The 116,444-nt window shown below is 35.9% G+C and overlaps 2 protein-coding genes across 5 annotated transcripts; one reads left to right on the forward strand and one right to left on the reverse strand.

Moving 5' to 3' along the window:
* Positions 1–37,062: 37,062 nt before the first annotated feature.
* LOC129254900 (BAI1-associated protein 3-like) lies at positions 37,063–82,441 on the reverse strand. Of its 3 annotated transcripts, none has more exons than XM_054893439.2 (27): positions 81,674–82,441; positions 72,550–72,633; positions 72,042–72,083; positions 67,640–67,750; positions 66,128–66,187; positions 64,748–64,814; positions 61,110–61,439; positions 60,109–60,307; positions 58,841–58,960; positions 57,674–57,869; positions 56,216–56,311; positions 55,554–55,669; positions 54,673–55,159; positions 52,203–52,327; positions 51,358–51,520; positions 49,965–50,068; positions 49,400–49,612; positions 48,561–48,750; positions 47,766–47,840; positions 47,086–47,193; positions 46,152–46,439; positions 45,279–45,452; positions 44,420–44,672; positions 43,991–44,029; positions 43,279–43,402; positions 41,643–41,856; positions 37,063–40,856 (listed from the first exon to the last, which is right to left on the reverse strand). In XM_054893439.2, the coding sequence occupies exons 1-27, from the start codon at positions 81,704–81,706 to the stop codon at positions 40,716–40,718; spliced, it is 4,152 nt and encodes a 1,383-aa protein (XP_054749414.2). In that variant the 5' UTR covers positions 81,707–82,441; the 3' UTR covers positions 37,063–40,715. The 3 variants fall into 3 exon arrangements, with proteins under 3 accessions (XP_054749414.2, XP_063964532.1, XP_063964529.1); XM_064108462.1 differs by having other exon boundaries at positions 82,048–82,397; XM_064108459.1 differs by lacking the exon at positions 81,674–82,441 and adding an exon at positions 75,776–76,630.
* An 8,873-nt stretch (positions 82,442–91,314) lies between these two features.
* On the forward strand, positions 91,315–114,246 carry LOC129254899 (thioredoxin domain-containing protein 17-like). 2 transcript variants are annotated; one of them, XM_064108481.1, is made up of 4 exons: positions 91,315–91,747; positions 99,202–99,283; positions 100,403–100,484; positions 111,815–114,246. In XM_064108481.1, exons 1-4 carry the CDS (start codon positions 91,693–91,695, stop codon positions 111,881–111,883), a joined length of 288 nt encoding a protein of 95 aa, XP_063964551.1. In that variant the 5' UTR covers positions 91,315–91,692; the 3' UTR covers positions 111,884–114,246. The 2 variants fall into 2 exon arrangements, with proteins under 2 accessions (XP_063964551.1, XP_054749413.2); XM_054893438.2 differs by lacking the exon at positions 91,315–91,747 and adding an exon at positions 95,063–95,430.
* Positions 114,247–116,444: the final 2,198 nt, after the last annotated feature.

A 116,444-nucleotide genomic window follows, 5' to 3' on the forward strand; every position in this document is an offset into this window, starting at 1 on the left:
GAACTGACAAGTTTGCAAGCCTAGTTCAATGATTACATAGTTCAGTCAAATAAAATTCCATTTTCGATATTAACTTAAACTGCTTCAAAATTGCTAAGTGCATAACCAATTCAATTTTATAATATATTTATATCAACTCATAAATGCTGAACCAGTTAACCTGGTTCCACTTGCTACAATACAAATCAATCCCTATACCACTGCAGTCATACATGTATAATTCGCTTCATTCAATTAGACTTTGTGCAATGAATAATGCCAGTAAGCTTGAGACGTTGGCCATTATGTCTTTCAAGCACCCAAATAAAACTGGGAAAATCCAATCAAGGTAAATTTTAAGTTGTATTGGGTGCCTTTAGAAAATTATTGCCTGCTTGATTTTAAAAAATGTGGGCATGCTAATTTGTGTATAAGGAATGTATTAATTTTTCACCTGTAACATAGACTTCTTTTAATTTCTAAATCACCATCATATACATATCTTGACTTTCTTGTGCTAATTGTGCAAATGCTGGGAGTATACATGTAGTCTCTCTGTTATAATGTAAAGCAAATGACTTTATCTTTTTCTGTAATATGTCATAAGAAATGACAATAAAGTATGACATCCCACAGTCTGCTACAATTGACTCAGCATTTCCTATATCAGACTTTCCCTTTTGAAAATGAGTTTCCTGAAAATTTGTTCATGTAAATATTCAAACAACCTTGCAATAATACTGGGTTTCACTGAACAGGTTTTTCAACAGGATTATACTCCCCTACAATTTCCGTTCACACTTGAATAGTAAAAAAATATAATAAGGGAAGAGGACAGATGAGAAGTTCAAAACACAACAATGCATCAATACATATAGGAGCGAAACTGTCAGAATAAATGTCTGCTGGGATAGGAGGGCATGTTCAACTCCCCTCCCCCCAAAAAAAAAAAAAATTATAACAATAATAATAAAATTAATGAAAAGTAAAAAAAAATTATAATAATCAAAACAATACATAATAATGATAATTCAAAGAAATTATAAATGATTAAAACAATTAAAAATATAGAATAATTGATATCTAGAATAATTAAAAAAAATATAAATAAAAAATGAGATAATTTTTAAATGTTTATCTGTAGGATTGACCTTAATGTGAAAATTATCTACTTAGAATTTAATTTGATATAAATGTATAATGTTAGCTAATCTCATTCAAGTATACAATGTATTTAACACCTTTGTATGTACTATGTAGTACATCTGAACATGTATGCTAATCTTATTTTAATTACAAAATGAGATCATGACTAATAGTAATACTATACATTTTGTTGACTAATGCAGGGAGTCATTAGTGATGTGAATAGTGCAAGGTTGTAGATTTAATTACCAAATCAATGATCTGGCTACATGCATAACTGAATATTTTGTGTTTCATCTGAAACAGTAAATAATACATCCTCTTTTGACATTCTGGACAGAACTATCAAATATACTGTGCCCCCTTTTAGACTTATAGAATTTAAATGAAATACTTATCAGGTTTTTTAGAGACTTGATGACTGGGAGGAAACAATTCAAACTGAACTTATATTGCCACAAATCAATCACGAGGGATAGACTGATATGTACTATCGATTATTTGTGAGCAATCATTCAGTACACGACTTTTACAAAATTGATTTACAGTTGATCAAGACCTGCTACACTGTCAATCAAATTTGGGGATAAACTTTTCTTTTAATTTACGTTTAAAGATTAAAAGTCATCCAAACTTTCTGGCAATGAAAATAAACATAGTTCTTAGTATTTTGTTCATTAATTATTCTCTATTTTAAATTTACATGTATTTTCAATATTGTAAGGACTGCCATGCACTGTACATTAAAGATGTGAAAAATAAAAAGGATTAAAATATGATAAGTACTAAGTTTTGAAACAGTTTAAAAAAGGATGATAAAAAAAATTGATAGTAGAGCACTTGTGCCTATAGATGTTTGTAAATGTATGCCATGTATTCACATGAGCAAAAAGGTTTCTACAAGTTCCTTGTCACTTAACATTTTACACCCTTATAGAGTTTGTTTCCCATTAAATGCCACTTCACAAATGAGATTTACTTTGATTTTTTTCTCGAACTTTCAAGAGTAAATCACGTTTGATAGACCATCAGCCATCAGTCCATCCTCATCAGAGTCTTAGATCCCATTTTCACATACATGTACGAGTGAAGGCGGCATGAGGCCGGCCTCACGCGGCCTTGAACATACATGTATGTGTAAACACACAAGTGGACTGACGCTGCCTTGAAACCACCTCGATTTCGGTCCACCTCTGGAGGTGATTTGAGGTTGCCTTTGAGGTGGCGTGAAGGCACCTTCTCGTATGTGTATAAACACAAAGCAGATGCAGATTATAGCAAGCCCTACGAAAAAAGAGACTATTCAGCTTCCATTCCATTCAATCAGCTAATTTTTCTAACCAAATAATGTGGGTATTACATGTACCTATGATAATGAATTTGTGAAAAGGCAAAAATATGAATTCATGAACATGTGGTTTTAAATGTACACTGTAGATTCAGGGTTTTGTAGTTACTCCAAAGTCCAAATCGAAGGTGAGCTCATTTGGAACTTGGATCGCTAATTAGTCTTCTGTATAGTGTTTACCCTATTACACTAAACATACATGTACCTTTGATGGAGTTAATATTGTACAGTTTTTATGCAAGGCAGATAATTAAACACTGCAATGAAAGCCTCAGTTCTAAGCCCTTTCTATTACCTGAACTGTAAAGACTTCAGCATATACTTGGGGGAAAAAACCCAATCAATAACCCCCACCTTTGATTCAAAATCCTTGGTATATGACCTCTTTTAGCGATGACCTTATATGACGGAGCTGATTTACGTAGAAGATACATTGTAGGCAAGCCCTGGCAACCAAGGTTGAAGTGGGATCCATGTGAGGTTTATTAATAGCTCATGAACGTAATTGTGATTTGCATGTTTATCTACTTTTCAAGTGTGTATATCTAATAACCAACCAAAAACACTTGACTTTATACATAACAAATCATTGCCTACAATACACTAAAGCCACTAAAAATGGATAATAAAGCAAATATACTGCATGTCTTGAATTGTTTATGCTATGCTACACCTTAAGAGCTTGGTATATTGGTAAATAATGACCAATTTTTATCTACTGTGATTCCAAGGAATAGTACCTTACATTTCAACTTCAAATGAGAAATATTAAAAATAACTGACCGATTGTACAATATAATTTCAAAAGTAATTGTACGTACATACATACACATGGGTTAAAGCAATAAAGATGTTTGCTCTGGACACAAAATGTGACCAAAGGCCCTTCTTGCTTTGTACCTGAATGCACAAAGTAAAAAAACAAAAACAAATTTCCTGGCTGAGCATGCAGGATGCCTACATGTACAGTATATGAAGTATTTATGCTGTCTGATATGAAATTGGATATTTCAGACATGGATCAGACCAAGATCACTAAGGCGACCAAGGTCCTAACGTATTGCCCATTAAACACCCCCCCCCCCCAAATAAAAAGGCCAAAATAATATTGACTTCTCAAGGAAGCCCAGCCAGAGTGCAATGCCCCTGAGCAAAGAAGCGACCTACATTGTACACTACGCCTAATCGTACATGTAGGCCTACATGTACACGGAAAGGATGGCAGAAATACTGTACATGTACATTCGGTGAGAGGGAAGGATAATGATATCAAAAGAAATTGGAAGAGACTGATTGTAGAAATACATTTACACTGTACATGGAGAAAAGGGAGAAATAAGATGGAATGAATAAAAGTCAGGTGAGGTAAAGAAAATCTGGAGAGCCCTGGGGAGATAGGGTGGTAGGTGAAGACAAGACAGAAGATATATCCAGAATGGAGAGAGGCAGAAAACACATGAACAAGGAAAATGGAAGTAATTTGCAGCAAGCATTTAAAGGTTCAGTAAAGTTCAAATGATTGAATTCTGTGGTCAGCATATGGAAGTAGAAATTTTTAGGCCAGGCATATTTCTTTTGCAGGGACCCTTCAATACATCAGAAAGGGAGCCAGCAGTAACAGTACTACACATGCGTACATGTACAAGATGACAAGAAACATGATCAACTTGGCAAAACTAACCAGGAATAAAATTGCCCACTTTTTTACTTCTCTGGTGCTGCTGACCTGGTGCTTCTAAATATCAAAGCAAAGCTAGTAAAAGTTAGTTTCTGAACAGTTTACAGAAAATGGTATGCATAATACCTTGGTCACATTTGATCTACGGCGGCCGTACGGCGAGTCGAAAACAGCCGTTTTATTAATTTTAATTCAAACCACCTATATGTAGTTGGTACACAAAATGTTAAAACGGCTGTTTTCGACTCGCCGTACGGCCGCCGTAGAACAAATGTGACCAAGGTATAATGCTTGGACAATCTGCTCTCTTGCAAGATTTGATAAATGACAATGACATCACTATTCTATTACACACTACTTTTATCATCACACCTACATGTAAATAGAAGAAGGGAGATGGTGACTGTTGGCCTACTGGAGTACTGGTTATTCACACAGCTGACGACATTGTCCCTGTCTAATTAGGTTTACCAGCAATCTACTCAACACTTGGAATGATCAACAAATGTTGGATCGATTTGGGGTGTGTTCTCACAATGACCTCATTGTGATCCAATTCAGAATGATTCACACAAGTGATAGTATTTTTATTCATTTACAGGCTAAATTGCAGAACAAACAAGATTCCCAATTGAAATTACAATGTACATGTATGCATGCCTTTTTTCTATTGTCTCACTGCATGTATTTGATTGTGATTAATAGTACATGTGCTTTGATTATTTTTTCTATTAATATCAATGAACTGTATTCAGACATTGTTTGATGTCCAATGTTAATTGAAATAGAAAGTTTTGGGGTGGGGATGGAGGGGACAATAAGAAAGAGATGGAGAGAGATAGGTGAGAGATACCAAACAATAGAAGGTCAAGTATCATACTAGACCATGGAGCTATCAAACACAATAGCTCTATGGATAGACCATGGAGCTATAAGCTCAGTGGAAAGACCATAATGTACATCTACATAGGTTTACATCCAATCACGATAAAACTTTTGTGCACATACATGTATGCATATTAACAGAGTGGGGTGGATAAAGTTCTGTACTGGTTAGTTATCAATTATGGGTTTAAATAAGAAAAGGTCTCTAAATATTTAGAGGGAATATGTAAGATATCCTTTTCTGACTTATTTTATTAGTATGTCCTACAATTACTGAAATGAGATAGGCCTACTAGAAGAAAAGACAGATAAGCAGTACTAAGCACCCGAGGAAATAGAAACTAGTCAACACAAAAAATTAAAGAAAATTGCATAAATACAATGGAGCTAAATTCTGAAAGGAAATCAATAAATTTACACATTGGAGGCATGTTTAGCTGCGCAGAGAAGATGCATAAAGAAGATAATTCATCCAAAGGCACAAATATCCAGAGTAAACCTCTCCGTTCAGCCAAGGTAGAAAAGATCAAGACTATGGAAGCACAAATATTAAATCAGGCTCGGCACAAGTTCCGACAGTTTTTTTTAAAATATTCATAGAAGATGACGGAGGTAGCGTGTGCACGCTGGCAGGCTGATAACCTTACCATATGCAACCTATCGGTGACCTCAGCTTGACCAGGTTTCACAGGAATCTAGTCAGAGTGTGATGGTAGGCGGTATGTAGATATCTACAGTACATGTAGGCTAAATGGCTACCTTGCATTGGGATTGCAGTAGAGTATTCATTAAATGTCTGATGAGATTGTGAGAGCTTTAACAAAGCAGTAACAATTTTGAAATTTGTAATTGTAAATAATCATTAAAAATCAAATTCAAAATTATTCGAATTTCGAACTTGTACCATACATATGTTACATATGCCTTTTCTGTTTGAAAATGATATGATATGGTTGCAGGATCACATGAAAATGGAACTGAGTTAATTTGCTACAACCTCATTTTTACCTTTCATAATTTTCATTCCTGTATTCCCCTCCCCCTCTCTCTCTCTCTCTTCTCTATTATTCTCTCTCTCTCTCCTCTCCCATAGACTTGTCAGCAACCTTATCACATCACTCGTTGCTGAGCAACCGCTCATCAGAGTGTGAAAGTACAATTCAGATCTGGGAGAAGGAGAGAGATGTACATACTGCTGTGATTGTCGGAACGTGAAGAGAACAAATTACCCACAGTCCAAGCAAATAGAGGGCAGGCTACAAGGAATAAGTCACATTTTTACAAATGTGAGTAGAGCCACTAAATTGTCATCTAAAAATTTAAGTTATTCCATTATCGACAAGCTCTTTGCATTCTCACCTCACTTGCAGATTGTATCTCCTCTATGGTATATTTTGCTATGACTAAAGAAGACCTAACAATCATTCTAAGATCATGGTGAATGGTTTTAAAAAACAATCATCACAGCTTACTGATTAAACAAAAATGATAAAAAATAGGTGATATATGTATTATAATCTCCTTTTCAAATTATCTGAAAGAAAGCAAAATAATGCATCACGGTTCATCCTTGTATCTCTACGTATTATATAAAGATTTACCCCCCCCCCTTCCCCCATATAATTAGAATAATTTCCCCATATCTTTGAAAAATGTAATTAAACAAAGAAAAACAGAAGAATACAAAACACAATTGGCCTTTACTTATAAATAATAATTGATTGGTGCGAACTAATGTCTATTATCGTGGAACATAAACAATCTTACTGAACAGTGTTTTCTACTGACTTTGTTATGTTTGCCTGCTAATTCAGGTGGAGATTTTCACAACCAAAGAGAAGGATGTAGTTTCATATTCATATCTTGCAATAAGTAATATCCAATTCAAGTGTATGAGAATGCCACTTTTATAAGCAAGTATTGACTCTATTGTATGATTGATTGGATATCTCCAGTAAGCTCCTACTGGTTTCAAGCATCTATTCTTGGTAAATAGACTACAAGGTACATACATGTACATTAATCATTCTAATAGAATAACCTTTTATACAGAAAAAATTGCTTCAATTAATTGAAATGGTTCTACTGATTCAACCATGTAGTATCATATTCATTAAGACTACATGTAAGTAGGAATCAACAAACTTTTATTATATCAATTCCCCTTTCAGTCTGCAATATAAAGTTTGACTGGGGGCAAAAATTGTACAGTATGCTGCTACAACAGTGTATAGACTCTCATTCCATGGGCATGCATGCTGAAAAATTGCCAAGAATAAAAAGGGAATGCTCAAGGTTAAAAATTTATTGATATATTCATTTCTGCATTTAAAATGTTTAAAAATGTACAGCACGAAGATATAGAACATCATCGCAAAATACCCAAATACAAAGTTATTAAACATGTTAATTCCATATTCTGAAAAAATATTCCCAATCAGTAAAACATTCAACTCTAATTATTGTAGGAAAGATTACTATTAAGTATTAATACTACATCAAGCTGCATGAATTGGAAGATAGGCCTACATATTGCAGTAAGCAACAATATGATGACATAAACTGCCAAGTGACAAGTTTTAGCATACAATACTTGGCTAAAGTATCTCTCAGTGATTGAGTGAGTCAATTGGGATAAAGATAGATCCTGAATCATTCTAGATCTCACAAATTAGCTTAAGCAAACACTCATCCGATTCCTACATGCTTTTTTTTATTCATCTTGCGAACCCATCTCCAACCCACATCCTTAGGCAAATACAATGTCTGAGAAAAAATTGTATACAACATGTAAATGTGATAAAAACTTACACAAAACACAAAAGTTACTTAAAAATAACCAAACATGTTTGCCTTTGTCTACCAGGGGCACAAATCGTCGGTGGTCATCCGAACCGTCGTATCAGTCAATTTTGAGATTTTTTTTTGCAGAAAATGAATGCACAAGTCCAAATCTATTCATAACTAAATTTATAGGCAGCAATTCATTTTATTTTTTTAGATATAAGAGGATTTTCACGGCGATGCCATACATTTTTTTGATAAAATGCGCAAATCCCATTGGAAACGTGTACTGTAACAGAGCGATACAACGTTTTGACTGACCGCGATTTGAATGTGCGCGGTCAGCCAAACTGTCGTATCGGCCATCTGCACTGCATTGACTTTGCACGTGAAAAGCGATACGTTTCGAACTGACCACGCGCATTGAAATCGCGGTCAGGGTTGTTGTATTCCCTAGATGGCGTTTTCGTACAGGGGAAATCTAAACCGCTCAAACCGAAATTATAAGCATGTAGCTCTTTTGCGATATTTTCTCTGATCCTTGCTTTTGTGTGAAAATAAGGATACCATTGTCAAGAAATTGTCTTGGTCTTTCCAACCATGTATTTTTCCAACAATGAATATGTTGTAAGGCTGAAAAACTATTTATTATAGTAAACTTTGAAGTCGATTTTCTCTGAAATGGGTTTGCACCGCCGTTCATGTATGTGTGATACGGCAGTTCGGAAGACCGCTGACGAAATGTTTCACTAGGGCATTCAATTCCATGGTGACTGGTGTAGCCTCTACACCTACAATTGTGAAGATCTACATTTTGGGATGGGGGGGGGGGGGGGCTTATCAGCATTTTGGTGAGTTGAAATGTCAATTGATTGGGAGTTAATTCTACAAATGCCCCCATATGCACATGAATTAATACAATTTTGGATGTGCTACTGCCTTACACATTGTAATCTTTACATTATTTCCGTCGGATCACTTTATGTTTGAAAAAGTGGAGATTGAATGATTTTAGCACAAAAAATTCAAACACAAATTATCAAGACTAATCCTAGTATCTGTTACAGATTTGCAGACATGGACACAAACATGTATTGTATGAAGGTACATTAAAATTATAGATTCCTTTTAATATGTTATTAGATCTTCTATCAAACACAAATGAAATAGATACATGGTATGAAACTAAAAGTGGAAGTAATGGGATGATAGAAAGAAAGGAGAAATAGGCTTACAGTATTGGAAAACATGGGGAAATATTTGTATATTCCCTTTTCTATACTTTATAGTTTATACTACCTTCAAAAATAACTAAATGCAGTACAGCAGACAGCAGAGATTACATAATGAAAACAGAAGTTATTGAGGTGTTGTGATGAGGAAGGAAACTGGCAAGGAAGGTTGCTGGCATTGCCATTAGGCTCATTATATACATATTAAAATCATATACTTCTCTACAGACTACAGAGAACTTCTCAAACAAATATGATTGTAGTCCAGGAGCAAAATGATGATTGACCACAACAAGCATTTTATTTCATACCTCACTGGGAGATGAGGACTGGCCCAAACAAAGGGCCATGAGCAGGTCAAACATTAAAGGTAAATGCCAGTTGTGGTAACGATTTCAAAATGAGTTCATACAGAATCCAATGAAATGACCACCAAAGTGTCCGTTTGTATAAATAAAAAGTATGTGCCAAAGGATTCTGGAAGAAATTGTGTAATTGCTGAGAAATTAGCAAATAAGCACGGGATTCAGGTCAAGTGTCGGGCCGACATTCAAAGCAATAATAATACACTGTCCCATGTGCGCTTATCTGTGTTGGTAATCTTCGGTGTGAACATTTTTCAGCATAGATTTCAAGATTTCACAAAGTTCAGTTTATGCAACTGTACCAGATCTAGATCCTCGATGATATAATGACAATTAAGCCTGGTTTTACAGACTTTCTCGTGAAATCAGTGTTTACTGCAACTACAGTACTTTCATTTATCTTTAATAAAACAATAGGTGGTATTTGTAGCTGCATTTATAATGTAGCCTGTGGAGTGTGATCACACTTCAGTAATTCAATGCAGGTAATATCAAACTCACTACCAGTATTAAATTATAGCTGTATAAAATTTACACAATTCTGCAATCTGTACCTCAATGCCAATGAGTGAAATTGTTTTAAATGTTGCACGCAACTGGAAACTGTGTTTTGAAAAGGTCAAGCAGAACAACAGCAAAAAAAGAGTTGGTATTAAATAACTAGTACCCTTTTTACACAGGATTTTCTCAGCCCCGGACTATCGCTAACCCCGTACTATCCTTAACCCCGTACTATTTTTTTTCCTTTTTACACATGCCAAATTGTTATTGCTAACCCCGGATAAGGAATACTTTCTTTTCACACACGAAACTCGCTAACCCCGGACTAGTGGTTTTTGTCGATCATTCGTAGTACAAGTACTTTACTCGTACCTTTTTACACACGCTACAATTTCCTTAACCCCATACTATAGGTGGGGCCAAATTGCCATTTAGCCCCACCTATAGTACGGGGTTAAGCTTAGCCCACTTTCGTTTTACACTAGCGATCTTAACCCCGTACTATCGCTCTTAGCACCGCAATTGCTGGGATAACCCTGCTTTTTTGCAGGGCCAAATAATCCCGTACTAAAGGTGGGGTTAGCCCACTTTGCAAAAATGCTGTGTAAAAAGAAAGTGGGCTAAGCTTAACCCCGTACTATAGGTGGGGCTAAATGGCAATTTAGCCCCACCTATAGTACCCCGTAAGGAAATTTTAGCGTGTGTAAAAAGGGTATAGGAGTCTGGGCCTACATGAATAGTACAAAAAATTATAGATTTGAAAAATGTTCACCAGTAATTTTCTTTACTTATGTATTTCCGAACCTTTGATTTTATTACTTACTTTACAATCACCTTTTACATTAATTAGTTAACTAACATGTAGATTTTATATGAAGCCATTAATGCATGAACATGATTGATTGAATGACGTTCAATTACAATACATCACGTCAGTGGTACAGGCTAAGTATTCCTTTCAATTGCATTTAATGCAAAAAATGAAAAGTCCAAATTTAACCCCAAAAATGTACATGTACATGTATATTTGAAAGTTTTCATACAAATGGAAGGTATTGCTTGCACATACCAAAGAAAGCTTCTTCTTTTTTAAATCCAGATGTAAAAGTGAGGTTATTTCTTCATACCTTGTGTTCTGAATTTGCATACATGTATCCCTGTATGGGCAGTTGTATGATTATAATAAAGCATTACACTTAGACCTATATGCTACAGGAAATCAATGTGCAGCACAAGCAAAATCCATCAAAGAATACAATATTGTCCCTGTATAAGCCTCTAAGTATGCCTGCATTGTTAACATGTAACCACAACCCTGCATTTGAGAGCAAACTTTAGAAACTTATCTTTACTTTGTGAACATTCTGATGTTGGAAACAAACAAAGAATAAAGCCAGTGCAGATCTGGTCCTGGGTGAGGGAGGGAGGGTGGCTGGTAGTGGGGGGGGGGGTACGTGAATCTACATTTAGAGGGGAACAAAAGACAGGTTTATGTGTAGGCCTACTGTATCTATTGATCCAAGGTAAAATGGGACAAACAAAGGGATAAGTCTGTTCTTACTTCTTCTTATCTCAACCAACATGTACATTGGTGGTTAGGAGTTTAAGACAAAGAAGATTCTGATTTTTTTTCTTTACCACTCTCACACCACCCCTCCTCTCTCTTTACTTATGACTTTATGAGTGAGAAAAAAAAAAACTAAAAAGGGGGCTTAACCAGGGCATATTTGCTGTTCAGTAAAACAATGTAGAAAGTTTTGGCTAGTGATTTCAAATGGTAGGTTCTAAGCCTAGAACAAAAATATAAATGAATTCCCTGATATCTCTTTGTACATGCGGGCTTGTGTACTACATATATTTAGGTCTGTATATGAATGACAGCAGTGGAAAAGGCCTATATATTGCTGGACTGGAGGGGAGATGTAGAAGTGACATCACCCACCCTCATAAATAAGTAAGCAAATTCTTTCTAAAAACTGCATCAAAATCAGATGCAAAAATAAGAAAGTTGGATAACACTTTAACTTTTCACTTATTTTCACAAAATTATGCACATCCTGGTCAGTATGGAAATGTGACTGATGACCCCTTTTCATTTGAATTTCAATATGAAATATGAAATATTTCAAATTTATCTTCATTGTCATGTGTCTTATTCCTCCATGAACATGTGGAATTACAAATTTTGTAGATCATTTAAGAGAGTCCTTATTAAATCTGTAAAAATTGAATTATTGTATCATTTAATAAAATACAAAAGAAAAGGCAAGTTATGTAATCAACTCTCTAATTTGCATACATGTATTGTGCATATATGCCATGCTTAATGAAAAGTAAATGAAATTTTAAAATTTTAAAGTTCTTTCTTATTTTACATCCAATTTGATGAAATTTTCAGCATTTTCTTCATCAATTCAAATCAACTTTTTTTTTTGGGGGGGGTCTTGAACTTGATACATTGTATATGGTTTAACATTGAACTCCAGAGGAAAAGGACTATATGTCAAAGAAAATCATGTTTTTTTAAACTCAATTGTGCAGAAAACAAATTATGTAATGTTCACTCAAATTAAGGTTACTGAAAAGTACAAATTTGCTCTGTTACATACATGTACATATGTATCATTGACAAATAAATGGAAATCAAGAATGAGCATGTTGAAAAGAAATATAGATAATTATAAATCATAAATGACAAATTCATTAATGCTGGTCAAATTTACCTAACAAAAGGGTGAGGGTTAGGATAAAAATTAGCTGTTCAATGTAAAGCCTATGTTTTAAAAAATATGATCTTTTACTGTAATTTAATCATTTCTCTTGCTCTCTCTCTCTCTCTCTCTCCACCATACATGATTGACAGATTAATGACATAGTAGTCAATGGAGCATAATTTCTATCCACTTACATGGAAGAATTCTTACAATCCTAATAATCACACTGTTGCTAACTACAGTTCACAAAGTCTTTATTTTCCAATCAAAACAAAAAACATCCTGATTGACAGCAATGCAACATCAGTTGGAATAGGCAACATACACTGATAACAAATGAAAGTATGAAAATCTCAACATTATCAATATTGAAATTATTTGATCATTTTTTCTTCGTCTTCTTTATTTATGAGGACAGGATATGACATATGTGATGTACTGTACAGTCTACTGTATAGTCCAGTCAATATAGGGTTTGACCCACCACTAATTGCAACACAAGATATTCCACTGCAGTGCTTTCAAGGAATGTCCCCTAAACAACATACTAAAAGTCCCAAGAAATCCAAGCAGTGGAAATTTATGAAATTTGCATATTATGCAAATTAGCCATAAAAAGTTAGAAAAATAAGGAAAATAGCCCAAAGATTACAAATTGAGTGTCCAAAACAATTTAATTTGAACGAAAATTCATGATAAATAACTGTATTCAATGTTTTTTGACAAAAAAAGCAAAAAAAAATCTACCTCATTTGCATAATATGCAAATAAGCATCCTTATATGTAAAAATGTCAAAGTATAATGATTTTTCTCTCATTAACTGCTTGAAAATTTCATTAATGTTGAAAGTTACATGCTGCTATCACTAAGGACGTTGAATACATTTGTATTCAGCTTAGTGTCTGTAGTGTAATTTACATATTATGCAAATACAAGTATCTAACATGTTATGAATATTCAAGAAAACACACTGGTGATACATCCCTCAAAAATTGCAAGTAGATTATCTAATGAAATTGGAATATGACAATACTTTACAGGAAGGTTTCCTAAACACCATATTAAAAGTCCTTGAATATACAAGCATATAGGAAAATCACAAAATTTGCATTTTATGCAAATTAGCCACAATAGAATACAAATAAGGAAAATAATCCAAATATTGGAAATCAAGTGCAGAAAACAATACGAATTGAACTGAAGCCCATTATAAGTTTTCCAAATTTATTTATTTTCTAAAAAAAAAAAAAAAATCATAAATAAATCTGCCTCATTTGCATATATATAGCATCTTTGTATGGAAAAAAAATCCAGAAATTTTGATTTTTCTCACAAAAACAGTTATGAAAACATTTCAGTCTAGATCAATATGATGTGATCACTAAGAATGGCAAATACATTAGTAATTAGATCAGAAGTGTAATTTACATATTATGCAAATAAGCATCCGACATGTTATAAATATTCAAGGAACATATACGTAATACTTTCCTCGAAAATTCCATGTAAATTATGTGTATTAACCATGATGACCTTCCCTACACTTCTTGCTTGGTTGATATTGACATTTGTCACGAGCAGTTACCCCACTCATAATTGTACAATGATGAGTCCATTCTACATGGATGCCACTGCTTGAATGCTTCATTATTTCCATCCAAGTCTTGCTCTCTTCTTGACTTTGTAGATACTTTGTGTTTCTTGCAAGTATAGTCCACGCTAGCAAGCTCATGGATTGCCAAGTGATCAGCACAAGATGTCACACCCGTACAAATAAAAGCCCATTAGCTTTGAATATTTATTTTGGTCCTTGCAGCACACCACTTAGCTTATAAACTTGGGGTCCTTGTATTTAAAGCGACTAACAATAAATCTCCACCCTACATATCAGAGCTCTTATCTCAGCATAGACCAACACGCAGTCTCAGATCAGCAGATCAAGCATTGCTGAGGGAATCTCTCAGCCACACAACCTGGGGTGACAGCCGGGGTGACAGAGCCTTCTACATCTCTGGGCCAAAGCTGTGGAATAGCCTTCCCCAATTTATCAGGGGAGCAGAGACCCAATCAACTTTTGAGTCTTACCTGAAGACCTTTCTGTTCCCCACTCCAACATTATCCCAAGAATAACTCAATTGTAGCATTACTAGGACAGTACTTGAACTGAATGATGATCCTAAGCACTGTTTGAAGACCATGAAGACATTGAAATTTGTGAGATATTTCCTATTTTTGAGCAAGCGCCATGAGCGCCCAGCTGAGGCGGATACCGGCGCTTTATAAGAACCCATCATCATCATCATCATCATCATCATCACTTGTCTTGGTGGTGAATATGAGTACTTGCTTGGATCACAAGATCTCTGGGCATGCTTGATAAGAGTAACAATGGGCATTTGCCTATACGAGCGACATGAAAGCCATTCATAAATTCATGATGAAGGCTTAAAGTGCATTATAGGCATCTTTCTCAGATACAGGAATCGTGATTAGACGTTCTTGCTGAATCCAGTTGCTGCTTCATGATGGAGCATCAATTTTCTGTTCTTTCCTCTTTGATAAATCTCCTATGGCAACCATCTCCAAATATTAAAGCTATAGTTTCTAAGTAAGTCGTATGCAAATAATAATATTAATTTCCTGATATTTATGGTAAACAGAAATTCCTCAGTGAGAAAATGAACAAACCAGATGGAGAACTAAGCCAGATTATTGCCTTTCCAACAAGAGGACACAACATAATGGAACACCCTTAACATCACCATCAAATACCATCCAACACTGATTAGACAGTGTGTACCACTTCCAGGATTTATTTGCCACAATGTGTCACTCATGGGTATACTGTGAGGTTATCCAGAGGAATAAACCTTTAAGTAATTATGGTACGACTAAGGATGTTCTTCTAGAGGAATACTGACTTTAATAGTGTCAATGTGTCATGCAGATGTACTTTGGACAATCATACAACTCTCTGTACTGAGATCCGCCAAGTCGAGCATAGGAGACTGAATGCCAATCAAGAGGACTTTAACAAGAACACACCGTTAACCACGTCTTCTTCCGACACAAGTTGCCTCAATGAGACAATGGACATAAGTTGTGTCGGAAGATGTCAAGAGTTTTAGAGAAAGGTTAGGACGGCTTGCACATTTTAGAGCTCCAAAAGCACTAGCGTACCTACGGGGGGGGGCAGGGGGGGCACTCTGCCCCCCCCCCCCCCTGACGAGATTTTGAAGACCTTTTTTTTTTTTTTTTTTTTTTTTTTTTGCTTGTCAAATTTTTTCTGGTACGAAAATCTTTATTTTGTATTGATGACCCCTTTTTTTTTTTTTTTTTTTTTTTTTTTTTTTTTTTGCTTGTCAAATTTTTTCTGGTACGAAAATCTTTATTTTGTATTGATGACCCCTTTTTTTTTTTTTTTTTTTTTTTTTTTTTTTTTTTTTTTTTTTTGCTTGTCAAATTTTTGGGCGGCCAATTTTGCCCCCCCTGTGAAAAATCCTAGGTACGCCACTGTCCAAAAGCATCAGTAAGGTAAAGCTCAGAATTGCTTCAATGCATTAAAGAGGACCATAAGAGGGTTTGTAGACAAGCCTATAATATATAATTTGTTGACCGGATTGACAATGATCCAGGCTGTAACAATTAGCATGTTGGGAGCCCTTAATACCAATAGCTATGACTACATTGGAATAGCATTATTATAGGAAGGCAAAGATTGTTAGTCTTAGTATTCACCACTGATCATGATGATGATGATGCTGATCTACAAGTCCTGGGACCCAGTCCTGACCCAGATATGGCCAGATAACATATTGTTTGGTCAAGCAGGTGTAGACAGACTACTGAAGAAATTGTTAAAGAAAAAAACCTGCATGAAGCTACATGTACTAGGCCAGACGGAATCTCTGCTACACTTCTTAATGAGACTACTCATTAGATCTTACCTGCCATAAGTTTGCTTTTCCTGGCCTCCCTTTATCATGTTTATACGGTGAAATTTCAAGAAAGTCTAAGTCGTTCCCATCCATATAAGAAAGGGTTGTCAACTCTAACAAGCTACACACCAATTCAAATACTGTGCTTTGTTCTTGCCAATCCCATCATCTTGTCCGACTATCAACGCGGCTTTAATAGGAAGCGAAGAACATATTTCCAGTATTTTTCCTTGGATATAAATCGTATTAGGATTTGAATGCTTAGTGATAGCAGCATATTAATTTGAAAAACTGACATGCTTTCACTGCAGTCAATATGATAAAAATCAAAGTTTCTTGACATTTTTCATATAAGGATACTTATTTGCATAATATGCAAATGAGGAAGATTTGCTAGCTTTTTTTAAAAAGACATTGAACTTATTTATTCATCATGAACTTTTGTTCAAAATTACTTGCTGTGGACATTTAATTTGTCATCTTTGGATTAATTTCCTCATTTTCTATTTTCTTAAATGGCTAATTTGCATAATATGCAAATTAATTTTCAGGTATTGGGATGAATTCTCATGCTTAGTGATATAGAAGCATATTAATGTCAACATAAATGAAATGTTTTCAAGCAGTCTATATGAGAAAAATCACAATATCTTGACATTTTTCCATATAAGGATGCTTATTTGCATAATATGCAAATGAGGTAGAAATTTTTGCACTTTTGATTAAAAAACAATGAATTCAGTTATTTATCATGAATTTCCATTCAAATTAAATTGTTTTGGACATTTAATTTGTAATCTTTGGATTATTTCCCTTCTTTTTCTAATTTTTCATGGCTAATTTGCATAATATGCAAATTTCATAAATTTCCTCTGCTTGGATTTCTTGGGACTTTTAGTATGTTGTTTAGGGGACCTTCCTGGAAAGCATTTCAGTGGAATATCTCGTGTTGCAATTAGTGGTGGGTTACCCCGCTATTCTGGCTAGATTGACTGGACTAGTACTGTACATGGCAGTTGTATGATACATTTCAAGAGAGCAAAACCTTATCTTAGATTCTGACATAACATTCATAAAATGATACTTCAACTTTTTCCTTTTCCTATTTTTCCTAATTTTTCCCCCAATGGCATGGAACCTTTTTTTTGGGAGGGGGGAGGGGGAGTGCCCCCAAGACCAATCCAATATCCAATCTTTAGTGAGCTAAATTACGATGAATGATCAGATTTCAAGTCAATTGTGAGGGACATAAAAAAAATAGGGGGAACAGCTGCTAACACTCCCACCACACCAATCTTTTCATAACTTCCCTTACTTTGTCGTTTAAACATGTTTTGTTTAGCACTGTACTACAGGTGCAATGAACAAAGAGATAACAGATACTCCCTAATAATACACAAAGAATGGATTCAAGAGTTTCTCTTCAGTCCCAGAACAAAAGGTTTGAAAACTATGACCTCCCTTCCTCTTTCACTTTTACCCAGATTCCATGCTCTTCTTATAACACGGAAGAGATTGGGATGGTGGAGGGAGAAAGAGACAAAGGGCACACGTTCACTCAGGCATTTAAACCCCACACCACACACACTAGCCATTGGCTCAATTGTGGGTCGAGTAAAGGCCAACGCACGCCGGGTGGACCAGCTGGGAATGCGACAGGTTCAAACTTCAATAGCTAGTCTATATCGCGACGATACAATTTTTATGCATTGACGATTAGTGGACAAGAAACTTAAAATGTTGTTGAAATCTTTAGGGTACAAGTCAATTAATTCATATCAACAATAAAATCATAACCAACAAATGAACGGTAGTCGTTAATTTGAAAAACAAATTATGAAATCAGACAATCAAAGCAATGCATATCGACGATTGCAAATTCCATACAGTCGAGTCAAGCTCGGAGGACGGAGAGTCGCGCTAATGGTGGTGCGATGCTCAAACAAAGGGGTCGACTTACCAGACAACACCAAACGCCCCATAACCGATTGGTCGATCGGGCTCGAATTCTCTTCTAGGCACAGACGAAGCGGCAGGAGAAGGCTGGTAGTAGGACTGAGTTGCACTCAGGATTGCACGGTCGTGGGCGCTGGAGGACCCGTTAGCGAAAGCCATCTGAGAGTGAGAAATCCTTGATCCACAAACAGCCATATCACATCGGGGAGAGACCAGCAGCGAGAAACCCAGGCGGAAGACGCCTTGACCAGCCGAAGCGACGGCAAGCTGGCGAGGGGAGGGAGTCAACGTCGAAAAGCGGACTTTAAATCCGTTATTTCTCAGCAACGACGTATACACATGCCTTAAAATTGCACCAGACCTGATGTAATACAGTGATATTTTAACTCAGTATCAATGTCCACTTCTTGTTAACTGAGGTAGAGGAGATATTTAGGATCCAGCGCGGTGAGAGCGGCTTACACTCCTCGGACTGTTGGAGCACAGCCACCCTACGAAACTGCTGTCACAAAAAAGTAGCAGAACAAAGAGTTCACAAATCTCGCTTCGGTCGAGGTCTCGCAAATCCCGAGATTGTGTGCACGTGTCTTGAAGAAGAATGACTAAAAATAACGTGGCCGTACGTTGGAAGTCGAACGCTGATTCACTAAACAAATTGATTTAAATGACATTGCTTTTGCTTTACATCATCATCATCATCATCATCACTGGCGGATCCAGGGGGGGGGGGGCACAGCCGGCCCGTGCCCCCGTCCCGTTTTAGAGGCACTATTATAATTTGTAATGTAAAAATGCCGTTAAAGTGTGCCCCCAGGCTTTTTTTTTTTGCTTGTCAAATTTTATCGTCGACGAAATATACAGTATATATATATATATAGAGAGAGAGAGGGAGAGAGAGAGAAACAAGGTTGAAACTTTCATGCTTTAATCCAACAAAATGTATTGAAGTCCACAAATTTTCGACGAGTACATACCGTCTTTATCAAGTGAAAAGCATGAAAGTTTGAAGTCCACAAATTTTCGACGAGTACATACCGTCTTTATCAAGTGAAAAGCATTAAAGTTTCAACCTTGTTTCTCTTAATATTACTCCAACACGTGGAATATCTACCGAATATGTATATATATAAATAGTCTGCTTCGGCATCATGATGGAATAAAATAATCACAAATGGTTTAGTAAATGCTTACTGCATGACGAAAACCTTTCATTTGAAAACACTATACCCCAGATTCCCTCAATCAATTCTCTTCTCCAAGTACGACAAACCATAACTGCCCCAAGCAAGCAATTTAAGTATCAAAACACATGTTTCTGGTCCGAAGATAACACAACAGCCCGAGCAAAGCATGCCGTCATTTTAATTCACTTACTTTCCTTATTTCGAGGTCGATTTTCTTCGTTCGAACTTGAAAATGGACTAACATTGGATTTCTGAATACAATATGCATTTGAAAACGTGATTAAATATCGAATACAATAATTTCATTCCGAAGGTCCTACTACAGGCAGAGAAGTCTTACGTAATAGCACAGCTGTTGTTTATCATTTCGTCCTTGGCTCAACGCTCATAATCTGGCCTGTGGAGGTAAAATTGAGACAGCGGGGATTACCTGGCCTAGCGGGATTGATCAGGCGGGTGTTTCATAAAGCTGTTCGTAAATAAAAAGCGACTGGTGATCATGTCTTGCGGTAAATGGTACACACCATTGGCGAAGATCTAGCGCGCGAGAAAGGATCACCAGTCCTTCTTAAAGTCGCTCTTAACTTACGAGCAGCTTTATGAAACGGCCCCCTGGGCTTGGAAATGATTTTGGGATTTACAAACGCAAAATGGGGTATAGAACCGCAGTTTGCAATCTGAACTGCGGTCTTTCTCCAAACGGGGGTTTGACGTAATGGAAATAAAATCGTAGATTCTAAAAGGAGCATAACTCTCACAAATGAAAGGTAAAGTCACACTCTTCGTCAGTGCCCATGATGTGACAAAGAGAGAGAGAGAGAGAGAATTAAAAATCCGTTTCTGAAACAGTCGTGAAAAAACGGCGTCTATTCATGGGCATACGGATTGTGAAACTCACCTTTCAGAGAAAGCAATGCGCTTAAGATGGGGGAAGCCACTGTAAAAGACGCATCTAAAGATTACATACCCACACAACACACATACACACACACACACACACACACACACACACACACACACACACACACACATATATATATATATATATATATGGTCCAATGTAGCTGTGCATCGCTGACCTCATTTCTTCTTGTGTTTCATCCGGTTTTCCTAGTCCTTGTGTTGAGATAATGAAGAATGACGTCATAACTACGAAGATAATGAAAGGATACTTCAACATCCCCACTAACAACTATAGAGGAAGTGATAATATTTCCGGGTTTTGTACAACTTTACTGGATATTAACATGGAATTAAAATCAAACAACAAGAGAATTGGATTGAAAAGGTATTATTCAAAGAGATCTAGCTTTCGTTAGTAAGGGGGGAGTAAAACAAAATGGCACCCATATATTCCCTAATCGGGTGCTAAAAGCTTAATTTGTTGTTTGTTTTTGGGAGGGTAGTGCTTAGTCTAAATAAATTATGAGAGCGTGAGCTCAAATTTCAGACCTGTCATTCATTATGAGCAATTATCGTAATCATAATAAGCATGCATGCAATCTAATTTAACAGTCAATGTAGCGCGAAGCGCCAGCTGAAATAAAAAAAACAACGTGGCGCAAAATGGAATTGTTTATGACTTTTTTTCAATGACCCATGAAGAGGTTACATAATTATGTCACCAATCAAATAATCCGAGGCGCGAAGCACAAGCTTGAAATTTTTGATATTCTGACCTGAAAACTTGACGTTCTAACCAATTTTTGTAACCATGAACTTGATGGGTATCTAACTAAACTGATGAGAGTGCGAAGCGCGAGCTGGTTTTTTTTCTTCAATTTAGACCACAGTAAACTGGAAATTCCAAGCACTTTATGTAAATTAGGCGTATCTAACTAAGCAAGTACTGCGAATGCAAGCTATGGAAATATAAGATATGGCCTTCTGACCTGAAAAGGGGACATTTAAAATAGGCCTACTGTTTGTGGAAATTCATCCCATAAAGAGGATACGCATCTCGCGGTTCAAATAATGCGAGCGCCTAGCGGTAGCTGAAGATTTTTGGTATCCAGCACTCTTTTGTATAATGAACATGACCTATCTTGCCTCAATGATAAAAAACTCGCAAATTGCGAGCAGCCTTTTTGTGCACAATTATGCATATTGACTAGAAAACAAAATATTTTAAGCCCCTTGGTATGCTCTCGAGCAGATCATTATCTCCCTCAAGGTATAGAGCTAGCGCAGGTAAAATTTTTGTTATATCTAATGATTTTTTTCTCTCCAAAAATTGATTCCCTTCCCCCTTTTTTATCGCCCGCCGAATTGAGTAGGGGCCTACAATATATTATTCAAAGTGTGAATAGGCCATACATCGGAGCCGCAGTGAACGAGCTTGAAAGCGGGGGGGGGGGGGGCTGGACATGCGTAAAATCACAGTTTGATGGTAACTTTCAAGTTTTTGTATTATGGCTACGGTTACTGGCAACAGGGAGTGAGGCAGCGGGGAAGGATGGATTGCCCAACTCTGTCTCTGGCTGGGGGATGCTGTATCCTACCCCCCCCCCCCTGGCTTAAAAGTGGAAAAATATATTCTTTATATGGTATAAACTTATATCTATTATTATCAACCTCATTACTACTGCTATTATAAATACATTTATTTTACGACGAACTCAAGTCAGAAAAGTATATTTTCTCACTCGCTCTCAACATATATTTAGTTTTTAATTAATTCGGAAACTATGTGTACATGCACACACTCACATAATTCATGTTTACATGTTCACATACACACACAATTATTACGATTTTATCAGCGACAATAAACCTGCCCCCTTTTTATTGCTCTTATTATACTAGCGTTTCTGTATCCAATTCCAACAGTCAGAGGTAACCATTTTCATGCATTATGCAAGTTACTCCATTTGAACCTTTGAATGTTTTTTTTTCACACACGTGACCGGGAGTATGCCATTGTGACGTAGCGGAAGTTAAGTAGCGTATACTGACACACGTGCGCGTCTTTTTGTCACGTCATAATTGTCTCAATAGGCGCGTATTCAGCACGCGCATTCAATCTGTTTGTTTACATTTAGGGCCAGGGGTCAACGCACTTTTAGAAATCGGCTTTACCGGCTGTGCTAGCTGGCACCACTCAAGATGACGCAGCGCAGGGAAAATGAAGTAAAAATATCAACTACAACATAACATTGAACGAAAGCTCTTGTCTCAATGCTTGTAGCTCAGAATTTTAATAGAGAATTTTTGGAATTGTGGATTTTAAAGCATCGGTTAAGTAGGGAAAGTATAGACAAAAACATGTAAGTAGACTATGTACGTTTCATCATACGGGGAAATGAATTTATAATAGCAAGCACACTATTAGTATTACAACGTGGTTGGTTTGAGACAAAACAGGAGCATATGTCTTGGCTTCAAGGTACCTTAAGACCTATTGAATGCCTTGGCCTTGTGCATAACTTGGCCTTAGCCTTGTGGATTTGAAGCCTTAAAATCCAACGCATTTTTAAGGCATGTATACCCAGTTGATGTGTGTCCGGACATCTTTAACAGCCATTTTGAAATATTAACAAGCGAAGTTTCATCAACTTCTAGTGCAAAATGTTAGGCAGTATATAGAGAACAATATTTTTGCCTATATTAATACCCCGCCCCTCATTTCTTGCTTGAAATAATGCAATTGGTGCATAATCTACAGAGTGTTTTGTCTGCTTCTAACGCTATTTTTTTCCTTGCAAGGAGTAGAGCAACATGGAGGAAACGTCTGATAAAGAGTGTTGGGTGGGGCAAATGATATGCCTGCCCCCCTCCCATTTTAAAGTGAGGGGGTACATATCCAGTCCGGGCCACCGTCCAACACTTGTTGATACCCATGATGGTAACAGAAAAACTAGATCATAGGCGGATCCGGCCCCCCTCCCTATTGGCGGAGCAAAAAAAAAGAAAACGGGGGGAAAGAAAAAAAAAAGGAAAAAGGGAAAAGAGAGGAGAAAAAAGAAGGGGAAACATAAGAGGAGGAAGGCGAGTGAGTAAAATAAGATGAGGGGAAGACTTGGAAAATAATTTTTAAAATCTTTCATGTTTCTTTACAGTACAAAATTTTCGCTCGCATTGCCTTTTAGGTGATTTATATATCTTGCTCAATATGGAGTTTGTAGTCAATATACATTCTTTCCTTTGCCACTTTTCCCCCCTATTATAATTTTGTAAGTTTTTTTTTATCACTGTAATTATTATTTGAACTACTTTCTCTTATTTTTGTTGTCGCTTATTCGCTTTATTTTTATATTAGTGGATTACTTGTTTTAAGCTCGTCTTCCAAAATAATATTCTTAAAGTGAGCGATATATATCTTTTCCAACTCGCCCAAAATATGTATAAACTAAGCAAAGATGATCTCCCAACAATTTTTTCAAATATGTTCTGTAAAAACTCCTCTTTACTCGATTACCCAACGAGACAACGTAATTGTTATCACCTACCCGCAACCCGTACTATATTTGCAAAAAACTCTTTCATCTTTTTTGGACCTGTGTATTGAAATTCCCTGCCCAACGACTTTGAAGAATCTACAAGCCTTAATATTTTTAAACGCAAACTTAAAAAGATGCTAATTTGTCAATACTCCACACCAACAAGTCAAGCTAACACATAACCTAAACTAAAACTATAAAATAACTTAACCAATAAATTTGTCAAACTTTACTTATTCTAAAAAACAACGACACTACTACATGATACAATACATTACGACCTGTGCACCTGCCATGTTCCTCTTTTCATTTTCACTTTTTATTTGCACCTCCCTTATCTCCCTCTTTCTTTCCTTTGCCACTTTTCCCTCCCTATTATAATTTTGTAATTTTATTTATTTATTATTTTTGTTATCACTGTAATTATTATTATTTGAACTACTTTCTCTTATTTTTGTTGTCGCTTATTCGCTTTATTTTTATATTAGTGGATTACTTGTATTAAGCTCGTCTTCTGTGTCCGTCTCGATTGTTGTATATAGTTGTATATATAGTTTGTTTATAATTAGTATTGAAACTAAGTTTAGAGGCTTGCCTTCTATTTCAAGCTTTGCTTTCTTGGCAAGTCCCTCCGTTCATTTCTACATTCTTTTCATAGATAAAATTATTGCGATACACACTGTAGTTTTGTTTAAGTTATATTTAATATTTGTTACGAAATGTAATTGATCTGTCTGTATTATATTGAATATGTATTGTTACTTTGATTATATTTTGAAAAAATTTTGAACGGAAATAATTAAATCTAAATCTAAATCTAAACATATTTTAGCTCGGATATTCGAACTTTCATTACTTTGTTTCATTTACAGATTGATTTTTAAGAGTGCTCTGTAAGAATTTATGTTTTATCTTCTAAATATTAACATTTTCTGCTCGCGCTGCGCGCTCGTAAAATTTGATTTGTCAGGTACCTATTATTTTCCTGTATTCCATAAAGTTTTCAAATATCCCTATTCCGGTCAAATTGTCAAAACGTAATAGCTAGCGCTGCACGCTCGCATTCTGATTGGTGATTTGATATGTATATCTCAATATTAATTTTATAACAAACTACTAAAAATCCCCATTTCATGACAGTTAATCAAAAATTTCGGCTGGCGATTTGCGCTCGCATTGATTGTTGAAAATATATTAACTCATGCATCTTATTTTATAATTACAAAAGTGCTTGAAACGTCTAGTTTTCAGGCCATAATAAATTAACAGATTTCGCGCTCTCATTAGGCTTGTTAAATTAATAAATAAGATATTGATTCAATAAAGAAAATTGCCCCTTTTTTCAGAATGGAATATCGACAAGTTTCATCTCCCGCTTAGGAATACGAATAGGAAGATAGTCATCATTTTCATAATGATGACATAATGTTCTTAGAATGTCCATGTCCTATGACAAAACTCAAATTAATAATAATGAAACATATCAGATCTTTTTTTAACTGTGATTCATATCCACCTCATAATTTTTCCTACAAACATGACAAAGTGCTTGAAATACAGAGCTTAAATTGACCCTTTTCAGATTGGAATATCAAATATTTTAAGCTCGAGCTTTGTGCTCGCTTTATTGATTTTCATACGCAGCTTGTTCTCTATTTCAATCATTATGAGCCTATATATCCAGTTTCAGATCAGAATATCTAAATTTTTCTGCTCACTCTTTGCACTCGCATTATTAATGTAGGAAGATACCAAGTTATACCAATTTTTTTTCATGAGTTACAAAACATGAAGAGAGTGTCCCGTTTTTAGGTTTGAAATCTCACTTTTATCCGCGAGCGCGAATTGTTTGGTTATATACTTAAACCGTTTATGATTACAAAAAGTGCATAGAACGTTAATTTTTTAGGCCGGAACGTCAAAAAAAAATTCAGCTCGCGCTTCGCACTCGCATTATTTAATCATTAAGATATGTATCGTCTTAATGGCTAACTGTAAATCGTCCTTAACAGATCCCTTTTCGACAAGGCCAGAATGCATTATAAAAATTTAGTAATTATCTAGTTACGTTACATACGCATCTTCTTCAGGTTTACAAACGTTGCCCGGAATGTTCAAGTGAATTTTTAGGACAAAATACATGAAATTTCAAAATTGTTTAGCTCGCACTTCGCGCTCACACTATTTTAATAGGGCTTATGAAATTATTACACATTCATGGTTTTATAAGAATAAAGCTAAGAAATTACTGTTAGGACATGGGTGTTTTGCCCCCCCCCCAAAAAAAAAAATAAATAAATAAATAAAAAAAATTTCACGATCACAAAAAAAAGAGAAAAGGAAAGGGAAAAGGGTGAAAGATAATATTATTTTCCAAATATTATGTTAAAATCTATCACGAACTTGGATTTTTGTAATAAAAATGTCAAAATATTTGCTCGCTCGCTTGGCTTGCTCATAACTTCTTATTAATTTTACGCAATACGCCATTTCGAGCCCCCTCAAAATTTTTGGCTCATTACGCCTCTGGGACAACCCTTCAAAGAAACAAACAAAATCAACTTTGAGCGGCCGATCGGGGAAAATATGGGTGAAAAAAATTTCGGGGCCCCCCTATTGGCAGAGGCTGGATCCGCCCCTGAACTAGATGACTTGTATAGTAATAGAAAACGCTACTAGCAAATGGTCATTGCTGGAGTAAAGCCTGGAGGATATATCCCCCTCACACTTTCCGGAGATGGGGGGGGGGTGGCATGTAAAATCACCCAGTGACGGATCCAGGTAGGGGCACATCCGACTCGTGCCTCCCTTTTGAGAGCCATAAAAAATATTTGTTAGTGAAAATGTCCTGTACGTATACCCGAGTGAAGACCCCTTTTTTAGTTGGTCACCATCAATCGGGAGTTAGGACTTTTTATTGAACCCAGGCCTGTGATGCAGCCGAAACAAGTTTGCAATGAAGTCATACGTACACTCATAAAATGTTGGTAAACAAATATTATATATTCTAGGCAATTATTATCCAATTGAGCAAATTTATTATCCATGCAATAATTATTTTTTATTACCCAATTTGGGCAGATTTGTAACAATAGTTGTGTGGTCCGCATACTGCCTAAGGTTTGTTAAAAATTGGGCATTTCTTGCCCAACTATTTTAAGAGTGAAAGAATTTTCAGTAGTTGGAAGACAAAATGTTGTTCAAAAACGTCTTTCAAGGGTTATGGAAATATGGGAGAGAATTAACATGCTGAAAGCCTGCGGTGAGCGAGCGTAGTGATTGCCCGTTTCCTAGTGTTCTATTTTCTTTGTAGTGTGCATCATTTTATGTTCTTTTATGGTGTAGGCCGACACTCTTTGTCTTAGTACTCTTTTCGCCATAAGTGACCGCTCAACTCTATACACAAATTTGAGGACATTAAATTAACCCCCTGAAAATGACTAAATGAGTATATGTTTTACCAAAACCTATTAACATGGAGCTATTTTCCTGCGACCTAGAAGTGAACAAAATCTATTTTTTTTAATGATTTCTTCCATTGGACCCCATCGAATTATTTGTTATATCTCATTCTCATTATGTAGGTCACGTAACGTAGCAACGCCTAAATTGACTTCAAACGATGGCTTTGTCATCATTGACCAACCAAACGAACAAGAAGAAAATCATCATATAAATGAACATACATCGGAACAAGCGAAATCACTCTCGATTTCGACATCCCCGATGAATGACCAACGACCACAGGCCACGGGGGGCCAAAGTCCTACTTCATCATCGTCCCCATCACTCGACGAGTTTTGCCAGTCATTCGAGCAAGCAATGACAATTGCCCAACATGCCGAACGTGCGAAGACCGAGGCTCGAACTGCAATCGACAGAGCCGAAACAGCCCGAAACCTTGCCGAACAGGCATGGGACCAGGCGATGTCCGCAGCCGAAGCCGCGCAGAGTATTGCACGATCTGGACTTGCAGTAGCCAAACTTTCTCTTGATGCCTGCAATCCAAGATCCAAGCCTAACCACCAGACCGCCTCTCTTAAGACTGCATTCGATCTCTTTGCCAGTCAACGAGAACCTGTCATGGATTTTGAAAGATTTCAGGAAGCTCTTAGTTACGATGATGAAGCAGCACTTGACATTGTTGGCGAGTTTGAAGAAGGGGAGAGGGAGTATCCATGTGACATGTACAACTGTACTACTTGTCGCAATCGTCAAAAAGCACAGAGTTGGAGATTCTTCAAGGTTTCTCCTGATTTCTCATCTCCTCCTAAAGACACATCAACAAGTCGATCGCCAGGGCCTTGCCTCAATCACACTCCAAAGGCCAACACTGGAATAGCCGGATCGACAAAGGAGAGAGGCCACACTGGTCGGAAGCTTACTGGGGTCCCGAAGTGTTTCGAGAAATACTCGTCACCCCTTGGTCAATTCTCGGCAATATCCCCCCGAATTCCGAAGACGGTCACCCAGCGTCCGGTCAGTGAGCAAGGGAAAGTTTGTGGCATCAGCCTTCTATCAACCAATCAGATCGGAGAAAAGTTCTTGCAGTCAAACCCTGGACCGATGCCAGCACGCCAGTCAGCATCAGATGAACTTGAGTATCTCACATTCTGGCCTACCAATGATAGTTCCCAGTTGGAAGATCCTTTTTATGTAAGTTTATTGGATTACATTGTTTATTTACTGATTAGTCAAATTCAGTCAGCCAATCAGTCATACATGTATAACCTATTTTCGGATGTATTATCTAACCATTTTATTTATTGCTTTATTGTACTCATAGATCTATCAATTGTTTATTTGTTTGTTCATTTATTTATCAGTTCACCCATTTGTTTATTCGTAAGTTAATTCATGAATGTTATCAACAAGTTGTTTTGACAAATTATATACTCAAGCCTGACAAGAAGCGTACGATGAAACGGTATCGCTCAGATACAATCGCAAACAAACATGTTTCGATTGCATTTACATTCATGACACCAATTGTCATATTCAGAAATAATTCAACAAATTATGGGGGTTTGATATCAGAAACATTGATATCCGTTAAGTGAACATGGCAAATGCTCTTTAAAAATGAAAAGGAAACACATCACCGGAATATTTTACCTTTGGTGTTAATATCACCAGTAAAAGTAGATTTCATACCCAAATAAATTGAATTCAAGATACTTTATAGTCGAAAAAAGTGTTGTAATTAGTTAAATAAGAGGAGCCAGTACAGTACAGTATTATAGAATATATCTTTATATTCCCAAACTTGTTTTGTTTAATTTTACATGGAGATGCTTTATCATTCTGTTTGAATAACACCAAGTTTTTATTCTGATTTTTGTATCATTCAACTGGGAAATAATGATCAATTAATGGTTGCATTTTGGTTTTAAATGGTAGAAATATGGTGTTAATATTTATGTGCGATACGTGTCTATAATACTAGTTAATTTCATGCCCGTCGTTAAATTTCTTATATATCTGCATTATATTTCTCATTTGGTTTCATTCAGTCTGACGAAGGAGCAAGCAGCGATGATAGCTCTCAGTCTGCACCCGTCTTCCTTGGTGTTCGGACCCGTAGAGCCGAGAGCTGTGAAGAAGGTCTACTGAACTCACCCTTGAAACCACGACAGCTCCAGCGGCTAAGTGACATGGAGCCTACAGAGGAAATAGCTAGAGCTAGGTTTCACCAAGTCACTGCCGCTAGAAGGAGCCAGAGTTGCTCTAGTGAACCTGGAGCCGACCAGGCTAAACGACCCTGCTCTCCGCTTGTTCTCCCTGAAGTTGACAGTGGCACCAATGTACAGGTCAGTAACAAAGCCAGTAAAGTCTTCTGCTTTATACTCAGTTTCGTCATCATCGATCACCACCACCACCACTGTCATCATGCACCATCACCCTTACGGCCAATCATTATCACCATCATCACCAACACCAACATGACCATCGTCATCATCACCATCTTCATCATTATCATCATCATCCGGGGACGGATTCAGCTAACAGATGATTTTTTTTTTCAGTGGGGGTAGTCCTAACTGTATCATGTAACAGAAATAAACAATGCGAGAGCGAAGCGCAAGCTGAATTTTTAATATACTTACCTGAAAACTGGACATAAATTATAAGGACCTTTTACCTATGAACAGGATGTGTATGTATGTTTTTTTTTCACTTGAAAACTGCCATTCTATGCACTGTTTATAATCATGAACAGGATAGGTATCTAGCAAAGCGCGAGATGAAAATTGTTGATATACTTGATAACTGGGATCTAAGCATGTGTTTAGTTATAAATTAGGAAGTATGAGAGCGCGAAGCGCGAGCTGAGATTTTTGTCGATCTATACATAAAAACGGGGCATTCTAAGCCTTTTTATTTTGTAATCATTAACAGGATGGGTCATGGGTGTCTTATCAAAACATTGATACTAGCGCGGAGTGTGAGCAGACAAGTTTTGATATGCCGACCAGAAAACCTTGACAGTTTAAGCATGTTTTAAATAAAGAATTAGGCTAAATGTAAAACAAAATGTAGAGAACTTTATCGCAAGCAGAATTGTGCTTATTGACTTGACCAACTGGAAATCTTTAGCCTCATTTTATTTTTTTGAGCAAAATTATTTTCTCACTCATATTGCCAGCGCGAAGCGCGAGGGATATATTTTGTTTTATAATATAAATTTATATAATGGCGTGAAAGTTTGTCTTTGTCCCAATTTTTTTGCTCCCCTATTCCATTCACTTTTCTTCCTCCTCTTCTTTTCTTTTCTCTCCTTTATTTTAATTTTCTTTCTTCTTCTCTTTTTTGTTGTGCTGCCAATAAGGGGGGGGGGGGGGGGTTCGGCACCCATAGATTCGCTTTTGGTTATGATGGTGATGATGTTCGTTAGCCTATTATTCAATTTTATTTATTCCATAAACATTTCTTAATCATTATCGGTTCATCGTCATGATTGAAGATTTCAGTGATAAACATTTGACTTTTCCGTCATCGCTAAAATACGATTGGTTGAAGTTCCCTCCACAAGTTTTTTGTTGTTGTTATTTATCGCTCTAAAATCATTGATGTCAAATAATTCACATAAAATGCGTCAGTATTTCCCCTAGCGTTGAGAGGTTGTACGCACGTACACGAAGGTTTCTCTTTAATGAGCTTCTGGTGACGTCTTCAAAAGCATTCTCTCCGAGATATTTTTAGACTAGAAATGTATTAATACATTAAATCATTGATTCTCGCCGCCTGTTTATAAAAACTTCCCTATAGTATTTTCTGCATTCCCATTATTTGTTGTTACTCTCCATTACCAATCAATCCTATACAGTTTACGTTTTCTTTATTTCAAGTATTTTTGTACGTATACGTATACTTTCCTTCCTCTGTTTGTCCCGCTAAATATTGATTCATTTTTGTAATTTCCGTCATCTTTCCCTATTTCATCATGTTTTACAAGCATTTTATTACTTCCCCTTAACCAAACCATTTCAATTTTTAAACGCATATACCAGTATTGTGGAGATAGAATTGTGGTGAATTGACTAGCAAATTGTAATGGTTTGATAATTAACTGAAAAAAATGCAGGAATCCTTAGATTGTTTTAGTCAATGATAAAAAGCCCAAATAATTTGATTCTTTCACATTTCAGTGAGAGAAATTCAGTTACAATAGTTTTCCGATAATGACATGAAAACTGAGCAAGTTTTCAATAGTTTTGATATAGATTTTTAAATGTGATTTCTATTGGTACACAAACACTTATTGTATTTAACAACATTGGATCTTAGAAAATTAGGAATATCAACGGAGAGAGAAGAGCAATGACCAGACAGAAGTAAACCTGAAATCATTCATTTAATTGGATTTATTTATTCTTGTTTTTTTTAATATGAGAAGATCACTCTTTACTGTGAAAAAGGACTCGACCAATCAGTTGATGAATTACTGTAAAAATTGACATGTAAAAATTAGCCAAATTATTGGTTAGAATCTGCTAATCTAGAATCCATTTTGGTTGATTTTGGCCATTGTTTGTGGTTGGACACCAACTTTTAAGTTTGTTTCAGTACAAAAAAGGGGGGCGTCCATGCACAAGAGAGAAGTCAGAGGATTGCAAATTGTCGAAATGGTACAGTTGAATATAGTTACAAATAAGAGAGAAAGTCTCTAACATAAGTTTTGGAATTTAAATGTGCTTGCACGAGTGGGCGATACTCCAATAATTTCTTGCCACACGGTTGTCTATTTTTAACGTCATGATTATATTTATTTGTTAATCTCGCAGATTCTGCCGAACAACATTCAAGTTTTCACGCCACCCCCGTCTAAATCTACCACGCCCCCTACTAGTCGTCATGGACACATGGCGTCATCCACCAAAGCTTACCTTTCTGACTAACAACACATGGCATGGATAAGGAGAACTCAATATTCTTGGAAAGGGAACCGCCTTTAGTTTAGGGATGTCATACATCGATATTAAAGAATAATACAATTTGATAAATATCATGGAAAAGGTGAAAAAAGAGGGGCAGAAAAATACTTTCTTTTCGAAAAAAAGCCCAATACATTGTAAATATTTGTATATATTAGAAGTCTTATCACTTTTCCAGATACAAATCAGCTTAATTGAAACGTACCTTGTAGAAGCCACTCAAAATATTTTGTTTAATATTGTTAAGATGAAATTAACCTCCAGAAAAGTGTAGATAATAACTAATGACGTATGTCATTGAAGTGAAGATGAAAAACGTTCAAGTGTATGTATAAAGAATTGAAGTTTGCAAGTTTTACTGATTTTTTAAAGAATTATTTTATTGCGTATTTCGTGTTGGCATTGCCTTTGAATTTTTGAGTCGTGCATGTGTAGACGTGATTCTCTCTAAATCTGGCCTCTAAAAATGATGGAAAACTGAAAATCTGAGTATTTTGTCTTTCAATTCTAGAAGTAACCAGATCGAAGAAAAGGATGGGATTTGCTTTCTTAATGTTTTTCATATGATCTTGGAAAATATGCTGTACCCTGTATATCTATGTAGACATGTAAATGTATCGAGACAATAAATCCTCGAGATGCAAAGAAAACTAAATAATCATTTTGAAAGCGATATAGTATGTAACCTTCATGTATTGTAACATTGATCACAAAAGCAATTCTTCAAAACGGTGATAACATGACATATCTCAATCCAGTGAGCAGTATATCATACCGTCTTTGGATATGATTTAAAAACAAACTCATGATAACATTCTTCAATTTACACGCTTTTATCAGGTTCGTTAAAATTTTAGAAAGAAAAGGAGATAAGTACCCTCTCGTCATATGGTCAACATCCTCTTTAACTCTCATGACCAGGTGTCTGACCCGTGATTGCAATGGCATCATTTCAATATCTTCAGTCGCAAGTATAAAAACTTTTTTACTGAAGAAAAAAAGGAAAATGAAGGGAGAAAGAGAAACTGTGAAGGGGAACATAAAATCTAGTAAGGAAATGAGGCAAGAAGGCCGCGCGTAGATAGATAGAAGGGGGAAATGGATAGAGAAGAAGGAGCAGGCAAAAAGGGAGGATGAGAGATGTATATTATGATACTACGTTTTTTATGTATTCATAAAAGTGAATAAAAAATAATTCCTATCAGTAATGAAGAACTATTCCATGGTCTACATTTTTTGGAACAGAAAACGAAAAATTAAATCATTTAATAATCATATTGAACAAAAAGTGGATTTGTAAGATAAATAGCCCACCGCACTTGTTCGGAATCAACAGGAACTAAGCAAAAATCAACTGGAATGTGAAATAAATCGGGAAAATTCAAGGAGAATTTCGAATTCACCCAACTGCATTTCAAGATCGGTAAATTGACCAGGCCTAAGGTCACTCAGCACACACTAGTAACACGAGAGACAAAATGAGCCACAATGGAGTCAGATTGAAAATTAATTCTACATTATTAGATATTCGAGGGGCATTCTAAAAATTCTGTGTGTTTCTGAGTGTATTTAAAATAATAGGACAAATTCTTGAGGTTGTACAGTTTTTGAAACTTTCAAGGTACATTCTTACTGCATTCTTAGTATTATTACACCAATCCAGCAGCATTCAAAAACATATACATGTATATTGAAGGAATTGCGCTGAATAACGAGGGGGAGGGGGACATGACCTGCTGAGGTTCTCATAACAGTCATTCCATTCCGGCCATTTTTCTTGATTATGAAGAAGTATGGGGGCTTTAGCACCCAACTCATTAGGACACACTCTCAATCACTGCCGGGGGGGGGGGGGGGGGGTGAACTTCAAAATGTGGCAACTTTGTAATTTTTTTACAAATATTGATGGGATGTCAGTTCTGCCTGTATACTTTATTTTTAATCCATCCCACTCCATTCAGTAAAATCAAGTAAATTTCAAAAATGAGTATAAAGGTAATAGACATATATAGATAAGAGCAAAGAGGGATACAAGTTAAATAAATATAAGAAAAATAGAAGGAAAATGCCCTCTAGTACTCAGAGGTTTTCTCTATGGCCAAATATATAATGCAAAAGTAGAAGTGCTTAATTTTGTCCAAAGATTGGCATCCATAGGTAAGAGATTACCAGTAAACACAAAGAATTAAAAGATCATATATAATCAATGAAAGATTGTGAGAACATAAAAGAAACACAACAAACTTAAATATGCAATGTTTAAGATGCTTCCTTGCATTTATTGCAATTTTTGAGATATTCACGATTTATAAGAATGGTGCACTTGTCTCAAAAGACACATAATTCAGTAAAAACACTACAAATATATATATATATAAAATATTAATTTTCATAGAGAATCTATACTCTGAGATAATTGCCCAATGTACACAGATCATGAAATACATTTGTGGCTGCCTCTATATAACAACATTACTTCCACTTCTCACTTTTACAAAACAGTTTAAAATACAAGATTTAAAATAATTTATCACACTAATATTGCATAGAAAACAATTCACATGAGGGATATTCCACTTCAAAGTGATTGTCACTATTTTCACGTTATTTTAGAAACAAAACCAATATTGAATCAATGATTTCTCAACTTGCAAGAAGAGTGGCTGTGACGTGTAAATGGTGATAAAGAATGAACAGACAGATTCTGATATAAAGCCACAGTTTAATACATTACTTGTGCAGATGTAGAGTATTTCAATTCATCAAAAGTTAATTTATTTTAATAATAGTACAATTATACCCATGCATTCTTCTTTTCATATACAGTATAGCCAGAATAACGAATAATGATAATCATATCGAAATAGATTGAAAATTGACAAAAGTCAATAATACCAAAAGTATGTTTTCTCTAAAAGTAGAACTGATTAACTTCTATATAAAATATACTGCAACATGGTATCATGCTCACAGGAGCACACAATGAAAGCAAATTTGACACTTTTCTCAAGTCACAGGAGACATCAAACACGGAAATCGGCATCTCTTTCTTTATTCAAAATTAATTTTGTTTTTACTCAATCATGGCATGAGGATGACATCTTGTAGTTTACAGGATAATTGCGAGCATTATCTATGCCTGTAACACCAAGGAGGATTAAAATGAGATGGAGTAACAGCAAACAAAATCCCTTTGAACAAGGTTTAAACCACCAGCAGAATGTCAGGCATGCAGTTTGCTTGACATTCCTTGCAAATGTGTCTACAAAAGATTCCTGCATGACTCCACAGCTATAGGTCATATATAAAGGGAATTATGCTGATGTGATGATAATTGCTTTTTCAATGCAACTTGTCTGGTTATATGTGCAGTACATAATTCAGAGAATGTGAAAAGAAATTCTGCAATATCCTAAAATATTACTTAAATTTACTTGACTGGGCATGTGCGAGCACTCATCTGACATGTACAATAATGAACACTACCACATTTTTAATTCTAATTTGCTGCAAACGATTGGAAAAGTGTCAAAATCTGGTTTCAGTAAAGGTCAAATTCTTACTTTGTTCACTAATTAAAGGTGACTTGATACAATCTGGCCAAATTTCTCAGTGTAATATTGCTTAGGTATTGATGTTTTGTCATATGTTCAAATTCCAGTTTGTTAATTGAAATAGAAGATGGAATATCAATACAAATGAATATTTGCAAATAATCACTCCTCTGATTTCCCCATGAAACTAGTGGCTTTGAACGGCGGACATCAAAAAGGTACTTACTGCCATGTGCTTCTTTAGAAATGAACAGCTGCGTGCATAAATTTGTTGCCAGTTGGTACTCTACTCATAGAAACTTCTTGGTAACATGAAGCTTAGCATTGCACTGAAGAGATGATTTTTAGGATTGATTACAAGTGCAATCAAGCATAGTGTGATATCTGCCCCTGATGTAACTGTTTAAATTAGATTTTGCAGCTTCATATTTAGGAGGGTTAAATAATTGCAAGTGAAACATCAAACTGAATGTTTGAATGAAGTAGTAAATGGCAGAGAAGAGAGGAGAAAGGAACTGAAAGGGGTCACCTGAATCATAGTGAAAAACATCTTCTCGCTTAGTGCTTACTATTCCCGGGGGGGCCACTTACATTGACGAGTGGATACCATGCGCGACCAAAAAAACACTTAAAAAGGATGTCTTTTTCACGATAGGGCACGTTACGTACGTAACGTGATAAGGGTGTCAAAAACACAAAAATATTGAAAAAAGGGTATCTATTTCGCTAGGAAAGCTACGTGTTTAGGGTCGAATTTGCGGGGATGATAACACAAAATTAAAATGTTTCATAAAGGATGTCCTTTTTGCCCCAACACTTCGTGTTTAGAGTCCAATTTTCGCGAGATGTAGAAGATGGGGTCCTACTAAACCAAATTAGGTAAAGCCGACGACCGAAGGACCCGTAACAATAAAACATTCCTGTACTTGTTTAGGGGTTCATTTCAGGGAATATTTGCCAAGAGTATCGTTTTGTTTCCAATACTTGTTAAGGGTAGGGTTTCACACGCCAATACTTGTTAAGGGGTGCATTTTCAGAATATGGAAATTACGTGTTTAGGGTGCTTTTCGAGACCCCATGGTCGCGCTTGGTATCCACTCGTGAATGGAACTGGCCCCCCCGGGTTACTATTTTGACTGACCTTAGATACAAGAAGTAAATGAAATATAAATATAGGTGGTTTCAAACCGCCTCGATCACAAGAATCCCCGTTAAATTACGAGAACTTTTTTAGGCTGAAAAATACCCATTAATTATTCCTGCATTCACACCGCCCTGAAACATACCCTTCGGGATAAGTTCCTGAAGTTACGAGCATGCGCAGTATGGTCTGATAAGCAGCAAGGCGCGAAATTCAAAATCACTAGCCCAGCAGCAACCCATGCACGGCGCCGCACCCAACAACACGCTGGGCTAAAAGTTCCCGTAATTTGCTTTCAGACCGCCAAAATACCCACGACCTTGGAAAAATCCCCGCGAAAGTTCTCGTAATTTCGCCAAGTACCTACTATTTATCGGGTATTTTCTTTCGGGGATATTACGCGTAGTTTGCTTTCACACCGCCAAAATACCTGGTATTTTCTGATCGGGGTAAATTTCCCGATCAGAGAATACCTGGAACTGGCGAACTTCGAGGCGGTCTGAAACCACCTTATGTGCGTAATAATCATAAGAATAATGGTGTAAATTCAGAATATTTTGGGGCATCACACACAGTTGACATGTCACCATTAAGAATTCAAAATGAAAATTGATGTATTAAAGGGTTAAACTAAAAGTTGATTTAAGGTATCACTTAATGCATACCAATGCTATAAAGGAATACTAACAATATAAAAATAGATTTGACTCTTGGAAATAGTAATTGGTTAAAATCACCATGAGTTCATGGCAAGCATAACAATTTCTCACAATCAAACATAAAAAATTATATTGTGTAAGAATTAATAATTACTAACCTAATACCAAACAACTTTATTTTAATATTGATGCTGGCAAGCACTATCAAAATGATTTTCAAATTATTATTGTAACATTCTCATGTTTTAAATTACTACCATTAAATCCTTGTAAAAAATCTTCAATCTGGTACTTGTCTTGAGAAGCTCTGGATCAGCTATTTGTAGTAGTACCACATTCAAATAATCAAAACCCCAGAAATATGCTTTAACTTATTTCCTGTATATGATAATTTGTGTGTAATCTGGTTTGCTTTTACCGGAATCTTAAAAAAGAATGAGAACGCTTAAAGTACTCTATGAATTAAGCAAATTCTTTACTTGTCACTTAATTCAACTAAATAAACTATTTTAGACAAGGATAAGAATATTATCATATGACTGATTGTAGTTAATGAAGAACGGGAGAAAATTACAGTAAACCTTTCAATGATGAGAAAAAACTTATTGTGTGAAATGATGCATAGCGGTAAATAAGAGCAAATTGGAAACATCAAGGTTAAAATAAATGTTATATGTGAAGAAGGTAAACCCTACGGTGAAACACTGATAAAAATCTTATCAATAAATAATAGATTAAATGCATTACAACAAATATTAATAGTACAAATTTTACATTATCAAAGTAAAACGTAACAACCCAGACCTGCTGGTGAGATTGAATATGAAAATATAACTTATAAAAAGTTGCAATGTTTAGTACTGGCACTTCATTCAACAATTATCTTAGGATGACAATAAAAATTCATACACGATGTAATCTGAAAACCAATATCGAATATCCATTTCCAGTTAACTGTAAATCTTATATTTGATAGGAAAGCTACACCATCATTTACATATTGTCTTACAATTGTATCCATCAATGTGGCTCACTTCATTGCTTTACTTAGGGCTAGAGTATTTGCAGTAAACAAACTTTTTACAAATGTGCAGTTCCCATATGTGCTGCTCAAATATTGGTTCAATCATTACTGGCAATACCCTAGAATACCAGTAATTTTTCCTGGAGGCTGGCCTAAATTACAATTATATGGCCTTGGCCTTGTCCAAGGATATCTAGTCCTGGCCCATGGGGGTCTGAAGCGTTTGCCTTGGCCTCGAGCCCTTGATGTTGGCCTTGGGAGAAGTTCCTTGAAAGAAGCTAAGTGAGGCTAGGAAATATATTATGTATCAGAAACAGAAAGTCAACGATAAGTCAAAAGATCTTAATATTTTTTAATGGAAAATCATTTGTAGAATTGTGATCCTTGAGCGGGGTCTTGGCTCTAGTTGGCAGAAAATGGAACAGAATATCGTTGATATCTGGATGCTTCGAGAACATCGTAATTGACAAGAAAAACTTGATAACTTGTAAGATCTAGTAGACCTTCTAGATGACCAGGAAACGGTGCAGATCCTCCATGATACATGGATGCTTCTAGGACACTGTGGTTGCTAAGATCAAACTGATGACCCTACAGGATCTAAAAAACTTTCAGATGAACAGGTAACAGAGCAGATCCTCCATGATACATGGATGCTTCTAGGACACTGTGGTTGCTAAGATCAAACTGATGACCCTACAGGATCTAAAAAACTTTCAGATGAGCAGGTAACAGAGCAGATCCTCCATGAGACATGGATGCTTCTAGGACACTGTGGTTGCTAAGATCAAACTGATGACCCTACAGGATCTAAAAAACTTTCAGATGAGCAGGTAACAGAGCAGATCCTCCATGATACATGGATGCTTCTAGGACACTGTGGTTGCTAAGATCAAACTGATGACCCTACATGATCTAAAAAACTTTCAGATGAGCAGGTAACAGAGCAGATCCTCCATGATACATGGATGCTTCTAGGACACTGTGGTTGCTAAGATCAAACTGATGACCCTACATGATCTAAAAAACTTTCAGATGAGCAGGTAACAGAGCAGATCCTCCATGATACATGGATGCTTCTAGGACACTGTGGTTGCTGGGATCAAACTGATGACCCTACATGATCTAAAAAACTTTCAGATGAGCAGGTAACATAGCAGATCTTCCATGATACATGGATGCTTCTAGGACACTGTGGTTGCTGGGATCAAACTGATGACCCTACAAGATCTAGAAGACTTTCAGATGAGCAGGTAACAGAGCAGATCCTCCATGATACATGGATGCTTCTAGGACACTATGGTTGCTAAGATCAAACTGATGACCCTACAAGATCTAGAAGACTTTCAGATGAGCAGGTGACAGAGTAGATCCTCCATGAGACATGGATGCTTCTAGGACACTGTGGTTGCTAAGATCAAACTGATGACCCTACAGGATCTAGAAGACTTTCAGATGAGCAGGTGACAGAGTAGATCCTCCATGAGACATGGATGCTTCTAGGACACTGGTTGCTGGGATCACACTGATGACCTTTTAGATGAGTAGATAACAGGAGCAGATCCTCCATGATACATGGATGCTTCGAGGACCCTGTGGTTGCTGGGATCAAAGTGATGACCTTACAGGATCTAGAAGTCATAGTTCTTGGAAGAAAGATTACTGACACAGTAGATCCTCATTGATACATGGATGCTTCTAAGACACTGGTTGCTGGGATCACACTCATGACCTTACAGGATCTAGAAGACATCACTCTGGGAAGAAGGCATTGTGACTATGCCTTTTCACAATCTTCTTGTCTGTTCTTTGTCTCTGTTGCTGGATGGCCCAGGTTCGCTTGGTGATGAACTGCTTGGCACTCTTGTCCCACTTACTCCTGCTCCTCAGGATCTGTTACAGAAACACAACAAATGTTCTTTCAATCCTAAAACAATCAGCAAGAGGTTTAGTCCTCAACACTTGAAGAAAAACAAGATTATTTCATTCTTGATTATCAAATAAAAACACAGATTATACACTTAATGACATCAGATCAAGAGAAGTAGGGCAGAAAAAATTATTAACCGATAAAACCCTTTCATAACAAGAACGCTTTATACCTTTCAAACTGGGTGCAACAAAGCTATTTTCCTTTCCTACCACCCATCCTCAAACCAAACAGAGCTCCAACCAAAATCTGGAAAAAGGCATCATGCTCAACTTAAGTGTGACCCAGTTTTTTATAAAGAAAGTCATCATAAAAGTAAGAATGTAATCTAAATTAAAAGCTCATCTCATAAATTAACAATTTAAAAACAGAATGCATATTTCGAAAGGTCAGCAAATATCCCCTGAATAACCTCTCACCTCTACATAACCAGAACCATTGTAGCTTTGTTATATCAAATCCAAAAAGTAACAATTGTTTTCTACAATCTTTTAGATACCCCTCCATCCCTATTAATCACAATTTTACCCACGTACTTTGCCAAGCTTGCAAGCTGAGTAACAGGGTATAACAAGTATGAAACTGGAGAAATATAAACATTTCTGTCAGAACTTTAAATGCATCTATGTAGATTTAATCTTAAAAGCCCCAACAGAGTCACAGGGTTGTAAAAGGTAAAAAAAAGACATCTAAACATGACAGCTGTTGGGCATCCCCTAAGCATAACTGACTTCTAAATGACCTCTCACCTCTACATGACCCCTAAGTCTCCTGGGTCGCTTGAGGGCTAGCATGATAGCTGGGCAGTGGTCCACTGTCTGTTTCTCTGTCACCTGCCTTGCCTGATGAAGTGGAATGAAGGCCTCACCGATGAAGCTATCACAGACCACAGAGTTGTGATCAACGACTGTCACTGATAGAATCACAGTGTCCAACTCAAATGCCTCTTCAGGCAATGCACCACTGTAGATCATAAGGGAGGAAAAGAGAAGTCATTAATCAATTCATAGTTACTCTCTTCAATCTATACAGAGTTATCAACATTAACGAGAGGGAGTGGAGGATTTGCATCAAATGACCCAGTTAATATCTGTGTACAGCTTAGATACATGTTTGAAACGCTTGAAAAAGAAGAACAAGGACAACAGTAAGAGCAAATGCTTTAAATATGTGGACCCGTGAATGGAACTAACGATGGTTCTACACTTCAATTAAATGAATGAATTGAATTCATCTGAAGTGGTTCCTTACACACTAACCATGAAAGAGATAAAATGTATGTGTCTTTCATAGATTAGCCATTCCTAAACCAATTTTTGCTAAAATAATTGTCGCCTGTGTTTGAAATACATGATCAAATGTCAAGTTTGTTGTCGCTGACAAAAATAATTAAACATTTGATTCAATAGGTAAGGGAAAAAGTTTAAGTATTTCTTAAGGTGGATTAGCTAATTGTCATCTTTATTCACCATATAATGTGAAACTTCTATAAAAAGGAAAGAAAAATTGTACACAATTGTCAGATTTACTGCATTTATATATTTGTCTTTTAAGAATGATCAAAACTTACATTTTGAGTACATTTTTATTTTCTCAAGAGGAATCATTTCTATTCAAAGTTCTCAAGTATCTTGGTAAATACAACACAAGGGTCATCATTCAACACATCCCTTTCAATGCACTTTAATCTCATTAATATCTTTCACTCACTACATAAAATTTATCTTGATGATATTACACTTCATTTATTATCTGTATCAAGAGGACGGAAAACACATTGATGATATAATGTTCGATGTAAACGATAGAATGTGAAGGATGCCTGCAAAATTACCGACTTAAAAAATGCAAGCTGACCTATAGGTAATAGAGTAGATCAAGTAAAGGTTTCATGGTCTAGAGGATATGTCTTCTGACAATTATAGATCACACGGTCTGGGGATTGAATCCTGCTGCAGCTCTCATGCCGCTTGGCAATTAAGGCTTGACATACAATTGCCACACTCGACCCAGGTGAAGGAAAAGGATACCCAGCAGAATTTATTGTTTGAAATGCTACAGCACCTATCAGAAGCGCCAGAAGTGTCAATTTTGACAGACTGAGTACTGTCTAAGAACCAATTATTACCAATTATTATTGTTATCAATTTCAAAATTGACTTCAGTCCTTGACAAAAAAGCCCTAATATTTGTGTAATAATAATTTGTGTAATCTCCGAGAATAAAAATGTTTGGTTGTTTAAAAAATTTACAAGGTCATGAGATTTGATGTCGTGTAGTGTGGAGGTATACGTTGAAGTAATGTGTTTCAGCTACAGACGTCAGTCATAAGCAATTAACTTAAAAGGTGAGAGGAAGAGTAGATGATCTTTATGATATACTTACAACTGAAAGACTTGATTGTAAACTGGGTTTAGTTCCTTATATTTGACCATTGTCTTGAATGATAAGACTTTGTTGAAGGTTGTTTCTGGGGCAATCTCCACAATAATCTTGGGGTCACTGAATCCTTTATGTAGAAAGATAATTGTGAAATCAATTCAAATGATTTATTTCCCAATTCAATTCAATTCAATTCAATTTCATTTAATTCAATTCAATTCAAGTTTTTATTTCCAAATTCATCAAAAAGAACAAAATAAGAACAAATTTATATACAGACATTCACTTGAATAATGGCCCCACTCACAATCATTACCATTGTATTCTTCATTATTTGCATCATATGATTTCTTTACTGCTTTAGATTATATTCTTCTCAACACACATCAATGGTTCTAGATTCGCAAATGCACTTTATACTGACAGATAATGCCATCAGTCACTATTTCTTTCAATTACTGTTTGGAATGGGCAATCTCATTGCAATTATTATAAAGTATATTAAGCCAATGTTATTGACACTTTATTCAGACAATCCTATGAAAGATGCATAAAGCAAAATAGAAAATTTGATCTGGGCCTTGTATGACACAGCTTAGTAATGGATTGCACAATAGATGTGTATGCTTGATTGACCATTATACATGCAATAAATGTAAAGAGTATAAAACCAGCCTTATCATCAAGTGGTATAAATTGGGCTGGGGAAGCTTACCATTCCTTTTAACTCCTGGTAGATCCACTGCATTACACACTGAAAAAAAGAGAGAATTAACCTGAATTTACATTGATTTGAAAATTTTTCAAATAGCCACTCCCCTGAAAATTACTGTAAAGGAAACTTCCAACCAAACAAATATGCCACTAATAACAACTAAAAATGTTTTACTCAAGTAACTTCGTGATTGGCAATTTGTAAGCTTTATTTTTCAAGTTCCCCATCACCTCATTTACTTTTACACAGAATTGTTCAATGATTATGGAAACAATGAAAACTTAAAATGCCATAACTTTATATTGGTAATATGACTCTGATGACGTTTTCAGGTTTACTCATTTAATTTCCTTGAAAAAAAAAAAAAAAAAATTTCGACTACCTATGGGTATCTGATAAGCTGTGAAACCTTTCTAAAGAATGACCCACCTTTGACCGATAGTGACCTCATGTCACCTGGTACCTCATGATAGGCCATCTTGATACTGACATGGCCCAGGTAGGCCATGGGCGTGGCCATGTCAAGGGCCAGGTCCCGATAGTACAGGGCCAACAGACTGAATGTAGACCTGGTATTAGGTTCCAGCTTCTCCATGATGGCGTGGTACTCATCAGTCCGGGTCGTGGAACTTGTCAATTCGATGCCTGGCCTCTGAAAGTAGGCCTCCAAGGAGTCCAGACTCTGCAAATAGGAGCACATGGGTTATTCCTGAGAATCTGGAAGATCAACTATCATTCCAAAAGATGATTATTCCTTGGTAAGTAACAGACTTGTAAACATTACCCCCCCCCCCCCCGAAGGAAAAGCAGTAGGGGGAAATCTATATGTAATGTTCTGAGTTAGGATAACATTGAAGTTGTTCTTGGTGTTCTTTATAGGAGCCACAAAGTGACTGTATCAAATAAAAAAGTTGATATTCCTGCATCAGGTAAAGTTCTCGAACCCAATTACAATGTTATCCACAATCTGACCAATTCAATACATCCCTGCAATCCCAGACTCCCCTGTGATAAAAAAGGGTTTGATCCTTGTTGAAGTAAGAAACTTCGGTACTATTCTCCATCTAGTACTCATAGGAAGTATCAAAATGAATGGTTCAAGAGGGTAATAATTGGAGGGGAATTTGTTGTAGAATCTGACCCTGACAAAAACTGAAAGATTGAAATTGAAAGAGTGAAATGCAACACATATAGTTATATGCTGATGGATTAATTACATTGCACATGGACTAAAAGTATGTTTCTTTTGAGTGAAGTGTACTGGCCTCTATATATTCTAAATATTTACCTGTTGGAGCCTCTTGTAGTAGCCTGGTGGTCTACCATCTTGGATCCTGGACCTAATGCTGGTCAGAAGAGCATTCCAGAGCTCCTGGACTAAACGAGGGAAGATCTGTGGAAGGAGCTGCTTGTAAAGAGTACCTAGGTTCTCATCTATGTAGTCTAGAAGCTCCTCCATACACTGTCAAGCAGAGAATAGACAAATGTTACTCAAGCAGTGATATAGACTTACAGTTGGAGTCAAGTTTACATACACCTAGACAATTCTATACAAACTGTTCATTTGCCCCAATCACATAATACACCATATCTTCAAATATCTTTGTCCTATCAGAACAAATTTGGTATCAAACAAAGAACAAATCTTGACCTCTTGCCCAAAAGCAATGAGAAAAAGGGTAATTGTATCGAATAAGATCAACTTTTGAAATGGCCTCACTTTAATGTACAGTAACATATTTTTTAATTAGATTACCACTTGGATAAATTTCAACATGATCTAGAGAAATGATCTTTCACATCATTTGAAAATCCTGACATCACAGTAATATTTAATCATTTATAAAATTAGGTTCTACACTGTAATGACCCTAAAAGGTGTTTGTTCTGGGGTCCATTGAAGAGAGAGTTGCATTTTCTTGAAAATCATACACTAGGCCCAACTGTGTTCTTCTGATTGGTTGATGATCAAGTTAGGCCTATGTTTCATTCCTGGAGGTGTGTTTGATTGCAATTCTTTCTGCAAAGGGCCCCAAGTGTTTCCTAATAAATTGGAATTACAGTTGAGGTATTCACTCAGAAAAATCATTACAGCCATACCAAACCATAAAACAAAAACTGAATTCATTCAAATCATATGAAGTACATTTGAGAAGTGTACCTCTTCGCTGGTCTGACCCTTCTGTGGGTTGACAAACTTGTCAAGATGTTTGTTGACCTCCTGACTAAGACGATAGGCAATCTTCTTTTCAAGGAGACTAGACATGTAATGGATGTCATGACATGCCCTCTGGGTCAAGCGTCTCAGTGTACTGAGGGTCAGTTTACCAGCTTCAGCAGTCTGGTGGTGGGCAGCTAGCTGGTTGCAGTTAGCTTCCCATTCTAGGAGAGTGGGTAGGTTGTCCAGGTAGCCACGGACATGCTCAATGTTGTTGAGTGTGATGCATAACTGGTGATAAAAGCAGGAAGAGAGGGTCAGTGCATGAAGAGAGATCAGAGCACAGAGAGAGGTAGGGAAACAAGGATTCACTGACATTTCTCCTGCAAAAAAAAAAATCATCTGAAAAATCTTCAAATAAAACCAAGGAGAACTCTCTCTTAAAACCAAACTCTTATCTTAATCCTCACACTATTCTGGACCAAACATCACAAAAAACCTTATGTAACCTGAAATCTTGTTTCAGAAGCAAATGGAATGGGGGAGTTTATGTAAAACTGTAAAACTTTGCAAGAACATTAAACAGAAGAAGCCATAAGGTTCAACAAGTACATTTTATTTGAGACTAAGGAACCCTTCAACAACTTTTAAATTCCAAGAAAGAATTATAAGGTGTACAAGATACCTTGACTGACATACATTCAAAGAATGTTGCCAAGAACATTTTTTGTAATGCTAGATTACGATACAAACAAATGTTCTCTGCATCACTTTTGCTCAATGTTCACCCTTTCAATCAACTCAAAAAACATCTCAAGGTGAAGTATTTACACCAGAGTGAATCCTACAATATGACCAATATGAAATAGATGTACACATATAGCTCTGAGACTTATGCAATGTACATGGTGGTCAATGAATCTATCTGCAATATTACCTTATCCTTGATATCAAATTGTCCATCTTTACTTGTCTTATAGAACCCATTGGATTCCAGGATACAGTGGATCTTACATGCATACAGTTTGGCTCCTTCACATATCAGCTGGAGAAAAAGAATGAAAGAGAAAACAATACTATAATATCTTTGGAAAGTTTAAAACAAAGCAAGGAAATAAAAGGGGTCCGTTTCATCAAATGTTTTGTAATTTACAAATTTGCAATAACAGTTCAACGGTATTCAAATTATTCAATTTTATTGGCAGAGAGTAAACTTGTTATATTATGCATTTGTTCTTATAACAAGTCTTTATGAAATGGGATCCTGATCTCACATGCAGTTTAGCAATTTCACAAGTCAGCTAAGCATTAGAAAATGTCTCTTTTCTGAACAGATTATGCAAATGACTCCTTGAGCATGTAGTCTTGAAATCCCTTGAATTCTCTTCTCTTTCAACTCTTCTATAATTCCAGGCCCCCTAATTTCTTCCACACATTTATATATCAACACTGGTTTCCTTCCCTTCCTTCTGCCCTTTAGATTTATCCTTCTACCAAAGTATGGTGTCATTCCTCACAATGCGGCAACGATACTGCATAAGAAATATTTTTAAAGCGATCTTGGTTAGAATGTATGAGTTTAATATGCATCAAAGAATAACCCCAAGTCAGTCTTACATCAGTTAGCTTTGTAATGGCCATACAACGGCTGTTTGGACATTCGTATCCTATGCTCTGCCATTCTTGTGTAACCTAAAACGAAAGTGAATAATGTACATTTTCATTGATTTACTAATACAATCAATAAGGAATAGCATATTTCTAATATTCATGTTAGTCTCAAAATCTCAAAAGGCTTCTTCATATCTTGGGTTTAAATTTCAAAGGTGTAAACTTTGATGATAGGAATGGCTTCTTTTGTTTTTCAAAACAAAAGTATAAAACTGCATCAAATTATTATGGACATTTATAAGAGAAACACATTCATAAAGAGTAAATTATTTGTCTCTAAATAATGACTACTTCATACTATATAATGGGTTCACTCAATCATGATTTGATTGCATTCTTTTGTATTCATTAGCACTGGCACATCACACATTCTTGACACTATGTCTTCTCCTTTACTTTCAACCAGTGCATGGGCTTTTTACATACAAACTGTTCTTTTTTAAGATCTAGGTATATACTGCAATTTTTATTTATAACAATACAAATCTTTAAAAAAAAACATGTTTATTACCCAAGAGCTAAGAAAACATTAATGCTTGGAAGTGAGCAACCAGAGGACATTATGCTTTATTCCCTCACTGAAGTACTTGGTAATAATAATGAATAATGCCTTATCAAATGGAACTAATGGAAAGGTCACAATATTACAAAATTATGTCACTACCTAAAAGCCTTTTGTAGAAATATGAATCCACACTAAGTAACACATTTAGAATCCAAATAAAAAATATGGTAACTCACCTTCGCAAAGCAAGCCTGGACATCAACGGCCGAGTTGGAATACTTGACGACTTCATGGACCAACTTGACATCCTTGTCAAGTTCTAAAGCCTTGTGGACACGACTGAAGGTCTCATGTTGAAAGGTAACCAACCAGTAGGTGAGAGGCACCTGGAACCAGATGCTATATTGTTCTAACTGCAGTCTCTCACTGTTACGACAATCGGAAATGATATATGATTTATTTTATTTGCCTTTACAGCACTTTCTTTATCAGAAATCATTAAATTTTTGGTACATATGGCATGATACATTTTTAAACTTGTAATGTGAAACAAATTCATTAAACAAAAGAATTGCAAATCAAACAGATATGAAGGTGTTCAGTAAAATGTAATGGTAATCTTATTTATCATGAAAAATATATAAAAATAAGGAATACAGGAATGCTCCACGCAATATTATAGGCAACTGAAATTATTGAAAATAAATTACGCAAATTTTAATGGTCAAGAGAAAATTTGTAATAGGAGACTAGAGTCTACACTTTGTGAATGATAACAAATTTTCTGAATCAAGAATTCAGGTCTCAACTTCAGACTTCAGTCATGGATATTTACTAATTGACCATTATGGTCAAAATATGTCACATGCAACAAGCAAAAGGAAACTTTCATAATAACAGAAGGCAAATAGGATGGAAGATTCAGAAAGAAGTTGATTTATTCATTCTCATGCATGCTGCAGTCCCAAAGAATTGAGGACCAAGGATCTACATAATTGTTATTTTTTCCTATCTGTATAATACCATCCTCTTTCCCTGCCATCACCCTGATATATCAACATTATTTCAAACTCACTTTCCAGTGACATTCTTCTTGAGGATAGAAACCAGATTCTTGACTGCCATATAGAGCGCTAGACCAGCCTTGCTAGCTTCAGCAATGTTCTGAGGGAACCGTCGGTAGCGGGCATGGTACTGGTTCAGACGTATGAGGATAATATCCTGAAGATATTTGGATACCTGCCGATCAATCTCTATGGTGACTGTCGAAAAGAAATCTACATGGAATCTGAAAAAAAAAATTATTATTACAATGAAAACAAGCAAATTACAATTTATGTTCACGTTTTTCAAAAGAAATGTTGTACTATATATATATTTGAATATCTTTACAAACCAATAGCACTGTCACAATTCTTGTAAGTACTGAATACATCATTATTTTTGCATGCAGATATTTTTCGGCACGTCTCAACCTATTCTTCATTTTCATGCTCTTAGTAATATTTCTTGTGAAATTGTAAATAAAGAGATATTTTAGCATTGTTTGAGTCATGAAATATTAACACTTCCACAATAATTTCAGCTATCCTGTAACATTAGATACGAAATCACTTAAGAAGAATGTTGTAAGAATTTACCTGGAAAAGAAGTTTTTATAATCCTTCTGGTTCTTACAGTAGATGGTGAATCGAGACAGGAGTTCAGCATATCTTGCTAAGAGATCAACAAGCTCCCCAGGTTTCTAAGGAAAACATTCAACAAAATATTACATGAGAATGGAGATTCAATAAAATTTGTTCAAAGAATTCATCTTTAACCCTATCTAGGCCGGGGTATTTTGGGAGTTCATATGGCAGGGGGGGGCCTCCCAGGCCCCCCCTTGAGATCTCAGCCGTCGACCGCGCGATCGCGCCGAAAATTGGCACGCGGGTTGCCTGGGACATAATCTACAAAATTGTATAGTAATTTATTTCATGCGAATCGCTATTAAGTGATTATGCTAATTTATGCGTAAATAGTATGCGAAATCATACTTTTTCCTCTAACTCCCTAAATAAAGCTCCAAATGTTCTAATATTTGGTGTAGAAACTCTTTGTGGTGTTCTTAGCAAGTGTACATGAAAAAAATTGCGATATCAAATCATTTTCTTATGTATTATATTGTTTTTTGCAATTTCTTATGTATTTCCTTGTTTTTTGACCTTTTGTTTTTCATTGTTTTTTTTCAATGGAATTTGTTGGGGACTCGTCTGGGATCATAAAAAGCATAAAATAAATACATTTAGACCAGCAAAACTAAAAATAATCATACATTTATGAATTTTGGTTGAAAACACAATTTGCTTTGACTTTGTACACAAAACCACGTTTTTGAGCAATTTTTGGTCTGACATGCACTTACATAATGTTGCATAATTTCGGAACCACGTACTCTGGTGACGCAAAATTGGTCTCAAAAGTTGCGCAAGACTTGAAAGTAAAAAGTCAGCGAGCGGCGCAGTCAAAAAATTTCGCGCGGCGAAAATATCACGCGATTCGTTGAGGGGGGGGCCTCCGAGGCCCCCCCCCCCGGCCTAGATAGGGTTAAGAGATATGGCCTATAAGGTGTTCACAATAGTTCTCTTTTGTATCTATTGTCATGTGAAGCTGCGTGATATGATATAAAAATATTATGAGATTGGAACTTAAAAGAAAATATTATCATAGTTCCATGATCGAACTCTGTATATAAAGGGGCTGTTGCACAGTATTTTGATGGCAGAAAGTAACCTAAAAGCAACTTCATTGTTATTCTCTAAAAGAATTTGGGGATTATTTTCATGTGTTCAGTGTAATATTTCCACTATGTAACACTGCACTATGGACAATAACGAATCTGCATCTAGATTTGACACGACCAAACTCTTATTTCATCTTTTCTTTTCTCTCTGTGTTTCTACTTATTTATCATTTGTCCTCTTTTTTTCTCCTTTTGTTCTTTATGAGAATATCATGCTGTGTACAGTATGGCTCTATTAAAATAATACTTACTAGTGATCCTTGTGAGAGAGGAATGGCATCAAGGTCAGTAAGGATGTACTTCCTGGTGTCATTACGTACCACTGACTCTAACAGTTTCATCACTAGCCGATGGACGGGGGTGTCATGGTCACGCCAAATAGACATCGAAAGCAGATTCTGCAGCAATTGTAATCTACAAAAAAAGTAGCACATTCAATATTTCCCCTGTATCAGCAGCTCAGAAATAAACAGTGGTCAATGAATGAGTTAAAATATCCGTAACAGGAGGTAAAGGAATAGTTCTATATTCATGAATATAAGGACTCAATAGTTCATAGATTTCAATTTTTCTCTCTAGGTGATTAAATATATTTCTTCCATTCAGGTGTTCTAAAAACACATTCCAACATAAATTTATATAGGCTGCATGTAATATGATTATATCTTAAAGGAAATAGAAAGTTTACATACAGATCAAAACAAGACACGGGATATATATTAGGTACACAAGTCCAACTATCCAACCACTTCCTTTACTGTCAAGGAAAGGAGGAAAACACTAAGCAAACCTTGGACTGAGTGTTAATATATAAAGGGCTGGAATTGATTAAGATCTAAACAACAGAATATCCCCTTGTTTCCACAGAAAATATAGAAATTATATACACTTCTAGAAAAAAAAATTAACAAAATTTGCAACATTCTTCTAAGTGCAGGTCTGTTGTAAAAAGAGATGCGATTAAATGCAAATTTACTTTCAACCAATCCATATCCAGCATTTGAGACTTGCATTGTATGATTGTTGTGTTTGAATGCAGATCTTTCAGCAGCGGGACCCACAATAAATGCTAAATTCATTGAGGTTTCATTCTTACTTGCAGTTCTTGTTGGCATTGTCCAGTCCTATGAGGTTGGTTGGAGGGAAGAATGGTTCACAATCTGGAAGGTTAGCCAAGCACTCATAGATGTAACTACTGATGGAGTTTTCAACAATGGCAGTCTATTTCAAGATTAAAATGAAGTATGCAATACAATAATGATATCACTTACTTGCTGCCAAAGTGTCAAGAGGCATGGCGGGCATTAACAAAAACTGTTCTTTGGTGAGACAGACAGAAAAATGTTCAAGAATAGTATCAAAACTTGGCATATCAACATGTTAAATATCAAGAAAATGAATAGTTTATATGCAAGAAATGAGTGCTGATGAACTTAGTGAGAAAATCAATCCCACTTCTACCTAAACCATACAGGTACTTTTTTAAAGACTCTTATCAACATCGAAAGCAAGACTTCAACAGACATTGTAAGTGAAATTCATAAAGACATAGTAAACGAAAAATACTCTTACACTTGTGTGTTATTACTTTACTTCATGCAATGCTTCTGGCAGCCTTTTTTAAATTTTACTATTTTCAATATCAAACGAATGTTATCTGCAAGAGACACATTCACACAAAACTGTGTGAAAACACTACGTTTCAATATGAATCAAGCTTTTCCTCAGAAATGAACATTTTAATTACTAAAGATTGTAAGTGAATAATATGCTTCCATATGTGAGGATTTACTTTCATGCAAAGCATTCTAGCAGCCTATTGACATTTTACTCTACATTCACACAAAATCTTTTGATTTTGGAAGGAAATACAAATATATAAACAGATAACTGGAAGAAACAGAATAAAGCAATAATATCGCATTGGCAAATAGTGCTAGAAGATTAAAGAAATGTTCTTCTGGAGTAGCTTGTTATAACTGATATATCATAGACTGATAAAACTAGAAAATATCTTTCAAACTCATTCCAGGAAACAGTCATTAAAAATTAGGACAGAGCAAGAGTAATAAACAAAAAATCTTAAACATAGATTCACAAAATGGGTAATTGTAAAAATACCATTTCCATTTGAAACTGGCAATCTTACAACATGTTGAATCTCTACACAGATGCCCAATTTTTAATGATTATTTTATGTAAATATGTAATAACCTCCAGGGAGCTGCTTTCAGGATTACTGTGCACAAATAACAAATAATTTAAATCATTTGTAAGGCAAACCGTTCAAAACTGAAATTCAGTGAATTTCTTTTAAACTCTTTCAAAAGAAATTATAAATATATATATATATATATATATATATATATATGCATGCTGCACAATACTGATACTCACAAGTATTACAAATATGAATAAATGAAATAAAAAGACAATGAATACATTGAAATATTACCAATTTGATCCAAGAACTGAAGTTGGATAGCAATGAATGACGGAAGAAAAACAAAGTTACACGACCTTTTTGCAAATTATTTTGAATCTGTAATTTATAAAACATTCTTCAAATGAGCAACACTCCTATAAAATGTTTCAGCAACAGAATAAGTTGCAATCAGGATTTGGATGTTGTATACTAAAGGCATTAATCCCTAAACATGTTGCAAGCCTAAAATCTGATATGCAAATACAATAAGATATTGAAGAGTATTATCAGTAATAACCTCCCCCATGATAAAGCTCACAGATGATTATGAAGATTTTTTTTTTTTATTGTTTTAGCTGAAAAAAAATAGTGAGCTTGAATCTAACATAAAATTGTATAACCATGTCTGCTCTATGCGAGTGCGTTGTGTTGAAGCTCAGTGTAAAATTAACGACATACATACTGATACAGACTTACATTCTAGTACAGACAGTCTATTGTAATTCAATTTGTTTTTCATTGTTCACAGGAAATCAAAAAGTTTTCTGCAATTTCAATAGCTCTGATGATATTCAAATTATTTGGCGAGTATACAAATAGCGAATAGGCATGAGTGCGATGGTGCGAGATTTCGCATGAGGTGAAAGAAAGATGCTCTATTCAACGAGGCGTGAGCCGAGTTGAATAGAGCGTTTCTTTCTTTCACCGAATGCGAAATCTCGCACCATTGCACGAATAAGAATATTCGCTATTTGTGTTGTACAACGCCTCAGAATTTAGCGAAAATATGAAAAAAAACAAAGAGTTTATCCCTATAGTAATCTATGAAAAGGGAGCAAAAATACCGAAAGCAGAAAGCAAAATCCCACAAGCGCACATGACCTTGGGCAGCCTTGCGCATTTAGCCAGCTGGCTTATACGCGTATTGTTCATTTTTACTGAGCGCAATGAATTAAATCGTATTATGACGTCACCTCCTAAAGCCGTGCAACGGTACATTTTGGACAGTACATTTTGGATGGTACGTCTTTTGTGCAACGGTACAAATGTTTGACATTCAGCCTCCCATTTGCTCGCGTACAACAAGCTAAGTAGGCGTTGTACAATAAAAAAAAAAAAGATTTGATGAACCAAGACTTACTTCAAAGCGAAGCCATTCAGGTCTGTTCTCAAATAGTGTAGCCAACCCTTTGGGGTCACTGCCATAGATAGTCACTGCAGACTCAGCCATCATCTCTGCATGGATCTTATATAGAGCTTCCCTCACAAAGCGATCATTGATCACCAATCCTCCAAGTTTACCATTCACCATCTGCTGAGGTACAAACTTTTCACCGTAGTCAAACTCTGAACCTTGCCTTCGCAAGCTTGACCTATTGGGGGATCTCCGTACAGTTTTATCATCCTTGGGCGGATCCATCTTTTCGGACAGACTACCAGTTAGAGAACTGTTATTGCCTTGGTTGTTGTTATTGGGAGTCAAAGAAGAGAGTGGAGGGGAAGAGTCTGTCTCGTCAAAGGCACTCTCCTCAGGTAATGGCTCCATGATGAGTTCTGGTGGTGCCATCTCTATTTCTTTCAATTTGCGAGTGAATTCTAACTGAAAGTCAAGTAAAGCTGACAAATACCTGCAAAGAATTTCGACAAATAAGATTGAGTTCAAAACAATATTCAAGGGACTACAAAATATCAGTGATAATATAATATTCATATTCAGATGGGGACATTAAGTTTTCTATAATGAACAACTTTACATCAGCTTTCAAGACCAGCATGTATTTTAAAGCTCTGTATACTTCCCCTAGATCACCTCATAGTAAGTTGTGATCTCATTTCTCCTTGCCTGACAATTACCATAACAGGCTAAGGACTGTCTGTCATGGGATAGGAAAATTTGATGATCCCAAAATAGGCAGCTATACTACAGTATTTCTCACAAATCATGCAGCAGCAAAAGATAATCCATTCCCTCTGTAAGTGAAAGACAGACTACCTAAAATGTTTATTGATAAAGAAACTTACATGATGTTTTGTGATAATTTGCTGATTCCATTCTGGACTGCAAACTGATTTAGAACATGGTGGCTCAGTCTACTTAACCTTCCATCCCATGGAGTTTTCTCCTTATCCTGTCTTGACTGCAAGTGAAACAGAGAGGTAGGAAGCAAGGGTAAAAAATGGATAAAACATATAAAGAAAACAGAAATATGGAATATCAAAATTCACACAGATAATGAACAAACAGAACAGAGATATTGGGTATAGTACGAAATCCACAGCAACAATAACAGTTTAGAGTGAGAGAAAGTAACTGAGAAGATTTTGACTCAAACTTTTACATTGAATATGAACCTTTTTGGCTAGTGAAATTCCCAAAATGTAAGAAGATTAACCATTCTCTGCAAGCTGAATCAATTCTGAGGTTGTAATATTGACAATTCTTCTTCTATTGATAATTTCTTTGAATTCTACTTAACTTATGGCATCATTGGTATTTCTTCTTGATTTCTTTTATTTTGCAATCACTGGATATTTTTCTTTATTTAGATGTTACTCAAGTATTTCAGCCATTTGATAGCTTCTCGAATAGGAAGGTGACAGAAAGCAATAAATTTTGAAATTGTTGGATTGAATTTTACGAACATGCGAAAGTGTAACATTAGCATGCAGAGTTAAGCACTAACCTTGATGTGTTTTCCTGCATCATGTTTCTGAGCAGCGGTTACAAGCTGGTGGTAGTATGAAAGCGCTCTCTCATCTCTCTCTGGATGATTCTCAGACTGTTAAAGTGTGAGAAAGAAAAATCAATGGACATTGACTGTGTTTCATTCTGAGGTTTGGTCAAGTACTGATAAGGAAGGGGGAGGGGAACACCATGTAAACTCGCAACTTAACTTAGCATGACATGTCAACACCTAATCTCAGAATGATGGTCAAATTCAAGCTCTTTTTGAAGTATAAAACATAAATTATATGAGCCCTGGTTCCGGTTTCATAAAACTTGTTGATAATAAATGCTAGAATTCTATGACAACTTGCACTCAATCAATCAGATTGCACAATTATCAGTTTCTTGTCACACTTGATGTTGATAAAAAAAGGTTTATCACATGGCATTGACAAGAATGACTGTAAGTATAAGGTAGCAAAATGAGAGTATAAAAGTAAATTCTTCCAGAGTATTTGTACATGCTTAAAGGAGAATAAAACTCTTGGAGCAAGTTAGCTTTTGTGAAAGCAGAAAAATCAAAGAATAAGATCAACAAAAGTTTTAGTAAAATAGGACTAGCAATAGAAGAGTTATGAGAATTTGAATGTCGAGATCACTAATGCTGTGGAGATCCTCCCATTGGCAATGCGACCAAGATCTATGATGTCACAGATGAACAACTCTCCCCTTTTGGACACTGAAAATATACCCCAAAACATCTCTTTTTGCTCATTCTAATCATATGACAAACAATTCATCAATGATATAATGTTGTGAAACCTCTGTACTTGTCCTCTCATAAAGAGAACACCTCACCTTGTGATAGATTCTATAAAAGTGAGAATATAAGTGGAATAAGTACTAAAGTAATGAGGGAGTTGTACGTGTGTGACATCACAGATCTTGGTCGCATTGCCAATAGAAGGATCTACATGGCATTAGTGATCTCAATATTCAAATGCTCATAACTTTCTTATTATTCATTCAATCTTCCTCAAACTTTCAACAATATGTTTCTTTGATTTTTCTCTTTGATATGGATTCAGCTGGTTTCAAGGGTTTCATTCTCCTTTAAGGTATGTATATTGGGTTGATACATCAATTTGTACTAAGTAAAAAATTGAATAGATAGGAGCCCACAAAAAATTATGGCTGGGGTGATCCCCTTCAACTAAAATTAATTCTTAAAGAGATTAATTCAATTCATTGTATTTTGTTTTTCTTGTTATCATACAGGCAAAATGTAACATAGCACAAAGATGATGCAGATCAATGCAATAACAGAACAAAATTATGTATACTGAGAAGGTAGCAGCTATGAGGGAAAACTGTTATATATAAAATCAATTATATGAGATTTCATTGGTCTACATAATAACAGAATTTACTTGTAATTGAACCATCTGCAGTACAATGTGACCTTTGACCTTACCTTTATCCTAAGGTAGTGCATCTTGAGATGAAGTTTACCAGTCACTTGTGAACTCATGACCTTAGCATGACCTCTCTGGAGTCTATACCAATCCTCTGTGATAGTAGCTGCCTCTATCTTATCCAGGGGTATTGTGATCTGACCAAGGAAGTCGTCTGTGCATTTGTTGATCCCGTGCTTCATGTGACGAAAGATGCTATGTTGGATGGGAGATGGATGAAGAAAGACAATTTTTATAATATAGGGTATTTATATTGCGCACATATCCACCTTGTTAGGTGCTCAAGGCGCTCCTATATTACCCGGCTAAGCTAGGCGTTCATAGCGCACACAGCTTTTTAAGGAATTACTTCCTACCGGTACCCATTTACCTCACCTGGGTTGAGTGCAGCACATTGTGGATCAGTTTCTTGCTGAAGGAAATTACGCCATGGCTGGGATTCGAACCCACGACCCTCTGTTTCAAAGTCCGAAGACTAATCCACTGGGCCACAACGCTCCACAAATATAACAAATATATAACAAAATTATAACAAATTTTGTTTTAAGAATAGGATAGCCATATGAATCCCTTGGCAATATGGTCCAAAAATGAGTTTATGTCAAATTTACAATGATAGGAAATAATGATGGAATGTATCAAGTGCTTGTATATTCTTGCACTTTGAAGAAATAAGATAGCAGTTTGTCATAATGCTAATATGAAATATAAACAGGAATTGCATCCACTCTATAGGATGTATCAGGAGCTAATTTTCATTGTTACAATGTCTTAAGACTGGCCACAATATCACTTGAACTAGTTATTAATAAAAAGTTTACTATCAATCTTACTGCTTAATCATTATTCCAAGCCACATTTGTATTGCCATTCAATGTAACAAAAGGAATTACAAAACTATATATATTCTTCAATACACATCTATACACATCAACCAGACAGTTTGCCACACATGGCAGGAACCAGATCGGCAGAAAAACCCATATAACCTTAGTGATTATAAAACTTGATGTTGAATATGATTAGAAATCTTCAGTTGGCTTAATACAAATTGTTCATTCCACTTCTGCAACTTTCTTAGCTGCAGGAAGAATCAAATCATAAAGTATCAAGCAATCAACCCATTAGTGTATAAAGTCAATGTTTGAATGATTTTATGAACTCACTTTTTGATACCAGCAAGTTTGTGTTCTGCTTCCAGACTCTTGCATGCATCCCAAAGACTTGTCTCTTCATCCAGGTCCCACATGGTAATGATCAACTCACCATCTAATCTATCCAACTCACTAAAATCACACAAAAATAAACTGCCAACTAGTCGTTGTACAAGCACAACAAATTCTTACAGAATCAAAATGAAGTGTCTGTATGTATAAAGCAATATTAAGAGACAAGTGATTCAAATATAAAAAAAAGAGTAATTTCTCTGTAAATAAACTTGGTATTCTGTTAAATGATAGGTCTCTGCTCATACGGGTATAAGCCCATGAGTGCTGATTTGACTTTTTGTCACTGGTTACTACTAGTTTTAATCATTTCATTGTGTTTGGCTTGTAAACTATATCTGATCTTATTATTGTGATGCTTTAAGAGTAGTAAATATTGTTTTCTTAAGTTTTTTTTTATTGTGACTACTTGATTTGGCTTCAGGGCTCTCCCTGTAATCTCAAGGGCTCTGTCCATATCAATTACAGACAATTATCCAGGTACTTTATATTTGATACTCACCTAAAAGCTGTAATAATGGGATGATTGGCATACGGGCAGGATTTCAAAGAATAAATGAATGTAGCATTTCCATAGCTCCAAGAAATATTTGATATTTGAGAATTACTTAGAACAAATTACAGCTATGCCGGGCAAGCAACTGGAAACTTTCAGGTTGTCAAAAATGACTATTGTTTGTAAGAAGGGAAATCCTATACTTTGGTGCCCAGAAGTGAAATTTTGTTGAAATTAAATCTTTTTAAAAATCCCCAATAGAGTTGGCATTTTGTCAGGTTAAATGCAAAGTTGGATTAGCAAAAATACAAGTCATTTAATGCAAAATAATGTCGAGAGCGATTTGATGTTAGTGAAAAAGGATTGTGAGAGCAACTGTCATAGGATAGTCTGTAGGATGTAAGGACACAATACATGAATAAATAATTACATTCTAATCTGAATGTTTGCCTACCATCCAAATGTGTTAAATACAAATGGACTACAAAGAATGCACATAAAATAATGTTGCAGCCACACCAACAAAACAGAATCTATACCAATCATATTGATTGAATTATCAACAATGATCAGTGTCAATCGCTTTTGTTTGTGCGACTGGGACATGGGAATGTTCTGTGAACACACTAATAACAACAAAAATATAAGACAAATCAGTAGAGATGAGTAATGATAAATAAAATGATTTCACGAAATCAATAAAGGTACTTACATGTCAAAGGTTTCATTCCAGACGGGATGCAAGGTTGCTGACTTGCATGATGTCCTATAGAGGGAGTTAGCTTCCAAGGAATTATTATGGGTTAGGTTGGGAGAAATAGGGAATGAATCAGACCCCTTACGTCTCCTCTCATCAGGTACAGCTAATGAGTGAACATGTAGATCTTGCTGGATATTCTGTTGTCTGGCATCTGATAATCAAGAAAGGTTTAGACAATTAGAAAAACAGCATGCTTTAAACTGATCAAACATACAATCCTGGCAATTTCTTGTCTACACAATGTTATAATAATTAATGATTAAATACACCTACTACAAATGGGTCTTCAATTCAATACAGATTCTACAAGATAGTGAGAAGATGTCTTTTGACTGAAGGTTTTTAATCTGAGAATGTGGGAATAACCATAGAGAGCCAGAATACCTAGGTAATGCTCAGTGACTTAGGATTTTAATCTATGAGCTACCATTAATCATCACTGATGTAGTGATGTTATGACATAAGTATATAACAACCATCTTTTACCTAGAAGAAGTTCTCACAATTAGTTGACTGTTTTTAGATAATAAGAGGTTGCCATGCAACAATGCTATATTTCTAAAACACAACTTTTCCCAAACTGCCCTTAATCTTTTTTAAATTTTAGAGATATAGGCCTGTATTCTCAAGTCGGGTTTAACTTAAACTCAGGTTTAAAGTTGTGGTTTAAGTATGGAGAGCCAATTGTTACATAAATCACTTACAGTAGAGATATCATACTTCAGCTCATTTGGCTCTAAAATCATTCATAATTGTCTAGGAAGTATAAATAGATGATTGTCTTCACCATCGATGAATCAAGAAAGAGCACAGTAAACATAAGAAACATACAACTCCATAAAAATGTTGATACTTTTGGCTTCCCATACTTAAACCACAACTTTAAACCTGAGTTAAACCCGACTTCAGAATACGGGCCATAAGGTTTTGACCCCCTGGAGACAATAACTTACCAACACCCAGGTGTTCCAGTGACTTCCTTCGTCTGTCCTTGCGGTTGAAGCTCCTATTCCTCTGGATGTTCCTAGAGAGACTATGATGATGGCTGGTCTCAGGTACAGATGTTTGAGGAGATAGGAATTTACTGCTACTGTTCCCTGAGGTTTGTGGGAGAGTGTTGGCGTGCTGCAGGGAATGCGTCTTGTGGCTGGTGAGCTGGTCGAGGCTATCGCTACGTGCCTGGTTCTTGTTGTGGGAGTGTTGCGGAGAGGAGCGCTGCTGGGAAGGGCAGCTACTGGATGCCTTATTGCAGTGAGTTAGGATACAGTATGGATCACTCATACCTGATAGGATAATTTCAAGACAAAGCAAGATTTAATATCATATGAACATAACTTGAGAATTATCTACATGTATGTCCTACTAGCTTAACCATACAGTTCAGTACTTCTGCAGAGCCATTGACATTTAAAAAAAAATCATTAAGAATGAAAAATATTTCCAAAAGCAATTTAGAAAACCAGTCATTAGAAATTTAAATCAATTTCTTTATGGCTAATCTACTGTCCTTAACACATTTCAAATCATGCTAAATGACAAATATGCATCATAATGTATGTATAATGTATATGATGGGTATATTATAATGTAGGCATACTCTCAGCATGTATACCATGTATGATGAAGCACTTACATATTACTTATATATATAGAGAGAAATGTCAGTGAATAAGAAAAGTAGAAAACATTAACATCACGTTGCATTATATCAACACAAGTTAATTCAAGAGCATGCTCGAATAGTATGTTGGCATGAAGAAGAGTGTCTTGGATGTTTGGTGACTGAAGATATATGAATGTATACTTGGATGAAGAAAAATACATTTCTTTTACTTTTCCTACTTCTTTTTGAGAACTTTTTTGATGAAAGAATAGGTGACTGTTTTCCACGACATAGTGTGTCCTTTATTGAAAGACAGAACAAGAAATTTAGAAGTACATATGTGTTTCTCAAACAGATTTTTTTAAAATCTGATCCATACCAGAAATAATCTAAAATCAAATGAAATGCCACATACATACATGTACATAATCTAACAAAATTTCAATTTTACAATCTTTTTAGTATTCAACTTACAGGTAAAGGTATAATAAAAATGAATAAGGAAACTAAGAATAGATGTTGACTTTAATGTTGTCCAATGAATATTATTCAAAATGCAGCATAGCAGGAAAGTGGTTTACCTTGTGACATATTCACAACTATATAGCAGATAAGGTTTATATTCATAATACCAATTTATTATTATATAAAATGAAAAAGAGTCCTCTCATCTACATACATGTAAAAACAGATATGTCATTTTAGGCTATTGTTGATTATACATGTCCATTATTAAAGAAAAGTGCAAGTTTGATATTGTGGTACTACTGAACATGTATTGGATGATTATTTTAATTCATGACATAATCTGAGGTATATGCTTTGTATTGGGATATTCTATGATTGTTGCTATTGTCATGATTTGTAAAATATCTGAAAATCAATACAAATTTAATAACTAAAAAATAATGCTTGAAACTGAAAAAAATGTGTTCTTGTAGCATGTACTGGTTCAGTAGTGATCAGATAACTATGGTGTGGATTTATCCAGAAAGTAAAAATATTTTAAGAGAAGTGCAGTATCAGAAGGGCTATTTACAAATATAATCATTCATTGAAATTCCATTGTTGATGCCAATAAGTAATGACTGATGACATGAGATGATATTTTATCATATACATTTTCATGAATGCCCAGTGAATGTCTGCTGTAAAGATGGTAGATTTGGTGATTAAACATGTATATCACAATCTCACCTTTCTTACAGTCTATTCTACTTCTCCTCCTTCCCACTTTCAAGGAGAGAAAACAAAAACAAAATCTGTACAAAAATCAATCTTTGCAAAATGGTGTTTGGCTTTAATAATCAATATGGATTTATTTATATTTTTGAGAGCTATATTACAACCATATTTTGTTTAATTGGTAACCTTTCCCCTTGAAATACTGAAACACATTCTACACAGGTACAATATATTTTATTAAATTAACTCTTAAGGTGCTTAAAATGTACTCCAGATTTTGTATTTGATTCAAAAGATATTTCTTATAAAATGCATCTTACTGCAATTCTATGTTGAGTATTCTTACTGCAAACAACCTCCACCCCACACCCAATAGGCTTGACATCAACATCCCTCACATGAAAAAAAAAACTTTAAATAAAATGAGCTAAAATTAATGAAAAATTGAAAATAAATAGATAAAATTAGAAGAAAAAAACCCACATCAACAATTTGATGAAAAATGGACAACTTCAAAGTTTAATAATACAGTATGTCAATCACTTTCTAAAATTTTCAGACAGAACTGTATTTGTCTTTGCAAATCCTCTTTTTAGAATTGTGGAATGTTGACATTCTGATGAGGAGGTAAACATAGAAATTGCAGCTCACGATTTGATCAACGTGCATGTGGGTAAACAATCTATGGAAAATACAACTCAGCATTAACGTCAACTAAAAGATAGTTCAAGGACTGCAGCTAAAGATAAGATAGAAACGTGCAGAAGATGATAAGTACACTCGTGACGTCCATATCAATGTTTATGTAGAGGAAATGTGAAAGAGAAGCACTTGCCTATCTACTCCGCCCAAAATATTTGAATAGTTAATTTTGTCTTTCAAACTAATGTTTGGGAACTATGTTTAGCACAAAAGTATAACACGGATGTTGTGGTGTGTAACAATAGCAACTAGCAAAAAAGTGATAAGTTAATGTTGAAAATACTAGTGCACTAGAATAGGTTTTAAAGCACTGTATAAGGTATAAGTTTACATATTGGGGGGGGGGGTCAAACATACAAATTTAAAAATAAAAAAGAAAACATTAAAAAAATTTACTCAATAAGATAAATGATAAGCTACATGTCTGTCTCAGACCAATTTCTAATGCATACTCTGGAAGCCAAGCTGAAAAGGGCATTGGCATTCAAATATAATACTGTAACATCTACTTGAATGATAACTGGGTACAATGCTACTTTACATCTATTTGCTCAGCAATATTAAAAAGTACACAATAAAATCTTCCCAGGAATGTGTTTACAAAGTTGCTAAATTACATATGATAAAACGTAGTTTTCAAGGGCAAAGGCCCTAGTCCAAACTCAAACAAATATAATACATATAATTGTGGTATATAATATTCTTATGCATTCAAAATATGACCTCTCATTGGAATAAAAGCAGCAAGCATTAGGTAATAAGTTTTCTATTATGACAATAGCATCAATGCATTAAAAAAAAAAATTAATGATACAGATTACAGTAAATGCAAGAGCATTGCTTGATAAATACCATGATTATTTAAAGGACTAAGCATCCTAGGTATGTACATATACAGCAGAAGGAATAACTACAATTTTGAACCTTTTACTCTCCACAGGAACATATAACAGACTACTCCTCTACCTAAATCTAACAACAGTTTAATCCGAAGGAAAAATATTCTGCATTGTGAATGCAAATCAACCCAATCCAAACCTGTTCAATTCCATTCAATTCCATATCAAATTCAATATCTTTTGCTAAATTATATAAACTCACCATTTGGATCCATTCCTTTGATGTCCTTAGCCTCCACTACAGTCACTCTAAGAAAAAAATGATCCGGCTGAATATAATGCAAAAATAAATAAAATATAAGATTTAATGTTAACAAGTGGAATGCCTCTGGCCGTCTCACCTGCATCACACGATTCAATATAGCAGCAGTGCTGATTTTGAAAACTACTATAACTCGCACAAGATGTTCAGTGATACTTGGTTACTCTTATTTCCACGTTTTATGAACTAGACCAATACACTTATAGAGATATGATGGCAATTCAACAAATACCCCCAACGTGGCCAAAGTTCTTTGACCTTACATGACCTTTGACCTGATCATGTGACCTGAAACTCGCACAGGATGTTCAGTGATACTTGATTACTATTATGTCCAAGTTTTATGAACTAGACCAACACACTTTCAAATTTATGGCTGTAATTCAACAAATACCCCAATTTGGCCAAAGTTCATTGACCCTAAATGACCTTTGACCTTGATCATGTGACCTGAAACTTGCACAGGATGTTCAGTAATACTTGATTACTATTATGTCCAAGTTTAATGAATCAGATCCATAAACATTCAAAGTTATGATGGTAATTCAACAGATACCCCCAATTCGGCCAAAGTTCATTGACCCTAAATGACCTTTGACCTTGGTCATGTGATGTGAAACTCACGCAGGATGTTCAGTGATACTTGATTAACCTTATGTATAAGTTTCATGAACTAGGTCCATATATTTTCTAAGTTATGATGACATTTCAAAAACTTAACCTTAGGTTAAGATTTTGATGTTGATTCCCCCAACATGGTCTAAGTTCATTGACCCTAAATGACCTTTGACCTTGGTCATGTGACATGAAACTCAGGCAGGATGTTCATTAATACTTGATTAACCTTATGGCCAAGTTTCATGAACTAGGTCCATATACTTTCTAAGTTATGCTGTCATTTCAAAAACTTAACCTCAGGTTAAGATTTGGTGTTGACGCCGCCGCCGCCGTCGCCGTCACCGTCGGAAAAGCGGCGCCTATAGTCTCACTCTGCTATGCAGGTGAGACAAAAAGGTATCAAATATCTAAACCATGTAATACCAAGAAACATATATTTACTCAATGCACATGGATCAAATTTTTTTCCCTCAGATATCTTGAAGTTATGAATAATAATAATAAACACTAATAATGTGGATCAATTAATGTAGCACTATCTATCTAGAAATGGTATATTCCAATTAAGGAACATTATTACCGACTTCAGATTAAGCTACCACTTCCAGCGCTCAGTGCATTCAAGGAATCAATCCTTCCAAGTACCCATGAATGCAACCTCTACTTCTCACACAGAGAAATTATTGAACTTATTGAACTCACTCGTTTGTTGACTTCTTCCTTTACTAGTGTACTGTGGGATGCATTAGGAACATGGAATATCTAGAAAGAAACAATGAATTAAAACATAACATAAACAACAATGGTTTTTCATTAGAGTTTGACATCACCTCCTGTACTGGGATCCATTTCATAAAACTTGTTAGAAATTCACAATGACAATTATAAGCTACTGAAATCCTTTAATCTGATTGGCTGATCATAAACTTGTTATAGAAATTGTGCATTTGTTATTATAAAAAGTCTTAATGTAACGGGTACCTAACTTCCATAACTGCCTCCCCTCCTCACTCAAAATATGTCCAGAACTTCTCTTCACCTTTCTTATTCCCTTCCACTTCTTAAATATATGTACAATGTAGAACAGACTATACTAAATATAAAAATATTCATAAACTATAATAAGTGAAACAGATCATAGCAAGTGACAAAGATGAAAAGGAATATTTCTTTCAAAAGAAGGGTCCATTTCCATGTCATGATGCAATAACTGTCACAAGAATGTACATGTATCAAAGAATTGAAACTATTTGAGACTTTTTTTAAACATTCTCAATTTATAAAATTTAAATTACCTGTATCTGTGATATATAGGAGTACAAATTTTTCATAATAAAATAAAGCACTCTTGCAATGAGGTCAAATTGGCAAAAGTATAGACAGAAAATACAGGTCAAACTTATTCTTAGCATTTCTTTTTTTTGTTGACTTCTCACCACACACACATAGAAAGGTCCACAATACAATAAATGGAAATTTATTTGTATTGTGATTCATATATTCAACGTCATCATATTAGCCTTGGAAAATGTAAAATGCCCACATTGGCCATTCTCAGATAAATTTCTTATGGATAGAGTAAACTACCAAATGGAAGTGACAGAATCGTGATGACTATATATAGCAAGCAAAGTGAATTTAATCTTAAATATATTTACACAGAAAACTTGTAAGCTTTATAAAGAGTTGTATAGTTTATACAATGATGGGGGCCTACGTGATCTCAGAATACTATAAGAAATATGTTTGTAGAGTTTTTATAAATTATTTTTCTTTCTCACTGTTCCTTGTTACTGTTAGTCCCAATTTAAGTTCCTATATCCTATATTCACATATTTTCTGTTGTATGGGTCCTGCAAATTTTTGAAGATTTCTTTGAAACTTGAACATAATTCAGTAGGTGTAATCTTAACTGGAGTCAAATAAGAACATGCACACAAAGCTGTAGAAGAAAACAACATACATCTTGTTATCTCTCTCTTACTCTATTGAAAATCCCATTTTCCATGTACTTTAAGTACTTTTTAAAATCATTTTATTATTTTGTACTATATTTCATTTATTTTTAAATTATTATTTTTTAATTTTTTTATTCACTTATATATTTAATTATCTATTCATTTATTTGTTTACTTGTTATCTATAATAATATTATTATACGTTATTTTTTATCATTATTATTAGGTTGTAGATCTCTTTGAATGATCTACTTACCCTTTGAAGATGTCCAACGAGTTCCAATGGGTTAAACTTCATACCGTCCACCTTACCAAGAGGATGAAGGAGTGTTTGTAAGATAGCAGAGTAAAACTCCTTAAACTCCATCTAAAGAAAAGAAACAACAACAATAACAGAAAGGGTTGTCTAAAGAAAATGGTTTCAAATACATGTACATGGATCTGATTTAATGTGACTGAGCTTTGACTGGAACTGGTAAACTTAAACGATGAATATGATGGTAGCACTTCACAACTAAATTCTTGTACAGTTGATACACATTATGAGACGAATTTGACGAAAACAGTGCAATACAGATGAAACTCAGTTTATTCTAGGAATGTTTATAGAGAACTGAGATGCTTACAGGCACAGTGTCAGTTTCTAACACCATTTTGAAAAGGCAAAAGTTTCTGACATGATCAAAAAGCAAAATCATGACAAATGTCAACATATTCATGTATGCACCTATATACAATGATGACGTCCAAATGTGCTGATTAACACTGCATCAAACAACTGATAAAGGAAATAATAATATTCACTGTGTTAAATACTGTGCATGATGAAACAAGTATTTTGGTCACACATTCATGGTAAATCCAATATTTGCATTGATCTATATCATATCAAATAATTCAATCAAGTTAAGATAACAATCACTGGCAAATGTACAAAAGAATGATGGTTAACGTAAGCTCTGAAACCTTATAACACCAACAATGTCCATATACACGTAAAAAAAGCATGAAAATATCTCTCACATTTGCCAAGTTTATTATTGGTTTCTAGTTAATTCCAGAATATATGACTAAATCTTGAAGTGAAAATATACCTTTGTATTGACAGCACATATGAAAATAACCCTCCTGCTCAACAGTATGCAGAAATAGAATAGTCATTTGAGTTCAAATGCTATAAACCAGAAAATGTCTCGTTTAGATGATGATATACATAACTGCACAAATACAACAGGCTAGCCTACACAATGATTTCTCTTTCTGTTTAGTTTCTTTCCATCCCATTAATTTCATTCCAATAAACATGTGATGTTTCATAGCATTTCTCAGTGAAGTATTTATTATTCATTTTCAATTGAATTGAATTATTCATTTTGTTACAACTCAAGTTTTCTTTGTTTCGATTAGCTTTTTCAACTATCATAAAAACAAAATGAAAAACAATGTCAAATGTATACATTTTGGCATCCATAGCACCTTTCTATAGTAAAATGCCTATAAAGCACATTACAACATTTAAAAAAAAATATTCATACATGTACATCATTTCATGTTATGTTCATATGTAGATATGTAAACAAATTCAAAATTAATACCATTACCCCCCCCTAAAAAAATACAGTACTTCTATTGTAAATAAATTCAAATTAAATACCATTAAAAACAAGTGGAACGCCTCTGGCAGTCTCGCCTGCATTACGCAATTTAATATAGCAGCAGTGCTAACTTTGAAACCTACTATAAAATAATCATTCACAAAAACATCGTCCATATAATGACATAATACCACGTTCATTGACCATAAATGACATTTGAACGGAGACTGTCAACTACACCCATGTCCACATTTCATTCACTCTATCCATAAACTTTCAAAGTTATGATGGCACTTCAACAATTACCCCAACATGGCCTAAGTTTATTGACCTTAACTGACCTTTGACTTGGTTTTGTGACCTGAAACTCACAGGGGATGTTCAGTGATGCTTGATTACTCTTATATCCCAAGTTTTATGAACTAGATCCATAAACTTTCACAGTTAGGATGGTAATTCAACAAATACCCCCAACACGGCCAAAGTTCATTGACCTTTAATGACCTTTGACCATGGTCATGTGACCTGAAACTCGTACAGGATGTTCAGTGATACTTGATTACTCTTATGTCCAAGTTTTATGAACTAGATCAATAAACTTTCAGAGCTAGGATGGTAATTTAACATATACCCCCAACACGGCCAAAGTTCATTGACCTTAAATGACCATTGACCATAGTCATGTGACCTGAAACTCGCACAGGATATTCAATGGTACTTGATTAACCTAATGTCCAAGTTTCATGAACTAAATCCATAAATTTTCAAAGTTATGATGGTAATTCAACAAATACCCCCAAATTGGCCAAAGTTCATTGACCCTAAATGACCTTTGACCTTGGTCATGTGACCTGAAACTCAGGCAGGAAGTTCACTAATACTTGATTAACCTTATGTCCAAGTTTCATGGACTAGATCCATAAATTTTCAAAGTTATGATAGTAATTCAACAAATACCCCCAACTTGACCAAAGTTCATTGACCCTAAATGACCTTTGACCTTGGTCACGTGACCTGAAACTCGAGCAGGATGTTCACTAATACTTGATTAACCTTATGCCCAAGTTTCATGAACTAGGTCCATATACTTTCTAAGTTATGATGTCATTTCAAAAACTCAACCTTCGGTTAAGATTTTGAAAATAATTTTCCCAACATGGTCTAAGTTCATTGACCCTAAATGACCTTTGACCTTGGTCTTGTGACCTGAAACTCAGGCAGGATGTTCAGTAATACTTGATTAACCTTATGTCCAGGTTTCATGAACTAGGTCCATATACTTTCTAAGTTATGATGTCATTTCAAAAACTTAACCTTAGGTTAAGATTTGATGTTGACGCCGTCGCCGCCGCCGTCGGAAAAGCGGCGCCTATAGTCTCGCTCTGCTATGCAGGCGAGACAAAAACCACAAACACTAATCCTGATTTACAATAATTATTGAGATTATCAGAGAGAAAATAAATAAGTCTTTTTTTAATAGTTGATTTGTTTTGTTTTCTGTTTTTTTTAATACTAATTTGAATGAATGGATTAAAAGACTATTTCAAATACAAAGTTTGCTCTCTATTAAAGTTTTGCTTTAAATAGAACTTATACTCACTACAGTACATACACTGGATACAAATAAAAAGTAACAAACCGGGCGTTGTGGCGTGCGCCTGTAATCCAAGCTATGTGCGGAAGTTACAAATTGATGCAGAGGTTCGAGCCCTGGTCACGTCTTTCGGATGGTGACGTTAAAGGTCGGTCCCAGGCGTAAATAATCATATCTGATTGATACACGTCTGACAAAACCCAAATACACACACAAGGAATTTTTTTCACTATTTTCAAAGTACTTTCCCACTATATTCCTTACCAAACTAAAATAAAAATTTATTAAAGTTGGTGTATTACATTTGTAGTATGTCACATTGCATAAAACCTTATCAAATTTTAAATCAGTATCCTGTTTTATTAATGAGTATATCGGATCCTACCAGCAATTCATTCCAATACTCTTGAAGTTTGTGTGAAATGCAGGTATGTTGTCACATCAACAAAAGCTGATTAAAGTAACATAAATTTTCATCAATTTTTTTTTATTGTAAAGTGTGCTTTCAAGATTATTACTCTAAAGGATACTTGGTTTCACATGGCCCTATTAGATTGATTTTCTTTCAAGTCTGTCCCTTTACATTGTATTCTTAACTACATGTACATGTAGTCTGGAATGACATTTTACATATTTCAATATTTATTTAAACCTATCCAATACATACTATCATTGATGCTTATATCCACTCCTCATCATAATCATCAATCACAAACTGTAATTCAATCATTTTTTATTTACCTAAATTAATATTACAATAAAACACATTATCTTATCTGCACCAGTATATTGCAAATTTGGAAGTTAAATCTGAAAACAAAGTTTAGAGGGATTTAATGATCATTACCTTTCTCAAATACTAAGATATTTTTTAATTCTCTTAGAAGTGTTAACAGTTTGTTTGTTTTTGTCTGTTTTTTTTTACTAATTTTCCAATCAAATTGTCAAATTTAACCGTTTAAAAAACAAATCCCCGTTTAAGAACAGTTGTTTTACAGCAAGTCATCAAAGGTACCCCTGGCTCTTCAAAGAAATATGGATTACAAAATCCTTCCTTTCCTCCATTTTAACTTTTTAATAGTTTCAGCTTTCTGCCCACATTATATTGCAGTTTAACATAGAAAGAGACAATCTTTCAACTCTTCCTGATCAGATTAGCATTGCTGTCAGCATAAGGCTGGAAGATTCTTCCTTGTGGTGGACATTTCCTTACATTTCTAAATCTCTTGACCACACAAGGAAATAATACATTCTTCTCATGCAGGTTGACTGTCACATTTCTTTTAGAATTCAACATGGAATGTCTGAAGTAAAAATTACTCTGAAAGTAAGATTTACAAAGCATGATTTAAAAAACACATTTCAAACTCAAGAGAAACAAACATGAAAGAAAATAGAGCAAGGAGTAATAGTAACCATGCATTCAAGTAAAATGTCACATTGTCTGATTTTATTTTTGCAGTACTCACCTCTTCATCTGGCATTACTGGTAGCACTGTTTCTACCTCCCCCTGAATAAAAAACAATATATATAAATCAAAATCACTATCGGTAGTATTGTTTCCACAAGTGTATTGTAGGAGGACCAGCTCAGAAATAAGTTTGACATGATAACAAGCACCCATGCCTGTAACAGGCAGTAAATGAATGATGGGTATACTTTTATAAGGGTATCATCAGATCAGGGAATCATTGTTGATCACACATGGTACCCTGTACTATTTCAATTAGGTACAGGCCTAAGTGATCTAGATTCTAGACAGTAAAAATTGATACCTGTATGGTTATGATTCTTGTTAGAATGAACAAAATGAATGTACACAAAGTGTGCAGTAGCTTAATTGCAGCTAAGATAAATAATATAATGTTATATTATGAAAGGGGTTCCAAAGGAATATCTGACAGGAACAAAAGTTTTGAAATGGGATTGTGATGCGAATTATATTATCAAATGTACAGTCTTCCATTAAAACTTACCTCAGGGGTAATTTTAACATCTATTAAGTGGATAGAGGGTGGCCTAACCATCGCATTTGATGCACGCTTCAATGTGTGCCTGACCTACAGAAGATATAAGAGAAAAAGATGTTTATCAGCTTTTACAAATTTATATGAAGAAAACTAGTAAAATAATATAAAAGCATCAAACCAAAGGTCGTGGGTTTGAGTCCACCCCAGCTGGTTGAATGAAGCTTTAATATGTTGTGTGTAAAGTCTGTCCCCTGTTACATAGATGCAGGCTATGTTACAGTGGAAAACAATCCATTCCTCGGATAGGACGTTAAATGGAGGCACCGTGTAGAGGGAAGTCATAACCTTTGCACGTTAAGAACCCACTGCACTTTTCACATAAGAGTCTGAGGAAACCCCAGTAAAGTGGTCCACCAGGGAGAGACCCGTGGGTCATAGTGATTTAGTTCCCTTTTTGCCTCCCAGGCACAGGTGATGCCAAACAAATAATAATAATAACAATGTTTAAAAGTCATAACTACATCATAAAGGAAGGGATTTGAAATGCTGAAAATTGCACCCCAAAAAATGGCTCTATGCTCACAGGAATGGTGGCAAAATATTTGTATGATACATGTATGTGCATACTGCTACATACATATCAAAGTATGATGGTCAATTTTCAATAAGTCACACAATCATCTGATTAATTTTCCTGACCACATCATAGAGGGCATGTGTACATTAACTTTTAGGTCGTCAGAGCTTAAATTCTTTGAATATGGTAAGATCTAATCCTGATTAACTTTATAAATATATATATATTTTTTTTTAATAGAGAGAACATGAGACTCACAAATTTCTTCAAACCAGACGCTAATGGAGACATACTGTACTAACAACGGAGATTCAACTGTCATAGAACAAGTAGGCCTATAAGAAGTACTTCAGTCTCCATGCACAGACAAAGATGAAATGAAACAATTCCTCTAAATTTGTGAAGCGGAAAGTTACTTCAACTACATTCTTTTAAGATAATACTGATCAGATCCTCCTTCAGCAAACTCCATATACTGTCATACAGATACATATGAATTGTATCTGAACGCTATCTCAATATTCTGTTTCCATGGTAATAAGGAAACACCCATTTCTTATAGCAGAACATCACAAACGCCCACCTCAAACACACATCCAAACAAAGAGAGATTGGACCATGCTTGTACATATCAAGCAGTAGACAATTTCCTGACTATATAGTATTTACTGAAAATAAACATCTTTCATATAATGCTGCCATGGAAATGATTGAGGACCTTTTGATTGTATTCATGATGTTTATATGATTCTTGGGATTTGTGAATGGTCTTGTTGTCTTTGTAATTAAAAAAAAATAATGGATTACTTGGATCTTGCTCTCTCTTTTACCATTTCTTTCTCTTTCTCTCTCTTTCTTCCCCCTATCATCCTCCCCTTTCTCCCTCCCCCTCCACTTCTCTCATTTTCTCTCAATTTCTCTCACTATAACTGTCTTCCTCTCAATTATAATAAAAAGACCATAACTTATTCTTTCTTGACAAATCGTAAATTGAACTGCAGAATCAATGTCTTTGCAGTGTTTGCACTCTATATTAAACAAGCAATGATTGATAATTTATCAGATGGTGATGTCTGTGTAAATACTTTAAATTACTTAAAATTTGACTTCTGAACAGATGCCCTGGTTTCTCTAACTGCACAGTTACCACACTGTCAGGATTCAAATATAAAAAAAAAACCAGAGGAAGTTCAGATGACTTTAATACCAAGGAGTAAATATTGTCACCAAGATTATGATGATCTTATTTTGAAAGTGCAGTGACACAGCTATCTAAGTTTGATAAATTGAGAACATGTTATTAGACACATATTCACAATTGTTTTAATAAAAACTTAAATATAAAAATAAGTTAAATGTTCAAAAAAACTCAAATGGAATTGAAACAGAAATCTGTGGTGTTATTGTCAAAACAACTTGAGTCTCTAGTATGAAAGAAAATTCTATGCAGTATCTATCAGAAAGAGCTTGTAAGGTGGGGGAGGGGGGGGGGGGTTCAGGTCAGTATCATTATCGTCATTTTACCTGGTATTACTGTCAAACTAAAGTTGGAATAGAAATTCAAACAAAATCAGACAAAACTAAGAAATGTTAACCTGTTGACTACTGAATCCTGTAAATCCCATAGAGTTAATACAAGAACCAGATATGATCAGTTTCATAATCAAATAGTATTACATCCATGGTTTTTGTATAATTCCCTCACTATACATGCAGATGTCTGGAATTTCAGGGGGCAGTCTGGTTTCTAAACACACATTTTTTCTTCTTTTTTTTCCTTTTAGTTCTATTCACATATTTAACTCTTGCCAAATATCTATTGATTTTTATCACACATTTTTGACAAATTCTTTTCACTTCCTGTTGAATTCTATGGCCTCAGGACATGAGTATAAATATAATTTTTCACACAAATCAAAGTCTTATTAAAGCAGATAAAGCTAGGAGTAAAACATTTGCCTTGCTTGAAAAAACTTGACATTTTTTCGTTACAGAATCATTAAACTTGAGAGATATATTTCTGTATACTGTTTACAGAAATTATCCAGTATAGTTAATGTGGTTATATCCACATATTTCTAAGTGGAATCACACTTGATGATGTATTCACAAACCTAATTTCCCAAGTTCCAATCACCAAAATAAAATCACTCACATTATGATAAACAGTGATGGTGAGCATGAAAAAATATGACAATACAACAGACTAAGATTATAATTTCCAGAATTTCTTACAGATTCCAAAAGTGATGTTGCCATGAATCAGACCATAATTCATCTAATCAAAGACCTACATGTACATACATGTACAACTTCTGACTTGTAAGTCTAAGCTTCCATTACATACACATGGCAATGAAAAAATAAATAAAAGCTGGTCCACTATTAAAGCAAAATATGAAATTACCAGTGATTGCTCCTAAAAATGAAGAAAATGTTATGAATCACAACTTCAGCTTTAAAAGTGATCATTGTTAAATACTTCACTTCCACTCACAATGTCAAGCTTCTATTGATACGGTGGTACAATTCTAATGTCGTTCAGATGTGATGTATTGGTGCACAACACATGTGGAAATTAAATGCAACAAAGCTCATGTAACAAGTAGGAGATACAAAAAACAATTATTTTGACATCATGATCAATATACTCACCATGGCCTTTCTCTATAGTTGTGCTCTTCAATAAAATGGAGAAAATATTGCATTTGCAAGTACAAAATGGTACTTCAGAAATCAGAGAAAAAATTGTGTACCAAGAATAGATTTGTACAAAGACCTTGACCAAAACCTTGTTCAAAGCTGTCAATCATAGAATGATAATGGAATGATACTCCGCTTCTGATCTCCAAAAGTATATTGTTTCAAATCTACAGTATGAGATAAGGACAATCTTGTATCAAATCCATGTTATTTGGACCTCCAATTCGATGCTCTTGGATTATGTCTCTTTACTGAGCATGAAACTATGTCAACTTTGACTGAAGAATGATATCAAGAAGAAAATTAAGGTTCCTATAAGATAGTTCAAATCATTAGGTCTTTTGCCAAAATATCATGTCGAGTGAAACCAGTCATTGATAACAGATATATCTCTTTGTTTTTGGTAGACGATTATAATGTATGTACAGCTTTTTACTAGAACATCACATATTGATCACACATAGGTTCAATGATAGGTTTACTATCTTCTAATTCCAGACCTGTCCCACATCTTGAAGTTTGCACCGATTGAAGACTATTTCTCTTAACAGATATTCTGGGTTTCTTGTCTCAACTGAAATGCTCACAATGCTTGAAATTATCCTGTATCTAGATCAGTTGCATCCTGTTGAATTGCTATTATGATAAAGATTTTCTGCTCTCCAGATTAATTTTTCCTCTTGTCTGCAATTAACTGCCAGAGAAATCTTCTAAATGCATCAGATTCCTGTTTGCCTTGCAATCAAACCATTTGTCAATGAATGTTCAAATCAACTACTTAGGTCAACAGATAGATAACAATCTGTGGTCACCCTAAAATAGCTTCCAACTTCAGCCAGTCTCATCAGCATGGGTAGTATCTTTCAGAAGAATCTAGAATTTGCAAACAACTGCATCTACCTTGAGGAATTCCTCTCAAATGTCTATTTGCATTTCTACTATAGATGATGACGCAGCTGATCATTTTGAGAATGCAAATGTAAAACGTCATAAGGGCATTTTCACGGTAACTGACATTACACGGCACAATGTTTTCACACCTTTCATTGTGTGTATCTCTAAAACAACAAATGATGGGAGTTTGCTTTTGATAGAGATAATAAAGTGAACCTTGCTGTATACTCTGATACTAAGTTTTTCTATGTAACCACATTTTTTTACGCATCAGCAAGCAAAAATGTATCGGTAACTGACGTTACGAAAAAGGACATGCAATTTCAGGGTGTTCATTGAAATTGAAATATCTCATGTCCCTGAGTAGATAGAGTAATAATTTGAATATGTAAATATACCTCCGTTACTAGGTTAAGATGTGTCAAAATATTAGACAATTCGTTTTTGTCTTTTGGGGGCTATGATAATTTTTCCGCAACCATGCTGGTAACTGACATTACGGTAATGGAAGTCAAATGTGTGGAATCATTGCATTGTATCTTCTGTGCAGGGCTTCACATGGAAGTGAGCTTGGTGTGGAAGTATACCTGAGTTTCTAGGAACATTTCAATGAAAAACATTTTTCTTTTTCTTAATTCCTTTCTTTGATTTGAACATTTTTATCATTTCTTGTCGGTAACTGACAATACACATAACATTTACCAGTGCTATATGATTTTCAAAGGCCTAATTTTCTTGGTACTTATATGTGAGGCTTTTTTAAATCATAAAAGTTTCATAATACTTCACATTTTTAATTATCAAAAGAAAAGAAATGTATGTTTTACTTACTCGGGGGGGGGGGGGGGGGTCATAGCAGCTACATGTTTTCCTATAGTAATTTAATATTGCATTGACTGTACACATGGATTTTTCTGACTATACACCCATAATATATTCATCAGTTTTATATTGACTTTTTAAACCTTTTCCTTCACCAACCTCCCCCTCTCCTCAAAAAAGGCAAAATGAACAAGGGTCTCCTCCCCTAGGCTACACGTACCCCTCCCCTGAATCTCATGCAGCCATGTAGTTTTATTGATTTCTATTCTGGTCAGTGCAAGCAATGCTTGTTCATATCTGTCAGATTTCTATTCTCTTCATAATTTGTTTAATCATTTTCTTTGCTAATTTCTCTTTTAAGCTGTCAACAAAAAATAAACTCCAGCTTCTAAACTGAACTATTTGTAAATTAAAAAAAAAAACACAGTTTTAGTAGATCCATGCAACATTGATCAGAACTGTCAAATCACTTTTCATCTATACTTGTGAACCAAAAACTAAAATTGTATCACACACCCACACTACTAACGGGCATAAAAACCAGGAATTTGCTTTTAGCGAGGCAATGCTCAAAAGAATCCTAGAAACTAAAAAAGGGACCCTGGAAATCCCCTTCATCACAATGTTAAGCTTAAAAAATATTGCAGATTTAGGCAATACATGTACAATAGCAAGCTCCTTCTGGTGTGACTTTTAAAGTGAAAGACTTGAATAACAAGTATACAATATTTCTTCACCATAAAATTGACTACATATTTGCATTTCAATATTGGTAACCAACGTTTTATCATGGTAACTGACATTACATATCGGTATTAAACTGACATTACATTTTCCACTCGGTAACTGACATTACATATATTCAATGGTACCCTATGGCTTCATTGTTAATTGGTAATATTTAATTTTGGTGTAGAAGGGAGGGGTGTTACCTAGAGAGGAAATCTATCAAGTTTCATATAATATATCCTCTTTTCCAGGAAATGAGAAAAAAAAGTTCATGTTTTCGGTAACTGACATTACATACCATATCACATATTTCATCAATGTTTTTTTTATCAGATGAATGAATTACTGGTGTTTCTTTCTGTGGGATTTTAAAAAGTGTTATAATAGCAAGCTAAATCACAGGCGAAAACATCATGATCAAACCTGTTCTTTAAAAATCTGTCAAAACAAATTATGTATCAATATACTATTTTCAACACTAATTTGTATCCATACTTTGGCAGCCATTTTGAAATAAAAAATGGCTGCCAGAGTCGGAAAAAAATTTTGTCTCAGAAACTTCAGGTCTTGTATTATTAAAAAACATAAAGCATTTGACATGAATATCAACTTCATTTTTTTGCCTCTGTGTCCATCTGTGGTGAAAATGCCCATAAGATCTTTAGGGTTGAGTATAAAGTTGACTTGCTGTGAAATGATATCAATACTCATTAGTTTGCCATCCAATGTGTTCTACACTTTGGCCCCTTTGCATCAGCATTTCTCTTAAAGAAGAAGTTTAATTAATTATATTCATTATGGACACAGGCATTTGAATACCCTAAGAGATCCAGGTGGGTGTTTCATAAAGCTGTTCGTAAGTTACGAGCGACTTTAAGAACGACTAGTGATCCTTTCTTGTGGTAAATGGTATACACAAAAACGTTCATTGGTGAGGGTTTTGCGCATAAGAAAGGATCACTAGTCGTTCTTAAAGTCGCTCTCAATTTACGAACAGCTTTATGAAACACCCACCAGGGGTGTATCATAAATAGCTACATTTCATTTTAAGTTTAATAAAAAAAAAAAAAAATAGAATTTAATTGGTCTAGTCATGCATCTTTCATAAAATAACATGAGCTGCTTGTGAATCACCAATCCCAGTAAATAAAGATGTATCTTCAAGATAAAAAGACACTTCTGAAGACAATGTCCATTTGGTCCAAACAGAACCTGTGAAATCTTGACCACTACAAACAAAAAAGTTTTTGATCCATCCTGTCTTAATTGCATCATTCAATGGTCATTTACGACGCATCTATTTATCTAAGGTGGTACAATAGGGTTGTAAAGACAAATCAAATAGTCTCAGATCATCTTGACAGCATGCATGGTTGCAGTGTACACCTACATAAATCCCAATGCATTGCTATCTTTGAAACAAATCCAACCATATATTCAAGATTTCAAGAAACATTGAGTATTGCCACAAATAGGTTCAATCTCTGATTCTGTTTCAAACAATGAAATTAATTTACTTCTTTATAGGCCTACTCCAATTTTTTTCTATTGTGTTTATATTTCTAAAACTGTAAAGTAAATTGGAATTTTTCCAAGTTACATGTATTTATTGTGCTAATTGAATTGAAGCATGTTTGTTTTGTTTGTTCAGTTTTATTTTTATACTTTCAGCTGTATAAAGAGACTTTCAAGTTGTCATCCATTTCAATTTGATTATCCTCTATCATTCCTTTCCTACATATTTATTCACATGTGTTTATTGATTACATTCTCACATCAGATTCTTTTGTTCAACATTCTTATCTTGTAATTACTCTTCATCAACTCATCTCAATTAAGTTTTTTTTATCATAAATTGGATTATTAGACTATCAAATCATTTTGATAATTTTTTCAATGTCTTTATTCCTAATAATGATCCAATTATTTAAACAATTTATGTGTTCTGTGCAAAAGTGAACTAATCACTATACTACCAGCAAAATGGTACCATTATTGATTTCTATGCCTTTTGAGTTTGTTCCTTTTAGTTTTTAGACAGTCTGATTTATTTGAGCTGATTTCCCCCCCTTCCTTTCAAAATATATTTTTTATTAACTCTGGTTTAATCTTAATCACCAACATTGTTGCCATCTTCATCATTATAATCATAATCTTCACTATATCAATCAGAGGGAAATGTGTTATATTTTCAGCCATGGCAGGTTTTCTTTAAGCAAGAAATTTACCCACATTGTGCTGCACTAAACCCAGGTGAGATGAATTACCCGGCAGGATTAATTCCTTGAATGCACAAAGCGCCTACATGTATAGCAGCTTGAGCTAGGCCTGCTGGGGTAATATGTAGCAGTAGTGTATGCAAGGTGTGTGTGGGGGGGGGGGGGTTGTTACAGGGGTTCAGACCCCTCTTAAATTTTTTTGATACCCAACCCGCTCCCCCACAAATTTTTTTTTTGAGACCTTTCTTTTTTTTTTGCTCGTCAAACTTTTTTGAGGTACGATAAGAGTAGACGTAAAATTTGTGATGAAGTCCTTTTTTTTTTGCTTGTCAATTTTTTTTTGGTAGGTAACTACCTAAATTGGTGGTGAAGACCTTTCTTTTTTGGGGGGTGTCATCATTTCATTCAGCTTTAACCCCCCCCCCCCTTTAAAAATCCCGCGCATGCTACTGATATGTAGTGTGCCAACAATTAGGCAACTACGGTACCTTGTAAATGCTATTTTAGTAAATCATCCTCATCATTACGATTATCATCATTATCATACTGAATGATCAAATCATCACATTAACAATTTAATCCATAATGTGTATGGTGTTCATGACAACTAAATCACATTTTTAAGAGTATAATTTACAAAATAGTCCAGTGATTCCTACTCTGCATTCCAATAAATTTCAATACATTCAAGGAGTAAGACTCAACCACACATAAAAGATAACAACTTTATATCAGAATTAAACATTTATCCTGATAATAAAGGATTGATTCAAACAAAAGAAAGAGCATCTCGGATTAATTCTAATTGGATGTCAATTAAAAGGGATTAAAGAGATAAAGAGAACACCTCTTGAAGTTGGAGAATAAACACTAAAGCATATAAATGCTGTTGTGCATTATTTCACACATGCACAAAGTACATGTAAGAAGCGTAGACCTACATGTACGTACTTGTATACTACACAGTGTTAATTTGAAATAAACTAGTAGCATCTATGGAAAAATTGTCATTTATAGTCTAACATGTAAAGAAAGTTGCCTATATGTTGCACTGTGTAGAACTCTGAAGAATTTCAAAACAAATAGAAGCTCAACTATGAAATCAGAAAAAAAAGTTACATAATGCAAATTTAATAATATATATTAATATATACAAAAATAGGAAAGAGGGAACAAAAACACTTACATGATGTATGCCATCAAATACATGGAGATCCATTCCAAAATCAAATGACTACAAACGACGGAACTTCATGTTTATATACAAACATCAATTTTCCCAGAATGCAAATTACAATTTTCACTACTCTTGACAATCTTGAACAAACTATGTGTGGTATACCAGTACTTCTAGTAAGTGGTTTTCTGAGAACACATCCGGTGAGTGACTGTCTGGACTTGCAAGCAGTATCGGGTTCAAACCCTAAATTTTGGCAAATAATGCAAAACAAAGCATGCTAAAATGTACCACTTATATTAAAGAAATCTGACTTTCACGTTTAGTGAGACGCGTCTAACAAAAAATCTGATGCTATAGCGTTGTGTGTTAGCGTGCCTCACCACTGTATTCAGTGCAGGTGTGAATGCAGTTGGAAAACACTCCGTCCATCGGAAAGGACGCAAATGTTGGTCCTGTGTGTAGGAGAGTCACAACCTATGCACGTTAAAACCAATACACTATTCGTCAAAGAGTAGGGTGTTCACCCGGTGTATTGCACCTGCTGGTCCCGGCAAAATTCAGGTCAAGTCAATCTTGATGTTCATATGCCATAATAATCAATATAATGATTGTGGGCATTAACGGAAAGACAAGAAGACAAGATAATGAAACTCAGTCTCTGATTCCATCCCAAAATAAAAACCAGGCTCTGTGCTTGACCAAGTACAGTAGCTGTGATACTTTCTAATTTGTGTTTTAACTGTACTTTTTAAGGTGTACATGTACACTTTGAATGGTTGTTCATTCAACTATGGAAATGCTTGCAAAGGGCAAAACCATCACAATTGCCAACTACATCACAATAGACCTAAATACTCCTCCATTGTCCATTTTGTGAAAGGATTTCTCCTTTTAATAGAATGGCAGTATTCAAGTTACATACATTTGTAAGAAGAAAGCTTAATTTTAACAGGGGGGGGGGGGGTAATTGTCCTATAATGCTTATAAATTCAAGGTCAAGTTCACCCCAGAAAATTGTTGGATGGAAATGGAGAAAAATTAAACAAGCATAACGCTGAAAATTTCATCAAAAATGGATGTAAAATAAGAAAGTTTTGACATTTTTAAGTTTCGCTTATTTTACACAAAACAGTTAGGCCTATACGCACAACTCAGAAATATGCAAATGAGAGTAGATGATGTCCCTCACTCACTAATTCTTGTGTTTTTTATTTGAATTATGCAATATTTCAATTTCTAAAGATTTGACATGGACCAACTTGACTTATTCATAAACTGTTAAAATAATGGTCATTCCACATATTCAGGGAGGAATAAAATTTGTTTCACATGCCTATGAGAAGAAACTTAGAATATTTCATATTTCATTATAATAAAATACAAAGATATAGTGAGTGGGTGACGTCATCAGTCTGCTCATTTGCATACCGACCAGGATGTGCATATAACTGTTTTGTGAAATTAAGCAAAACTGTAACTTTCTTATTTTACATCCGATTTTGATGAAATTTTAGATTTTTCTCCTATTTTTCAAATCAACTGTTTATTGGGGGAATTGTCCTTTCAGTTACATGTATGTAGAGCATGAGAGACAAACTATTAACTCCCATCATCTCTGTTCCAGGGGCCCGTTTCTCAACACCGTCATAAGTCTAACTTCTTGACTAAATCGGAGATAGTGAGCTACTTGTCCGCTAACCGTTTCACGAAGCCCTCTTTACCAAGATCGGGTACAACAACCTCACTAAATATTTATGACACCTCCGAACCTGTCATAACTTCTTTCTTAATGACGTAGTGGCATTACGTGGGTAGACTATGACATGCGAAAGTGCCTAGAAATTTAAAAATTATAATCTTACGTAATCAATCATAGAGGTTGAAATTACATCACAAAATAAGTGGGTTAATGCATTCAATGATAATTGTAATACAAAGAAACTATAAAAACTGTTGGTTAATGCCACAAAACCATTCATTTTGAAATAGTAAAACGATTTAATCGATAAAGATTCTACCACGTCAGGCCATCCATAACTGAACTCGTATTTTTTTGTTTTCAGACCCCTATTAACAGTTGGATGAATTCTATCTTTACTTTAAGCATATAATTTGTCCAATATCGTATCTTTCGGTATCAATGATTAAAAATGTTTTGTTAAACTATATTTTGATGACGTTTGGAATCGTAAAAGTCCGTATAATTTTCATCATTTTACAAAGAAAACCGTTATGGTTTACTTTTGTAAACTATTAAAATTGGGTATCCCGGGGGTACCCATCTCAACGTCCACAAGTGATTTTTTAGTCATGATATTAAATATTCATAATTTAATATATTCTCTGCAATTGAATGCTCCAGTCTTCATGGTCTAAGTATGTATAATGCATAATTCACCTGTACTATTATTTTGAAAAGATTTATTTCCCAATTCATCTTAATATTTCCAATTTTGTCATAATTTTTCTTGTTGAAAATTATGCTATTTTGTGACTAAGGCTACGTCTCGTCAGCTCTTTTTACAGATAGTATCGATATCAAGGTATTCTAGTTAGGAAGCCTTTCGAGAAACAGGTTTAGTAAGATTGGAACTAACTCCGTGGTTGGTGGATAAAGATATGACTAACTTGTCCATGTGTTGAGAAACGGGCCCCTGGAAGATAAGAAAAAAGTATGGTCTATTCTTTTAAACAGACTGTTCTAATCCTTGTTTAAGGAAATGGAAACCCATCTCCGAAGCTACATACTGATATTGCACTCCGTACAGATAAACTGAAATTTTTTGTTTATTATTTGTTGTAACTTGAAGCAGTTTTATATATCTATTAAAAAAAAAGCTATATGGCCTTATGGGCAATTATTATATTCATGTTACAACATTCAAAATAACATTACATACATGTAGGCAATAACAAGAAAATCAAAATATGAAATATTCAAATCACTGAATCAAATGAGACATTGAAAAAAGAGAAAGGCTTACAGCACATACTGCACAGTATCATATGTCAAGCAGTTTATTTAGTTTTTCACATTTCACACAAAATTTTGTTCTCATATATATAGTCTTTGAAAAAAGCCATGGTTCTCAGTTGGACAGTTGACATTTAGACCATGCACTAAATGTTTGAATTACAAATTTTTATTTATTAACAAATGTGATATTTTCTTCTTGCTTCATATTCATTCTAATTTTTTTTTTATGTTTAGTTTTTATAACAAGAATGGTTTTGAAGAAATACTTTACTTCCCATCAGCAGGCTTCTTAACAAATAACAGAGGTACAGTACATGAATATATGTTTAAGTGTAGTATTAAACAAATAAATCATAAACATATTTGATTACTGCTCCAATGGATAAGGGGCTTAAGAGAGAAAAATACAAATACATGTACTATGAAGTACACAACAAATCGGAGAGTAGTTTCTTACCTGTATTCAGCAAAATACAATTAAAATATGTACATAGTTTTAATATACTATCAGTGATCACATTATTCAAACACCCGTAACTTACTCTTTCCTTATAATCTTATCTGATTTTTTTCTCCAACCTTCACCATTCCATTTTCCTTACTTTTTCATTTTGCACAGATTATTTTTTTTATTATAAAGACAGTACTATTGCTGTTTAAAAAAAGTTTACACACAATATGACATTCAAGTTTGGGTAGTATTCTTTCATTGGAATGCAAAAATGTAATCATTTCACATCAATCCAACTGTGAATGTGACCAAGGCTTTCTTTAGACCAGGAGCTACAATCTCGACACAATAGGTTGTTCTGCTGAACTACGTTGGCTAAACTCACCAGAACATGTCTCTGGGGATGATAGGAAAATTAAAAAAATTGTTAATAAATCCCCAGAAAATACAATTATTTCTGACTAGGCTTTGGATTCAAGAGGGAGGGGGGGGGGGGTAGAGAAACGCATAGTAAGTATGTTGGGGGGGGGGGGGTGGCTGAGAATAAGTGCTACTGCTATCTTGTTCTAACTTTTATTTATTTCTAGCCAGACTAGCACCCATTTCTTTAGAATACAAGCCATCTAACCCCCCCCCCCTCTCTCTTACACCCCTTGTCATAGGAAGATGTGAATGTATAGTATGCTTGTATGTTAATTCTCATTTCTTTTAATTGTTATCTCATTTAACTCAAATGAATCTGGTATTTATATTGTGGGCAGTTCTTGCATCCAGATATGCACACTATGCATATCTACAATTTTGCATTAAAGGATTTTGGGCCCTACATTGCATCCATTGTTGAACTACATATAGGCAGGTAGGATGTGTGTAAATCCATAAGGCACTAGACATATAGGAGTAACATTAAAATTGGTCATTACATAACACATATGTATATTTCATGCATTTCTTTGTGATAAAGTGAGTGTACAGATGTTAAAGAAAAGCCAGGAAGGTAATTTAAAAAGAAACCTTCATGTGTCATATAATACACTGAAGGGATTCAAGGGAAGGGTAACTTACCAACAGAGGGAGACATACAACTATTCCTTTAATGCTTTTATTTGTTGGAATCCCATTTTCATAAAAATTTCAATTCTTGGCCCATATTCTCAAAAGCTGCCAAACTTCAAGCTGCGGCAAATTGACTGCTTCAGACTGAGTCTACATTACCTTGGTATTACTTCATAAGACCATTTTAAATGAGCCCTTATATTTACAGTGGTGCTCAAAAGTTAGTGAACCCCACCAGAAATTGTACATATTTAAAGTTCTGTCATGTTTTAGATATATGTAATTGCGAAGTCAGGTGATAAAATATTACATTCAATAAAGTTTGTTTCTCTGGGCTCGCCAAACATTGTAATGTTGTCTGCATTCAACACTCAGCATGAATATGAGTGCATTTTGTGATGGGGTTCACTAAATTTTGAGCACAACTGTATAACCAGCAAATTGACTTTAATAGGCACAGGCCTACAGCTTGGCCAAAAAGTATCAAGGGTATGCATGCTACCATACCATGACAACTGCAGATCATGTGTGCTAGTGTTTAGGCATAAGGCCAAACTGAAGCCCCCTAACATACTTTTTTGACTACCTTCACAAGTCATACAGTCAAGGTAATTCTCTACCCCTTTATGTTGATGCACTCCTACTGTGGTATTGTATCAATTTTGAGAATGGAGTCATATCTCTCACGATCAATACTATCAAGGTATCATGTCTAGTAAGAACAAAATTGAAAACCCTTTTATATTACCAGTACATATTATACTGGGATTATGCTGGGATTCGAACCCACGACCCTCTGTTTCAAAGTCCGGAGACTAATCCACTGGGCCACAACGCTCCACTATTATATAGTAAGAAATAAATAATAATGTTTATTTACCCATGGTAGCCACTTCTGTTATAAAATTGCTCTACCAGCAGGCCTTGCATAATATGTGATTATTATATTACCCTTCTCAAATCTAGATGTCGAGCGCCAAGCAAAATCGCAGTCCTATTTTTGTAAGTCTTTGGTATGACTCTACAGGGGATTAAACCCACAATCTCCAATTTATAAGGTGGGCAGTCTACCACTGTGTCACCATGCTGGGTGGCTTGGTGGTATATTGCCTATTTCAATTTCAATTTCAATTCATTTTCTTATAAAAATCCATACAAAAACACAACATATACAAAGTATCATATTCACAAAATTGAAAAACAACAACAACAAATACTAATAAAAATTGGATTGAATACTTATTGATAAATAAATAACATAGAAAAGCTTCCATTATATATTTTTTGATTTAATCTCTTAATTTTTTTTTTCATTTTTTTTTTTGAATTTTAAATTTTGATTATATTTAAGCTGAACCAATCACATTCATGTTATACCATTTTCAGTTCATGAACTAAACATGGTGTGAAGGTGATTTCAAGATATATAAGCTGAACAAATAACGTTCGTGTTACACGAAGGTGATTGGCTGGCGCGCGTTCGTATGCTCAAGTTGTAACCTGACACTGCAAGTTTGTCATAAACATTTTGTATTTTACAGCATATATTTCAAATATGTGGTAGGCTTATTATATTCATAATATTTTTTTGCGCCCTTTCAAACCCACCAAAAGAATTAAGTGGTAATCAAGGACGCTGTACTGTAGTTAACTTGTCTTAAGCGACGGTCGAACCATTACGAGTACCGTACTGTGGTTGACATCCGTCTGTATACTGTAAGTTAGGACAAAAAAAATCAGAAAGTGTTTAAAAAACTGGGTCTTAATTGACTAAATTATTCGCACCCATAAGTGACTGTTAACTTCACAAAACTTAAACCATTTATTTTTGGTAGCCCCTCCCCGACCCCATCTCCTAGCTTACCCAGTGATCAATGAGGGGGAGGGGCCAGAGACGAGTAGGGGTGCCAGCACCCGGCCGCAGGAATAGGGGAGGTCTGGATATTTTGTGTTATACGCTGGGATGAGTTGGGTATGGTTAGCAACCACTTTAGTGTGCAAATGATTTAATCCCCTAAATGCAAACGCAGGATTACCAAAAAACTCCTCTAAAACAGCGGATATCAATCACACTACACCCTAACCCTGGGTTACTTATAGTTACAACCCCGGGGGGGGGGGGGGCCACTTACATTGACGAGTGGATACCATGCGCGACCAAAAAAAACATGTAAAAAGGAAAAAGGATGTCTTTTTCAAGATAGGGCACGTATACGTACGTAACATAATAAGGGTGTCCAAAACACTAAAATAATGAAAAAAGGGTATATATTTTGCTAGGAAAATACGTATTTATGGTCAAATTTGCGAGGGTATAAAAAATCAAGACTAAAATATTTTAAAAAGGATGTGCTTTAATTTTGCCCAAGAAGTCAACACTACGTGTTTAGAGTAAGATTTGCGCGAGTTGGGCTGTACTAAACCCAATGATGTAGGTAAAGGTAAAACCGACGACCGACGTCTGTGACATAACATTGAAATATCGCTGTAGGCCCTACTTGTTTAGGGGTTCAATTCAGGGAATTTTCCAATAGTATTGTTTTGTTTCCAATACTTGTTTAAGCCCTTAAGGGTAGGGTTTCACACGCCAAGGGGTGCATTTTCAGAATATGGAAAATACGTGTTTAGGGTGCTTTTTGAGATCTCATGGTCGCGCATGGTATCCACTAGTAAATGGAAGTGCCCCCCCCCCCCCGGGGTTACACCCGGGCCTGAGATTGGGATGGAACCGAACGTACCGAGCACAATTCCAACACCCAGCCCCGGGCTTGCGCTGGCGGCCACACCGGCCCTAGGCCTAGCCGAGCATACGCGCGTTTGCCTTGTTTTGTTAGTCAACAAAAAAAACTTAGTTCTTAACTTTAATCGTAATCAATCACGCTGATGTTGCTGCTACTGCTAGCGTGACTGTTGCCTTCTATCCTATTCATCTCTAAAATGCAAAACAAATTTCACAAAATTTAATAAGAATGAAATCTCACCGAAAATAACCTTTATTTTAGTCACAGACTCCGCAGCGAGTTCGATCTGACGATATGGATATGCATGTGTATGTACCGAAATGTAACGAATCCCCATCCAGGCATCATAGAGAATATCTCTGTGCGAATCCCCGGCCCCGATTTAATAAGATTGTGCAATTATAACCGCATGTTGTTTATTATTAGCTAGTGTAATTTCAGTCAATTTAAAATTTGACTAACAACGAAAACGCAATTTTTAAATTATTTCCTCTTATTTCCAGAAAGTTCAGCCCTTGCCATTTCTCAAACTTTTGATTAGTTTAATTTGCTGGAGTGTTTCTTTACTTTTAATGATACAGGACTATTGTTCTCAAAAGTGTTTGTCTAATTCCTTAGTTGAGACTAGACCCAAATTATTCACAAACAAAGTTTTTTGTCTTTGCTATTTGATTGGTCAAAAGTTATTACCGTGACAAAGGTTGAACCAATCAGAAGCGCATACTATGCCACTGTCTTACTAATATCTCACAGGAAACAAGCTGTTGAGCTGGAAATAAACGTAATGCACTCTGGAGGAAAAATATGATATAAAAAGAAAGAAGATAACCCAACAATTAAAAACAGGGGCGTCGATCCATGTTTCGGAGGGGGAGAGGGTGGGGGGGGGGGGGGGGAATGTGTGAAATACTGAATGAAAATTGAGAATTTCGTGGTGAAAGTGAATCACAGAATGTCGCCTAACGATACTGGTGTCCTGCAACACGCGTCATGAATCTCCGAGCCAAACAAGTATCTCGTGGTTATTATTTATACCAAGAACCATGCAGCGTTGGGGCTGCTCCTTATATTTTTCAAGTAATGAAGAAGTAACAGACATAGAGAGAAAAGATAGAGAACGTGCAGATTCTTATGATTTTTTAGCTTGCTTGCTCGCTTAAAGTGGAAGAAGGTAAAATTATGATTATGACTAAACAACCATTAACAAAAGAAATAGCTAAGAGAAGGGGAAGGAATAGGAGAGAGGAGAAGAAAAAGAGCTTGAGAGGCGAGCAATTAGAAAAAGAACGGGCATAAATGAATTAACTCGCATGATACAGGATAACTTGTATAATAATAAGTACAGCATCCATTTATGATAAAAAGTAGCAACAACAAATAAAACACTTCAAATTATAATAACTTTCTTATTCTTTGATGTATTTTTATCAAACCTTCACCACTATTTCTTATTATTTTGGGGGTATTTATATAACAAACTTTTCTTCAGGGTGAAATTCCCCTTTAATTTTATTCCATTTATTCAAACATTATTATGTTCTGCAAAGAGTACCAAAACTAAAATTCATAAGGCAAGTCCATCTCAGAAAAAAATTGATTTGAAACGAATAGAACAAAAAAATCAAATAGCATGACATGATAACGCGACAACGTACGAGACAACCAGATGCTGGTGATTGTACGCCAACGGACAGATATACAGATACAGGAGTGTGACGTTATTAACTCTCCCATTTTGCATAATTATCACTGTGTTGTGCATAATGCTTTGTGAAAAAAGCGAAACTTTAAAATGCAATAACTTTTTTATTTTACCTCCGATTTCGATGGAATTTCCAGAAAAACTAAAGCAAAAACTATTTTTTGGGGTGATAGGTCCCTTTTAAACTCTGACCGACGTCGCTGGGATTCTCTTTCAGCTTTCCTTCCCCAATATCACATTGTTCAGATCCAATTTAAAGACTTATCTCATGAAAAAATATATTCAACAAGGCTCCATTTACAGTGACCTTGATAGTTTCAATTTTTTGTCATATAATTTCTAATTCACTTTTGTTTGTATATTTCGAATTTTCTAAGGGCTTTGATATGGATCTCATGAAAAGCGATATCCAAGTTATTATTCTCCTTATTCTTCTTCACTGTGCTTGTATAATTTTTCTCTTTTTATTCAAATCTTTTTTTTTTTTTTTGGGGGGGGGATGGACTTGCCCTTTAAAGAAAGGTTTTGAAACTAAAAGTCATGACAGAAAAAATTACCTCCTTTGTATCATAGGCTTCCAGCGAACTCTGTTCTTCGAATTCGACCACCGACTCATCAACCACAAGATCGATGTGACCACTACTATCGACTTCATCTAAACTCTCTGACTCATGTGGTGTTTGTGACTTTCCAAACAATGACTTCCAACTCAAAGGTTTCAGACTTCCTAAGTGATGATGATATTGATGATAGTGATGGTGTTCGCTTCGAACTTTTTGTATTACTGACGCCTTTGGGGCAACTGACATACTGTGAGAGCGTCCTCCGTTTCCGCTGCGCCGGCTATTTTTATCATTGCCCTCATCTTTTGAATGTTTACGATGTTGGGACGGGGAGGACATCGGCGATGTGTCCAAGGGCAGTGGAGGATCTGATTTTGAACGTATAAGCTGATTTTCGGTACGGGATGGTTTAGGTGTAGATGTCGTCGACGGTGACGACATCGTTCGAAAATATCCCGGCTCACCTATATCTTTGCCGATGTCGCCAACTGAGAAGGACTTGTGATCACGGGTTTGAGTTGAGAGAATTGGACTCATGTTACCTTCTGATGTCGTCGACGACGATGATGCGCTACTCGCCTTTCGTTGCAGTAAGATATCGTTGAAATATTCATGGTTACCGTAGCCTTGTTTAATCGTCACCTTATTCTTCATACTGAAGTCTTTTTCATAATGCTGGTCGTGGTGGAGTTCAATCTCGAAACTCAGATGTTCTTCGTCTTCCTCTTCGAGACTTGTCCCTAGGAGAGAGCCGTTCCGATCACGAAGACTCGATATAAGGCTTCGACGAGGCGGCGCCGTCACTCTTGTTACATGTCGATCCATTTACATTGAGAATCAATTACACTGCATGTACCCCTCAAAGTTTGGTTCAGAATGCCTATAAACAAAATTAAAACACACGTACTCTGTATCCACATCCTTTGTATTCGTGAGAAGAATGTGAATCGAGCTAAAAGGCTTAGCCAACATGAAAGAGATATATCATGTGTAGTATTTGCAACAACAAAAAACATAAACGCAATAGATTCATAGGCCAAAGAGCTTTGAAGAAAAGTAGTAATCACGGCTCTTAGTGAAGTGTTTGATACTCCTCGATGTAATTTAATTGTCATATACCATGTGTACTGCTTCGATCTTGAAATTGGCAATGAGTTTATGTCGACGAACTCCAATAAACATGAAATTAATCAATAAATCTATAAATAAGTCTAGGCCCAAGTCCTTTGGATAAACTGAAACCTTTCTCGATACGGAATCGTCCATAATGTAAAACTCTGTCCCTTCTCGTTTGCCTAAATGGTAATGTAATACAGTAATGCAATATAAACTTGAACTCATTGTGTGACGATGATATACGATTCCCTCGGCCAACAAGGCTGTATTTTCATGCCTGATTACACCATCACTATGCGACTATGTATTTTCTCTTGCACTCTAAAAAAATATTCTTTTGTGAGTTTAGGGTGCCAAGGTTGTGTACATAGATCAAAGTTTAGATCAGTGGTGCATGCGCCAACTTGTATTACTACCCTTATGAAAATGAAAATGAAATTCCATATACAATTTGCATCATAACTAGAAGGTCAGCCATACGTGGTGGCACACATATTCATCTATACTTAAAAAAAACCTAATAATCATATTGGGAATATGCAAAATGAAGGATTATCTTAAAAAAAAACAAATTACATTTAGGTGTAAATATAGTGTCACTAGGAGACGTTCGTTATGCTGAAGGTTCAAATAGTCCGAAGGTTCACTATTCAGAAACACTTAGGGAGTGTTAATATTCTGTTGTAATTTGACAAATGATATGCATGTAACCAATTTTAGCTGTAGCAAATTACGCCCCCCCCCCCTTGTTTCAAGAAGCAGATTAGCAATCAATCGCAAATTTTTAATCAGTTCCAAGACATATCAATCATTTAGGGACCGAAATGATCGCGAATTCTTGCAACATCCCTTTAAACTTCAACATTAATTTTGTGGAATGTTGACATACTTCATAAGTCATCTTGGCAAGATAACGAATCTTGCAATGTCATGTTGACATAAGGTAACTGGTTATAAGTTGACTTGGCGAGATAAACTGATAAATGAATCTCGCCAACTTTTTGTACACTTGTCGAAATCCATTTACTATGGAAGCCTAGATGTTCAGACAATCATATCGATTTGTCTACATCCTGTAGAAAAGATGATGAGATGACAAGATCTTTGATCTCGTCATGTCGCTATACCGCATGGGAGACTGATCTAGTAAGAGATTGTGAGATGCCATGATCTTAGATCTCGTCATTATGTCTATCATGTGTGAGAGATGATGAGATAACAAGATCTCCTATGGGGGGGGGGGGGGCAGGGGCGGATCCCGCTTTCGCCTATAGGGGCGGAAAATATTTTCATACAATTTTCCCGATCGGCCATTAAAAGCTTTTTTTTGAGGGGGTAGTCCTACTAAAAGACTAACGGGTTTATTAACATCTTATATTTATTCTTACAAACAAGCCAAGGAAGATCTATTTCATAAGGCCAAATAAAACAAAGAGAGCGCGAAAGGCCAGATAAATTCGGGGCCGGGGGTATTTTATGAGCGTTTTTTGAAAGCCGTGAATAGAAAAGGTATTAATTAAATAATTGATTCGAGCGCGAAGCGCGAGCTGAATGATATTCCGACTTTGAAAACTGGACATTTTAAGCACTTTTTGTAACCATGAACAATTAGATGGGCATCTAACTAAACCGTTAGGTGCACGAGCTGAACATTTTGATATTTAGAATAAAAATTTGGTCATTCAAACTTAAAGCACTGTTGTAATCATGAACGAACAGCTTTTTTTATTCAAAGCGGGAGCTCAAAATACTAATTTGATATACTGACCTAAAAAGGGGATTTCCAAGGACTGTTTGATGGAATTCATTAAGAGAAGAGGGATAGGCCTATATACGTATCTATTCCACTAATGATATACATACATACGTATATACGTACGTACATACATACATACATACGTGCATGCATGCAACATACAATCATTTACATAAGGGCATATTAAAACAGGGCACTTAATTAGGGGATAAAAGGTATGGATTTTATTATCAAAAGAAAAAGAAGTAGCGAAAGGGGCAAATCATAATCTATTCTGAAAGGGATTGTGCGATTAAATGTTGCACTTGCAGAAGGAAGCAATGACGCTAAATAAAGAAACCGGGCGCCCATTTGGCACGAAAAGAGTTTTTTTTTAAGGACAACTTTTCTGAACATGCAGGCACACATGAGAAGGTAAAATGGGCAGTCGTTAACACATAAAACTGTCTTTCTCAGGTGAAAGGGGCACAGAACACGTTCGTAGGGGGGGGGGCACTTTTGGGTAGAATGGAGCACTGATTCGAGAAAGAGCATTTACAAGAAGGCAAAGGGACACTTGCTAATGGCATAAAACGGGTCCTTCTCAGGTGAAAGGGCAGAGAACATGTTCGTGATAAGGGGGCATTATATTTTGGTAAAATTTGCTCTGATACGAGAAATGGAACTTGCTAACACATAAAATGGGTCCTTCTCAGGTGAAAGGGGCACATTTTATTACACGTTCGTGGGGGAGGCCGGGGTATTTTTCTTGTGTAAAAATAGGGGCACTTTTTCAATGCTTCAAAATATGGGGGAGGGGGGGGGGGCGGGGGACACTGTGCCCCCGGCTCCCAGGATCGCCGCCCCTGCTCTCGCCATTTAAAGCACTGAAAACTCGAATTCTATTCTGAGCGGAAGAATTTGTGCATATAGATCTATATTGACTTCAAAACGGGAAATTGCCCCACGGTGAGATTATCAACCGGAAAGGCGAGCTATAGAGCAACATTTTTATCTTTAGAATTAGACCCTTATATAATGAACTGAAAGTTTGCATTTTTTCAATTTCGTTAAACCATCCCTTATTTCGTTCACTTTTTTCGCTATCCCTCCTCTATGTTTTTCTCCTCCTCCCTCCCTCCTTTCTCTCTCTCTCTCTCTCTCTTTTTTTTTGGTTTTCTTTATATTTTTTGCGCTTACCGTATACCGTACCGGAGTATGGTACACGCGCGCAGTGCAGCTATTTTACTGACCGTACTCTAAAAAATATCACTAAAATGGTCTTACAGGAGAGTGTCGATTGTCTTTCGAGCTTCTTTGAGCTTGTTGCCAAGCACAAAGATCAAAAGATAGTTTATGCTCTATTCTGCGGAGGATCGGATAGTGCCACAGGAGAAAGCTGGTGCCCTGATTGTGTGTCTGGTAACGTCCGATTGCATTTTCTCCTTCAGTCCCGTGTGATGGTACCGTATGTTTGGTGTCAGTGTTTCTACATACACTCGGCAAAAAAAGTTCTTGGACACTTAGTTAGAAAACTTAAAATATTTCATACAGATATTTGAGTAAATTTAAAGGCAAATTATTGTATGTCAACATGACCAGACAATATTCCTCTTCCAGTATGACATGACATTTTCATGTTAACAGTCATGCATGGGTGGTTAAATCATCATCATAATTTGTTTTAAACTAACATAACAGTAACAATGGCAATGTCAGTAAAAGAAAATTGCAAGAAATGGATCAGTCAGTGCATGGCTGGTTACAGGCATTAAACAATAGTCAATAGCATGTCAGTAAAAGAAAATTGCAATAAAACGATCAGTCATTCTGTCAGTTGTGAAAGTTTATGTAGCATAAATATCCATAAATGATTAAAGCAAACTTAAACTTTAAAGTCAAATACCACTCTAAAAGAGAAGAGAAAGTTATCCACCTTGGATGCATCAATTCCACTGGAATTTTAAGTCAAAGTTAGTCGATGAAAAAAATGTCAAATTTCACTATCTTGGCATAAGCAAAAGAAAATTCAATATCTCGTTTGTTCACCCTGGCTCTGAATGAGTGCAGCACATCGACGTCGCATGCTTGTCACAAGTCAGCGAATTTGCTCTGGGGTGATTTTGTCCCATTCTTCCAGGACATAACGCTGGACATCTTGAAGAGTGTCTCCTGGTTGAATTCTTTGATTGACCGATTTTCCTAGCTGATCCCACAAGTGTTCAATCGGATTCATGTCTGGTGAACAAGCGGGCCATGGATCCAAGCGCTGAACATTGTGGTCATCCAGAAATCTTTGGACAATGTTCGCTCGATGGGGACAACCCCCTGTTGAAATTGTTGAATGTATGCCTACAGGATGGCCATGATCATTAGCTTTTGAATGGTCCATTTCTTGCAATTTTCTTTTACTGACATTTGTATTGTTTAAAGCATTTAACCGCCCATGCATGACTGTTAACATGAAAATGTCATGTCATACTGGAAGAGGAATATTGTCTGGTCATGTTGACATACAATAATTTGCCTTTAATAAAATATCTATATGAAATATTTTAAGTTTTCTAAGCGTCCAAGAACTTTTTTGCCGAGTGTATATATAAAAAAAAAAAATCCCGAAACTGAGGCATGCCGAAACTGAATCCCAAATTTCCCGAAATTCATAGACATTTCTTGGAATTTTCAAGTTTGATTATTAACGAAAATCGGGCAATAATACAGCGACCCTAAGAAATTTGGTCCAAGCATATATCATAACCTTGACCTTGTTCATTCATGTCATTGAATGAGTGGTCCAAGTGGCAAGTGATCAAATCAGGGATTTTAATTAAACTAAATAAAGCCTAGTAAACATGGTAAAGGCAACAGCCAACACGTCATGTAAAAAAATTCATTGTATGATAAAGCGTATGCCTAATGTCTTTTTTACATGACGTTTTGCCCTTTTTACCCCCCAAAAAGTGACACAGTTCGTCACCATGGTCACTGACGCTGGTTTTTTACACTTGTTCACTGCAACCATCCTGCCTGTGGGGAATCTACAAGACTACAGGTAGGATTATGGTATGCCAATGTTGTACAGAGCACACTTTAAAAAATCATTAAAATATCACTTTTGTGACCAAAATTACTAATTTCCTTACAGTTGCAATTTATTTTTCATTAGTAACTTGGGAATAATTTTTGTATTCACCAGAGCGCTCAAAAACTTGATTTTTTGGCATATTTTTGTGTACGCCCTCTATTGGTGGAAAGTAATATGGCAAGAAAATTTTAATTTTTTTATCTCTATTTTTAATTAAGAAAAAGTAATTTAAAGAATCCAACCCAAATAAAAACTTGTTTTTATAAGAAAAAGAAAAATCAGACAAGTTGATAGGTGAAAGTTTGAAAAATATTGGACAAACAACAAGAAAGTTATAAATTTTTAAAAGTTGTAAATATTGGTAATCACTATACCCATGGAGACTTCAAATTGGCCGCATATGGGATGTCACAGTGATGTAAGGCAAGGACTACCGTACTCTTCCATGTACTCCAATACATATTATGGCTAAAATGTCATTTTCCCAAAAAGTTTTATTTCAAATTACATTTTTCTTTCATGAGGACATAAAACAATATACTACCTGGGTTATATTTAGATTACTGCCCCAGGGGAATGGGTACTTAGGAGAAAACCACAAATCCCTGATAATAAAGTACATGGCCTATGGGAAAGTTGTCCTTGCCTCTTGTCATAATTTACTTACCCAGTTGCCAGTTTGAAATCTACATACTATTAATGATCTCAATTTTAAAGCAGCTATAACTTTCTTATTGCTTGTCCGCTTTCTTTCAAACTTTCACCATTCTGTTTAATTGATTTTTCTCCTTCCCAACACAACATTTTATGGCCAAGGCTGGATTCCCCTTTAAGAGCCAAGTTGTATGACGAATAGGTGTAATGGAAACAGTCAGTGTAGACAAAAATCAAGCATTTGTCCCAAAGAAAAAGAAAATAGGCCAAACATTGCCACCCTTATTTTGCCACACATGGAGATATAACTGAGAACAAGGTTATATCATAACCTTGTTCATTGAATGAGTGGTTTTTGAGAGCGAGTATTTATCACCCGATGGTTTGGGTATAGCCTTGAGGACTCCATGATGATATTTTTTAATATTTTTACATATACTTCTTCATCATGGAGCCTTGAAACTGTTTCCATACACGCATAAGCGAGACCTCCACACCCGGATGGATTTCCCTAGGAAATCCATATTTACAGGGTGAAATCGGTTTATAATGTGAAGTTTATTGATAGTTCTACCTGAATTTTATTGATGTTTGAACCTTCAAACGCCTAATGTGTATGGAGGGATAAAAAATGAATGGCAAAAATCAGAGGTTTCTTTAATACTAGACCGATCTCGTGTAGATCACTCTATCCGTTTGTCAACATAGCAAATACAATAGGTCTGACCCTTGAACCGCTTCGTTATGACGTACCTTCGATTAGCAATGTCACAAAATGCTGTTTTGAAGAACAATTTATAGATAAAAATTATTATTTAATAAATACCCAAATTTAATACGTGATTATGAATAATTATAATAATTATTCATAATCACGTATTAAATTTATTTGTCAAATAATAATGTTTATCTATAAATTGTTCTTTAAAACAGCATTTTGAGGGCCCAAAATTCAAGTTTTCGAGCGCTCTGGTGAATACAAACATTACTCCCAAGTTACTAATGAAAAATGAATTGCGACTGTATGGAAATTAGTAATTTTAGTCACAAAGTGATATTTTAATGATTAAAAAAATTTTGTGCTGTGTGCAGAATTGGCATAGCGTAGTACCTGTAGATTCCTCACAGGCAAGATGTTAATGAACCCTTGTGTGGTGTAGCATTATACCCAATTTTAAAGAACTAAAATATACGTCTTTATCTTGCTTCACTACACCACCTCCATAGACTGATGTCACTCTTCCACTTTGTACAGGGAACTAATACAAATTTAACCATTTATTTTTACAGTTGAAACCATTTTTTAAAACCAAATATTGGTTTTAGTATGATTGAAGCTTGAAAAAATCTAATAATCAACTACCTTGGTGCAATTTCCAAATAAGAATCAATACTCTTTGTTTTAGGTGTCGGAATAACCCAGTCTTTCTTTTGTACACTGTATCCCTATATAGCTGAACCAGTTATTGAAAAAGGATTAGCAGGAGCACCAGAGGATGCAGTCTTTATTAAATGCTCTGTAGGAGACCGAACAAGGTAATCAGTAGAACATCCCAACACTCCCACAAAAAAATCAAGAAAATCCCACTATAATGACAAGTTGTCCTGAAAGAGTGTCATTGTGCTGCCTTGAGGGTCATTGTGCAACTTGAGTGTCATCGACAGATATGTGCGCTGTACAAATCTTTAATTATTATTGTTATTATTATTTAGAAGTTGAAGAAATCAGAGATACAGGTTGGTGAAAGTTGTAACATGCAATTGAAGAATATGATTATTAAGAATGTTTATATACTTTAATTCTAATTTAGCCAAATAGGCATTGTCATTCTGAATACATGCAGGTATTTATCCCACACTTGTTCAACCTCACAAAATGAGGAAAACATCATTGGTCAAAATGTTTTTAACCAAATTCTCTTGCCCTATCAACACCTTAAAATGTTTTGAATACTTACTAACCTGCTGATGCAAAAGTACTACAAAAAATATTTTGAAATTCAATCTAAAAGCAGAAAATTAGGTTTTGTTTGAATCCACCAAAGAATATACATAAGATAGATTTATAGATTGTTAAAGTTTTGATATATTGTGACATCACTTGCAAAGCCCCCATTTGTTATGTATTACTATTACCATGAAAAAATACTAAGAAAGTTCAAAATGGTTTTACCACTGGTGCTTTCAGACCCAGGCCTTGATAGCATATGAACTAAGAACAGTAATGCTGGATAGAGAGGTCTGGAGGCAGTCTTCATTGAACCCAAGATGGCATTGGCTTTAAAGCCAATCCATGCCTTTAAATTAGTAGCAGCATTCAATATACTTTATGCATGCTCATAAGGGAAGCTATTCTTAGTCATGAACCATTTATAAATGGAAATTTATGTGATGTCACAAAATCATCACCCTCCGATATAAAATTTAAATTGACAGAATCAGAAGATGAAGAGATGATTACCGTACTATATTGTAAGATTGGAATGTTTTAATTCACACTATTTAACTTTAATTAAAGCTTTAGAGAAGCTTTGATTCCTATTTATAATAAGCTTGTTATTTCATTAAAAAAAAGTATTTAAATCATTAATTTTCCTGTATTTATTATATTTTGTATTATTTATAAACAAATATTATTTTGTTCTGTTAATACAGCTGGAAGGACCCTAACAATGAGTTTCGCGTGAATGAGAAACTACGATTAAAAGGTGTTCCAACACTACTGCAAATGAACTCAGTAAGTATAAATTTTGACAAATCTGACTTCTTGTGAACTCTCAATAATGTTATGTCTTTGGTATTCATCATTACTGCAACTTGTAATTTGTCCCAATGACCCTGGTTTAGACACCAAACTCAAATCTCCCAGGCATATATTAAATGAACTCTGTCCATTTGTAAGTAATAGCAGCCATTTTAGACTCCATTTTTTGAAGCCATCTTTGACTTTTGGACATACTGGACCACTGACTGTCCTTGTAATTTGTCCCAATGTTTTATTTGACCCTTAAAACTATTGTTCAGACATTAAAATCCTATCTCCCAAGCGGATACAAAATGAACCATGCCCATTTAAGTATCAGTAGCCTTTTTCGAAGTCATCTTTGATTTTTGGACAAACTGGACCACTCACTGTCCTCGTAACTTGTCCCAGTGTACAACTTGACCCTCAAAAGTCAAAACCATTGAATAGAAACCAAATTAAAGACATTAACGTAATTAATAGATGAATTGTGAATATTTAGGCTACAGCATCCATTTTGGATGCCATCTTGGATTCCCAGGTATACTCTAGAATGCTTATATTCACTCTTACCTGTATCAACAGATTTTTTACCCCCAAACCATGGAATATGCAATAGGATGTCTAGGGTGGATAATGAGTCAGTTATGTACATTTTCAGTGAATGATGGCCATCTTGGACGCCATATTTCCCAGGGATTTCGGTAGATTTTTAGTATGTTATTCCTGACGTCAAATAGTATGAAAAACCATTGAAAAATATTTTGTTGCAATTTTTTTGGCTTAGGTGTATTTTTGATAGTATATTGACTATTTTTTAAATAACCTTCAGATTATCTATCTGATTTTTTTTCAAAACAAACAATAGTTTGTTGTCAAATTGAATAAGTAAAAGAAAAGAGATATATCCCATTTATATCTTGTTTTTGTGTTGTTGAGATTGTCCTATAAAGAGATGCGTATATATGTTTGACAGATTTTTGGAGGTTGAATATAAACCCCCTTGGAATTAATGAAGTTCCATGTGAGTTTTAATTCAAAATTATATTTTATTCAAAAACAAGAAATTTGAAAATTTCCACTTACGTCATCTAGGTGGCAAAATATCATATTGCATGTTTTATTGATAATGTTACCCCTCCCTGGGTGGGATGGGCGTTAAACTGTAATACTGTAAATAATAATGAAGAGAGAAACAATTGTCAGTCACATGTAGTTTGTATGGGCATCAACAAGGTAATGATCATACGTTTATTAAAAAGAATGTCACAAGAACCATGTCAAATAACAATCAATATCAAGGAAATACATTATCTATCAAACTAATTTCTCAACTTATGATTATATTTACTTGTTCTTTAACATACTTAGATAATAACGAATGTAACTACTAATCAATACAACTAAACGTCTAACATTCAGTCTAAATTACATGTTAGAATATCTCCTAATTCTTATTAATAATCTCTAATTCTAATAACCAAACATTAAAGAAATAAAGTCTGAACTACTAGACTAAATGATAAGAGAACGCATGGCCAATGGATACAGGGGAATACATCCTAAAGCCTCAGATCTAAACTGTTAAGATGGTCCCTGATTCTTATGGAACTTTTACGTACAAGTCGAGAACTTTCTTTGTTCTGACATCCAAAAAGAATCCCTTGCCATTTCTGAGGTGATCCCTTAATTCTCTCTAAGTTAACTCTCTCACTCTTGGAATCACTAACCAATATACACTAACATACTACCACTGTCTTCCAGCATGCTATATGGCTTAATAACTCCTAATCTACCACTAACTCCTAACATCTCTTAAAAGTAAACACAAGTTCCAGGAGTCAAGGTAACAAGCTGAAAGTTGAAGAGCCTATTTACATAACACGTTGATAACAGATACTTTCTTGAGAAGAACAAAGAACAAGAGTATGCAGTACAGGTATATAATGCCCATGCACCTCTTAGTACCGAATCTAATATTATATACAGTTCAAGTACACATTTAGAAAGAAATATCAAAATAATATACTGATCAATGCCTATTTCTATTTCTATATCAAAAGCCTCAGTAACAACTATAGCTAATAATATATATGTTCTAACTATTGGTGAATATCTCTGTATTGAGATGTCAGTGATATATAACAGTATACTCTCAATTATAATGTTCATCCTATCCAATCAGTCTATATACTCTCAGGAAGACATATACAACAAACGTATCATCACAATCACATTAACAGCATATATCTCTACAACAGTTTTGAGTAATAATAACAATAACAATGTATCTTTTCTTACCTGTAAATAATAATGAAGAGAGAAACAATTGTCAGTCACATGTAGTTTGTATGGGCATCAACAAGGTAATGATGACCAACCACATGCTTGACAACTGAGATGGAGGTTTTGGGTTGCTCCACTATAAAATAGGGGTGTGCAAGTGTTCTAACTGAGGGTTATATAATACACTGAAAATAAATGGATGGTATATGTGAATATGTAAAGCTGAGTGAATTTTGTAGGGGTGCCCTATCTTTGGAGGGGCCTCACATATTTCCCTCCTCAAAGAAATGTCGTCCTCGACATTTACAACAATATTTACAAGTAACAAATACATAGATGGTAATCAACGAAAAAAATATATATATATATTGATACAAAATAGCTGTCCAATTTATCAAGGGGATTACTCCTGACACAAAATTCTACAATTTGTATGCAAAATGGTCGTGTATAAACACATGTCTACTCAATGAATTTTCGCAGAAGAATAATATCCTAAATATCACAAGTTCAAGAACATTGCATGAAAAGTGTAAACATACCAGGCGGCCTTTCCTGATAGTATACAACTCTCGATCAATTAGATCTTTATACGAAAAAAATAATTCACACAACACATTAGTGTGCTTGAGCAGTCCATTAAAAAAAAATCACTTGAGAGAGATGCCTGATAACTAATGCATTCTACATTTCATAGCTATATAACTATAAAAAAAAAAAGGAAATTTAGAAATGCCTATGTCTCTATCCCAACTGCGCAGTGTCTAATTTAAGTCTCTGTGCATCTCATCTCCCAAAACAAATCTCTATCTGATCATTAAAAAGTTCTTCCAAAACTATCAATTTCGGAAATGATTTTCAATCAAGAGTTCTTCAGCACACGAAGTTCGGGTACACATGCTGATTCAGCATGGAATACTGGGACGGTTGGTTTAGATATACTCCACCTTGGTTGGGGTAAGAGTAAATGCTATTACTGTTTGGCACATATTCTGGGGAATACACCGTCTGTTGTGGAGGCATGTGGACATACATTCCACCTATATTCGAGTTCATACTTTGCATGTCTGGTTCTCCAAGTCCACTGTAGGTGAATTGGTTAGGAGGTCGTCGATCCCTTGCAGGCCATCGTGGCAAGTTAACCTCATCCGGTGTAAGGACCTGGTCTGTTGGGTTGTCGACAGGCTGCATCTCCTCCAGTCCGGTTGGCTGCATATCAAGATAAGCATCAGCTCTGGGATACCCAGATGCTTCCACTGGTGGCTGGTTTCTATCTACAGTCGCTGTCGGGTCTGGTAGAGGTTGACCTCCTTCAGAAGTAGTACTTTCATCAAGCCTGGTGCCCTCATAGAGACAGTCCTCAGGTTCAGGAATTCGCAGAGGAACGTCCTCAACCGGGTCAGAGCAGTCTAAAGGTGCCTGCTCTGCCACCGGCGAGTCTACCCTGGATGTCTCTTCCTGTGCATCAGAAGCTGCTCGACGATAATACTCAGTCAAGTACGCATCTTCGTCATCTGAGCTGTCTAATTCTGCTTGATGGAATTGCTCAAGTTGTTCTTCCTTCCTAATAGAGCGTCTGTTAACCTTCCTAGTTGTGGTAGGAAGTTGTGTCGTCTGGCTGCTGTCCAAAGAGTCACAGGGAAAAAGAAGATTCCGGTGAAGAGTCCTGGTTCTCTTTTCACCACTCTCAGGTCGCAGCTCATACACTGGCAAGTCATCCTTTCTCGAAACTACCACGTAGATCTCATCTTCAAAATAAGCTCTCAGCTTACCCGGACCATTTCTTGGTTTACAGTTTTTTATGAGAACTCGATCTCCAGGAGAAAGAATGATGCTGGCAGTAGTCTTCCGGTCATGATGCTGCTTTGCTTTCTCTGACGACTTCTGTGCATTCTTCCTGGCAATAGCATAAGCCTCATTGAGTCTGTCCTTCCATTTCCGCACATACTCTCCGAGGTCACGAGGCGGAATGGACTGAGCAGGGGTCAAACCGAAGGCCAAGTCAATCGGCAGTCGAGGAGAGTGCCCAAAGAGAAGGTAGTGTGGAGAAAACCCAGTAGTCTCATGCCTGGTGTTGTTATAGGCATGGATTACTTTGTTCAGATGCTGTCTCCAATCTTGCTTCTGTTCTTCAGTGAGAGTTCTCAGCATAGACAGCAGGGTGCGATTGAAGCGTTCCACTTGTCCATTTCCCTGGGGATGGTACGGAGTAGTTCTCGAGTGCCCAACACCTGTCAGCTCCCTCAGCCTGGCGAAGAGATTGTTTTCGAATTCCCGGCCTTGATCATGGTGGAGACGCCTCGGATAGCCAAACTTCAGTACAAAATCATTGAAGATTTTGTCAGCAGCAGTTCGCCCAGACTTGTTTGAAGTTGGATATGCTTGAGCAAATCTCGTGAAATGATCCATGACGACGAGAATATATTCGAACCCTCCTTTACTTTTCTCAAGATGAAGGAAGTCAATGCTGACAAGTTCAAATGGTTCAGTGGTGACGATTGGAACGAGTGGAGCCTTGGGTTGTCTGGTTGGTACTTTCTGCTTGACACAGCTACACCTGCTAGCGATGTGGGTGCTAATGTAGTTCTCCATATGGGGCCAGTAGAAACGATCCCTAGCGAGATGGAGTGTCCTGTCTGTGGCCAGATGTCCCATCTTCTCATGGAGTTCCCCACAAATGAGGGACCACCACTTTTCAGGTACAACTAGTTGTGTCTTGGTTTTAGTGTGTCGTCGGAGAATCCCGTCGTCTCCCATCCTCAGATTTCTCCATTCATGCATCATTGTGGTGGTGTTCTTGGATTCACCATTTCTCTCCTGAGTCTTAGGCCATCTATCTTTCTTTTTGTAAGATAGAATTCTAGAGATAGCAGGATCTTCCGCTTGGGCTCTTCTGATTTCGTCTGGACTGAAGATAGCTGGTTGCATCTCTGCATCTATTCCTGTAATTCCGACATCAAGAGGTAGAGACTGGGCTAAGGAGAAATATGGATGCTCTGTTGTCTGAACCCCCTGAATGGCTGCTCCCATGACATCCGGCGAGATCTCTTCCGAGAAGGTCTGGTTAGCATCTTCCGGGTCATTTGGCATCCTGGAGAGAGCGTCCGCATCTCCATTCTGCTTGCCAGGTCTATAGCGAATGGTGAAGTTGAAGTCTGCCAACTCACCTACCCATCTGTGCCCTATCGCATTCAACTTGGCTGTTGAAAGGATGTACGTGAGTGGGTTGTTGTCGGTGTAGACCACAAAGTTCTTTGCATAGAGGAGGTAGCTCCTGAAATGATCTGTTACGGCCCATTTCAGAGCAAGAAATTCCAACTTCCCGGAATGGAGATGATAATTCTTCTCTGCCGGGGTCAAGGTCCGTGATCCATATGCTATTACACGCAACATTCCTTCTCTTTTCTGATAAAGCACAGCACCAAGACCTTCCTGTGATGCATCTGTGTGAAGTATAAATTCCTGGTCAAAATCTGGGTAGGTCATGACAGGTGGGTTGATTAGTTCCTCAATCATAGAGTCGATAACAGCTTGATGTTTCTGAGTCCATATAATTCTGGTACTGGATGGAGCTTGGCCATGTTGCTGCTTCTTTCCCGCCTTAGACTTTGCTCTAGGCTTCGGGGTACTTGGTGGGTTCTGTGATTTTAGAAGCTCATATAGTGGCTTCGCCCGCTTGGCATAGTCCTGAAGATACCTTCGGTAGTAGCCTGTGAGACCCAGAAGTTTCCTCAGATCACCTACCGTCTCTGGCTTCTTATCTCTGATGGTTGTGAGGGCCTGTGTCTCCTTGGGGTCCGCTCGATATCCATCTGCTGAGATAATTCTTCCCAGGAACTTGACTTCGCTCTGGAAGAGGCTACACTTCGATGGTTTCAGCTTCACCCCATGCTCACTTAGGCGTCGCAGGACAGTTTTAAGATGTGTGAGATGTTCTTCAAAGCTCTGGCTATACACGATTATATCATCAAGATATACCTCGCAGATGTTGTGATTTAAGCCATCAAGGATTGTTTCCATACATCTCTGGTAGGTTGCTGGTGCATTCCGTAACCCAAATGGAATCCGTTTCCATTCATGAAGTCCCCATGGAGTTACGAATGCTGTCATTGGTTGACTCTCTTCTGCCATGTAGCCTTGGTGGTACGCCTTACCCTGGTCCAGAGTAGTAAACCAGCGATTTCCTCCGAGACTGTCAAGGATATCCTGCATACGAGGGATCGGCTGTCTATCAGGAATCGTCTTCCGGTTCAGCTCACGATAGTCAATGCAGAGACGTAATCCTCCATCTTTCTTTCTCACGCAGACTACCGGAGAGGCATAGGGGGACTCTGACTTTGTGATCCACCCTCTATCCAGGAGATCCTGCAGGTACAGTTTTACTTCCTGATACAATGGACGTGGTATCGACTGGTAAGTACGCTGCACTGGAGTATCGTCGCTTAGTCTGAGAGTCATCTGCAATTCAGGAATTGAACCCATATCTTTGTCGCCCTTGGAGAAACTCGCCTCTTCCTGTCTGAGTAACTCCTGCACTGCCGATCTCTGCTCCTCAGGCAAGTGGGGGAGTTGAAATGTCGGGTCTTTGTTTGAAGAATCGGCAGACTCTGCAGACACTGAACTAGAGTTAACAATCATCTCATCATGTGCAGGTGGAGGGTAGCCAGGCAAAACAGACCGAACATGGAGCACCTGGCCTAGTATAGTGCGGCTTGGAATGATGAGTGGTCGGTCGGAATGATTCGAAACAGGAATGTGAATCCGGCAGGAGTTCCCTTGAGAAAGTCGCAGTAGATACGGCTCAATCTCTAGTCCCTCAGGCCACTCGCCATCACAGTTGGGCTCAAATAAGACTTGGGTGTCTTTGATGTTAGACCTGGCTCGTACTCTGGTAGCTAGGTTGATTGTTGAGTTCGCTGGAACTCTCACAACTGATCTTCCAGTCCGCACACAGCAGATCTCTTCAGTCTCCCTTGCTTTGATGACGTTCAACAACTTTAGGGCCTTGTCTTGGGATAGGTTTGGAATTGATGCTTGTAGAGTACTGAGTGGGATTTGATCACCATTGAAGTTGTTAATTACCTCTCCGATGACGTTGGAGCCGATGATGGGTTCTCGGAGGTCATCTGTAGCAACAAGGAATGGCACCGATAACGTTGGGCTCCTAGAGGACAACTGCAAATCAATCGGAATCCATCCAATGTAAGGCATGACAGTCTCATTTGCAGCTGCCACTCTGAGTCCACGTCCAAGTAGATCTTCTACCTTCTGAAGAGCAACATCAGGTAGCTTTTCTTTCCACCATGCCTCCGTCACCACAGACACCTGGGCTCCTGTGTCCCACAATGCTGTTGCATCAATGGCGTTCATTGTGCATTTTACCAGGCAACGTTCTCCAACGAGTTCAACAAGTTTCCGGTGTCTTGGGGTTACGTACATCTGGTTCAAAGTCACATTCTCTTTGGGGAGCTGATCAATTAGGGTTAAACCCGGTCCCCTCGGGTTGACCCTTGCCCGTTTCCCTGGTTCCTCTTCCTGCATCCACGGGCATAATGTTCAGATGAACCACACTTGAAACAGTGACGGCAGTCATTTCCCCGACCTTGCTCTCGGCATCTCTCACATCCCTTAGGCCGGGGAGGCCTGCCATCTGCCGGCGTTTGTCCAGGTGCGGGTGTCCGATCCTGCAAGGCTGCCACACACGCTTTGAGTTCAGCCAGTTGTGCCGCAAAGCCCTTCATCATCTCGAACTCCGGGTGCTGGCTCTTATTTTTTTGTTTTGCAGGTTGTTCTGCGTTGTCCTCAGTGATGACATTCACCCGTGCTGCGGGTCGGATCCCAGCTTTCAGTTGCCGCTTTGATTCCAGGGCAACTGCAGTGTGCAATTTTTCCAGGAGTTCCTCATCACTGGTTGTGACAGACAAAGATGATTTAAGATCTTGTCTGATCTGGTCATTGCACAGCCCAGTAATGATCGTGTGGACGAACATATTCTGCACAAGGCTGACGTCATATTTCAGCCCAGTGGTTGTGTCCTCGGAGGCCCGGATTATCCGCTGACGCAGATCCAGAGCCCGCATCACGAAGCTCTGCGCTGATTCCGTCTTCCCCTGGGTTGCCTGCGAAAGCTCTTGATATAATTCAGTTGCATCCTGCTCCTGATAATGCGATTTCAAGAATGCCTTGAGAGTCCCGAGATTGAGGTTGGAGCAGCTTTCCAAATACGATCGAAGCCTTAGGCTGGGGTGAATGGCCTTTAAAACACTCTCCACCACCTCAGCTTCTGAATATCCTTTCAAAAGGGCTGCATCTATCTGGTGGTTGAGACTAGATAGAGTTAGCCTGTCCTTGTGACTTGAATCACCCACTTGGCCGCTGATTCGCAGCTCCTTTCTGATCATCTGCATGGGTTGAACCGGAACTGCAATTGAAGGCTTCTCCTCCACCACATCTCTTTCAACAGGCATGTGCTGGTCTAGTACCTCTTCTGGACTCTCGTCCTTCAACCCTTGCAAACTGTCCTTTAATGCAGCCAAGGTGGCTGCACCAGCCTCCTCGTTATCTCCGAGCTCCCTCACTAGCCGTTGAAGTCGACGGACCAGAAACTTCCTGGGCTTCCCCTCTGTCTCCGATGATGGGATAGCTAGATGGGAGCAAACCATTGGCAGTTGTCCTACTGCCAGACCAAATATCGCCTCCTCCACCTCGAACACCAAATCCTCGATGTCTGCCATGTTGACGAAAGCTATGTTGTGGATCCTCTAACTGGTTCTACTACCACTGGTCTGCCCTTGGAGATCTCTTAGGTAGTCTTACAGTTCCCTGTCCACACCTTTCTTCCAGTCACCTTCACAGCATCAATGATTTGAGTTCAGATGTTTAAGCTTCTATTGGGCGTGGTCGCATCCTCACCGATTCCAGGTGGTCGTCCATAGACAGCAGTCGTGAAGATTTACATCTAATGATGCTGTCCTGGCAGGGTCGCCAAAATGTTACCCCTCCCTGGGTGGGATGGGCGTTAAACTGTAATACTGTAAATAATAATGAAGAGAGAAACAATTGTCAGTCACATGTAGTTTGTATGGGCATCAACAAGGTAATGATCATACGTTTATTAAAAAGAATGTCACAAGAACCATGTCAAATAACAATCAATATCAAGGAAATACATTATCTATCAAACTAATTTCTCAACTTATGATTATATTTACTTGTTCTTTAACATACTTAGATAATAACGAATGTAACTACTAATCAATACAACTAAACGTCTAACATTCAGTCTAAATTACATGTTAGAATATCTCCTAATTCTTATTAATAATCTCTAATTCTAATAACCAAACATTAAAGAAATAAAGTCTGAACTACTAGACTAAATGATAAGAGAACGCATGGCCAATGGATACAGGGGAATACATCCTAAAGCCTCAGATCTAAACTGTTAAGATGGTCCCTGATTCTTATGGAACTTTTACGTACAAGTCGAGAACTTTCTTTGTTCTGACATCCAAAAAGAATCCCTTGCCATTTCTGAGGTGATCCCTTAATTCTCTCTAAGTTAACTCTCTCACTCTTGGAATCACTAACCAATATACACTAACATACTACCACTGTCTTCCAGCATGCTATATGGCTTAATAACTCCTAATCTACCACTAACTCCTAACATCTCTTAAAAGTAAACACAAGTTCCAGGAGTCAAGGTAACAAGCTGAAAGTTGAAGAGCCTATTTACATAACACGTTGATAACAGATACTTTCTTGAGAAGAACAAAGAACAAGAGTATGCAGTACAGGTATATAATGCCCATGCACCTCTTAGTACCGAATCTAATATTATATACAGTTCAAGTACACATTTAGAAAGAAATATCAAAATAATATACTGATCAATGCCTATTTCTATTTCTATATCAAAAGCCTCAGTAACAACTATAGCTAATAATATATATGTTCTAACTATTGGTGAATATCTCTGTATTGAGATGTCAGTGATATATAACAGTATACTCTCAATTATAATGTTCATCCTATCCAATCAGTCTATATACTCTCAGGAAGACATATACAACAAACGTATCATCACAATCACATTAACAGCATATATCTCTACAACAGTTTTGAGTAATAATAACAATAACAATGTATCTTTTCTTACCTGTAAATAATAATGAAGAGAGAAACAATTGTCAGTCACATGTAGTTTGTATGGGCATCAACAAGGTAATGATGACCAACCACATGCTTGACAACTGAGATGGAGGTTTTGGGTTGCTCCACTATAAAATAGGGGTGTGCAAGTGTTCTAACTGAGGGTTATATAATACACTGAAAATAAATGGATGGTATATGTGAATATGTAAAGCTGAGTGAATTTTGTAGGGGTGCCCTATCTTTGGAGGGGCCTCACAATAACAAAATCAGGCGAGACTCGTGATTTGAGAACCACCTTGTCCTTTACTTGAGAAGTCCACAGGTTTGGAAGAAGTTGGGCCAGTGACTGGCAATGTCAGATGGTCACTCGTGACCACCCCTTTCAACTTAGCCCTAGTTAAGTCTGCCATATCTTCACAAACACTGCATTGTTTGTATCTCAAGTGTATTGATGTGAAATGATTATTTTATGTCTATTTTGTTTCAGGAAAGAAAATTATGTATTTAAAAATTCCCTTATATTAGCAGTCATTTTGTGCATGCATTATAAAGGCATCTATTGGATTGAGACATATTTTATTGTACTTTCTGGTTGATATTACCCGTCTTGAAAAAATTTGCCCATCTTTTACTGCTCTTTCATTTGCTTAACTTTTTTTTTAAATTTCACTTGCTTTTTAGTTTTGTCTGCAAGTTTGCATATTTTTTAATATTTATTCCCTCATCCTGTCTATCATTTCCATTGTTGCCTAACTCGCCTTATTCTTTTTCTTCATCCTTCATTCCTTTATATTGTATCATGCTATGATTAATAACCAACCTTAGTCAATTTAAAATTTGTTCTTCTTTTATTCCATCTGTCTTTCCATTGATTATTTTAGCCCAAGAAACTAGTTGAGGAAGACTGTTCCAATGCTGATCTTGTTGAGATGTTCTTCCAAGATGACTGATCATGATGGATTCTTCTGGTCCAGCTTTGGGTCCAAGACCAAACTTCAGCCAACATCAGTTAATCTGTTGCCTTTGGGAACCAGGTGCTCCTTGCACAAAGTCATTGAGAATATAAAAAAAATCAGTAAGCAACATATTAAGGGAATATGATGCATTAAGCAATAAATCATGATTTGCATAACATATAAATGTAAATGAAGATTCATTGGCCCTTCTTTGGCTGATCAGATTTCGAAAAAACCTAATCCAATAAACTTTAGTTAAAGCTTTTACATACAGCGCACGTTCAAAACAAAGTTCTTGACATCCTGAATGCTTGCCAGAGGTTTGCTGACATACCAACAACTAATGTATGCAAAGTGAACTCAAAGTGAACTCAATCTGTTTGAACAGATAATAAGTAAAATCAGACAAACACTGACAATTTCATCAAGGAATAACAATATAATGAAATTTTAAATGTTTGCATTAATTTGATGAAGCAGTTGTATATGATACAATGAAACGCCTGGTGATGTCATATCCCCACTTATTCTGTTGTATTTTATTATTTGAAATTCTAATTCAAATTTTGTCTTGAAAGAATAGAAAAAAATGTTTTACTATTGACTTAATGTGTAAGATAACACTGTCACACTATTTTGTCAAAGGGGAAACATATCATACACTCGTGTATGAAAATAGGGAATTATTATAAGAATGGGGACATGATGTTATCAGTTCACCTATTGCTTTTTCATGATGGTAGGCATATGGTTTCACAAAATAGGCCTACTGTTAAGCTTCAAAATTCAATGACTTTGTAATTTGTTATCAGATTTTGATGAATTTTTCAGCATTTTGCTCAGTGAATTTTATATATTTTAGGTGTATTAATTTCAGCCCGATGTACACATTTAATGAGTACTAACATGCTAAAGGGCAAACTTATAATATAATAATAATAATAAAGGTATATTTACCCAGGATAGCCACTTCAGTTCCGAAAACTGTTCTCCCAGCGGGCCCTGCTATTACCCGGCTAAGCTAGGCTACCTATTCGGTGCACACAGCTTTTTTGAGGAATTACTTCCTGCCGGTACCCATTTACCTCACCTGGGTCCAGTGCAGCACACTGTGGATGAATTCCTTGCTGAAGGAAATTACGCCATGGCTGGGATTTGAACCCACAACCCTCTGTTTCAAAGTCCGGAGACTAATCCACTGAAATCCATTGAAAAGGAATATTCCTCGTGGGGGGTTGAGGAGTGTCTGACACCCTTTTGGCTTATATTCTTGTAAAAAAAATGTTTTAAAAATGTTTGTATTATTGTATGCTGTATGTATAGGAAATTGAAGAAATCCTGAAGGGGGGGGGGGAGAAAAGTGAAATTTGGACCCTTTTGGCTGTTATTTTTGTACAAATTTGTAATAATGAACAATAATAATAATAGTAATATTGATAATAACAACAACAAGGATAATAATAACAAGAAAATTCTCATTCACCAAGGGTAGCCACTTCATCTCTTGTGGACTGTTCTCTCAGCGAGCCCTGCAAACATTTTATTGTTATTATTACCCTTCTCTAGTCTAATAGTAATACATCAAGAGCCTGACAAGAAGGCAGAAGGCCCCATTTTTAAAGTCTTTGGTATGACTAGGCTGGGATCGAACCCACAAACTGCTGTTCATGAGGTGGACCCTCTATCACTTTGCCACCAAATTCTGATCATGTAGTCTGTAGTAATGTAATGTAATTTAATAATTTGTCCATACAATTTTGCTCTAAGGAAATATATGATGACATGTTTTCAATTGATTGTCACTTCTTAGTCCACTTTAGTTGCTCACAAGGTTTTTTAATAGTGCAATCACATAACATTTCAACTTGCTGTTTGAATTTTATGCCGATAATGAGAAGGACCTTGGTCAATCATTCCTTCATTAATTCCAGCCATGACAATGATCATGTAAAGGATTTTTACAGAGTCCAATGAATTAAGTGCCCAAATTCATGCTGGTAAAATAACTAATAAAAGTTGTAATAAAATAGTTAAAATTCTGTATGTCGGCCTTTTGGAGAACCCTTCCTGAAAAGGAATGATATTGATTGATTTAGAACTATTAGTAAACATCGAAAATTCTGCCTCATTAAGCAACAGAGAGTTGGTATAAATGTATCACTCTTTGCATTATCAATCATTCCATGAAATTTTATAATTCAATCTACTTGAAACTGTTGTAAGAAGATTGTGCTATTTTTTTTTAGAGAAGGTTGTACAATGCAGGTATTATGATTTGTTGTTTAAGTTGTATGCTTAAGAAAATAAAGAGGATTGAATGTACAATAGAAATTACTCAATAAAATGCTTATAATGTATTTGGCTTTCCTGTTGTTTCTTTTGATACTTTCTGGAAAATCGTGTATGTTGATAATGTTAGAATACTACATGCTGTGCATATTAAAGTAAAGATAATCAGAATTTAGATTGCTAATTTGAAGTCTAATTTGAAATAATCATTGAATATTACAATTTACATTTACCATTTATAAAAATGAAAGAGCAACTCTTTATCATTTTTTGTCTCACCTGAAGAAAGATTGGCAGAGACCTAGTAATCACTTTTCCTGTTGGTCAGTTAGTCTGTTCCAAAATGTTAAAGTATTTGGTTCAACTTGCTCTCATTTCTTAATTCCTGCATAAATTATTATCACACTTGGTACGTATGATCCTTGGGTAATGCAACATGTGTGTCCATGATGATGATGTGGGGACAAAGGTCATCTAGGGGTCAAAGTGTAAACTGATATGAGGTTTTGTCCATCCTTTAAATTTTTTTTTTGCAACTTGTTCTCATTTCTTTATTTCTGTGTCAATTTTTATTACACTTGGTTCAAATGATCATCGGGAAGTACCATGTGTGTGTGTTGTTGAGGATGATGAGGTCAAAGGTCATGTAAGGGTCAAAAGGTCAAGATTTTGTTCAAACTGCTCTAATTTCTTTATTTCTGCATCAATTATGTTTACAGTTGGTACAAATAATCCTTGGATAATACTACATGTGTGTTGTTCAGAATGATGGTGTCAAAGGTCATCTAATGGTGAAAATTGAAAAGGTCAAGTTTTTGTTTAAATTGCTCTCGTTTCTTTATTCCCGCATCAATCATGTTTACATTTGGTACAAATTATCCTTGGGTAATTATACCACATGTGTGTTGTTGAGGATGATGGGTCGAAGGTCATCTAGGGGTCATAAGATCATATTGCATATTTTATTGATCACAAATCATTCGAGACTCCTGGTTCTTGAACCACTTTGTATTGATACATTACTTGCACCACTCACACCATGCATGAATGAATAGATTGATTGGAAGACAAGTTACAGATTCCATTTTCAAGTTGTTGTTTTTTTTGGCGAAGTTAAAGAAAATTGATCAGTCTTAGAGCCGGGAACAGCAATTATTTTAGCCTTGGTACGTTCAAAAGGGCTATTCAACATTCAAATTGATCATGTCCATTGACAAAGAAATCACTCAAGGTCTCGGCTGAGGCATCAGTGAAAATTTCATTTACATTTAAGCCTTGCCCTTATTTACCAAAACTTTGGGGGGAAAATGAATTCGAACTTAACGTCATCAGCACCAAGTAGTTGAGTCAAGTGTGGTGTGAGGGGTACAAGTTGGGTATAATTAATGAAAAAACGGAAGTTATTCTTTTGTATTAATATCTGAATATTATCCCTAAAAATTTGTATACGCACCATATGATAATTCGACTTGGTGCCATTGGACTAAACATAACCCTCTTTGATGAGGAGAATGATGGGGAGATTCTTTGCATTAGGGTAGAGAGAAATAGGGGGAGGGCACTGGAAGAAAGAGAGACTAAAGCATGGACAATTAAGTGTAGAGGGTGGAGATAAGGAGAGATAGAAGGGAATTGAACGAGAAGGGTAAAGAGAAGGCCGTCGGGAATTGTGCAAATAGGAGAAAAATGGATATAGGTTATTGCATAGCTTGAAAAAGAACGATGATGCCGATATACCAAAGATACTGCAATAAAGAGAGAGAGAAACTGTTCACTCTGATGTTTTCCCCGTTTAGGAAGTAAAATATCCCTTTGGTATTGATCTACCATAACAAGTATTCGTTTGATAAACTATTCATTTTTGTTTTTGCAAATGGTAGACATCAATGCCACCTTACACTAACGCCTGGCCTACGTCCCGAATTTGGAATAAAATGTTTTAACAATTGATGAGATGATTAAACCATGGAACTAATGTCCAAGGTTCTGAATCGCCCTCATGACTGAAAATAAATTTATACCGCTCAAATTATCATTATGTCTATACTAGGTATATACAAGCGAATTAATTTCGCTGGGATTCGATTCAGAATCGTATACAAAGTTGTCAGGCTGTGCCTAAGATAATTAACCAATATTCTGTGAACTAAAGACTTGTTATAACATTTTGATATTAGTTTAGCTGATAACCAGCCAAGACAAATCTACATGTGTGTATTACTAAAAAATGCTAAATATGCAGTTTCTTCAACAAAAAAGGGGGTAA

This window comes from Lytechinus pictus, chromosome 2 (assembly GCF_037042905.1).
Source record: "Lytechinus pictus isolate F3 Inbred chromosome 2, Lp3.0, whole genome shotgun sequence".
In the NCBI taxonomy this organism is placed as follows: Eukaryota; Metazoa; Echinodermata; class Echinoidea; order Temnopleuroida; family Toxopneustidae; genus Lytechinus; species Lytechinus pictus.

Bases quoted from the DNA above. Each gene is read 5' to 3' on its own strand.
- LOC129254899 (XM_054893438.2), top strand. From the start codon at position 95,286: ATGGTCTTACAGGAGAGTGTCGATTGTCTTTCGAGCTTCTTTGAGCTT. The intron at 99,284-100,402 runs GTAATCAGTAGA...CTGTTAATACAG, and splicing joins TCTGTAGGAGACCGAACAAG to CTGGAAGGACCCTAACAATG. The intron at 100,485-111,814 runs GTAAGTATAAAT...TGATTATTTTAG, and splicing joins CACTACTGCAAATGAACTCA to CCCAAGAAACTAGTTGAGGA.
- LOC129254900 (XM_054893439.2), bottom strand. From the start codon at position 81,706: ATGGATCTCCATGTATTTGATGGCATACATCAT. The intron at 72,084-72,549 runs GTAAGTTTTAAT...TTTTTTATTCAG, and splicing joins ATGTTAAAATTACCCCTGAG to GGGGAGGTAGAAACAGTGCT. The intron at 66,188-67,639 runs GTAAGTAGATCA...GTTTCTTTCTAG, and splicing joins TCGTTGGACATCTTCAAAGG to ATATTCCATGTTCCTAATGC.